Source organism: Dendrobates tinctorius, unplaced genomic scaffold (genome assembly GCF_039654945.1).
Source record: "Dendrobates tinctorius isolate UK_male_01 unplaced genomic scaffold, ASM3965494v1 ptg000157l, whole genome shotgun sequence".
Lineage (NCBI taxonomy): Eukaryota > Metazoa > Chordata > Amphibia > Anura > Dendrobatidae > Dendrobates > Dendrobates tinctorius.
In genome coordinates this window covers 14,111,721-14,255,899 of record NW_027361824.1, presented here as the reverse complement: position 1 = coordinate 14,255,899, position 144,179 = coordinate 14,111,721, and the positions used below count along the sequence as shown (strand labels likewise).

At 47.2% G+C, this 144,179-nt stretch overlaps 1 protein-coding gene across 4 annotated transcripts; it reads right to left on the bottom strand.

The window, feature by feature from the left end:
• Positions 1-47,783: 47,783 nt before the first annotated feature.
• Positions 47,784-139,139, bottom strand: UVRAG (UV radiation resistance associated). 4 transcript variants are annotated; one of them, XR_012220658.1, is made up of 18 exons: positions 138,877-139,139; positions 128,356-128,473; positions 122,221-122,255; positions 118,664-118,825; positions 116,991-117,065; positions 116,673-116,758; positions 109,895-110,000; positions 109,375-109,501; positions 91,497-91,581; positions 90,756-90,843; positions 89,127-89,190; positions 88,481-88,646; positions 84,275-84,353; positions 71,557-71,648; positions 66,717-67,990; positions 63,325-63,415; positions 48,797-48,918; positions 47,784-47,934 (listed from the first exon to the last, which is right to left on the bottom strand). XR_012220658.1 is itself a non-coding variant. In XM_073548606.1 (15 exons), exons 1-15 carry the CDS (start codon positions 138,988-138,990, stop codon positions 67,291-67,293), a joined length of 2,097 nt encoding a protein of 698 aa, XP_073404707.1. In that variant the 5' UTR covers positions 138,991-139,139; the 3' UTR covers positions 66,329-67,290. The 4 variants fall into 4 exon arrangements, 2 of the variants coding, with proteins under 2 accessions (XP_073404707.1, XP_073404708.1); XR_012220659.1 differs by lacking the exon at positions 63,325-63,415; XM_073548606.1 differs by lacking the exons at positions 47,784-47,934; positions 48,797-48,918; positions 63,325-63,415 and having other exon boundaries at positions 66,329-67,990.
• Between the last annotated feature and the right edge of the window lie 5,040 nt (positions 139,140-144,179).

The following is a 144,179-nucleotide window of genomic DNA, read 5'->3' as shown; positions in this document are numbered from 1 at the left end:
CACAAGGCCCGCTAGCCTGAATATGTCCCTGAGCTGTTGTGGATATATAACAATCGGGTGCATCGAGTGACTGGTTACACCCCCTACTCTTTGCTGTTTGGCCGGGAAGGCAAAGGAATTACGGAAGTGGAATTGAACCCGGAGGAGCCCCAACCCTGGACCGGGGTATCCTCGTGGGTCCGCAACCACCGGCACCGGCTGCAGACCCTCCACGGTATCGTCCATACAAAGCTCCAGGATCTAGAACACCAAGGGGGAGCACTGCCCCCACCCATTGACTTTCAGACTGGGGATTGGGTACTCGTACTTGATCAACGTCCCCAAAACAACTTAGAACCACGGTGGGAGGTGAACCCGTACCGATTGTTGCGTCGAATAAGCCCTGACGGGCCTGTGTATGAAATACAATCTGAAGGAAGCAACGCGCCCCTCACTCGGGTTGTGCACCGTAACATGTTACGGCCTTGTACGTCTACCGATCCCCCACGGCTCGAACCGACCCTCCAGGTCCCCGACCCCCCGCCCACGGTCTGGGACCTGGACGAGGAAGAGGACTTCCCCGTCGCAGCTGGGGGTCGCCCTAGTAGTGGCACGAAAATAGACCCGGGAATTCCACCAGAACCAACTATGCGACCACCCTCCACCACCCCAGAAGATTCCACTCCACCCGAGCTTCAACGCTCTGAGCGGTCAACAGCTGGCAAGCCTCCTGAACCTTACGAACAGGACCAGTTCGTATGGCGACAAGGACCGTCATCCCAAAAAACTAACCCGAGTCTACGAAAACCCTCGCCTGAGGACTGGCGAGCATACAGGGCAGGGGAGTGTGGGAGGAACGGCCCCCGTCGAGTGTCCGGGCCGAACCAAGGGAGCCGTCATCTGGGTTCCGGGGGAAACTGTCCCTGGGGGATAGAGTTCAAGGACGGACCGTTGTGACAGACAGATGGGCTGGGGGAGGGACCAGTATAAAGGAGGCGGGGAATCCCTGGGACGATGAGTCAGCAGACTGGGACAGAGGCAGCAGGAGACCGTGGAAGCGACTGCAAGATAGTGACCTACCAATGCCAGGGAAGACGCCGACTGAGGACTCCAGAGGGACGGCGCCAGGGCGATCATCCGAGATTTGCTGCCCTGCTCCAGCCCGCGGCCACTGCAGTCCCAGTTCGACCCGCGGCCGCTGCCACCTCACCTCAGCCCGCGGCTGTGGCCTACCCGCGGTCGCCCGTGGCTGCGGCCTGTTCCTTGCCACCCGCAGCTGCCCTGCTCTCACCAGTGGCAAGTATAGTGCAGGGGCCGAGCCTCTGCTGGCCGCGGACTCCCCGCCACAGCCGTTAGCTGCGCAGGTGTCCTGTGATTCGCCACCCTACATCGCTGCCGCCTGCCCCAGTCCGGGGACTGCGGCCCACCAGTCCAAGGACTCCGCCGGGGCCTGTGGGGCTTCAGTGTCATCAGCGCGCTGGAGCGCGCGAAGACTTCGCCAATGCCTCAGCATCTGGGCCCAGCGACTACTACGCCGAAAGACCACCGTCCCACCATCCCGAACGGCGAGAGACGTCCTGTTGACTAAATATTTACGGACCCGTTGTCGGCCATACCGCGGTACTATAGTTATAAACGTTATTATAGAAAGCACTAAATTGTCTCGCGACTCGTCACTGCATCCTGCGTACCTGCAATTACCACACATCTACAGTGCCTTACACTTGCCAGTCCTACTCTAACATTAAAACCTCAAAAAGAGGAAAAAATCCTCCAAAAAAAATCAAGAGAAAACCAGACAGGCCTAAATACATCTGCACTAATCCAGGGTGCAGCGGACCCAAGTAAAATGGCAGCTGCACAGGTGCAATAAATACCAAATGAAATAGCCAGCCTACAATCAGGGATTGGCCGTGTGGTACACCAGAGCAAAAAAAATAATCCGCATGTGGCAGTGTTCACACAGGGAATGCAGGGCTTCTGGCTAACAACCTCTTAGTAACACCATATAGGGGGGCTGCCCAGTGCCAACTAGAATGCATCCCGTGTGAACAGAGGCCACAGTTTACAGAACCATTTGGGCCCAACTGCACCCTGAAAAAAATATACAGTGCACAAAAACATATCAATATATGTAAGGTATTGGTTGATATTATGGCCATAACACGTAAGCTGGCAAACTGCGTCAAAGTTCCTTACACTTGCCAGTCCTACTCTAACATTAAAACCTCAGAAAGAGTAAAAAATCCTCCAAAAAAAATCAAGAGAAAATCAGACAGGCCTAAATACATCTCCACAGTGCCCCCATAATAACAGCAATATCTACAGTGCCCCATAATAACAGTGATATCCACAGTGCCCCCATAATAACAGGGATATCCACAGTGCCCCCATAATAACAGCAATATACACAGTGCCCCCATAATAACAGTGATATCCACAGTGTCCCCATAATAACAGCGATATCCACAGTGTCCCCATAATAACAGCGATATCCACAGTGCCCCCATAATAACCAGCGATATCCACAGTGCCCCCATAATAACAGCGATATCCACAGTGCCCCCATAATAACAGTGACATCCACAGTGCCCCCATAATAACAGCAATATCTACAGTGCCCCATAATAACAGTGATATCCACAGTGCCCCCATAATAACAGGGATATCCACAGTGCCCCCATAATAACAGCAATATCCACAGTGCCCCCATAATAACAGCGATATCCACAATAATCAGTACCCCCACTTATTCAGTGTACTGGGCTGGACTGGCCATCTGGCAAATGCCAGAAGGGCCTCTCTGGTTGTGGGCTGCCTTGTCTGGTAGTGTTGTTCTCAAGACAGCCATACTGTTAAGAGTTTTGACGGAGCACAAAGTCGCTGACTCCGTCACTGACCCCAGCAGCCACGGGTATCAATATTGTTCTTGTAGTAAATCTTCCTTTCCTCCATCCAGGGTAATATTAGTAATATCTCCCATCTGGTGCTTGGGGACGGGGACAGCATGGGCCTGTGTGATGCCAGGGCTGGATTTCAGCCCCAGTCTGTACCTGTCATTGTACATGATGTTTTACACCTTATGATCTTTGTGATCTGACTCTTTATTTTGGATAGTTGCAGAGCCGCTTGCTCTCGGTGACTGAACCCCTTTGGTGTTTTTACACTGCTGCTGCTGCTGGAGAAGATTCCCTCGGGGTCTTCACAGGATGAAACATTAGACCAGCTACATGACCGATGCACAACAATCCCAGAATATGACTCCTATCATGCTGGAATGTCACTGGCAGCGGTCCGAGCCGGAGCTGCTAACTACACGCGGGATGCCCAGCTGTCCGGTGCCCGCTCCGGCCCTTTCATGTCCTCTTGTTAAACTGGTAGAAGGATTAGTGTGAGATGTGACAAGATTCCTTCCAGCCGCGTCTTACCCCGTCATCTTCAGCCAAAGAGACATTCGTGGCCGAGACACAGAGAAATGTAAGATGGGCAATCATCAGTAACGACCGTCAATGTCACCAAGCTCCTGAGAGTGAACAGATATGTGAGCGGAGCGCACAACTAATAAATAGGTTAGCCCAATGCTAAGCGGGTGCTACATATCGTAGTGAACCAAAATCGAAATATACAGACAAGATATATATAAAATATGCATGAATCAAATAAAGTACTCCGTTGATGATAAATCGATATAACAAATATTAAACAATACGTCACAGTTACCACTGCACATTGACAGCACCAAGCTTCCTCCTGCCCCCACCATGCTTTACTGTTCTCTGTTACTCCTTCCAGCTCTATGGGTCTCCATAGCATAGGTTCCAGCAGGTACACACCCTTCTGTTTTCTTGCCCTTTTCTTCATCCTTTGTTCAGTTTGAGCTTTTATTTTAGGCAGGGTTTCTTGATGGATAGGAGACTCTCTTCCCTCTTATGCTTTTGGTATTGTCAATGTGCCGTAGTAACTTTGTCATGTTTTGTCTAATATCTGTTATATCCTCTCATTATCAGTTTTGGACCCATGTATTTTAGAATATTTATTTATGGATAGTTCCTGGCATGGTTGTCCATTTTTTCCTAATAAAAATTGATTCAAATTTTTTTAAGAAATCTCAGGTCTGCACATTGTTATGTAGTTCTTTTTTCTTCTCTAACCCCCAAGAGTCATCTATTAATATACAGTTGTGTGAAAAAGTGTTTGCCCCTTCCTGATTTCCTATTCTTTTGTATGTTTGTCACACTTAAATGTTTCCAATCACCTGTAAGGCCTTCAGGGTGGTAGTCGTGGCAAAGAGCTGCAGTGTTCCCACACCCTGGCGCCCCACAGGTCAAATACAATGTCCCTTCTGCTGCATGTGCAGCATGCGCAGCAGCACACGCACACTTACTATCACAGTCCCCTCGGCTTCTGTCACTCCGACTCCGTATTCATGAGTCCCAGAAACCATTTCGAAAACAATATCCTTTTTCAACAGTTCAGCTTTACTTGGAAGTAGGGTATCGATCACAAATGCAGCACAGTGTACACAGAGTGGCATGTCTCACACTCTCCCTGCCTTCCCGGCAACCTCAGTTCTTTCTGGCAATCCCTGCCTCGCCTCTGGCAATCCCTGCCTCGTTGGAGAATCTCTGTCCTGTCTCAGAAATCTCTGCTCTTCCTGGACAATCCCTGTCCTATTCCAGCCAAGCAATCACTGCTTCTTCCTGGACAATTTAATTTGAAGCCAGATCAGGAGAACGGTAGGAAGCTGGTGGGCCTAAAAGCATGGATAGGACAGAAATTGTCCAGGAAGATCCTCCTCAGAATGGTCCTGTTTAAGCTGTTGAACGCCTGGACAACACTCAGCCTGGGGCTCCTTCTTGCCAAAGCAACTTTATCCCCACGGCTGTCAGACTGTCTCACTGCTGCATCTGCTCTGCACTTACCCTGGGCAAGGCTGCCCGGGCTCTGCTCACTGACCAGGAAGTGTCAACGCTATATCTCCACTGTGCCGCCACTACACTACTCTGTAACTCCTCCCAGTCTGGAAAACCCCTATGCTGACTAAACCTAAGCTAATACTCCTATTTCCAATCTCTAGTACGCCTGCTATATTCTATTGTCCTATACAACATTCTATTCTATCCCTACTTCTATACATAACACATATCAAATACATTTCCACTGCAGTACATAAACACATTAATACTTATTAACATTCTGGAACCGCACAGAATACATGTGAACAGTGTGCAAAGAGGGGGAAGCATGTGACGGCCTCAGTCACATCCTTACACACCAAACAAATGTAAATATTAGACAAAGATAACACAAGTAATCACAAAATGCAGTTTATAAATGAAGGTCTTTATTATTAAGGGAAAAAGAAAACCAGACCTACAGGGTCCTGTGTGAAAAAGTGATTGTCCCCTAAACTTAGCTGGTTGGGCCGCCCCTTGGCAGCAACAACTGCAATCAAGCATTTGTGATAACTGGCAATGAGTCTTTTACAACGCTCTGGAGGAATTTTGGCCACTCATCTTTGCAGAATTGTTGTAATTCAGCCACATTGGAGGGTTTCCGAGCATGAACCGCCTTTTTAAGCTCATGCCACAGCATCTCAATTGAATTAAGGTCAGGACTTTGACTAGGCCCCTCCAAAGTCTTAATTATAGTGCTTGAAGAAAGCACTATCTTGTAATCCGAACGCTGCTAACTTATTCTTCTTTTTCTGCTTCTTCTTATTATTATTATTCAGTTGATTTTCCGCAATTAATGCGGCCCGAACCGCTACATGCACTGACTCCGTTGAGGTGTCGTTTCGAAGCCAGCGTCCACCAGTGGTGTGCTAAGTAAGTTTTTGTAGTTTTTGCGCAATTTGCGTTTGAAAAAACATTTTCCTCAATGCATTTCAATGGGAAAATGTTGCCACAGTCAAAACATGCCCTGAGGCGATTCAAATGGCAGTTAAGCTCATTGATATGCGCAAGCAGACCCAGTTACTATGCCAACGCCTACGAACTATACATGACCCCCCCAGGACACAGATTCTGGCAGATAATATCAGCTCTTAAAGCGAAACCCACAGCACAAATGCAAATCTAGCTTCATCACATGACGCATGCCCCTGAGAGAGAATGTGCGCCAAAGTGGATTTAGAAGACCAGTGAGCCAAACTGGCTCTTAAAGGGCCGACGCGCCTAAGTGATTCTTAAAGGGCCGGCGCACCGAAATGAGTCTTAAAGGGCCGACGCGCCAAATAGAAAGCTGAGTGACCCCAGGCTCCAAATCGGAGGCTGAGCCACCCCGGCCTCCATATCAGAGGCTGATCGACCCTGGCCTACAAATCGGAGGCTGAGCCACCCTGGCCTCCAAATCGAACCCAGAGTGGCCCCGCTCACCAAATCTGACCCAGAGTGACCTGCTCACCAAATCTGACCCAGAGTGGCCCCGCCCACCGAATCGGACCCAGAGTGGCCCCGCCCACCAAATCGGACCTTGAGGGGCCCCGCCCACCAAATCAGACCCAGAGTGGCCCGCCCACCAAATCGGACACAGAGAGCCCCGCCCACCAAATCAGACTCAGAGTGGCCCCGCCAACCAAATCAGACCCTGAAGGGCCCCGCCCACCAAATTGGACCCAGAGTGGCCCCGCCCACCAAATCGGACCCTGAGGGGCCCCGCCCACCAAATCGGACCCTGAGGGGTCCCGCCCACCAAATTGGACCCTGAGGGGCCCCGCCCACTAAATCGGATCCAGAGTGTCCCCTCCCACAAAATCAGACCCTGAGGGGCCTCTCCCACAAAATCAGACCCTGAGGGGCCCCGCCCACCAAATCGGACCCAGAGTGGCCCTGCCCACCAAATCGGACCCAGAGTGGCCCTGCCCACCAAATCGGACCCAGAGTGGCCCTGCCCACCAAATCGGACCCTGAGGGGCCCCACCCACCAAATCGGACCCAGAGTGGCCCCGCCCACCAAATCGGACCGAGTGCCCCCGCCCACCAAATTGGACCCAGAGGGGCCCCATCCACAAAATCGGACCCTGAGGGGCCCCAGCCACAAAATCGGACCCTGAGAGGCCCCACCCACAAAATCGGACCCTGAGGGGCCCCAACCACAAAATCGGACCCTGAGGAGCCCCACCCACAAAATCGGACCCTGAGGGGCCCCACCCACGAAATCGGACCCTGAGGGGCCCCGGTCACAAAATCAGACCCTGAGGGGCCCCGGCCACAAAATCGGACCCTGAGGGGCCCCACCCACAAAATCGGACCCTGAGGGGCCACACCCACAAAATCGGACCCTGAGGGACCACACCCACAAAATCAGACCCTGAGGGATCCCGGCCACCAATTCAAGCCCTGAGGAGCCCAGGCCACCGAATCGGATCCTGAGGGGCCCCACCCACCAAATCAGACCCTGAGGCCAAAGTGGCCCCTGAGAGGCACCCACAGTTAAAACGGATCCTGAGTTGAAAGTCTTGCAGGGGCAGCAGGCAAGTCTCTCTTAAAGGGGCAGCTCGGGGACCATTTCAAAGCACTACCTGTACTTCCTTCAGGAAATGCACATCTAGTTTTGTTTTTCTAAAGCCATTCAGAGGTGGATTTGCTGGTGTGTTTTAGATCATTGTCCTGCTGCATAACTCAAGTGCACTTCTGCTTGAGGTCATGATCAGATGGCCGAACATTCTCCTTCAGGATTTTTTAGTAGGCAGCAGAAATCATGTTTCCATTTACCACAGCAAGTCTTCCAGGTTGTGAAGCAGCAAAACAGCCTCAGACCATGACACTACCACCACCATATTTTACTGCAAGCCATTTTTGCCCAGTGACGTCATGAACACTGACCTTAACTGAGGCAAGTGAGGCCTGCAGTTCTTTGGATGTTACTGTGAGGTCTTTTGTGACCTTTTGGATGAGTCGTCGCTGCGCTCTTGGGGTAATTTTGGTCAGCTGGACACTCGTGGGAAGGTTCACCACTGTTCCATGTTTTTGCCATATGTGTATAAATGGCTCTCACTGTGGTTTGCTGGAGTTCCAAAGCTTTAGAAATGGCTTTATAACCTCTTCCAGACTGATAGATGTCAATTACTTTGTTTATCATTTGTTTCAGAATTTCTTTGGATCAAGTGGCATGATGTCTAGCTTTTGAGAAATCTTTTGGTCTACTTCACTTTCATAGGCAGGTCCTATGTAAGTGATTTCTTGATTGAGAACAGGTGTGGCAGTAATCAGGTCTGCGTGTAGTAGGGAATGTGAACCCAGGTTCCTAAAGATGTGGTAAACTGCAGTTAATTTGTTTTTGGGGGGAAGGGCCATTACTTTTTCACACAGGGCTCCATAGGTTTGGATTTCTTTTTCCCTTAATAATAAAGATCTTCATTTAAAAACTGCATTTTGTGGTTACTTTACAGTGGATATAAAAAGTTTACACACACCCTTTTTACATTCCAGGTATTTGTCTTGCCAATAATCTGTACAAATGCACTGAAAAACAAACTGCAGTCTTTTCAGATGGAAAAAGAACAGTAAAGACATAAAATAATGTGGTTGCTTAAATCTGCACAGCCCTATACTAATACTTTGTTGAAGTCCCTTTTGAATATATGGCAGAATTTAGTCTTTTTGGGTCTAAGTTTATCACCAAGGAACATCTATGATTGGAGATCTTTGCCCCCCTCTTCCTTGCAGTAGCTCCACATCTGACAGATTGTGGGGGCATCTCCTGTGTACAGCGCCTTCTTCTGATCATAGATTGTCACTTTGGTTCAGGCTTGGGCTAGGGCTGGGCCATTTGAGAACTTTCAGCTTCTCCTGGTGAAACCTTTAGTTTGCTAATTTGGAGGTCGCTTAGGGTCGGTGTTGTGCTGAAAAGTGAAATTCCTTTTCATCTTTAGCTTTTTATCAGAGGCCTGAAGTTTTTATCGCAAATTTGATTAACATTTGTAACTGTCAATAATTCCCCAAAGCACAATGCTGCCTCCACCGTGTCTCACTGTGGGGATGGTGATCTTCTTGTTATGCGCAGTGTTGGGTTTGCACCTATTGGAATTATGGCCAAAAAGTTCCCACCCGGTCTTATCAGACATAACACATTTCCTACAGGTTTCTGACAGAGTTGCTAGAGGTTTTGGCAAAATACAACCAGGCTTGGATGTGTTTCTTTGTAAAAAAAAAAGCTTCCATTTTGCCTCCCAACCCCCACAGGCCAGACATATGAAAAATATGGGACATGGTTGTCACTCAAAGGCCACAACCAGGCCTAGCTTGAAGTTCCTGCAGATCCCTTAATGTTGTGTAGGAGTCTTGGCAGACCACAAACCAATTTTCTTCTTGTCTTTTTATCAATTTTTGAGGGACACCCAGCTCAAGGTAATATCACTTTGTGCGAAATTTAAGCCACTTCTTGATGACATCTTCACAGTGCTCCATGGAAGATGTAAAGCCTCAGACATTTATCCCCTTCTCCTGACTGATGACTTTCCACAATGAGATCCCTTTGCTGTGTTGTCAGCGGTTTACAAACAATGGATTTTACTGTAAAATGCAACTATTATGCACTGCACAGAGAGACCCAGCAAGACTGGCACCAAACCAGCTGTCACGGGGTCCTTCTCCGATACCACACAATCAACAGAGCGAGGGAAGTGTGAATAATCCCAAGACCTTTATTACAGGCAAAATTAGAAGGTCCATAAGCAATCCACCACACTGAGGATACAATAGTCCAGAACACGAATGAAGTTCAGTAACAGGATAAAATGTCCAGGGAGACGAGATTCCAAAACTCTAGCACCAGAGGATAAAATGGGTCCTTCTCTCTGGGGTGCAGTCTTCACAAAGCTCTCCACACATGAACTGACTTGTCCACCTCCTCTCCTCCCCACCCCCTTCCTTGTGTACAGCTTCTGTCCTCCCCAGCCCCCTCCTTATGTCCAGGGGTAGTCAGACAGGTTGAGGAGACAAAGGAGCCTTGGGGATTAAGGAACTGCAGGGGGTCATCAAGAGGCAGATACAGTCAGGCTATAGACATACAAGGCCACAAGAAAAACACTATGAAAATCAGTGAAATAGAAATATACACAAAATGATATCCACATTGCATATCACACCATGACACCAGCCAAGGCGCAGCCATAGACACACTTGGTGCAAGCTTCCCAGCTAGAAGGGCCCTTGAGGGCCAGGATTCTCTTCACCAAGCTCCCATAGATGGAGGGGGGACTTTGGCAGAGCCCTTCCCAGGCCCACTGTCGCCGGCGTCTGGTGATGCGGCCGGTGTCTAGTCAAGAACCAGTTGGGACCTCCACAAGAACCCCTGGGAGTGTAGCACAAAGAGACCAAGGGAAGAACCATAAGGAGAACCCTGAAAAGTTCCAATATGCCAGCACCACTCACCTCCAAAGCACGGAGGAACTGCAATAACCAGCACAGACCTGAGCAGGGTTATATGGCTGACTGATGCTGGAGGAAATGGTCATGTGATGACTACTTCCCAAACATCCCCAGACAACCACTCCCTGCTGAGCTGACAGCGGAATGGACGCAATCCCACCACTGCTCAGCAGCGTCCCATGTTCCCCATGTTCTTACTCCAGACCACAACACTCCAAGAGATTGGAACAGTTTGGTAGCTCCACATCCGAGGTCAGGACAATGGCGGCGCTTGTGGCCAGAGCAGCGTCTCACCGGACCCGATCCATTCCCAGGTGGGTTCATAGAACTACAATTCCTAACAGCAACTAAGGAAATGTCAGGAAAATCCTCCTGGAACAGCGAAACTTTCTATGGAGTTAATCAGAATCACTGTACATGATGGCGGCCGCGCACCGACTACTATGAAGGTAAATGTCACTGGATAATTCTGAACACCACAGCCCAGATTATAAGAGGGTGTTCACACTTATGCAACCACATTATTTTAGATTTGCCGTTCATATTTTCCGTTTTTCCACCTTTAATGGGCGAAATTAAAGGTGGAAAAAGTTCTGAAATGAACTATTGAATCTGCGCGAGTCCGTCCGGCGGTACGACAGGGGGCCGCCACTGGATGAAGAGAGTCTCCGCGGATTCGCTCATTAACAGCTGCAATGGCCGATAAGCGCCATTCTCATCACATGAGATTATTCCTGGGTCTCCGCCGCCCGACACCATTAATTCACACTCACATGCTCAGTATCCCGGCACCTGACATCGCCGGCTCTGCTACATCTGTGTCCACCGGCTGTGCAGCGAGGCTCATTGTACGAGGCACGTCGGGTTTATAAAACACCAGCCACGTTCTGTGCGAAAGAATTTATTACCTGTGCTGGAGCGCGGCCAGGACGGTGCAGAGAACATGAAGTGACAGCGGCCGGTGGGACTGCCATTACATCCCTGGAACCTTCTGTGGAATATAAGTCCAGAGGACACTGATCCCATTGTGCGGGGGCCCCGAGTCATCACTAGGGGGGGCGCGGTCTTCATCAGGACTGTTCTGTATGATCATCTGGTGGTAAAGCAAGATAAGATACAAGGGCGGACATAGCATTGATGCAACCTGTGCAGCCGAAAAGGGGCTCAAGAGGGAAGGGGGCACATGTCTACCTCCAAAAGCAGGTGAAATTTTGCATTTTTAGGAGATCTTGGGCTGCAAAGTGGGATAGATGGGGGGATGGATAGATGGGGGTACAGACAGATGGATGGGGGATGGATGGATGGAGGGACGGATGGGAAATGGGAATATGGATGGATGGGGAGATAAATGGGAAATGGATGGATGGAGAACAGACGGATGATAGGGGGATGGATGGATGGGGAGATGGATGGATGGATGCGGACATGGGGGAATGGATGGGGAAATGGGGGGATGGATGGATGGATGGGGAGATGGGGGATAGATCGGATAGGGGGATGGATGGGGATGGAGGATGGGGATCAATGAATGGATAGGGACAGACAAATGGATGAAGGGACAGAAGGATGGATAGGAGGATGGATGGGGAGATGAATGGATAGGGAGATAGGGATGATGGGATGGATGTCTGGAGAGATGGGAAGATGAATCGGGGATGGATGGGAATAGACGAATGGGTGGGGGGGACAGATGGATGGATGGGGAGATGGGGATGATGGGATGGATGGATGGGGAGATGGGGATGATGGGATGGATAGTTGGGGAGATGGATGGGGGATGGATGGGGAGATGAGATAGATGGGGAGATGGGGGATGGATGGGGAGATGAGATAGATGGGGAGATGGGGGATGGATGGGGAGATGGATAGACGCATTGATGGGGAGATGGGAGGATGGATGGATGGCGTTTTATGGAAAAGGAACGTGCTAGCTGGCAATAAATGAGAACATTTTTGTGCTCCTCCTGCTCTCAGCTGAGACGTGGATACAATTGTGCCCCATATAGACAATGCTCTGTGAATTAAACATCTTGGACTGATACATTGTAGTAATCTATCTACAATCTAATTGCATTCAGAGTGGCCTAGAACAAGGAATGATGTCTAGGGCAGTTAAATGGTTAATAAAAGCTTTCATGGTAGTTAAAGGAAATGAAGGCTACGCATTGAAATCCCTGGTGGTCTAGGGCAGTGCAGGAGTTAATATCAGCATCCCTGATGGTCTGTGTGAGCACTATGGTTTATATCAGCAGTGTAGATGAGAGATTATAGCGACTCTGGTGGTCTACAGCAGGGGTTAATATCAGCATTCCTGGTGATTTGGGGGGCAGTGAAGAGTTCATTATCAGTATCCCTGGTCATCTAAGGAAGTGAAGGGGTTAGTATCAGCATCCCTGGTGGTCCAGGGCAGCAAAGGAGTTAATCTTAGCATCTCTGGTTGACTAGGGTAATGAAGAATTTGTAATAGCATCCTTGATGGACTAAGGAAGTGAAGAAGTTATTATCCTTACACCTGGTGGTCTAGGGGAAAATGAAGGGAAAATATTAACCAGCCAAGTGGTCTGGGGCTGTAAAGAGGTTACTGATAGGATCCCTGGTGGTCTAGTACAAGAAAGAGTTTAATGTAATCATCATCATGGATTACCTAGGACATGAAGGAGTTCATATCACACCTTGGTGGTCTAGAAGAAGGCTTTCATATCACATCCCTGGTGGGCTAGAGGATGAAGTTCATATACTATCCCAAGTGTACTAGGAAAGTGATCATCATTCCATACCTTATCTTTCAAACTTTTATTTGTCTTTGTCCAGTATGTTTCCATGGACTAGATGTCCTTTCATCATATCACAGTACTGGTGTCCTGTATTTTGTCTTTCCGTGAAGCAGGAAGCCCAGGATGAACATTATTATAATTTCCTCCCAAATTCACTGCACAGAATTATAGGTGGACAGATCTTTATAATAAACCGTCAGTTCATACTAAGCTCATGTAACACGCTATTCTGCCAGCATGTTATAATAGTCGCACAACTGATCATTATATTGTTATCATCATTCAGATAAACAGCAAGTAGCTGAGAAGAAGGAATGACAGTGACATCTGCAGGAAAATGGTGGAATTACATTCTTATGTCCCATCACTGCACACTTATTAATCACAAGATGGGGTTTGGTTTTGCTTCCTTTTTTTTATTCAAAAATATTTCTTCATAAAAATGGAATCATTAAAATGTCAAAAATATAAGTGTGGATTATTATTGAGCTTTCCTGAGATCCTGAAAGGCAATGACTTCTGCCCTGCTCTTAAAGGGGTACATCTTGCTAGGATAGGCAACATGTCCATATGGCACGCACAGCTCATTGATTTCAAAGGGCATCATGCAACGCTTCATTTATACCCCAGTAGGGAAATTAACCACTTAGATCCCCTTGCAGATTACAGCTGTTGGGGGGGGGGTTGCCGGAGACAGGAGCTTTCTTAGCAAAGAACCTGAAAATCAGGAGGGAGGGGGATTTTAGGGGAAATATACATATTTGGTGTTGTTTCCCTTTAATATATACATAAAAGAGTGAAATGTAGCGCAGTGTATCTGAAATGTAGCAGTCCCTGTATCTGCAGGTTTTATTTTAATTCCGCTGTATTAGTGGGACTGGGGCCAAGAAACGTTCCTTTTATGAAGGATTCACAAACCTTGAGGCTGATGACCTCCATTCATTCGGAGTAAATGAGGAGCTGGGGATTTCCCGCGCCGAGCACGTCTGCTGTAATAAAAAAGTAACTGTGCACTTGGCCGGGGTCTTACCCGGAGGTTATATACAGGATAAACCCTTTTCACCGCCGCCGCCCATCCTATTACCTTACAACCAGATAGGGAACAAGGTCGTGGATCTTGGGTAACACTTATTTTGTTTAAAGGGGACTAGTCATTTTTCATAAATATATAATTTTGTTACCTGGCGTAAATGCCGCTGTTCTCCTGAATCCGGCGTCGTTTTTCTTTTGTTCGTGCGCCTCTCCGTTCCTGAGATACGGCCTCTTCTTCCCTGTATATAAATTTGGTTTATTTGGTTAAGTGGGTGTGGTCATAAACTTTTTTTCTGTGGGCGTGTTCTCAAGAGCCACGCCCAGTTAGGTAGTAAGAAGATTTCTATACAAGGAAGAAAGGGCCATATCTCAGGAACGGAGAGGAGCAGGAACTAAAGAAAAACAGCATCGGATTCAGGAGAACAGCGGCATTTACACCAAGTAAAATATATATATATTTCTGACAAGTGCTAAGTCCCCTTTAAATTCATAAATTTACTTTCTAAACGGGTCTTGAATAGTGCAGGGTGAGTAGAACTGGGGTCCTGGGTTCAAGTCGAGATCAGGGACAATTCTGTATGTTTTTTCAAAGTTTATGAGGGTCTCCGATTTGATCACTCGCCTGTTCTTTACTTATTGCAAAACTACAACTCTCAGCATGCCCTGGTTACTGCAGTGTCAGACATAGTGACCAGCGCCTGGATAACTCAATTGCCTTGAAGGATTATTACTGGCCATACCCCGTAACTGCGAGGCTGGAGAATTCCCTAAATATTCCAGTGTGCCCCTATGCACAAGGCTAAAGAGTGACTTAGAAAATGTCCCTGTCGGAGAGTGCTCCCATATACAATGTCACAAATGGTGCCGCCAACAAATAGGGAGAGTGCTGCCACAGAACAGTGCTACCTGACAGAACCATAGGTACTAGGACTGACATATGGAAAAATGTTTAGTGCCATGGAAATTCTTATATTAGCAGCCACGTCCAACAATAGCAAGCAAAAACGCCTTTGGCCTGCTGCAGAGCTGCTCTCAGCACCTGATATAGATAATTTTGATATCCGGATCAGTTTCTCCCTTGGCAGCAACAGTAAAAGGAGCCGAGACCTTCCTCCATCAGACGTCCTAATCCTGGCTCTTGTCTCCCACTTGTTTCTCTGGCCGCTACACGACCGCAGCTATTTCCCCGCTTTCTTCCCTCGAAGCACATGGCTTTCATTGGATTCCCGGCGGAAGGCTGCGCGTCTTGTATTCGGTTCCTGTTGGAGCTTGTATGGATTTCATCCATCAGACAGGGGGCAGAGACTTGACAGCCTTCATTTTCTGAGCTGATTCATTTCTTATTTTTATAGTGATTGGAGCTTCGTTTATCCAAGTACAAAGCACCAAATCCTCTGCAGTCATAGACATAAACGATAGCATTCTTGTTGCATGCAGCCACCACTAGAGGGAGCCTCCTGCATACAGTTTATACACTGGACTCAATAAAATAGTATGCAGTGAGTTCCCTCTAGTGGTGGCCTTAGGTAATCAAAATGTGTCAAATTCTGATTTCTGCAGCCATTCTAATAGTCACGGATTCCATATTTACCCCCAATGTCCGGAGACTTCTGCCGAATCCCGACTCCATCTAAATAAATAAATAGAAAAAAACCATCCGTGTGTCAATGGAGATGTGTGGTGTGGAGCAGATATGGGAGACACAGGTGCCATAATCGGGTCCCATCATTTATCCGCTGCTCTGAAATAAATGATCTCAAGGTCGAGTGTAATTATCCCTGGAAATGGGAAACGTGTGTGAGACAAATCGTGCTCTCATTACGTCCAACATGGCAGCTGTGGAGCGCGGTGAGTCTGAACAAGCAGAGCTGGAGTGCAAATCATGGGGGAGAAACAAGAGCTGCCTGAATTACTGAAGAACAGGAGACTGGGGCAGATCGCAAAAGATAAAGTCACTGAAAGTGGGGTTTATGGAGGCAGAGCTGCAGTGTAAAGCATGGGGAACAGATGGGTCAGCAGCCTCAGGGAGTGATGGTGGCAGGGAATCGAGGTTTAGTTAGGGATGAATAGGACAGGTGCACCTTACCTGCGAGCTTCCCAGGTGTCCAAGCAGACCGCCCCTTTAAGTGCTGGTATGTATCCTGTATGTTGCACAATATTACTCACAACGCTGGGACCAGCACTAAGTTCATCCAGGGATAAAGGAAAGTGTGAATGCGTCCGTGTCACAAACCTGCACCTGAGCAGAAGCAGACGCCACGTCCAGATCTCACCCTGCGCCACGGGAGACTGTGGCTGGCGGAAATCCAGGAAGACGGAAGCCGCCTGTGACTCACTGTATAGGATATCCAATATTATGGGCAAGGTCAAGAGGGGACAAAGGCAGAACACCGAGTAAGGGCTCGGACTCATCTGCAAGGAAAACGGACGAGTGCAATCCGATAAGATCAGACCGCACTGCGACCAATGTTAACCTGTGAGTCCCGGATCATCTGCGATTTATTTCTCAGCTGAAATCGGACTGAAAAAAATGGCAGCTGCTGCGACTGTCCTTGTATATCGATCGTGACTCGCCAATGCAAGTCAGTGGGTGCAAGAAGAAAATCGCACAGCACTCGGACCATGCGATTTTTATGCACCGGTGTCCTTTGAAAAGCCGGCAATTCATGTGCAGCATACAGTAAAATCACACTGACTGGTTAGAATAGAATAGATATATAAATATAGAATGCATTATATATATATATGTATAGAGAGAGAGTTGAGCGAAACGGGTCGGTCAAATTCATAAGTCGTCGACTTTCACTGAAGTCGGGTTTCATGAAACAAAACCCGACCATAGCGTGAGGTCGGCCACGAGGTCGGAGAAGAGAGCGCCAAAGTCGCGTTTCAAATGACGCTTCCAGCGCCCTTTTTCAGCCAATGATGGAGGACGCACACTGTGGGCAACACGATGACATGGGCAGCGGTCACCACCATCTTTGGGAAGGGCATGCAAGTGATTGGCTGGCTTTCTGTGGCGTCACAGGGGCTATAAAAGGGCGTGAACGCCGACCGCCAGCTTCTTCTGCCGATCTTAGCATTAGGGAGAGGTTGCTGCTGCTGTTTCTGTAGGGAGAGCGTTAGGCAGGGAAGAAGAAAAAAAATCTGCTTCTGCTGGTAGCGATTTCCACTGTACAACACAACACTTTGTGTGCAGTGACAGGGGAGGATATACTTTTGTGCATCAGCTCTGTTGGTTATTAGGCTGCCTTATAAGGCTCCCTGATAGCTGCATTGCTGTTTGTACACTGCTGTACAAACTGCTTTTTTAAAAGCAAAAATACTTTTCTTCCTCTTTTCTGCACAGTTACCAAGTGTTCATTTTTCCACCCTTTTGTGTGCAGCAGTCCTGCTTATTAGGCTGCCTGCTGCCATACTTGGACTGAGAGCATCAATGTCAGCCTCCTAAAATCTCTAGGGAGATTCCAATTCTCCCCAATACTATATACACCTTGCACCTTGTTTTACAGTACCATATAGCAGGTGGTATTTTGGGTACATTTTCCCAAAGATGAGGAAGTATGGTGGAAGAGGCCGTGGAAGTGGGCGGGGGTTGCCAACTGGTACTGATGTTGGTGGTGGTGCATCTCCTGGTAGTGGCAAAAGCACAATAGCACCTAAGGCAGGAGGTGTTGAGCCTGCATCATCGTCTGGCTCCACAAGGCCTCAAAGGCTCCCTTTTCTGGGATTAGGTAAACCGCTTTTAAAGCCGGAGCTTCAGGAACAAGTTTTGGCTTACATTGCTGACACAGCCTCCAGCTCTATCGCCTCCTCTTCTGAAGTTTCAAAAAATGAAAGCACTGAGTCGTCAGTGGCGGCTCCTGGTCAGGAACAACACCTTTCCTTGTGTCCTTCACCCCTACCAAAAGTGAAGGATGCGGCAGGCAAACACTACAGATTACTCCATGGAGCTCTTTTCACATACCATGCCTGGGTTATCATGTCAAATCATGAATTCCCCAGTCCAAGATGAATCGAACATGGAGTGCACTGATGCATAGCCACTGCATTGTCCTCACACTGTACAGAATTTGACCCTGATGAAACTCAGGTGCCCCTTCCCGCACACTATACCACCTTACACGGTGACACAGAGGAAGGTGCACATGAAATTGAAAAGGAGGTGATGGATGACCCAGTTGTTGACCCAGATTGGCATCCATTGGGGGAAGAGGGTGCCGCTGCCAATAGCTCAGAAGAGGAGGAGGAGGATCCGCAGCAGGCATCGACATCACAACAGCTGTTATCTGGCAGGCCCGTAGCAGTCCAAAAATGGATTACAAAAACCAAAAGAGTTGCAGGACAGCTTAGCCAGACGGTCAAATTAGCACAGCGTGCAAGGACTCAAAATGTCTTCCATAGTAGGAAGAGTGCAGTGTGGCACTTTTTTGAACAAAATCCTAATGATCAGGCAAAGGTTATCTGTAAGAAGTGCGCAAAGACCTTTAGCCGAGGGAAAAATCGGAGAAATTTGAATACCAGTTGCATGCTTAGACATTTAACCACCATGCACTTGCAAAGGTGGACGGACTACCAAACCTCACATACCACATGTGCACCTGCTCCAAATGAAGGTAGTCAGCAGCGCTACATCGCTTCCCCCACTGTAAGCCCACCGGTTAGCACACCACCAGCAGCAAATGTTGAGGTGTCGTCGCAAGGCCAAAGCAGTCATGGAATCACAATGTTGTTGCTATGAAAGACTGAATCTAGGCCATCAGCAACACAACCAACACCATCACCATCACCAACCCTCTCTCAGTCTGCCATGTCCACCGCTAGTTCCACCATATGCAGCTCTCAAGTCCAGCTCACCCTACCAGAGACTCTGAGTAGGACAAGAAAGTACTCATCCTCTCATCCGCGTACACAGTGTTTGAACGCCCACATTGCCAAACTAATCTCATTAGAGATGATGCCCTACCGGTTGGTTGAAAGCGAAGCTTTCCGCGAGCTCATGGCTTATGCAGTACCACGCTATGACCTACCCAGTCGGCACTTCTTTTCTAGAAAAGCCATCCCAGCCCTCCACCTGCATGTGAAAGACCGCATTGTCCATGCACTCAAGCAATCAGTGAGTGGAAAGGTGCACCTCACAACAGATGCATGGCCAGGGCCATTACGTGTCCATCACTGCGCACTGGGTTAATGTGGTGGATGCAGGGTCCACAGGGGACAGCAGTGGTGGGACAGTGCTGCCTAGCCCACGGTATAGGAAACAGTTGGCTGTAGGCGTTCGACCCTCCTGCTCCAGAAGCGAAAGCTCGTCCACAGAGCGCAGTCGCACGAGTACTCCATCCGCAGCTGCCAGTGTTGCACACGAGGTGTCCCACTATCGAACAGCTAGTGGTAAGCGTCAGCAGGCTGTGTTGAAGATGATGTGTTTGGGCAACAACAGACACACCGCGGAGGTACTGGCCGACTACTTGCAGCGACAAACTGAGTCATGGCTGGGCAGTCTACATCTTGAGGCAGGCAAGGTAGTTAGTGATAATGGTATTTTGTGGCAGCCATAGCCCTTTCAAAACTCAGACACATACCTTGCCTGGCTCACACCTTGAACCTGGTGGTGCAGTGCTTCCTCAATAATTATCCGGAGTTAACAACCCTGCTCCATAAGGTGCGAAGACTGTGCTCGCACATCCGCCGGTCGCCCGTACACTCCAGTCGTATGCAGAAGCTGCAGCGATTACTCCACCTTCCCAAGCACCGCCTAATTATCGACATTGCAACAAGGTGGAACTCCACCATGCACATGGTTGAGAGGCTGTGCGAACAGAGGCAGGCTGTAATCCATTTGTGGGAGGATACACGGGCAGGCAGTTTGAGGGCAGACATGGAGTTGTCGGGTGTGCAGTGGTCGAAGCTGAAAGTCCTTCAGTGTTTTGAGGAATGCACACGGCTGGTAAGCGCAGATGATGCCATCATAAGCATGAGCATCCCACTTATGTGTCTGCTCATGCAAACTTTGACGCACATTGAGGAGCAGGCGTCTGCAGCCGAGGAGGAAGAGGAAGAGGAGGAGGGAAGCTTTGATGTCAGTCAGCCATTGTCTGTTCAGGAAACTCTCCTGGATGAGGTGGAGGAAGAAGAGGAAGAGGAGGAGGAGGAGGATGATGGGGATGATTATTTAGGGGAGGAGGAAGATTCTCAGGGGGCAAGACAAAATGTTGGCATGGCAAGGTCAGGTACAGGGTTTGTGCGTGACTGGAGGGATGTGGATTTGCCAGAAAGTGCTCCTCCACCCAGCACTCGCAGTGCATCATTGACACCTGGAACATTGGCCCACATGTGTGATTATGCCTTGCAGATCCTAAAAAGGGACCCCCGCATTGCCAAAATGATGAACGATGACGACTACTGGTTGGCCAGCATCCTGGATCCACGCTACAAAGGCAAATTCCAAAACATCATGCCACAGGAGAACCTAGAGCTAATATTGCCTAACAAATAAGCAACTCTGGTAAACCGTTTGTTTGAGGCATTCCCAGCACACAGCAGCGGTGATGGTTCTCCCTCAAGCCATAGGGGGCAACATGGAAGAGGTGTTCGTGGTGCACACATCCGAAGTGGCGTTGGAGACAGGGGTTTCATGACCATGTTGTGGACTGATTTTTCAAGTCCCGCTCACACGACTGGTAATACTGCATCGATTGAAAGTGACAGGAGACAGCAGTTGTCAACTATGGTTACAAAGTACTACTCCTCCCATATCGATGTTCTCCCTCACAGGTCATTCCCCTTTGACTATTGGGCCTGTAAATTGGACACCTGGCCTGAATTGGCACAATATGCCTTACAGGAGCTCGCTTGCCTTGCTGCTAGTGTGCTATCCGAAAGAGTCTTCATTGCTGCTGGATCAATCCTGACAGAAAAAAGGACTCGTCTGTCGACCCAAAATGTGGATGATCTAACCTTCATTAAAATGAACCATGCATGGGTTTCAAAGGATTTTGTCCCACCTTCCCCTGATGACACATAGGTTGCCAGAAAAATGGCTCGCTTTTGTCCTCCTCTTCCTCGGACTTCTCCAATTCCTCCATTTGCAGCTGCTGAATGTCCAACATCAACATATGCCATTTTTTCAACCTCCCTAACTGGGCTGCCTCCCCCCCATGGCCGGGGTCACCACCTGGCGCATGCACCCATGTGAGTGCCGTTGCCCTGGACAGGTGGGTGGGCCCACTCTTGGGCGACGGCACTGGCACAGGGTTCCTCATAGTACAATCAAGTGTCTCTGACAGTGGGGGTGCACACCCGCCATCAGACACACCGGCGTACTATGAGGGGCCCTGTGCCAGTACCGCTGCCCTCACGAGTGGGCCCCCCCACTTGCTCAGGGCCCCAGCATTTGCAATGTTTACCTCTCCCTGCTCCACCGCTGTGTAGTTTGGGCTGTTAAATCCTTCACTGGGACTGCCACTACAAATTTGGTGAACTGATAGATGATGGTTAAGACGTAGCTATGCCCTGTCCTGCTGGGCTCTATCTTCAGATGATCAATGGCTTCCATTTGTTATGGACGTCGACTCACAATGAGATGCAGTGGTGGTTTATCATCAGTTTTCAAAGTTTTCCTACCCACAGACGTGTGACATTCCTGCCCACATTTTTAAATGTGTCCTCTCGTGCCAATCCAATAGAATCGCCTACGGCCTGTGGCTTCTGTCTTTTGAACTCCAAAGTTACCTGACAGATCATGATAGGCAGTGAGGACAATGTCTACATCTCTCCCTGTGATCACAATTTGATGGAGATGAGTAACGATGATGGGATCCATGGTACTGCGATACAGCAACCCTTTCTTCACAAAGAACTGTTTTCACTGTCTCCACAGACAAAGTAATTAAGGGTCAGCATTGCCTCTGAGAATTCTCCTGGGAGTTTTTCCCGTGATTAGTAATTCCAAAATTTCTGCAATCACTCAACTTTCCGTCTGTACTTTTATCCATCTCGTTTCCTCTTGCTTACACCAGTGTATACTGGTGTACGCTTCGAAAACATTACCCTTTTTCTACTTTTTAGATTCTTGTCTAATCCATACTGAGGCTGTGAGTGTCTTTGTCGGACTCCGGAAATATACACGGAGATTTTTAATGTTTAAACTATGCTATATATACTTGTTATCCGGTGATACTGTACCCTTTCTCAACTTTCTACAATCTTGTTGAACCCATACTGGGCCTGAGACCGTCTGAGTCTGCCTCCTGATATATAGACATAGATTTTTAATGTGTAAGCTATGCTATATATACCTGGTATCCGGTGATACTGTACCCTTTCTCAACTTTCTACAATCTTGTCGAATCCATACTGGGCCTGAGACCGTCTGAGTCTGCCTCCTGATTAGAGATAAGCGGTGTACGAGTCGAACTGTTCGCCAAGTTCAAATTCAAGCTGTTTTGGGCGGTGTTCGAGCCGTTCGTCGAACTCGAACACTTTGCTTAAAATTCAGCTGTTCGAGGTTCCATTCGAGAACGGTTCGTTCACCAAAAGCGTAACTTTATTTTGACATTAATAATGGTTTTCAATATTAATAGACAGTTTCATGGCATAGTAGTGGTGTCTGGTAGCCAGAGGTGTAGTATACCTGTCAAGGAGCTACACCGTGTGTGTTTCTAATAATTTTTTACCGCATCTTGTCCAGAAAATCCTTTTGGGCCTTGTAGCAGTGTCTGCTACTCAGCAGAGGAGCCCACCCGTGAACCTAGCTATGCCGCCTGTTTATGAAAGAACCAGTTTTTTACTGCATTTAGCCCAGTTAATACTTTGGGCCTAGTAACTGTGTCTGCTACTCAGCAGAGGAGCCCACCCGTGAACCAAGCTGTGCCGCCTGTTTATGTAAGAACCAGTTTTTAACTCCATTTAGCCCAGTGAATACTTTGGGCCTAGTACCTGTCTACTGCTCAGCAGAGGAGCCCACCCGTGAACCTAGCTATGCCGCCTGTTTATGTAAGCACTGTCTGCTACTCAGCAGAGTTGCCCACCCGTGAACCAAGCTATGCCGCCTGTTTATGTAAGAACTGTGTGCTACTCAGCAGAGGAGCCCAGCTGTTAAGCAAGCTACAGCACCTGTGATTTGGACACTTAATTTTTTCACATTCTTTCTGGAATGCCGGTTAGGCCTAATTCCGGAATTCCGGTTGACCTGCACTTACTGGGAAATCCTCGTTCGCGGGGAAGAATTGGAATCCCAGATCACCATCACTAACGGGGTTCAGCGGGTTATCCGCACCTGTAATCGACACACGCTGGTCCTTTCAGTGTAGCGCGCGTGCAGCCCCGGACATGTAAGGGCATGACAGACCTGTTATTGCTCGATCTCGCGTGCCAGAACCTCGTGTGTCCCTCTAGTAAGCTGAACGCGGACCGCGGGGGTATGCCGGAGTCTCGTTCGTTAACGGAGTTAAGCTGACAAATCGCTAGCACAACTAAAAACGGCCATGCACCACCACCCACAGAATCGAGAAAGCTTGCAATCTGTCCATCCTTCCCGTGGCTGGCATGGTTGAGGTTGCCCCTGTGGAGTCCAATTAAGCCGCAGGCTCCACTCCTGGTGGTGCCCTTCTGGACATTCCTTTAAGGTTCAGCTTTGCAACCATACTGCCACCGGAAACCAAACACTTTGCCTTCATGGACGCTGTTCGGAGGGTCATGGGAATAACGCCGCCCGACCGGCAGTTGGCATAATTTATGGTGGGAAGTCAGACGGTATATGATCGTCTTCGATTTTAGAATTTTTTTTTATATTAGATTTTTATTCCAGCCTTTCTTGACTTTATAAGGGAATGACATCCCTATATCTGTATCTCCTCCACCTCTTTTCTATATGTAGTTGCCCTTTTCCATAAGTTATTTGTGTCTTCTGAGCATTTTGTCTGCTTTGGGATACCTTTTAAGGTGTTTTGTATGTGTTTTCTATGTGTTTGCATGTGTTTGTGTTTGCCTGCCATTGTTTTCAATGGGGTACGACGGTGTTCGTCGAACGTTCGACGAACATTCGACGAACTTGCCTCCTGTTCGACGAACCGAACTTGAACACTAGCGGGGTGGCTCAACACTACTCCTGATATATAGACGTACATTTTTAATGTTTAAACTATGCTATATATACCTGGTATCTGGTGATACTGTACCCTTTCTGCCAGAAAGTCCTCCTCCACCCACCATTCTAAGTGTATCATTGACATCTGGAACATTGGCCCACATGTGTGATTATTTCTTGCGGATCTTCTTTTTATATTGTGGTGTGATCCATCCTGAGCATGAGGCAGTCTGTGGGTTACTCCTGCAATTTATATGTAGATTTAAAAATTACCCCAACACTGTATACAGCTCTACGCTTGTGATACATTACCCATTTATTGCTTTTCATATTCTGGTCTAATCCAAACTGACCAAGTGAGAGTCTGTTTCTGACTCTGGAAATAAATACTGAGATTGACAATGACCCCTACACTGCGTACAGCTGTACGCTTCAGATGCATTACCGTTTTATGGCTTTTTATATTGTTTTGTAATCCATACTGAGCCCGAGAGCATCTGTCTGCCTCCTGAAATATATACTAAGATTTAGAATGTTTAAACTATACTATATATACCTGCTATCTGATGATACTGTACCCTTTTTCTACTTTTTATATTCTTGTCTAATCCATACTGAGCCTGTGAGCGTCTCTGTGTGACTCATGAAATATATACGGAGATTTACAATTATCCTTTGACTGTATACAGCTGTACGCTTCTGATATGGTACCATATATCTGCTGTTATTTTGGGTACATTTTCTCCAAAATTTGGAAGTATGGTGGAAGAGGCCGCGGACGTGGGTGTGGGGGGGCCAGCTGGTACTGATGGTGGTGGTGCATCTGCTGGTAGTGGCAAAAGCACAATAGCAGCTAAGATAGGAGGTGTTGACCCTGCGTCATGGTCTGGCTCCAGAAGGCCTGGAAGGCTACCTTTTCTGGGAGTAGGTTAACCGCTTTTAAAGCCGGAGCATCAGGAACTGGTTTTGGCTTACATTGCCGAAACAGATTCCAGCTAATATGCCCTCCTCTTCTGAAGTTTCAAAAAATGCAAGTGGGTCGCCCTCACACCCAGGGCAGTGGGGTACTCGGTACCAGGCCCGATGAGCTTTAATGGGAGATGTCACGGCAGCTAGGACCCGACCCGAGGCCCTGGGCACCCATTGTAAAAGGAGAATGTTCAGTGTGCTTATGGTAGTGAAAGTTTTATAAGTGATTCGTGACGCCACCTGTGGTATTCGGCAATAGAGATGTATGCCGACGCTGCAGACAGATCCTCTGGGACAGATGGTGTGGTGCAGCGGTGATGTTATAGCCCTCCACAGGCAGGGCTGTAGTCCCAGGGCAGTGTAGGTGAAGTGACACTTAGATGGTGTAGTGTCAGGCGCGAGGGATGTAGCAGTGCTGGGCAGGTTGGCACAGGAATAAGTGGAGGACACCAGGGCATGTAGTTCCAAAGCTTTACTCACAGTCTGTTGTGCAATCAGGTGCCTGCTTCTGTGCCGTGTCCTCCGAGTTAGGGACTCAGTCAACCTCCAGGCCAGATGGAACACTTCTTTCCAACACTCCGCCAACATATGTGCCTTTTCTGAACATCTCTTATAGCGCCTTTGAGTGAAGTACTCCTAGTACTGAGTTACACTGGAGTTCCTCCTGTCAGATGTTCCTATGAACTCTACTTGTACGGCAGACAGCTGTAGCCTGCTTCGGGGACTCCTTGCTATTAAGTCCCGGCTCACTAATATGTTGCTGTTGTGCCCCCAAGTCTTGTGTGGGAATAAAGTGGTCACTACTTCTATTCCTCCGGTGTCTGCTGCATGACCATTAGTATCCGTACAACCTTGGGGACCGGACCCCGGCGTTGCGCTTAGAACTTGAAAAGGGTTCTCTTCTAACCCTAGTCCTTGTTCTCTTATTCTCCTCACGTTCTGTGCTAATCCTTCTTCCCAATGGAGAATCAAGCTTCCGTTCTCTGTCTCTTTCCTGTGCCAGCAGACCCAGATCACTGTGGCCTGCTGCAGCACTTCGTTCTTCCATCCGTCTCCCAGGGATCTTCTCTGTCTCACACTCTGTCCTTCTACATCCTCACTGACTGACTGAATGAAAGACTGACTGACTGACTCAACTCTTCCCTCTCTTTTGTGCGAACTAAACTCCACCCACCTCCCAGCACGTTTCGTGCTCCAAGCAGGGAGCCACCAAGGGGTGCTATGCTACACTCCAAGCAAGGAGCCGCTGAAGGTGCTTTGCTACACTACTTTGTGGTGTGGGGTGCAGGTGTTGGAGTGTGGTCAGGTGTCTCCACCTTACCTGGATGGTGGGGCACCACACCTCAGGAGTAGGTGCAGTACCTCTGTGGCGACTGAGCCTCAGGGGCGCCACACAAGCACTGAGTCGTCAAGTGCTGGCTCCTGGTCAGGAAGAACCCCTTTCCTTGTGTCCTTCACCCCCACCAAAAATGAATGATGCAGCAGGCCACACTTCACATTAGTCCATGTAGCTCTTTCTCACATACCATGCCTGTGTTATCAAGTCAAATCGTGAATTCCCCAGTTCAAGATGAATCTGACATGGAGTGTGGGTGGCCAGCCAGGGAAGTGGGGTTAATCGGTACCGGGCCAGTGTCTCAGAGGGATGTGTCGCGGTGGTGGTGACCCGGTCCCTGGCCCTGGGCGTCCATGCAAAGGGGTGAATAACGTTTATAGGTGAATGATACGTGACGCCACCTGTGGTTTCTGATCAGATTGACCAGCGCTGCAGTGTCGCTTTTCTGGGACAGATGTTGTGGTGCAGCTAAGATGTAGAAGCCCTGCACAGGTAGGGCCGTAGTCGCAGGGCAGATGAAAGAGTTGGTAGATGGTGTGCAGTGCAGGATGTAGCAGAGCCATGCGCCAGGCGCAGGAGAAAGATGACAGACACAGTTGTGCAATTCCTTTACCTGTACTTGGTAAGTTCCGTCCAGGACCCAGATTACAGATGAAGAAGGAGTTGGTCAGCCTGGAAACAAATTAGGAATTCTCTCTCTGCAGATAGGTAGTGTGGCCTCCGTTCTAGCACTTATCTGAAGTCCTCGCAGTACTGAGTTCACTGAAGTTCCCCCTGTTGACTCTCTTTTGGAACTTTCTCGTATGGCAGGCAGACGTAGCCTTTTCCTTCTGGCTCACACACGTCAATGCTGGGGCCTCTGAGCCTTAGTTGGGAACAGAGCATTTACAGCTGCTACTTCCTCCGGTTTCTGCTGCAGGACCGTCAGTGTCCCTACAAACTCGGAGACCGGAATCCGGACCATGCGCTCCAGCTAGGAGTGAGCCTTAACTCTGCTCATCCTCCAGCTCCCCTTCTCACGTCCACACACTTCCCCTTCCCTTCACAGACTGCCCTAACTTCCCTCCTCCTGACCACAGAGAGCAGCTCCTCAGCAGTCAAGTTCAGAGCTCTCCTGTTATGAGCGGTGGAACGCACTAAATAAAATTATAAATAAAGTGCGTTCACCGCTCGGGGTCCACCGTGCGGTAGTTGGTAAAACCGCTGCTAGATGGTTGCAGAGCTATCAGGCGGGGAAGTGCACAGGGTTTGGACGAGACCCAGATGCAGAAAGCAAGCTCTGTTGAACACACAGAGCTGCAAGCACAAAGGCATATAAAGTAATGCTGGAGCGAGCTCAGTTTTACTCACAGAGCTGCAAACACACATACATGTGTAATAACGCTGAGTCTGTTTTTAGACTCACAGAGTCTCAGCGAAAGTGTCACGGTATTTACAGTCACAGAAGTAGCCTTCGGCAGCAAGACTACTCCCTCTAGACCTACCGTTTGTTAAGACACGAGACGTCGCAACTGCGGACGCGGGTATAGGCTGCAACTGCAGCGCGGCGAGGGCCGCAGGCAAGACGCTGCAAACTGCTGGCGCAATGCAGACGCTAAGCGGCTGAAAAGGTATAGCTGGGGCACGCTGGCGCTAGCGCTGCTACTGGCGGCTGCCCAATCACTCACACAATCGTAATATCAGAGGGAAGGGGTTTCATAATAAGTCATCCACCAGTCCAAGCATCCATCACCATACACACAGCAGCAAGTATGAGAATACTAGCGCATGGCGGAACGGCCATGCGCACTTTTTATAGCGTACGGGACCTGCCGGAAATCTCCAGAGCCCTGACCTGAACCAATGGAATCAGGAGCAGGACCTGAGCACCTGACTCCTGAACTCCAATGGAAGCTGATTCCACGAGCATGCTCAGAAGCTGGCTGAAAGGACTTAGCCTCTGGAGACAAATGTGAGGATCTGAATCTCTGCATATGTATGGCAGGACACAGATTCCTAACATCTCCCTGCTGGCCTGGAGTGGGAACTGTGTTGTGTGTTGGTTTAACTGCTAGAGAGATCCTTCGTTGCTCCCAAGCATGACATCACACTCCCTAGGAGGAAGGTAATGCCACTGTGGCGACCGTACTCCTGGGGGCGCCACAAGTGCACTGATGCCCAGCCACTGCTAGATGATTCTGCTGGTATATTGACCCAGACCACTACATTCCCCTCGCACGCTACACAGCCAGAATCTGACCCTGATGAAACTCCGGTTCCCCTTCCCGCATACTATACCACCTTACACGGTGACAAAGAGGAAGGTGCAGATAAAAGTGCAGGTTCCTCCCTGCTCCACCGCCGTGACGTCTTCCGCGTTTCCTGACAGAATGTCACTGGTCAGAGAGCGCGATGACATCTGCCTAAACAGTCCAAGTGCAGAGAGATGGAAGATGGGGACGACGAGGAGTCCAGAGTACAGGGATTCCCTAGCGAGGAGACTTATTTAATTGTTTTAACGGTTGGGAGCAATTTTTGAGGAGCACTATACTCTGGAGAATGATATATGGGGCCCACCATACACTGGAGCATTCCAAAGGTGGACATCAGACACTGGAGCAGCATTAACAGGGCCCATTATACACTGGAGCATCATCCATGGGGCCCATCATATACTGGAGAATTGTAAATGGGGCAGATTATATATGGAGCATTATTTGGACCAATCGTACACTAGAGCATCATCCGTGAGGCCCAACATATGCCGGAGCTTTCCAAATGGGGGACATCAGACACTGGAGCAGCATTTACAGGGCCCATTATACACTGGAGCATTAGAAATGGGGCCCATTATGTTTGGAGCATTATTTGGGCCCATAAGACAGTGGAGCTTCATCCATGGGGACCAACATATACTGTAGCATTATGTGGAGCTCATCATATACTGTATTGAACATTATATGGGACCAATGATTCTGTATGGAGAAATATATGGGCCTCATTACTCTGTATGGCGCACTATGCGGTGGCCATAATACTGTATGGAGTAATATACTGTCCATTTTTGGAGGTATTGGAGAGTTTAAAATGGATATCAGTCATGTGATGTAAGAAGTGAAGTATTTTTCATTGTACTATACCGCTATTTCTCTGCCGTATCAGAGGATCATGAATTGTGGCATGTGTTAAAGGAGCCCAGTGACACTCTTTGGCCCCGGGCACACGAGAGTCTGGGGCCAGCCTTACCCCCCCCCACAACTTTAGCCAAATAACCCCCCAGTTTACAATGCCTAACTATTATTATAAAGTAAATTAAGGTTGACAAGCTTAAGTAATAAGAATTTATGTTTTTGGCATTAAAATGGGCACTGTAGGTGTGTTTCCTGTCCTCCACTCACTGCCGACTTTTCTTCCCCATTGACTTGCACTGGGTTTCGTGTTTCAGTCGGCCTTCGACTTTTCAAGATAATCGGCCGATTGCGTTCGACCCGACATTTGCGAAAGTTGGATTTCATGAAACCCGACTCGACCTGAGAAAAGGCAAAGTCGCTCATCTCTATATATATATATATATATATATATATATATATATAAAAATCAGCTTCTCTCTATGTCTGACAGCCATTCCATTCCAGTGTCAGTTGAATTCCAACCAGAGTCCTCCTCATTCTACTTAATGTGCTTCTGATTAGGTGATCACCTGAACCAAAACTTATTTAACGAAGGAAAGTATAAAAATCCCTGCTGTGGTGTTCACAATCCTCTTGTAATAGGACAAGCTGGATGGCAAAACAAGTGCAAGTAATATCCCAAAAGTAATAGGAATGAAAAAATAACTTTCAACCATGCCAAAGGAGTTGAAAAGAAAAGTTTTGAGTGAGGAAAAGAAGGGCTCAATACTGGCTTTACTAGCAGAGGGATACAGTGAGCGTCATGTTGCCTCCATCCTTAAAATTTCTAAGACGGCAGTCCATTACAACAAGGTCAAGCAGCAGACATTGGGGACAGCAAAGCTACAGACCGGCAGAGGGCGAAAACGACTCTCGACTGATTGGGATGAAGTCACCTTATTTGAATGTCACTCAGCAACCGCAGGATGACATCAAGTCACCTACAAAAGGAATGGTAAATGGCAGCTGGGGTGAAGTGCATGGCAAGAACAGTTCGTAACAGGCTCCTAGAGGCAGGGCTCAAGTCATGTAAAGCAAGAAAAAAGCCTTTCATCAAGGAGAAGCAAAGGAGAGCCAGGCTGAAGTTTGCCAAAGACCATAAGGATTGGAACATAGAGGACTGGAGTAAGGTAATCTTCTCTGATGAGTCTAATTTTCAGCTTTTCCCAACATCTGGTCGTCTAATGGTTAGACGGAGACCTGTATTGGCGTACAAGGCACAGTGTCTTGCACCCAGTGTGAAATTTGGTGGAGGGTCGGTGATGATCTGGGGATGCTTCAGCAAGGCTGGAATTGGGCAGGTTAATCTTTGCGAAGTACGTATGAATCAAGCTGCATACAAGGTTATCCTGGAAAAACAGCCGATTCCTTCTGCTCAGGCAATGTTCCCCAACTCTGAGGACTGTTTTTTCCAGCAGGACAATGCGGCATACCACACAGCTAGGTCAATCAATGTGTGGATGAAGGACCACCACATCCAATCCCTGTCATGGCCAGCCCAATCTCCAGACCTGAACCCCACTGAAAACCTCTGGAATGTAATCAAGAGGAAGATGGATATTCACAAGCCATCAAACAAAGAAGAACTGCTTACATATGTGTACCAGCAGTGGCATAAGGTCACCCAAAAGCAGCGTGAGAGACTGGAGGAAAGCAGCCAAGACGCAGGAAAGCTGGGATCAACAATCATGGTTATTCCACAAAATATTGATTTCTGAACTCTTCCTAAGGCCGGTTTCACATTAGCGCATTTTCAGCGCGCGCACGGCCGGGGGTAGCTCCGCCCCCGAGCCGGCTCTCTGCCCGGCGTGCCCGCCCCTTCCTTGTAGCGCCGCCTCCTAGCGGACAGCGGCGCCTGCGATCGGCGCACCCTATCTTTAGCATAGGGTGCGCCGACCGTGCGCAGGCCGTGCGCTAGTTGCGCTTTGACCTGCGCTGCGCACTTTTGACGGTGCGCCGTGCGCGCCAAAATCCGAAAAGTTTGATTTTGGCGCGCACGGCGCACCGCCAAAAGTGCGCAGCGCAGGTCAAAGCGCAACTAGCGCACGGCCTGCGCACGATCGGCGCACCCTATGCTAAAGATAGGGTGCGCCGATCGCAGGCGCCGCTGTCCGCTAGGAGGCGGCGCTACAAGGAAGGGGCGGGCACGCCGGGCAGAGAGCCGGATCGGGGGCGGAGCTACCCCCGGCCGTGCGCGCGCTGAAAATGCGCTAGTGTGAAACCGGCCTTAGTTAAAACATTAGTATTGTTCTTTCTAAATGATTATGATCTTGTTTTCTTAGCATTATTTGAGGTCTGCAAGCACTCTGCATTTTTTTTGTTCTTTTGACTATTTCTCATTTTCTGAAAATAAATACAAAATTTATTGCTTGGAAATTCGAAGACATGTCAGTAGTTTATAGAATAAAAAGAGCAATTAACATTTTACTCAAAAATATTCCTATAAAGAGAAAAATCAAACAAACTGAAAATTTTACAGTGGTTTCTTTTTTTTTTTTTTTGCCAGAGCTGTATATATATATATATATATATATATATATACAGTATATAGATGTTAGTGACATATACAATTATTACAGTATGTGTGAAGCTTACTGTACATGTATTTAAATAGTGAGAAAATTGTTTTCTGAAAAGAAATGCGTGAAATCCCCTGAAATTCTATTAACCAGCAGAGGGAAAGCCGATGGCTGGAGGCTGATGTTTATAGCCTGGGAAGGAGGTAATACCAAAGGAGCTTCCCAGGCTATTAATATCAGCTCACAGCTGTATACTTAGCCTTTACTGGCTATTAAAGGTTATTATAATTAATAACCAGCAAAGTCTAGTTAGACAGCTATGGTCTGATGTATAGCCTAGGAAGGGGCCATGTATGTTGGCCCCCTCCCAGAGTAAAACATCAGCTCTTAGTCGACCCGGAAATGGTGCATCCTTAAGATGCGCCAAATCTGGCACTTAACCTCGCTTCTCCTCCCACTTGCCCTGGTGCAGTGGCAAGTGGGGTGATAGTATTGGGGTTGATTTCACCTTTGCATTGTCAGGTAACATCAAGCCCAGGAGTTAGTAATGGAGAGGTGTCTATAACACACCCCGTAGATCTTGCTTCTGAATGCATGGTTTGCAGAAGTGTCTTCACCTCCAGAATGCTGGAGTTGATCTGCTGAAAGCCTGCGGAGATTTGCTCTGACAAGACTTTTAGACAGTTCTGGAAAGATGCATTCAGATGCAAGAACTCTGGCGCATAAGTCTTTTCCTGACCCCTCTGCCGCTGCCGCCCAGTACCCGCAGGTGTACTAGAGGTGGCAGGGGCAGAAGGGTGGGGTAAAGGGAAAGCGATCTCCTCACCAGCAGCTTCATGTAATGTAGGCGGCCACGATGCTCCTGTGCTGGTGGATGGGACAGAGGGGTCGAATGTGTGGGAAGGCAGGGAAGGTGCAGATGTACCGGGGCGGTCGAAGTGTCCCTCGGTGCCGGTCTCCTCAGGGATCGCCTCAGAAGGGTCCAATCGTGCAGGCTCCCGAGTGCTGCTCACCGTGCTGTGGAATAAAGAGAAAAAAAAAACAATTAAAATAGTGACATGGTATGGCCCTGGCTGAAAAAAAAAAAGTTACATCTAAACATTTTTTTGTCACATGTGGTGTGTAATATTTACTTTCTAGTGACCATTGTATCCCGGAGGAACGACAGGGCTCGTGCGTACTTGTACTTGCTCCTGCGTCCTCCAGATCCACTCGGGGCCCGCATCTCTTTATTGAACTCCTTCTTGAAACGATCCCTCACAGACCGCCACCGATTCACAATTCTGTTCCCTGAAACGAGAAAGGACAAAGTGGTTAGTATACAACATCAGTGTTTCACAAACTCCAGTCCTCATGGTCCCCAGGGGTCATGTTTTCAGGATTTCCATAGTAAATAGAAATCCTGAACACATGATCCGTGGGGACCACGAGGACTGGAGTTCGGGAAACACTGGTTTACATCAAGCAACCGGTACTGTATATACTTACGCTCTTTAATCTGGGCCCGAGCTTCGAGGTCCTCCCAGCGGCCCACAAGGAGCGAACAGATTTCCTCCCAGAGTCGTCGGGTAACGATCAGGTCAGCATGGCGGCGGTCAGCCATATTCCAGAGCGGCTCCCTTTCTCTGACGAGATCGATGAGGTGGTCCACATCGATTCCTCCATCCTCACCGTCAGAGTCGGGAGCACGCTGTGAAGGCTGTTAAAGAAAAAGACAAAAATAACATAATTAGCCTCCACAAAAGAAATGAAATAAAAAGTGCAAAAAAACAAAGCAAAAATATTTATACTTACACGCTGGTGACCGCCGCGTTGCTGTCGCCGACGACCCTGGGAGGCACTGCGAGGACCTCTTGGCCGAGCACCAGATTGGGAAGACTAGAGAAGAAAACAAAAAATGTTATGTCTTTGGAGGTAGGCATTTGTTTGCTGTGTGTGGTCTGCAGAACATTGTTTTCTATGTGTTGTGTGTAGTGTGATGTTGTGTTTCTGCGTTTGATGCCAAAAACTTACCAATTGTGAGCCCACTCCAAGTGTCTGTCCACCCCTTCCTTCTTCTTCTGGGAGCTCCTCTTCATCTTGTGATTCCTGTTTTGAAATAAAAGGCAATGAATAGACATATATTACAGAGATGATGGATTTTGGAAATAAAAACTTACCGTCAAACGCTGACGATGCGAGGGAGGGCTCCCAGAAGAAGATGTGCTGTCCTGTTGATGGCCAGACTCCATGGCTGTGGGTATTGCTGCTGTTGCTGCTGCCAGTGATGCCATTTCTGCTGCTGCTGCATCTCTTTGGCGGCTGTTGAATAAAGAGAAACAAAGGGCCAATGAATATCTTGATATTCCATGGCCCTAGTTTGGAGGAATGGGGGATTTGATAATTACCGTCTCTCATCTGCTGCTGGCCTCCCCTCCTCAGCATGTTCCATTTGCTTCTCCATTTGGCGTGGTGCTGATGGTGCTGCAGTGGTCTCCTGCCTTCTCCTGCTCCTGGTTCCTGTCTTGGGTGGCATGTTGGGTGTGGCTGAGGGTCCCATTGTCATGCTTTTATATATGTGTCTTGTGGGCAGAGCTACTGAGCATGCTCAGACCAAAAATACCGGATCCGGCGCATTGCAGCGCTCATAGGCTTTCATTGTGTGAAAAAGCCGGACGCGCTGGATCCGGCGTGTCCGGCTTTTTCGCCGGAGACAAAAAACGTTACAGTAGCCGTTTTTTCCAGACGCCGGATTGAGACACAATGCCGGATCCGGCGAAAACCGGATGAAACGCATGGCCATCCGGCGCGATCCGGCGCAAATGCAAGTCAATGGGGGGGAAACCGGATCCGGCATTGCATTTCGCCGGATCCGGCTTTTGTCAAAAGCGCCGGATCGCGCCTGACGGCGAAAACCTGATGTGTGAAAGAGGCCTAAGACTTATATTTGTTTGGTGATCTGAAACATTTATGTGTTTCAGATCACCAAATGCAAAAGAATAGGAAATCAGGAAGAGGGCAGATACTTTTTCACACCACTGTGTATACAGTGTACACACAACCGCAAGGAGCAGGAAGGTGGCAGCAGCTTTAACCCATTTATCCATCATCATCCTCATTACAGCATTAGGCTCATTAGCCTCCGGCGCAGGGAAGCGGAATATGACTGTAATCACTATAACTCCCATCATAGCAGAACACTTTATAAATATCCTTCCCCCGGTATTAGGGGCATCATTATAAATTATAACGAGCCCTGGCCCCGGGACAAAAATGTTGGAATATTTGACCCCCGCAGACTAAACAATCGCTGCGCCCGGGCCCCGAGCCAAGTGCGAGCATTACTACAGCAAGTGCAATAAATCGTAACAGCGCTGACGCAGTCCCCGCACCCAGCGCAGCCCCCTGCAACAAGACCAGCCACCTGCATAGAGCATAGCCACCTGGCACTGACCATAGCCCCCTGTACCGAGCTCATTCTACTCATTTTTATTTTTCTACGTGTCAATCAGAAATTTGGGGGATTAAGCGGAAAAATCCAAAAATTCACACAAATTATTAAAAACAATAAAAACATAAAAAACAACAGCCGTGATTGTACCAAAATACCACCCACCGCATTGTATGGGGGGCTACTGCAGGAGGCTGGGATGCATTCCTCTTTGCGGACATTTGGCTACTTTTTCATAAGGACAGTTTGAATGTATCGTCAGAAAATAACACTGATTAAAGATAACACAGGATCCACCTTTCACAATAGGCAATGTCACAGCTCACCTCCTCCTCCCCCTGTACTGTACAATGACTGATAACACCTCTACATACAGTTGTGGCCAAAAGTATTGACACCCCTGCAATTCTGTCAGATAATACTCAGTTTCTTCCTGAAAATGATTGCAAACACAAATTCTTCGGTATTATCTTCATTTAATTTGTCTTAAATGAAAAAACACAAAAGAGAATGAAGCAAAAACAAAAAAACATTGATCATTTCACACAAAACTCCAAAAATGGGCCAGACAAAAGTATTGGCACCCTCAGCCTAATACTTGGTTGCCCAACCTTTAGCCAAAATAACTGCGACCAACCGCTTCCGGTAACCATCAATGAGTTTCTTATAATGCTCTGCTGGAATTTTAGACCATTCTTCTTTGGCAAACTGCTCCAGGTCCCTGATATTTGAAGGGTGCCTTCTCCAAACTGCCATTTTTAGATCTCTCCACAGGTGTTCCATGGGATTCAGGTCTGGACTCATTGCTGGCCACCTTAGAAGTCTCAAGTGCTTTCTCTCAAACCATTTTCTAGTGCTTTTTGAAGTGTGTTTTGGGTCATTGTCCTGCTGGAAGACCCATGACCTCTGAGGGAGACCCAGCTTTCTCACACTGGGCCCTACATTATGCTACAAAATTTGTTGGTAGTCTTCTGACTTCATAATGCCATGCACACGGTCGAGCAGTCCAGTGCCAGAGGCAGCAAGGCAACCCCAAAACATCAGGGAACCTCCGCCATGTTTGACTGTAGGGACCGTGTTCTTTTCTTTGAATGCCTCTTTTTTCTCCTGTAAACTCTATGTTGATGCCTTTGCCCAAAAAGCTCTACTTTTGTCTGCCGACGGATAGTACGGGTTGACACTGTTGTACCCTCGGACTGCAGGGCAGCTTGAACTTGTTTGGATGTTAGTCGAGGTTCTTTATCCAACATCCGCACAATCTTGCGTTGAAATCTCTTGTCAATTTTTCTTTTCCGTCCACATCTAGGGAGGTTAGCCACAGTGCCATGGGCTTTAAACTTCTTGATGACACTGCGCACGGTAGACACAGGAACATTCAGGTCTTTGGAGATGGACTTGTAGCCTTGAGATTGCTCATGTTTCCTCACAATTTGGTTTCTCAAGTCCTCAGACTGTTCTTTGCCCTTCTTTCTTTTCTCCATGCTCAATGTGGTACACACAAGGACACAGGACAGAGGTTGAGTCAACTTTAATCCATGTCAACTGGCTGCAAGTGTGATTTAGTTATTGCCAACACCTGTTAGGCGCCACAGGTAAGTTACAGGAGCTGTTAATTACACAAATTAGGGAAGCATCACATGATTTTTCGAACAGTGCCAATACTTTTGTCCACCCTCTTTTTCATGTTTGGTGTGGAATTATATCCAATTTGGCTTTAGGACAATTCTTTTTGTGTTTTTTTCATTTAAGACAAATTAAATGAAGATAATAATACCAAAGAATTTGTGTTTACAATAATTTTCAGGAAGAAACTGAGTATTATCTGGCAAAATTGCAGGGGTGTCAATACTTTTGGCCACAACTGTACAGTAGATAACACAGGACCCACCATTCACAATAGGTGATGGCACAGCTCACCTCCTCCTTCTCCTGTACAATGACTGATAACACCTTTATATACAGTAGATAACACAGGATCCATCATTCACAATAGGTGATATCACAGCTCACCTCCTCCTCTTCCCGTATAATGACTGATAACAAGAAGAGTCAGAAAACAGATGGAATGGTTGATGCAGCTTTGGATGTGACTGGAGCAATCTGCTGTACTAGTGCTATGTGGTCAGACGCCTCCTTCTGCCCATGGATGCAGTGATGTCCCTGGGGTGCGGTGCTGTTTATGTGCCGATGATTAGGCGGTATTATTTGGGAATGTGGTCAGGGGCTCGACGCGGTGCGTTCCATATTTTGGAGGCGGCTCGCTGGCAGTTTACATTACCATGTGAATAATGACGTGACCCCGGTGAGAAGGCGCTGGCGGCTCGTTACACTGTTTACACAAGCGTTAGTATTTCGGATCATTAGCGAATATGACAAATAGGTTTTAAAGTGTCGTCAAACAATGGCGCTCCACATCCAGCATCAAAGGGAGAGCGCTGCTCCGAGCGCGAATTCTGCTAAATAACAAGAATCATTTTTCAGATGAACGCACTAAACGTGTCCGGGGGAAATGACAGACCCTCTGAGCTCATGTCCGTGGACACCAGCGCCAAAACCAACCCCAAAGCGCCCTCCAAACATGGCCTGAGACCATTACAAGGCGCTGATTAACATCAGATCGGCCTCTGCTCCACCTCTCCTGGCTTTTCCAGACTCCTGAACGGCAAATATGGGAACAGATTAGCTACATTTATCACTCAGGAGTATTCTGAGCGCTGCTTTGGCTGTGACTGGAGTATAAGATACCGCTGCTTTTGCTGTGGCTGGAGTATAGGATACTTACTGCAGTTTAAATTAGGACAGCTGTGCCCAAGAAGGCCAGCAGAGAGCAGATTTTGCAAACTGAGGGCATTCAAGAAACAGGAAGAATTGTGACAGCAGCTTTGGCTGTGACTAGTGTATACGATACTATTTGCAATTTACATTAGGATAATTATACCCAACAGGGCCAGTAGGGAGGAAATCTTGCAGTCTGAAAACTTAAAAAATGAAAAATAGGAAGGATTATGTGTGTGTAGCTTTGGATGTGAATAGAGTAAAAGATACTGCTGCTTTGGCTGTGACTAGAGTCTAAGACCTGTTTCACACATCAGTTTTTTTGTGTCCGTTTTTTTTGACGGATCCGCCGAATTAAGAATTTTAAAGGAACCGCAGCTCGGGGGGGGAGGGAGAGAGAGAGTTAAATTTCCGCCTGACTTCATTCCTCCGGGCATGCGCACTACAAAGATGCGGATCCTGCAGTACAGAAAACGCTAAATAGTCCGTCCAGGCATCTCGGCGGACGCAAAAAAATTGACGGATCCTCAAAAAAAAAAGATCCAACGGATGGCCATCCGTCAAGATCCGCCGGTAATGCAAATCAATGGGGAAAAAACGGATCCGCCAAAAAAAATGGCGGATCCGTTTTTTTGCAAAACGGCGGATTTTGACTGATGGTCAAAAACGGAAGTGTGAAACAGGCCTAAGATACTTTATGCACTTTAAACAAGGACAGCAATGTCCAACAGGGTCAGCAGAGAGCAGGTTTTGCAAATGAAGGGCCATCAAGAAAGAGGAAGAATTGTGAATGCAGCTTTGGATGTGACTGGAGTATAAAAGTAGGTCAGGGTTACTCTTATCAGAATTTTTTTTTTTTAAATGCATTAAGTTTTATTACTTTCTGGATGTGATAATACATGTTACACAGGAGCTCGGTATATAGGGTCTGTGTACAGGTAATACAGTGATGGCCGCCTCCGGAAAGATGGCCGCCAGAGGCGGCACATGCTCAGATTCAATTACCGGCCGAGCCCCCCACACAGCACAGTGCCCCGCTGCCGCCACACCACAGAGCACCGACACTGCTGCACCACAGCCGCACCAGCCTGGGAAGGGAGGCTGCATCGGGACCGCCGCCACAGGATTTGTAAGTATATTGCGACCATAAGACGCACCCCAATTTTCACAAAAATTTTGGGGGAAAACGTGCCTCCTATGGTCCGAAAAATACGGTATTAGGGACACATACGGCAGCTGCGGCTCAGCATTGGGGTATCAGCAGGATGAGGAGTTTGTGCAGGTTGGGAATAGTCCTTTTGGTGACAGTGCTGAAAATGTGAGATGTGAAATCTGTCTTTGTTGTATTCTCTGTAGCCAAGTCCTGGCTGGAGGAGTCGTCATGTCGGTCTGGGCCAGATAGAAAAGACGGGAAAAGTGACTGATTCCTTCAGAAAGAACGTCAGCGGTAAGTCACTATCTGTAGCTGTGCTGTAGTCTTATATGTTATGGTAATATCAATATCGGTCTTTTTATAGAGATTATTTTCAGTAACAGTTCAGTCATCTGCTGAGGTTCTCACATCCACTATTAGGGTGTGTCACCCAGTTATAATCAATGTTACCTGGCTAAAGGCCCACTCAGAAGTTTTACCCCCCTAAACTAAAACGCTAGCTACACCTCTGAGTGTCAGTGTACACATAATACGGGGATCACCAGTGACATTATACACAGGAGCTCTGTATATAGTGTACTAGCTGAAGAGCCCGGCGCTGCCCGGGCATAGTGACTAACTACGGTTAGTTATAACTAATTATGATATCTATATATCGCATAGCCACATTCACTATAATATCCCACATCATCCCATCAGCCAGACCTACCGGACTACTGCCACTAATATCCCACATCATCCCGTCAGCCAGAGCTACCAGACTACTACCCCTAATATCCCACATCATCCCGTCAGCCAGAGCCACCGGACTACTACCACTAATATCCCACATCATCCCGTCAGCCAGAGCCACCAGACTACTACCACTAATATCCCACATCATCCCGTCAGCCAGAGCTACCGGACTACTACCCCTAATATCCCACATCATCCCGTCAGCCAGAGCTACCGGACTACTACCCCTAATATCCCACATCATCCCGTCAGCCAGAGCTACCGGACTACTACCCCTAATATCCCACATCATCCCGTCAGCCAGAGCCACCGGACTACTACCCCTAATATCCCACATCATCCCGTCAGCCAGAGCCACCGGACTACTACCCCTAATATCCCACATCATCCCGTCAGCCAGAGCCACCGGACTACTACCCCTAATATCCCACATCATCCAGTCAGCCAGAGCCACCGGACTACTACCACTAATATCCCACATCATCCCGTCAGCCAGAGCCACCGGACTACTACCCCTAATATCCCACATCATCCCGTCAGCCAGAGCCACCAGACTACTACCACTAATATCCCACATCATCCCATCAGCCAGAGCTACCGGACTACTACCCCTAATATCCCACTATCCCACATCATCCCATCAGCCAGAGCTACCGGACTACTACCCCTAATATCCCACATCATCCCGTCAGCCAGAGCCACCGGACTATTACCCCTAATATCCCACATCATCCCGTCAGCCAGAGCCACCAGACTACTACCACTAATATCCCACATCATCCCGTCAGCCAGAGCTACCGGACTACTACCCCTAATATCCCACATCATCCCGTCAGCCAGAGCCACCGGACTACTACCCCTAATATCCCACATCATCCCGTCAGCCAGAGCCACCGGACTACTACCCCTAATATCCCACATCATCCCGTCGGCCAGAGCCACAGGACTACTACCCCTAATATCCCACATCATCCCGTCAGCCAGAGCCACCGGACAACTACCCCTAATATCCCACATCATCCCATCAGCCAGAGCTACCGGACTACTACCACTAATATCCCACATCATCCCGTCAGCCAGAGCCACCGGACTACTACCCCTAATATCCCACATCATCCCGTCGGCCAGAGCCACCGGACTACTACCACTAATATCCCACATCATCCCGTCAGCCAGAGCCACCGGACTACTACCCCTAATATCCCACATCATCCCGTCAGCCAGAGCCACCGGACTACTACCCCTAATATCCCACATCATCCCGTCGGCCAGAGCCACCGGACTACTACCACTAATATCCCACATCATCCCGTCAGCCAGAGCCACCGGACTACTACCACTAATATCCCACATCATCCCATCAGCCAGAGCTACCGGACTACTACCCCTAATATCCCACATCATCCCATCAGCCAGAGCTACCGGACTACTACCCCTAATATCCCACATCATCCCGTCAGCCAGAGCTACCGGATTACTACCACTAATATCCCACATCATCCCGTCAGCCAGAGCCAACGGACTACTACCCCTAATATCCCACATCATCCCGTCAGCCAGAGCTACCGGACTATTACCCCTAATATCCCACATCATCCCGTCGGCCAGAGCCACAGGACTACTACCCCTAATATCCCACATCATCCCGTCGGCCAGAGCCACCGGACTACTACCACTAATATCCCACATCATCCCGTCAGCCAGAGCCACCGGACTACTACCCCTAATATCCCACATCATCCCGTCAACCAGAGCCACCTGACTACTACCACTAATATCCCACATCATCCCGTCAGCCAGAGCCACAGGACTACTACCACTAATATCCCACATCATCCCATCAGCCAGAGCTACCGGACTACTACCCCTAATATCCCACATCATCCCGTCAGCCAGAGCCACCGGACTACTACCACTAATATCCCACATCATCCCGTCAGCCAGAGCTACCGGATTACTACCACTAATATCCCACATCATCCCATCAGCCAGAGCTACCGGACTACTACCCCTAATATCCTACTTCATCCCGTCAGCCAGAGCCACCAGACTACTACCACTAATATCCCACATCATCCCATCAGCCAGAGCCACAGGACTACTACCACTAATATCCCACATCATCCCATCAGCCAGAGCCACCAGACTACTACCACTAATATCCCACATCATCCCATCAGCCAGAGCTACCGGATTACTACCACTAATATCCCACATCATCCCGTCAGCCAGAGCTACCGGATTACTACCCCTAATATCTCACATCATCCCATCAGCCAGAGCCACCAGACTACTACCCCTAATATCCCACATCATCCCGTCAGCCAGAGCCACCGGACTACTACCCCTAATATCCCACATCATCCCGTCAGCCAGAGCTACCGGACTACTACCCCTAATATCCCACATCATCCCGTCAGCCAGAGCTACCGGACTACTACCCCTAATATCCCACATCATCCCGTCAGCCAGAGCCACCGGACTACTACCCCTAATATTCCACATCATCCCGTCATCCTGGCATCAGGACCAAAGCGCTGAGTGGATTTGCCCTGACTTCCTTACCAGTAATCCCTTTAATAGAAGCCTGGGGTGAGAATCAGAGCCCTGAGGGATTTACCGTAAGGCCGGGGTCACACTGGCGATTAAAACGGACGAATGCAATGCGATAAAAAAAATCACATTGCATTCGTCCCAATGTTATTCTATGGGGCAGCTCACATCATGCGATTTTTGATCGGATCCGATGTGTGAGTTGCGATAAAATCGCACCAAAAGCCGGCAATTTTTTTTCCAAAATACAGTAAAATCACAGTGTCCGGTTAAATAAAGAAACAAATTAATAGATCTAGACACATTAAATAAATATATATATTTCATACATGTCATAGACACATTTATATATATATTACAAATTCATACAGTTCATCATAGCAGAATAGCCGATGACACATTAGCCGGCTTTTGTATAACATTCTCCTGCCCGACATGAAATGACACATGCTTTACATATAGTTAACCATTTCATGTTTTTTTTTTATATCTATCACTATTAATTATGTGAGGGCTTGTGGGTAAAATTTTGGAGTTGTAGGGGTTCATTTAAGGGGTTAATTCGTTGTATTAAATTGCGGGGACTCCCGCTGACATCACTGAGGCTGCAGGGAGTCCCCGCAATTTAATACAACAAATTAACCCCTTAAATGAACCCCTACAACTCCAAAATTTTACCCACAAGCCCTCACATAATTAATAGTGATAGATATAAAAAAAAAAACATGAAATGAAATGGTTAACTATATGTAAAGCATGTGTCATTTCATGTCGGGCAGGAGAATGTTATACAAAAGTCGGCTAATGTTTCTGTGGCTATTCTGCAATTAAGAACTGTATGAATTAGATATATATATAAATGTGTCTCTATAACATGTATAAAATATATATATATATTTAATGTGTCTAGAGCTATTAATTCGTTTGTGTGGGGAAACCTGTCATTGGGCTCCATTATATGTCCATTTAGCTATCCTGCGAGAAAATCTCGCCAGACGGATGTCAAACGGATCCTTACATGCGATTAAAATCGCATCAATGAAGAAAAATCGCATCAAAAACGCATCACTGGTTAAGATACCTTTGTGCGATTTCGGACCGTTAAAATGGGACTGATTTTTTATTCGTTGTGTGTGACTCCAGCCTAATTTCCATACTGGAGATCCCTTTAAGAGAGGCCTGGGGTCAGAACCAGAGCGCTGAGTGGATTTGCCTTACTTCCATACCGGGGATCCCTTTAAGATAGTCTGGGGTCAGTACCAGAGCATTTGCAGGCAATTGCTCTGACTTCCATACTGGAGATCCCTTTAAGAAGGGCTTGGGGTCAGTACCAAAGCGCAGAGTGGATTTGCCCTAACTTCCATACCAATGATCCCTTTAAGAGACCCTGGAGTCAGAACCACAGAGCTGAGTGGAACGGTCCTAACTTCCATACCGGGGATCCCTTTAAGAGAGGCCTGGGGTCAAAACCAAAGCGCTGGATGGATTTGCTCTGACTTCCATACCAATGATCCCTTTAAGAGGGGTGATGTGCCTATGGGTTGGAGGATGTGTGATGGGGATATGTGCAGGGAGGGGGGGATTCATTTCTGTCATGTGCTCTCTGCTCCTTTCTGGGGCAGACAATGGCTGGGAGCTTATGTTCCTGGGGATGCTAGATTTCTCCCATCATGTCAGTGTCTGCTGAGGCGTTGTCAAGTGGGAAAACTTGCTCATAGCAACCAATCACAGCTCAGCTTCTTTTAACCAGCTCTGGTGAAATGAGAGCTGCTTAGTGATTGGTTGCAAGGAAAACTGTTGCTCATAGCAACCAATCACAGCTCAGTTTCTTTTGAACAGTTCTGGTGAAATGAAAGATGCTTCGTGAATGGTTAGTGATACACACATACATACATTCAGTTTTATATATAGAGATAGTGTACAGATAATAGTGGTCACCAGTGACATTATACACAGGAGCTCTGTATATAGTGTCAAGGTACAGGTAATACAGGGATCACCAGTGACATTATAAACAGGAGCTCTGTATATAGTGTCAGTGTACAGGTAATACAGTGATCACCGGTGACATTATAAACAGGAGCTCTGTATATACTGTATAGTGTACAGGTAATACAAAGATCAGTGACATTATATACAGGAGCTCTGTACATAGTGTATAGTGTACAGATAATACAGGGATCATCAGTGACATTATACACAGGAGCTCTGTATATACAAGAAAACACAGAATGACAGATTTGCAAAATACTCTGCAATAAAAAATGGCAGTAATCAGCAAGTGCTGGATAACAAATACAGGGTATTTAGTCGATACGTTTTTTTGCGCAAAAAATGTACACCAAGCTGCTCCACCACGTCAAGGTAACCCCTATTGAAGCAGTCCCTATCTAATGTATTAAAAACCTGAATATGTGAACAGTGTCTAATATGAACAGGATTCAGACAGGCTGCTCCCTAGTATGGGCTTGTGGTCTGAGTGTACAGGTAATACAGTGATCACCAGTGACATTATACACAGGAGCTCTGTATATAGTGTTTAGTGTACAGGTAATACAGTGATCACCAGTGACATACACAGGAGCTCTGTATATAGTGTATAGTGTACAGGTAATAGTGATCACCAGTGACATTATACACAGGAGCTCTGTATATAGTGTCAGTGTACAGGTAATACAGCGATCACCAGTGACATTATACACAGGAGCTCTGTATATAGTGTATAGTGTACAGGTAATACAGTGATCACCAGTGACATTACACACAGGAGCTCTGTATATAGTGTACAGGTAATACAGTGATCACCGGTGACATTACACACAGGAGCTCTGTATATAGTGTCAGTGTACAGGTAATACAGCGATCACCAGTGACATTATACACAGGAGCTCTGTATATAGTGCATAGTGTAAAGGTAATACAGTGACCCCATGTGACATTATACACAGGAGCTCTGTATATAGTATCAGTGTACAGGTAATACATTAATCACCAGTGACATTATATATACCATAGCGGTGTAATGCAGCCCCATAGCCCGTCATGCCTAAGATTTACAATATTATAAGATGACAATGGCCTCTCCTTAATAAAGCCTACCCACAAATCAAGGCTTTTAAAAATCCAGCATTAATGTGCACTCGTAGGCCCCGTAACCTTAAGGATCAACTGGTGAGGGCAGACATAGGAGGTTCTCAACATGCAGCACAAACCTTCATAGGGTCCAAACAGACTGGCACATTCCCCTGTCTAAGTTGTGCTGCCTGCTCGAACATTATAAAATCTAGCGATATTACCCATCCATTTGACTATCCAAGCCTCTCTCTGATACAGTCACTTCCGGTTCACAGATGCCGGAGTTTACCGCTCCAGACTCCTCATATATGGCTCCACTGCCACCAATGTGCACACACAGCCTACCTTGCGCTGAAATATGCGCCCTGGCACATTGCCATGCAGAGTGCTGGACTGCACTTCCCTGAACACTGAACACCAATGGCTAGTATTCGCTTTAGGTGGTCCCTGCATTATATGGCCTTTGATAACTATGAAACTATTCTCCCTTTTTTGAATCAGTATTAGGTGAGTATCTTACAGTGATCTTACACCCTGTGACTATATACATTTACATACTAATATTACAAGTATACTAATACTTTGGTTGCAAGCTCCTGTGTCCTATATTTTTTCCTCCTTCACTTTTCCCTTGGTTCAGTACTTTTAAATTGAATTATGAATGACAACTAACTGGCGTGGTATGTGATCTCACAGCATTGTCTTTTTTCTTTATCCTTGTTTTTCAATGCCTGTATATAGAAATGACTGTCTCCATTGTATATATTTAAAATTTGCATATTTGTATATATCTCATTACTTATACACGTTTATTTGTCTTTCAGCGTCATTTGAGAAAGACCATACATGGTCGAAACGTCACACGCTTTTTGATTCTTTTGCCACACAAGTTGAAATCATTTTTTTCCTTTTTCACGTGATGTAAATTTTTTTTTTTTTACGTATATTAAAAAATTTTCTGCAAACAATTTGAGTGCAGCTCTTTTAACATTTCTATTGATTGCGGATTTATCCAGTTCAGCTTGCACCCTGCTCCCTTGATAGCTGTGTGCACATCTTTATTTCTTCTTAATGCCCCATAGTAGTATAATGCAGCCCCATAGTAGTATAATACACCCCCATAGTATAATGCAGCCCCATAGTAGTATAATACACCCCAATAGTATAATGCAGCCCCATAGTAGTATAATACACCCCCATAGTAAAATGCTGCCCCATAGTAGTATAATACACCCCCATAGTATAATGCAGCCCCATAGTAGTATAATACACCCCCATAGTATAATGCAGCCCCATAGTAGTATAATACACCCCCATAGTATAATGCAGCCCCATAGTAGTATAATACACCCCCATAGTATAATGCAGCCCCTTTCCCTCCCCCCACCCCCATACCGGTTTAATATGACCCATACCGCGGCTTTATAAAATAAAAAGATGTCTCTCTACCTGGCGGAGCTCCAGCGGTGGCCTCCTCTCCGACTCAGATGAGGCACACAGCGTCGTTACGCGTATGACAGTGACGTGTGTGCAGACGTCAGCAGCTGGCCTGTGATTGGCTGGCGGCTGTTGACATCGAAGGACGCGCAATCAGTTACTGAAGCGTCAGGATCCTGCCACTGGGGCCCGATGAGCAGAACAGAGGGGTTCCGCTGCGGGTCCCCTCTGCTCATCGGGCCCCATATGCCAGTAAGGGCAGTTATGCCCTGATAGCGGCCCTGCCGGCATCCATTGCGGCTCGTGCATGGTGGGTGCACGCCCATTAGTGAGGATCATACAAGGGGGATTCATTGTGAATATCGGGTAGAAAACGGCGCGTCCTAAAATAATCACAGGACGCCAAATTCTGCTCCACGTGTCCATTTATCTCCGACCGCTGTAACGATGGTTACGGATTTTATTGTGATGCTTGCTCAGAGCCGTCGCTAGCGGGAGACATCCCCTTCTCGCTTCCCAGCCGTCGGCTTTAGTAATGGCGATGCCGGTGTCTGTGAACTGCGAACAGAAAAAGGTGAGATCACATTCAGCCTCTACATAATTTCCTCTCAAAATCTAGAAATATCCCGAAATGTTAAAAATTCTGTTCAGCCGTCTTTTAAAGGAGCATCGAGGACTCGCTAGGCCTGATTTAGGGTAAACTTGTTGCCCGCAGCAGCCAATCACATCTCAGCTTTACTTCTAAAGTGGCTCGGAATGCTGCATTGTGGCTGGTTGCTATGGGCAACAACACAATTTACGTTTATAGCATATATCCTGCTGCACTTACCTTAGTTTGCTTAGTACCAGTCACCATTTTGGCAGGACCGTTAAAGCCAAAAAAAAAACCCACACGGTTTTTGCACACCCAAAGTGTCTTGGGGTTAGATTTTGACCGCTAAGATTCAGGACTTAGAAATATTGGTAATGCTTACTCATTTGGAAAACAAAACTGGTCTTGTTGCCTATAGCAACCAACCAAATATCAGCTTTTCTTGGACTGCGTTATGGTTGGTTGCTACGGGCTACAAAGCCTGTTGGCTTGATAAATGAGGTCCCCGAGGGGGCGGAGCATGATATAAGCAACCAATGAATGCTTAAAAGAGAATGCTGGTGGTATGCTCCGCCCCCTAGGATCCTGCTTTGTCCATAACTGTTTTTTTGAGGGGAACGTTAGCATAACTACAATGATGACTGCCATTATATCTATTGGATTCACTCCTAGCTTTCCCAAGTATCTGTCCAGTTAGTAGATGAGCGAAAGAGGGCAGCATAGTGTTTTGTTTTTCTCTTTTGGTGGCCATATTGCTCAACCCAATGGCTCAACAAAATGTTTTGCCTCCTATTTGGGGAGTGGGGGGATTTGGATTTTGATCTTTACCTGTTCTACGGCTCACGCGGTGACTACTGTGATTCCTTCTCCTGATTCTGCGGCGACGTCTTGGCGCGCTTCTATATCTCCGAGACGCCATGTTGATATTGCGATGTTATCCTTTTCGTGGTCTGGAGCGGAACAAGACTGAAGTCAGGATTCCAAATAGAATGTTCATGACACACGCCGTGACATCACAGTATTATGAAATCACGGAATATGCAAATCGCTATAAATAAAATAAATAAAAGGTAAATCTTCACTGATTTTATCAAATCCTCCTCTTAAAAAATAAATGAAAAAATTTAAAAAATACTTTTTATTTTTCCACATATATAAAAATATTTACATTTAAAAAAAAAAAAAAAACTGCATTAAGAGGAAATGAAAAAAAATAAAAACATTTAAACAGAATTAATAAAAGGGAAATGTTCAGTGTTCTTTAAATGCTCATGTTAAAAGAAATTAAAAAAATAAAATAAAAAAATACTTTTTATTTTTCCTTATATAAAAAAAATTTAAATTAATTAAAAAAAAACCACATTAACAGTTAATGAAAAAATAAATAATGTTGTGGAGGGATGGTTAACAAAAAAAAGTACAGTAAAAACACTTGTGAAAAAAAAATGGAAAATATCCCCACAATAAAATAAAACAGAAAATAAATAAAAAGGTAAAAATATTGTGGATGCATCGTGGGTAGGGGTGCTTGTTTTATCACTCGCCTCCCCTACATGCACCACAAAAAAAATGGAATAAATACATAGGAAAACTCATAAATAGCCTAAAATACTATATATTATAGCAATGTTTGATTTATGCTATACCAAGTGCTGACACACAGCTCATTAATGAAAAAAAATAAGTTATTCTAAAAAAAAAAAAATCCGCCACAAACTATTATTTTAACTTCATAAACTTAGAAAAGAAACGGTAAAACAATTTTACTTTTTTTTTTAATCACAATAATCTATTGCATTTGCAGAATGATTTTAAAATTAAACCTGAAAATAAATGGTCAAGAGGCTCGGCACAGCTCTCCGCTCACTGATGATGATGCCTCATTTAATGGTTGCCAACATTGGCTTGACTGAGCTTTCTCTGCAGACAATTCTCGCTGCAGGAAGGTGAACGCTGTCGATCACTATTGAAGGCGGCAGAGACATGGAAATATCTGTGGTTTAGAAGAGGGCACTAAGCATCTTGGCCACGCCCAGACTGCACCATGCATCTAATTAGCATATTAAGTATCATTTTTTTGGAAGTGCATTGAGCAGCAAGGTGGTGTGCTGGTGAAAGGGGAAAAAAAAAACAAAAAAAAAAAAACTCTTTTAAATCTTCTTCCTGAGCGAGTGTGAACGAGCTGAGTGTGACCTGAGTGTAAGTGCGAACTGTGGTAAGTGTGTGACTTGAAATTCAGTGACTTTAGATTCAGAGAGTTTCCAAGGGAGGTCTTACTGAATTGCTGTTATAGTAATACTTTTTTTTTTTTTTTTTATTTATTTATTTTTGCTTATCTTATTGTCTGGTGCAATCCCCATTAGGATGTGCTCCACTATTGCCAATGCCATCCAGTGCACGTCATGCCGCATGTATGAAATCCTTGACCAGCCGGTCGAGGGTGCATACTGCTGTGCGAGATGTGAGCACGTTGTGCATTTGGAAGCCCAGATACTGGATCTAAATGTGCAGCTGGCAACACTGAGATCCATAGACAATATGGAAAGGAGTCTTCTGCTCACTGAGCAGACGCTCAATGGGATAGATGAGGGGGGGATGCTAGGTTGGAGCTGCAGGACAATGAAGCAGCTAGCTGGGTGACAGAAGGCGGGGTAGAGGGAAGAGCACCAGGGAGGCTAGTCCTGATCTGGCACACCCCAATAAGTTTGCTAAGTTGGCAGATGAGGGGAGTGTTAGTGCAGGAGTAGCACTGCTGCAGCAAGGCATGTCCTCTGAAAGCCGGAGGAGTGTCTTCTCCAGTAAGGGGGGAAAAAGGAGAGCAGGGCAGGCTAGACAGGTTCTGGTAGTGGGAGACTCAATTATTAGGGGAACAGATAGGGCAATCTGTCACAAAGACAGGGATCGTCGAACGGTGTGCTGCCTACCTGGCGCTCGAGTCCGACACATCGCTGATCGGGTTGACAGATTACTGGGAGGGGCTGGTGAGGATCCAGCGGTCATGGTGCACATTGGCACAAATGACAAAGTTAGAGGTAGGTGGAAGGTCCTTAAAGATGATTTCAGGGAATTAGGCTGTAAGCTTAAAGCAAGGACCTCCAAGGTGGTATTTTCGGAAATACTTCCTGTACCACGTGCCACGCCAGAGAGGCAACGGGAGATTAGGGAGGTTAATAAGTGGCTCAGGAATTGGTGTAGGAAGGAGGGGTTTGGGTTCCTGCAGAACTGGGCCGACTTCTCAGTTGGCTACAGGTTCTACGCTAGGGACGGGCTGCACCTCAATGGGGAGGGTGCCGCTGTGCTGGGGGAGAAAATGGCTAGAAGGTTGGAGGAGTGTTTAAACTAGGGACGGGGGGGGAGGGTATTCCTTTTATAGGAGGGGAAGACAGTGCAGCTAGAGACCTGGGCACAAATAATGACATTGGGGGTGGGGGTGGCATGGGGGGTGGGGTTAGAACAGTTAATAATTTAAGAAAGAATAGAGGTACAGAGAGATACATAAAGTGCATGTATACTAATGCCAGAAGTCTCGCCAACAAAATGGAGGAATTGGAGTTAATGTTGTTGGAACATAATTATGACATGGTGGGGATATCTGAGACATGGCTGGACGAGAGCCATGACTGGGCGGTTAATTTACAGGGCTATAGTCTGTTCAGAAATGACCGTACAAATAAGCGAGGGGGAGGCGTGTGTTTATATGTAAAATCATCCTTAAAACCCATCCTTCGTGATAATATATATGAATCTAATGAAAATGTAGAGTCCCTGTGGGTAGAGATAAGGGGAGGGGGGAAAAATAATAAATTACTGATAGGGGTTTGTTATAAATCTCCAAAAATAATGGAAGCTACAGAGAATATCCTCATAAAGCAAATAGATGAAGCAGCGTCTCAAGGAGAAGTCATTATTATGGGGGACTTCAACTACCCTGAAATACATTGGGGAACCGAAACCTGCAGTTCCAGCAAAGGTAATAGGTTTTTGACTACTATGAGAGACCATTACCTTTCACAACTGGTTCAGGACCCAACAAGAGGGGGGCACTGCTAGACCTAATATTATCCAACAGGCCAGACCGCATATCAAATGTAAGGGTTGGGGGTCACTAGGGTAATAGTGATCACAAATTAATAAGTTTTCATGTATCCTTTAATAAGATGTGTAGTAGAGGGGTTACAAGGACACTAAACTTCAGGAAGGCAAATTTCCAACGGATGAGAGATGATCTTGGTGCAATTAACTGGGACGATATCCTGAGACATAAAAATACACAAAGAAAATGGGAGACGTTTATTAGCATCCTGAATAGGATCTGTGCACAATATATACCGTATGGGAATAAACATGCGAGAAATAGGAGGAAACCACTATGGCTAAATAGAGCTGTAAGGGGCGCAATAAGAGATAAAAATAAAGCATTTAGAGAATTAAAGCAAGTAGGTAGTGATGAGGCATTAAATAAATACAGAAGATTAAATAAATTCTGTAAAAAGCAAATCAAGACAGCAAAGATTGAGACAGAGAGACTCATTGCCAGAGAAAGTAAAAATAATCCCAAAATATTCTTTAACTACATAAATAGTAAGAAGCTAAAAAATGATAGTGTTGGTCCCCTTAAAAATAGTCTGGGTGAAATGGTGGATGAGGATGAGGAAAAAGCCAATATGCTAAATGACTTTTTTTCAACAGTATTTACACAAGAAAATCCCATGATGGATAACATGATCAGGGATAAAAATTCTCCATTAAATGTCACCTGCTTAACCCAGCAGGAAGTACGGCGGCGTCTACAAATCACTAAAATTGACAAATCCCCGGGCCCGGATGGGATACACCCCCGAGTACTGCAGGAATTAAGCACAGTCATTGATAGACCACTATTTTTAATCTTTAAAGATTCCATAATAACAGGGTCTGTGCCACAGGACTGGCGTATAGCAAATGTGGTGCCAATATTCAAAAAGGGGACAAAAACTGAACTTGGAAATTATAGGCCTGTAAGTTTAACCTCAACTGTGGGTAAAATCCTGGAGGGTTTTCTAAGAGATACTATACTGGAGTATCTGGAGAAGAATAACCTTCTGACCCAATATCAACATGGGTTTACAAGAGACCGTTCCTGTCAGACTAATCTGATAAGCTTTTATGAAGAGGTAAGTTCCGGACTGGACCAAGGGAATGCAGTGGACGTGGTGTACATGGACTTTTCAAAAGCTTTTGATACTGTGCCACACAAAAGGTTGATACATAAAATGAGAACAATGGGGATAGGGGAAAATATGTGTAGGTGGGTTAAGAGCTGGCTCAGGGATAGGAAACAAAGGGTGGTTATTAATGGAGCACACTCGGACTGGGTCACGGTTAGCAGTGGGGTACCACAGGGGTCAGTTTTGGGCCCGCTTCTTTTTAACATATTTATTAATGACCTTGTAGGGGGCATAGAGAGTAGAATTTCAATATTTGCAGATGACACTAAACTCTGCAGGGTAATTAATACAGAGGAGGACAATTTTATATTACAGGAGGATTTATGTAAACTAGAAGCTTGGGCTGATAAATGGCAAATGAGCTTTAATGGGGATAAATGTAAGGTCATGCACTTGGGTAGAACGAACAAGTTGTATAATTATGTGCTTAATTGTAAAACACTGGGCAAAACAGTCACTGAAAAAGACCTGGGTGTATGGGTGGACGACAAACTCACATTTAGTGGCCAGAGTCAAGCAGCTGCTGCAAAGGCAAATAAAATAATGGGATGCATTAAAAGAGGCATAGATGCTCATGAGGAGAACATAATTTTACCTCTATATAAGTCACTAGTGCGACCACACTTAGAATACTGTGTACAGTTCTGGTCTCCGGTGTATAAGAAAGACATAGCTGAAATGGAGCGGGTGCAGAGAAGAGCGACCAAGGTTATTAGGGAACTAGGGGGTCTGCAATACCAAGACAGGTTATTACACTTGGGGTTATTTAGTTTGGAGAATCGAAGGCTTAGGGGTGATCTTATTACAATGTATAAATATATGTGGGGACAATACAAAGACCTTTCTAATGATCTTTTTACTCTTAGACCTGTGACGGGGACAAGGGGGCATCCTCTACGTCTGGAGGAAAGAAGGTTTAAGCATACTCACAGACGCGGATTCTTTACTGTAAGAGCAGTGAGACTATGGAACTCTCTGCCATATGATGTTGTAATGAGTGATTCACTACTAAAATTTAAGAAGGGACTGGATGCCTTTCTTGAAAAGTATAATATTACAGGGTATATACACTAGTCTCCTTAATATTGCGTTGATCCAGGGAGCTAGTCTGATTGCCGTATGTGGAGTCGGGAAGGAATTTTTTTCCCCAATGTGAAGCTTACTGTTGCCACATGGGGTTTTTTTGCCTTCCTCTGGATCAACATGTTAGGGCAAGTTAGGATAGGATATGGGTTGAACTAGATGGACTTAAAGTCTCCCTTCAACCTTAATTACTATGTTACTATTTAGTGTATGCAATCTGAACAGAGTTGCAGTGTAAAGTAGGAGGGTTAGACATTGCAGCAGCTTGAAAAGACAAGTGGTGTGTTTCTGACTACTGCTGACCCCCTATAGACAGGTGAGCTGCAGTCACGGATCAAAGCTTTGTTGATCAGTTGATTTAGTAGGCAGATAGAGGAGTGTGACCGGACATAAGCCCTCCAGAGCGGTAGATGCTTTTTATACCCAGTCTGTTGCAATGAATCGCCCGCTTACTTTCCGTTTCTCTTTTTCTATTTTATGATATATGGACAATCCCTTTAATTCTCTGGCTCTTATACTCCTTACTCCCGCTGTAGGGACTCCTGGCTCGGCCACAGAAATCAAGAAGACGACACAGAGTCCTGGACCAGTCATTGTAATACCTCTTGTATAACGCATGTATAAACCGCTGCTGTTAGAGGGGCGCTGGCATGGACCCCCCATATAACAGAGGCGTCCTGTCCGTTTCTTCCATGTGTCGCCCTCATATATATGGGGGGGTTTGTCACCTCTGATCGACATGTGAAATGCGTCAGAATTTCTCGCCGGTGATCGGGGAGAGCTGACATTTCGCTAATAAGCCTTCCATGTTGTCACCCCGGGGCACAGGCTGAACTTCTAATCTCCGTCTTATTAAATATTATATTCATCGTCAGGTTTCCTTTCTATAATAAACTCATTGTAGCCGCTCCATCTGCAGTTTATAAAAAGGATCCAGGTCACACATGGACGGCGAGCAATAATGTGATCAGCGAGCAATAATGTGATCAGCGGCAATAATGTGATCAGCGGCGTCCCTTAAAGGGCTACTGCCAATACGACACCCGCCGCCGCAATCATTTCTTAAAATATTGTATATAATCAGATTTGGCTCTTGTGGACTGAATGTCCTCCTGCCTATGGACGGAGAAGAGAGTTAACATTCTTTTTACTCTGCTGCTCACATAGTCCATTATTTAGGAGGCCGGGGTCACACTTGCGAGTGCAATGCGAGAAACTTGTGCGAGTCTTTCACCTGAATACCCGGCACTGCCACCGACACTCTGGACCAGAGCGCTCAGCTGCATAGATACACATACAGCCGCACACTCCGATCCCGAGTGCCAGAGGCAGTGCCGGGTATTGGAGCGTGAGTTTCTCGCATTGAACTCGCAAGTGTGACCCCGGCGTCCTAAATAATGGACTATGTGAGCCGCAGAGTAAAAAGAATGTTAACTCTCTTCTCCGTCCATAGGCAGGAGGACATTCAGTCCACAAGAGCCAAATCTGATTATATACAAATACATGCAGCCGCACACTCCGGTCCAGAGTGCCAGCAGCAGTGCTGGGTATTGATGCAAGTTTTTCACACTGCAGTTGCAAGTGTGACCCCAGCCTAATAGTTGTCCTGTGGATAGATTTCCCACCTGAGCTCTGGATCTTTGCATCTCCTCCACAGTGACCATGTGCCTTTTGCCAGCTTTTCTAAGTAATGCTCTCCTTGCTTGGGATGTTTAGGTGGCCAGCCATATCTTGGTAGGTTTGTAGTCGTGCCATACTCCTGCCTTCCATTTTTGGATGATGGATTGAACAGTTCTCTGTGAGATGTTCAGAAATTGGATTATTTTTTTTTTATAATCTAACCCTGCTTTTCTCCATAACTTTATCCCTGATCGGTCTGGTGGGCTCCTTGGTTTTCATGATGCGGTTTGATCCCTAATGTTCTTACACAAAGCTCTAAAGCCTTCACAGAACACCTGTAGTTATACTGAGAAGAAATTACTCCTATGTGGACTCAATGTACGAATTATGTGCCTTCTGGAGGCAATTGGTCACTCAGGATTTTATTTAGGGCTATCAGAGGACAGAGGCTGAATACAAATGTCGGTGTCACAGGTGTGTCAGATGCTACAGACTGTCGTTCTGCATCTGGCTGCAGATCTCTGCGCTTGTCATTGCAGATGCCTTCTTAATCCCTCTGACTTTTGGACCCAGTGGCAAACTCCCTCCAGCTCTAATTGACACACCTGGACATAGGTGTTTATAGACTCTCAGTTTGCTTCAGGGAGTTGCCGGTGATATTCACATTTTCCCTTGTGAAGGCTTGGAGCTATAGCAATCTTCTTACTTCCTCTCTGGCGCTCTTTGAGGACTTTGGTGCTACCTTTCTGGTGTTTGCTCAAGCTAAGTTTTTCCCCCTTGTTTGTCTCCCTTCTTTTTAGTGTTCATTGGGGACTGATCAGTGCTCATCCACCCCCTTCCCTATTCAGGGCCTAGGTCTATGGATATACAGGGCTTAGGTTTCCTACTTGGCGATTGGTGTGTAACCAATATAGGGACGGTAGTGTAGGCAGGATGCTATTAGATCTGTCATGGTGTCTCCCCTATTCCCTAGTGTTGGGCTCCTTTCCCCTTAGCCCTTGGTGTTGCACTTAGTCTTCACACAATGTTCGTGACAGGATGTCTCAATTTTAAGAGTTATATTTTTAAAATAATTACAAAACCTCATAGCATTTGCTTTATACTTTAGAAATGCTTGCTACCTTGTGTTGCTATCGTAGAAAATCTCAATAAGGTTTGTGGGTGTAACGTGAAAAAATGTGGAAAAGTTCTTGGGCATGAATACTTTTTTAAGGTACTGTATACATGGGTTGGATAATGTCTGGTTTTCTTGAACATGTTCTTGGCCGACCCTCAGCACATCATGATCCGAGGTAAGACTCTGAATCTTCTCATCTCCAGCAACCAACCCAAACACAACGAGGTCTATGTTCATCACCCTGAAACAACACGAGAACTTGCTGATTTTGAAGAAGTCTTGTGGCTCCACCGGAGCTGGACTTCTTTCTCTGGTTTTCTAAGTAGGTTCTGACACGCGGGGTAAACACCCTCATCCTGTGACTCCCGCTATCGGCCTCTCGGACGTTGCTGGGAAATGTTTCTTGTGGCTCGAGCTGCATTTGTCCGACCATTGGACATTCTCAAAAAAATGACAGCAATGAAAATGCCAGCACCGATGAAACGTTACAGGAGACGTCTGCAGACCCCGGATGACCTTGTGCCGCTGATGTGGAAAGGAGCTTTACAGTTTTCCAGAGTTTCTTTTGACTTAAAAATAAATCCTCCGAGGCGCCTGCGAGAAGTTTACGGAGCGTTTTTTGCTGAGGTCGTAAAGCATGGGCAACGAGAAAAAATGTGCATTGTGAAATCACATGTGATCTTGTAAAAAGACAGACACTTTTTTTTTCTCAGGAAAATCTCAAATTTTAATATTTTTTTCTCAGCCAAGGGTCTCCTATAGGTGACGTACAAACCTTTACTTCTTTAGGATGTTACACCAGCCCCCGCTATAGTCCTGCTAAAATTAATCTACAGCTCACAGCATGTGATGTACAATATAGGTTATACTCCAAACACATCCAAAGCCTCCGCTAGATTTCACCTTTGTTATGTACAACTGCAATCATAATCACATTACTTGCTTTTTTTCCTTACTTTTCATCCTGCACTTTCACCTATTTTCTCTTCGGTCAGTTCCAGCTCTAATTTTCAGTTGTCTCTGAGCTGGTGGGTGCAGACTAGCTGCTATGATGTCTCCTATACTATGCAAACATGAGACATCCCTGCTCCTTTGCCAATGAATAGCGCACATTCAGAAGCTGGTGCATGGGGGATATTAGCAGTACTGAGCTGAGGTCACCTAAATGTTTACTAGAAGGAAGCACGGTGGACATTGTACAGCAGTACCAAGCAGGATTGATGCGTATGCCATTCTGAGGTCAGCTAAATGTTGACTGGCAGGCAGGACAGTGGACAGCAGTAGTATGCAGCGTTGATGTGAATCCAGCTCTGAGGCGAGTTGTTTATTAGAAGAAAGCACAGTTGATGACATACAGCGGTACAGAGCAGTGTAGCTGTGAATGCAATAGTGTAGTGAGATAAACACTTACTAGACAACAGTTCTCACTTTGCTCCGTCCTTGCCTCTCCTTGGACTTTAATAAGTAACTGTTATCTGATTACTTAGTGAGCTGGCAGCCTATTTTGACCAAGGCTGACCTGAATTCTTGAGGCAAGGGAGAAAATGGTGGCTTGTAAGTGTAAAAAGATTGTGCTGATAAGTATGTATAAGAAACATCAATAAATCTTACGTAACTGCGACCATTTAAAGCCGAATTAGTCCAGCTACAACCACTAACACCATCCCGCGAAGCAGTGTCTTAGTGACATCCGAGATGCAGTCTGCTGGTACAAACACAGGAGGCAGTAATGGACAGTGCGGGTGGCACCTTTGAAATCCATTCTAGTGCGCAGTATGGATGGAGATGAAATCGCGAAAAGCTCCTAGAATTACCGACCCGTGTATAAGCCGACCCCCCCTAAATTTGCCACAAAAAACTGGGAAAACTTATTGACTCGCGTATAAGCCGAGGGTGGAAAATGTAGCAGCTACTGGTAAATTTCAAAAATAAAAATAGATACCAATAAAAGTAAAATTAATTGAGACATCAGTAGGTTAAAGGTTTTTGAATATCCATATTGAATCAGGAGCCCCATATAATGCTCCATAAAGTTCATGATGGCCCCATAAGATGCTCCATACAAAATACACCCCATATAATGCTGCACAAAGGTTAATAATGCCCCATAAAGGTTAAGGCCCCATAAGATATTCCATAGATTATGCTCCCATAAAATGCCCCATAGATTATGGCCCATATGCTGCCCCATAAGATGCTCCATAGTTATGCCCCCATATACTGCTGCTCCAGTTATGTCCCCCATATATTGCTACTCCATAGTTATGCCCCCATATATTGCTACTGCTGCAAAAAAAAAAATGACATACTCACCTCTCGTCGCTGGGGCCCGGTGTCGGTGTCCTGAGCAGGCGGTGACAAGTTCTGATGTCACCGCTGGCTCAGGACCCGGCACTGGCGATATTTACCGATCCTCGCTCCATGGCTGCGCGTCTCTCTGTCCTCTCCTCCGCGTCCTGTCAGTGACGTTCAGGCAGAGGGCGCGGCGCGCACTATGTCACAGTGTCCTCTGACCTGAATATCACAGAGGATGCAGAGAGAGGACAGAGCAGCACACAGCGATGGACCCGGGACAAGTGAATATAGCTTATACTTACCCCCTCCTGGCGTAGTCTCTGCAGCCCCGCTTGTCCCGGTCTCAGGCTCCTTCCTTCAGCGGTCATGTGGTACCGCTCATTAAAGTAATAAATCTGCGTATATTCGTGACTTTAATGAGTGGTACCACATGACCGCTGAAGGAAGGAGCCTGAGACCGGGAGCAGGGGGCTGCAGCGACCGCGCCAGGAGCGGGTAAGTATGATCTGACACCAGCGCCGCCGACCCCCTGATATATTACTTGCATATAAGCCGAGGGGGACTTTCAACCCAAAAAAATGGACTGAAAATCTCGGCTTATACACGAGTATATACGGTAGCAGTTTTGTTGTTTATGTAAATACTTAGGTCCCAAAAAATGAGAAAGGTATTCAAGGAGTGATACCTTTATTGGCTAACCAGTGAAATTATATTTGCAAGCTTTCAAGGCTCAGAAGGCCCCTTCATCAGGCTTCATTACAAGTGAATTACTCAGAAGAGACGGCAACATTTAAATAGGAATTACAACAGAACATGAGGTGATGGTAGAGACAGGCCAAGGAAATCAAATTAAGGTTTTTGTTACACATGCAGATAAGGTGGAAGTGTTCTATTAGAGATCTGAAGACCTTGTGGAGGTGTGAACTGTGTCCATGTAATGAGTCATGAATCCAGGTGTCAAATTCAGTCCTATGGCTAGAGATTGAAACATATTTATACATTTGAACTCCCAGATTTTTCTGTCACTATTAAAATGACCTTTCAATATTAGGACTTTTAGATCTGCCAAGCTGTGTCCAGGTCTAGAGAAGTGTATCCCTACAGGAGTGTCCAGCTCATTTTTAATAGTATGTCTATGCAGATTCATCCTTGTTTTTAGTTTCTGCGATGTATGTCCCTGCATTGCACCTTGTACATTGTATTATGTACACGACATTGCAGGATGTACATGAAAGAGTCCATGATCTTATAGTCCTGATTTGTGTTGGGTATGTAGACTTTATCTGTTGGTGATATGTGGGTGCAGGTCTTGCATTTCTTATTGTTACAGGGGACTGTGCCTGTCTCTGAAGGTGATGCGAGGGCACTTCTGACAAGAATATTCCTTAGGTTGGGAGGCTGTTTGTAGGAGAGCAGTGGCAGTTCTGGGTATAGTGCTCTCTGTCTGTGGACTCTATGGGTTGGAGGTCAGTGCCAATCTTCCTTAAGATGCTCATGTGAGGGTTGTATGTGACCACAAGGGGCACCCTGTTGGCCTTCTTCTGTTTGTAATAATGGAGGCTGCTTCTTGGGATCCTTGTAGCTCTGTGGATTTGTTCATCAATTCCAAGTGGATGATATCCTTGGTGTAGGAATGTTTTCCTAAGTGATAGTAGTTGTAGTTTTCTATCCTCGTTGTCTGAACAGACCCAAATGTACCTTAGAGCTTGACTGTAGATTGATTTTTTTTGTGTGTGTCTCGGATGAAAGCTGTTCCATCTCAGGTATGCCGGACGTCCTGTGGGTTTATGGTAAATAGTCGTTTGTACGGTATTGTCTTTAATGTATATGGTTGTGTCTAGAAAATGGATTTGGGACTTTGTTGAGGGTGAGCTTGATGGTTGGGTGGAATTTGTTGAAGTTTGTGTGGAAGTAAGCAGGTCCTCCTCTGAGCCTTTCCAGATTATTAGTAGGTCATCAATGTAACGGAAGTATGCTAGAGGTTTGATAGTGCAGGATGCCAAAAAGTCTTGTTCTAGTTTAGCCATTAACAGGTTAGCATACTGTGGTGACATTTTGCTTCCCATGGCGCTGCTCATGCACTATTGGTATATATTGTTTCCAAAGGAAAAGTAGTTATGGTGGAGCGCAAGGCTGGTTCTGTGGCCAGATAGTTTTTTTGGAGGAAATATTTGCATGCAGCAGTCCCATCTCTGTGAGGAATGGTGGCGTATAGGGACTCTACATCCATGGTGGCCAATATTGTATCCTCTGGAAGTGGACCCAGTGTTGACAATTTGCAGAGAATGTCTGTGGTGTCCTGGATGTAGCTGGGTGTTTGCCTCACCAAGGGTTTCAAAATGTTCTACACCCAGCCAGAGATATTCTCAGTTAGGCTAGGTTCACACGTAGCAGAACTCTCGTGGAAATTACCGCGAGAATTCCGGAATTCCATTCCACGGGAAAATCGCATTTTAAATTCCCGCGACTTTCCCGCAGAAAAACTAGCATTTTGCAAGCGTAATTAGCTTGCAGAATTGCTAGGGTTTTCCAAGCGATCTGGATCATCGCTTGGAGAACTGATTGACAGGTTGGTCACACTCGTCAAACAGTGTTTGACGAGTGTGACCAACTTTTTACTATTGAGGCCGCCTATGCGGCCTCAATAGTAAAAGATAGAATGTAAATAATAAAAAAATATTGTTATTCTCACCTTCCGACGGCCGCGCAGTCTTCCCGCCTCTCTCCACGCTCCCAGTCCCAGTAATCCTTTGCGTCAATTACCGCGATGACGTTGCGCGAATGACAACGAGACTTCACGATCCCACGAGAATGGATGTCATCGCTCGCAAAGGCTTACTGGGACCGGGAGCGTGGAGAGAGGCGGGAAGGCTGCGCGGGACGTCGGAAGGTGAGAATAACAATTTTTATTTTAAATTCTATTTTTTACAGGGATATGGTACCCAGAGCCCGGAGGACAGTCTCCTCTCCTCCGGACCGTGGGTACCATCCGCAAATGTTCTGCTTACTTTTCGCATGGTGTGCACAGCCACATGCGGAAAGTAAGCAGAACAATGCATTCCTATGGGTGCAGGATCGCCGCGATTCCGCAAAATTGAGCATGCTGCGTTTTTTACCACGAAGCAATTCCGCAGCGGTAAAAACCGCACCATTAGCACAGCATTGCGGAATCCCATAGGAATGCATGGGATGCTTATTTTTCATGGTTTCACGGCAAAATCTCACGGTTAAAACCGCCACGGAAACGCGAAAAAAGACACCACGTGTGAACTGAGCCTTATGTCCCAATACCAGAGATGATGGGTCTTCTGGATTACCTTCTTTGTGTATTTTAGGTAACATGTAGAAGGTACCTATTTGGGGGTTGTCTGGTATTAGGTCCAGTAGGGAGGATGACAGAGTCAAACCCACAGATGATCTTTGTTAATTCCTCTTTGTATTTTTTGGTGGGATCTTCCTGAAGGGGGGTGTAGTATTTTTTTGTGCAGGTTAGCCAATAAAGCCATCACTCCTTGAATAACTCATTTTTCTGGGACCTAAGTATTTAAATTGATTTTTCTGGCTAACACGGTACCACAATATTATTTTGTATTGTCTTATTTAAAAAGATATTTTCCTTTTTATAAATGATTATTCTCAGATAGTTCTTGTAAGCACAAGCAATTTTGACATTTGCTAATTATTCACATTTTTTCAGTTATTCTGGAGACCTCACTTTTTTTCCATAGGTCATAACCTTGGAAACCGACCACCGCTGCTGCTGGACAGAAAAACCATGCACAGCGCTGAAAAGCTCTTTGTAAGCAAATTTGTTTTGAAAAAGCCAGGACAGGATCGCTGGAGCGCACCATTACCTTACCCATCCCGGCTGGCTTCACCACAGAGCTTACACGTTAGAAGGCAGAAGTGGTCGGTCTCCTAGGCAACAAGCTGGAACTGTGAATATTTCAAGAACTGATACAAATTGTAGTTCTCAGTAAATTTGAAAAGTCTCCATCTATGAAGATGGGAATAACCCTTTACACTAACCCTACCTTATACTCTCAATAGACGTGAACGGGAGTCAAAGAAAGTTTCCGTAGTCAGTCTGTGGCCGCTTCAGAGGTGGTTGGGAATAATACACCCCTTTAAGAAAAAAAAAAAAAAAAGGGTCATGTAACGGGGAATATGAAATCTTTGTAAACACATGACATGGACTGTAGGTTGGTATGGATCCTTCTACAGGAAGTGAATTTATCCTAGAAACAGGAGGAAAAAAAATGTTTCAAAACAAACAATAACGACCTAAAAAGAAAATTCTAAGACTTATATATATTTTTTTTTTAGAATTTTCTAAATTTTGACTTTAGATATGAAAACGACAGAGCGTTGTCATAAATTATCCTCAGCCTCCGAGACGTCCACCGTCACACATAGTACTTCGGAGGGGGCAGGTGACCTAGATGACCCCTTTATGAAAGCCGCACTATAGGGGCATTGTGTAGGTGACGGGGGTCCGCCAGCATCGGTGGCAGTGACTGATTAGAGGTGTCTTAGGTCCGACACCGCTGCTGTGAATAGTCAGGGAAGGAGGAAAAGAGTAATGAAGGGAGAAAAAAAAAACAAGAAAACTTTTTTTGGTTAAATCAAAATGTGAGAATTATTGAACAAATTGTAATTGTATTTATGACGACAGCTGCACAAAAGACGATGCGACCTGGGAGTTGGGGGGCGCGGTTTGTCTTACATTTACACATCAATACGGCCATTTATATTTGTGCTGAGTGTTAACTTTTTTCTACTAATTCCCTAAACCCCAATTGTGAAATGATTGATGAAGTTTTTTGTTTTTTTTTTTAAATTAATTTGAAATTTTAGTATTTTTGACAATATCTTATTTGGATTTTTGATTCACCATAAGGCCGCATTCACACATTTTGTTTTTTTAAACATACGAGAATAACTGACCACTGTCATGAGTTTGATCCGAGTATCAATTTTTCCGTAATGTGGATCCCACCTTTGGTCAATCATGGTGGGCCGCCGCCAAGGAACGGGAGGTGAAGGGTAGAAGAGAAGGGCAAACAAGTGAAAATATGATCAGCTCATGTCATAGATACGATGCGTTACATCTGCAGGCTTCAGAGCTGAAATCTCTCATCACCTACTTGTTTATTGTCCGTGCATTTGTCTTTGCACCGACCCCTATATCGTTCTGATAGAAGCATGGTTAATGCTAAAATTATTATTTCCAGAAGCAGAATTGTGTCTGCAGCTCCGGAGGAAAATAAATTTTGTTTCTTGATGATAAAAAAAAAATAAACTTCTGCCTTTTGTTTATCCATTACATTCTCAAAAGCAAAAGACCCCAAATTTCAAAAATTCAAAGAGGAAATCGCCCATTAGATTTCTTTTTGGCATGTTGTACAAAACAATGATCAAATGACTGTTTTGGAACAGCCCTAAAAAAAATAAAAACTAAGCAGCTGCAACATATCCTGCCTGCACAGGGGTATGTATACTTTTGCAACTTTTTTTTTTTTTTTTTTAATTGGCTCTGATTCATCAGAAAAAATAAATATGCAGTGATTTTGCAAAAAAGTTGATTTTTTTTTTTTTTTTTTTTTAAGGAGACCTGTGAATGAACGTCCGGCAAAAGAAAGATGGCAGCCTGGAGGCAGGATGATGTATGCTTTACTGTATATTCATAGGAAAATAAACCTCCCACGTAGAAACAGAATATTTTCCATTAACATAAATAATTTTCCCATTTACATATTAATACTGTGCATCAAAGTTTAGGGGGAGAGGGAAAAAAAAAAAAAAAAAAAAAAAAAAAAAAAAAGCGCATTACGTGCCAAAGCAGGTAAAAAAATAAAAGAAAAAAAATTCTACGAAGCGACACCCGGGACTTCCTGAAAATAACGGAGGCTTCTCAACCAACACCCACATTTTGTACTGATCCAGTGCATCTAAAAACGAAGCAACATTTCAAATTTTTTTTTGGTACACAGCTCCTGTGCAGACAAATGTATCTCCATGGTAACAGACTACAAGGTTGGTTTGTAGTCTGTTTCCACAGCCACACTTTTTTTTGTAAACGGTCACCTACTTCTGTGCCAAAAGTGAAGGACAGATGGAAGGGAGGATGCCTGCAGGCACTGACTATGCAAAGAGCCTAACCACAGAAACACATGGGTGTGCATAGGGGCTGCATACACAAATTCTATAGATTTTTTTATTCACGGTTGCTAGTAATTTAAGTTGCTTAATTTTTTATGCTTTGGGACATATTTATAAAAAAAAAAAAAAAAAAACGGCTGGAAATTGCAGCTTACATTTTTAGGAACACTTTTCTCCCAAGGCTTCACATGTCCGCATTTTAGGGCTGTCTCCTCTTTTCCTGATCAGTTGCGGCGCTCCTGAGCCTCATACATGTCTATAAAACACTTTCGGCTTAGGAGACCAGCCCAGAAAATCATGGTCACGACAGACATCAGGAAATGCAGACATGTGAAACCGGACTTAAAAGGGTTATCCATTACATTTACATAGCTTAAAAATAGGACTATGGTGGTGCTTTAAAAAAAAAAAAACAAACAAAAAAAAAAAACAACAACATTTATCCACTGGCTCCCCCCCACTGCACCTCTGTATCTGCTCATGCCTTTCTCTTCCAGTGGGAGTGGGTACGAGGTGACCACTGCAGCCAATTGACTCTGGCTTATGAATTTCTAGCTACATGCTAAATAGGATAGAAAAAAAACCTCTGCAAGAACATGCAGGCAGAAGTGACTAGTCCGTGGGTTCGTCTGCACAAGTCCGGGGAGAAAACAAGCAATATTTTTCTACTAAAAAAGGAAAAAAAAAAAAAAAAAAAATTGTATATATATATATACATATATATATCTATCTCTATCTATAGAGAACTTTCTTCCTAGGAGCTTAAAGGCCATAATAGGTACAGCTCCCTATATAGCTGTGCACAGACATTACTAATGAAACCCCTGTATGTCAGATTAGCAGGCTGTGCAGATGTAAAAAAAAAAAAAAGCTGAATTTAAAGGAAATCTCCACCCTCACAATCTGTTTATTTGAAAATGTATCCAAAATGAAGCAACTTTGCAAACATTCCGAGTTCTAAACCTTCCGTCGGTGTCTCCATGGCGACAGACTACAAACAGTCCCTGTGTAGTCTGATCCTGTAGTCATGTGATACTCCTCTCTGCTATCCAAAGCAATCAGGGAAAACGTGACTGCAGAATCAGACTACACAGGGATCCGTTTGTTGTCTGTTACCGTAGAAACACATAGGTCTGTATAGGAGCTGTGTAAACAAAAAAAACAGATTTTACAATTGGAAGTTGCTCCATTTTTCAATCCACATACAGTTGAAAATATAAAAAATAATATGTAATCTTAAGTTTGAAGGATGGAGGATAACTACCCAACCACCGGAGCCTCCACTGATCCTGAGAACCGGGCCTCAGTGTGAATGAAATGGTGGTCAACCATGTGCACTGCGGATCCATTCATGCTTATGGGAGCGCTGAAGACCAGCAGAGAGCAACCCTCCGCTATCTTTGGCAGTTCCGTTAACAATGGAGTGGCTCTTCAAAGCCCTGACTCTGGAACACGGTGGATCCCAGGGATGAGGAAGTTATCCCCCCCTATCCTATGCATAGGGGATAATTTCCAATCGTTAGAACACGCCTTTAAGTGGTTGAACTGAAACCGGCGCCTCTCTGGTCCATAGGCCGTAGCTGGTATTGTTACTCCGCACCAGTAAAGTGAACACCAGACCATAGTCAAGCATGCCGCTGCTTCAAAATAATACATTTCGTACAGCCCCTTTAAAAAATTAAAAAAAAAAAAAAAAAGCTAAAAAAAAGATTATTTTTTTAATTTTTCCAATACACGTGGGCAGTGGAAGGACGACTTCAGGGGGCGGCAATAAAACAATTCAGTGGCTTTCTTTGCCGGCTAGTAAAGATAATGATGTGCAAAGAGATCTTCTCCGGTTACTTGTCGGAACTCTTCCGCGGTCTACGGAAACTGCCCATGTTCTCGTTCAGTGCGTAAATTCTACGGGAAAATTCCTCAAACTCTCCCAGGACTTGATCGTCGCACTCCACGGCCACGGCACGGTCCACGGGAATACTGTTAAACGCTCCCAATTGATCCCCTGAGGTGAAGTCCGAGGCTTCGGTGCCCAGAATCTCCTCCGCCTGTTCCACGGCGCAGTGCAGGTCGCCGCCGAGGGAGGGGAGCGCAGCGCAGGAAACTGCTTCACTACCAAACTCCATGCTTTCGTTCTGCGAAAAAGTCCCGTTAAGGGCGCAGGAGGAGTCTGAGAAATGCGCGGCCTGGCTGTGCTCCTGGCTATCTGTGGTCGCTACACTGTCGCCATTAAGGCTCTCACAAAAATCCTTGCGAGTGTTTCCCGAGGACGTGCCGATGCTGGCGTCCAGCGAGTAGGCGAGCTGCCCCTGGTCTGCCGGCGTGGCTGGGACCAGTATTGCGATGGGCTTCGCCACTGCCGCCTTGTAGCTCGGAGGAGGGGTTCTGTATTGCATTCTTTCATTCTCCGAGTTGGAGCGCTTTCGAGGTCCTTTTTCCGGTGTCGGAGTCCGACTAGAAAACCCGAAGTCGTGGCTTCCAAATGTGGAGCTGGCCGGCCTCTTTGGAACTGGGATTGCACTGGAAATGTGATGTCTGTCGCTGGTGGAGACACAAAAGAAAAGATTAACGACTGACCAAGGGAGAAAGGCGACGACCTTCATCAGACTTCACAATCTGCAAGATCTCTGCTGTCAGAATCATCAAGCATTCGCTCAGCAAATGTATCTAGGCCAGAAACCAAACTTCCTGGCTCACAGAGGATTTATAGGCTGTTCTACAGAAAATACATCCGAGCAGGTTATTTGTATTTCTTAGTCATTTGCAAGAACTTTCCTTGTTGTCAGTGAATAGAAACATATTAAAGTAGAGTTTGTGAAACTGCAAGATTTTCAGGTGTTTAATAACTGTGCAAACCGCATCAACCTGCAGAATAGTGAGTGCAGCTCTGGGGTATAATACAGGAGGTAACTCAGGATCAGTAATGTAATGTATGTACACAGTGACTGCACCAGCAGAATAGTGAGTGCAGCTCTGGAGTATAATACAGGTTGTAACTCAGGATCAGTAATGTAATGTAATGTACACAGTGACTGCACCAGCAGAATAGTGAGTGCAGCTCTGGAGTATAATCCAGGAGGTAACTCAGGATCAGTAATGTAATGTCTGTACACTGTGACTGCACCAGCAGAATAGTGAGTGCAGCTCTGGAGTATAATACAGGATGTAACTCAGGATCAGTAATGTAATGTATGTACACAGTGACTGCACCAGCAGAATAGTGAGTGCAGCTCTGGGGTATAATACAGGATGTAACTCAGGATCAGTAATGTATGTACACAGTGACTGCACCAGCAGAATAGTGAGTGCAGCTCTGGGGTATAATACAGGATGTAACTCAGGATCAGTAATGTATGTACACAGTGACTGCACCAGCAGAATAGTGAGTGCAGCTCTGGGGTATAATACAGGATGTAACTCAGGATCAGTAATGTATGTACACAGTGACTGCACCAGCAGAATAGTGAGTGCAGCTCTGGGGTATAATACAGGATGTAACTCAGGATCAGTAATGTATGTACACAGTGACTGCACCAGCAGAATAGTGAGTGCAGCTCTGGGGTATAATACAGGATGTAACTCAGGATCAGTAATGTATGTACACAGTGACTGCACCAGCAGAATAGTGAGTGCAGCTCTGGGGTATAATACAGGATGTAACTCAGGATCAGTAATGTATGTACACAGTGACTGCACCAGCAGAATAGTGAGTGCAGCTCTGGGGTATAATACAGGATGTAACTCAGGATCAGTAATGTATGTACACAGTGACTGCACCAGCAGAATAGTGAGTGCAGCTCTGGGGTATAATACAGGATGTAACTCAGGATCAGTAATGTATGTACACAGTGACTGCACCAGCAGAATAGTGAGTGCAGCTCTGGGGTATAATACAGGATGTAACTCAGGATCAGTAATGTATGTACACAGTGACTGCACCAGCAGAATAGTGAGTGCAGCTCTGGGGTATAATACAGGATGTAACTCAGGATCAGTAATGTATGTACACAGTGACTGCACCAGCAGAATAGTGAGTGCAGCTCTGGGGTATAATACAGGATGTAACTCAGGATCAGTAATGTATGTACACAGTGACTGCACCAGCAGAATAGTGAGTGCAGCTCTGGGGTATAATACAGGATGTAACTCAGGATCAGTAATGTATGTACACAGTGACTGCAACAGCAGAATAGTGAGTGCAGCGCTCGGGTATAATACAAGATGTAACTCAGGATCAGTAATGTAATGTATGTACACAGTGACTGCACCAGCAGAATAGTGAGTGCAGCTCTGGAGTATAATACAGGATGTAACTCAGGATCAGTAATGTATGTACACAGTGACTGCACCAGCAGAATAGTGAGTGCAGCTCTGGAGAAGAATACAGAACATTACATTAGTGTAAAGAAAAAACTATGGATCCCAATCTGTGGCCTTCCAGCTGTTGAAAAACGAAAACACAGATTTGGGAACTATTGCGTTATAGCGCCCCCTTGTGTGTAAGTATAGAAGGCTTATAAGCTCCTGCTCTGTGATGAAGCACCCACATCTGTAATAATACAGACTATTCCCACCATTATCCTCTGTGTTAATCACATTAATATCTTCTCACAATGTCATTAGTACAGTCTTGGTGTCGCCGGCCTCCGGATACAGAGGAGCTGTCTCATCGCCCTATCAGGCTTTCGACAAATGCTCCTTGCAGTGGATTACTCTACATCTGCTCCGGGAGCAGTAAATCTCCATTATCTGGACGTAGTCCAAACACGGCAGTGTCGGGGCCCGGCATGAGAACTCTTCTCTGCCAGGAGCCACTTTCATCCCTTATTGTTTCAGTCGGCCCCTGACATCACAGAGGTGAGAGCTAGAAATGGCTGATGCTGCACTTGGGCTTCGGTCTATAGTCTCACGCGTTAGTCCAAACCCCACAAAAAACTGCAGTCTGTGCATGGCTTCGTGGCGACGGCGGAAAACGAAATCCTGAGCAGAAGGCTGGCGGGGGACGGCTGTCAAACTCATGGCATCCGGAGACTCCCTCATCGAGGCTTTCCAGCTGTTTGACCACTGATGCCGAGAAGAATCGCGACCGTGGCATCTACAGGGTTTATACAGCCGAGATCAGAGTTATCTCCATTGGTTGTCGCGCCCATCATCACGATTTCACAAGCTACTCCCACCCTAAATACTAAAAGCCCTTTACAGCAAACCATCATATAACATCGCCCGCTGTAAGAGAGCCTTCACTGAGTGTGGGGGCGGACCGCTCGACAGGGCAGGGGGGGGGGGGGGGGGCGGACCGCTCGACAGCGCAGGGGGGGGGGCGGACCGCTCGACAGCGCAGGGGGGGGGGCGGACCGCTCGACAGCGCAGGGGGGGGGGGCGCTCGACAGCGCAGGGGGGGGGCGGACCGCTCGACAGCGCAGGGGGGGGCGGACCGCTCGACAGCGCAGGGGGGGGCGGACCGCTCGACAGCGCAGGGGGGGGGCGGACCGCTCGACAGCGCAGGGGGGGGGCGGACCGCTCGACAGCGCAGGGGGGGGGCGGACCGCTCGACAGCGCAGGGGGGGGCGGACCGCTCGACAGCGCAGGGGGGGGGCGGACCGCTCGACAGCGCAGGGGGGGGGCGGACCGCTCGACAGCGCAGGGGGGGGGCGGACCGCTCGACAGCGCAGGGGGGGGGGCGGACCGCTCGACAGCGCAGGGGGGGGGCGGACCGCTCGACAGCGCAGGGGGGGGGCGGACCGCTCGACAGCGCAGGGGGGGCGGACCGCTCGACAGCGCAGGGGGGGGGCGGACCGCTCGACAGCGCAGGGGGGGGCGGACCGCTCGACAGCGCAGGGGGGGGCGGACCGCTCGACAGCGCAGGGGGGGGCGGACCGCTCGACAGCGCAGGGGGGGCGGACCGCTCGACAGCGCAAGGGGGGGCGGACCGCTCGACAGCGCAGGGGGGGGGGCGGACCGCTCGACAGCGCTGAGTGATAGTCACTAGATTTTAATCGACGCAGTCACCAATGGGTTAAGGGTGAACATGCAGCAGACCTGTCCACCAGAACACTGTACTGACCTATATTCCCTCTGGTTATTGCCCCCCTGGCCATGCAACTTACCATCTGACCATCAGGCCATGCTCCAGAAACGTCTTCAGGTTAGGGAGAGTCTGCCGTAAATCGGGGGTCCCCAGGGAATGCTGATATCTTAACTGGAAAAGATGGAGACCACGTTATGTCACAGCTACATTATCAGAAACGATACATTTATATTCTAGCAGAGATTACAGACGTACATACTATAGGGACCGCCCATGTTCTGGGGCCCCAGGAGCAAGGGAGGAACAAACCAACCTCTCCAAGTACAGCGATGGAGCATGGGTGGGACATCCTATCACCTTAGGATCACCTCTTCAGATTGAAGGGGGGCACAGCGCTGATCTAGTGCCAATTGTCACCTGCAGTGCGGCCGACCCAATACAATTGGAGCCACCGGTCTCTGAATCGAGGGTGGATAGGACCAATCTTAGGATCGAAAAGGTCCAAGTGGTCAGACCTCTGGTAAACAAAAGTGATCCTAGAGATATTTCCACTTAAAGGGGATCGGTCACTTGCTACAAATATATAATTTTAATACCTGATGTAAATGTCACTGTTCTCCTGAATCGGGCGATGTTTCTCTTTTGTTCCTGCGCCTCTCCGTTCCTGAGTTATGGCCCCTTCTCTGTATTTAAAGAGTTTTTTTTCTCTAACTGGGCGTGGTGAACGCCTCATTGGACAGCTCGAGGACCACGCCTCTTTGGCTGAAAAATATGCAGGGAAGATGGGGCCATATCTCAGGAATGGAGAGGTACAGGAACAAAAGAAAAACACCGCCGGATTCAGGAGAACGGAGACATTTACAGCAGGTTAAAAAACAATATGTTATTAAAAGAAAGGGTAATTACATCTACAGCATGAAGTAATGGATCCATTGTTCCCTGTTATCAGCCGACCTTAGAATTCTTTAAAGTGATCCCACTTACCTATTTGTCTCCCATTACACTGCTGCACCATCATACACTGGCCATTTTGTGTTACTGTGCCTTTAAATAGCCTAAGAACGTCTTTTGTTGCTGTTGGGTGCAGTCATCTCATACCATCGTTATATGTTCCCCGAGGTGCTGGCAATGGGTTGATGGCATTCATATGGAACTGATAAAATGTTCTGGGCCATGAAACATTTATAGCCGGCGCTAAAAGGCAGATTAGGAAATTACATGCGGGATATTTATAATGTACCGCGTGTACGGGTGGAGCGCCGTCCTATGAAAGATACATGACGTGTGACCGTAAATCAGCACATGGTCCGACCATCGCGGCCGCCAAGAATGCTAGTGTGCCTTACAGTGTGAATGAGGACAATAAAAGATACACATAATATTCTGCAGAGCTGTAACTGGATAATTCCCCCCAGGAGCTCACAATCTAACCTCAATATCAGGACCAAACTGTGCAGATAGTGACTCTTGTGGGAGTAGAACCCAGGACCCTGGTACTGCAAGGCAACCAATGAGCAACAACTTCTCTTACAGGCGGCCTCTGCAGGAGATATCTGGTATTACATGGCATGTAATATAAACGATGCCCTATTGGTCACATGGACAGGGGTCCTTCTCGTGTGACTTGTATCCGAAAAAAACCAATAGTATCCCAGTTTCAATTAAAACTGGTCATGTATGTCCACAATGACAACGCAGGGGCAGAACACACTGTTGGTGCAGGCACACCAAGCACTCTAAGTGCTATTTGAGGTCCAATCAATGCAAATGCCGCCATGTAGATGTGAAATGTTTGACAGGTTACAATTGTCAAGGATAACAGCCAGGTGGGGAGGGGTCACGCACATCCCACCGCTGCCACCAGTTTGTCAGGAGACGCGACTCCTCTGCCTCCGATCGTCAGGATAATTACGCAAGTGACTGACGAGTGATGGACGAGGCTGCAGCTGCTTCCACTACTAGGCCGATTATTGGGGAACGCACAGCGAGTGTATGGTATATACGTCACTTTGTCCGAAGCCTTTATAGACTGCGCAAGCATGACGCTCCTGCGCAGTCTGGCTCCAGACAGAATGAGGCATCCAGCAGTGAGGAGTGTGTATGGCGTCAGAGTTGGCGGTACGCATACACACTGCATACTGCTATGTCCGGCGCCTTACTTACCTGACCGGGAGGAGCGTTGCCGCAGAGCTTCTCTTCAGCCGGAGACCGGGGCAGGAGTGCGGCCGGAATCACGCATGCGCATAGCACGATCCGGAGCAATTTTGCTGAAGACACATTTGCAGTGTGTCTTCAGCAATATGGCGCCAGACAGCGCTATGGGCATGCGCGTACTCCGGCGACTCCTCCCCCCACACTCCTACCCCAGCCTCCAGCAGAACGTGACAGCGCTGGGGCACAGGAAAGAAGGGCGAGTATGTTTTTTTTTTTTTCTATGTGTGTAGTTTAATAGGGGCGAGGGGACCGTGCATACCACGAAAGGGGCGTGAGGGGACCGTGCATACCACGAAAGGGGAGTGAGGGGACCGTGCATACCACGAAAGGGGAGTGAGGGGACCGTGCATACCACGAAAGGGGAGTGAGGGGACCGTGCATACCACGAAAGGGGAGTGAGGGGACCGTGCATACCACGAAAGGGGAGTGAGGGGACCGTGCATACCACGAAAGGGGAGTGAGGGGACCGTGCATACCACGAAAGGGGAGTGAGGGGACCGTGCATACCACGAAAGGGGAGTGAGGGGACCGTGCATACCACGAAAGGGGAGTGAGGGGACCGTGCATACCACGAAAGGGGAGTGAGGGGACCGTGCATACCACGAAAGGGGAGTGAGGGGACCGTGCATACCACGAAAGGGGAGTGAGGGGACCGTGCATACCACGAAAGGGGAGTGAGGGGACCGTGCATACCAGTATTGGGGGGTGAGGGGTAGCACGTATACCAGGATTGGGGGGTGAGGGGACCAATCATACCCGTATAGGGGTGAGAGGACCATGCATACCAGGATAGGGATGAGGGGTGCCATGCATACCAGGATAGGGATGAGGGGTTGCCATGCATACCAGGATAGGGATGAGGGGTTGCCATGCATACCAGGATAGGGATGAGGGGTTGCCATGCATACCAGGATAGGGATGACGGGTGCCATGCACATCAGGATAGGAGGGGGGCAGCACATACCAGGATGGGAGACCATATACCAATAAAAGTGCTTGCCACCTGGACGTAGAACGGGCCCATAGCGCAATACTATATATATTTTTATTTATATTATATATATATATATATATATATATATATATATATATATTTTTTTTTATTTATATATTTTTTTTTTTCCCCCCTGTCCTAATCTGGCTGTTCATCACTACAATGACACTCTTAGAAGCACCCTTGACCAAGTAGCTCCCCTCACCCTCAGAACCTCCAAGCACAGAGTAAAACAGCCCTGGCCCACATCGCAAACTCAACTTCTCCAGCGATGCTCTAGGAGTGCTGAACGCCTATGGAGAAAAACACGCACACCAGAAGACTTCATCCACTTTAAATTTATGTGAAGAACCTATAACGCTGCCCTTCACCTCACCAAACAGACCTACTTCACCACCCTGATCTCCTCACTAGCCAATAACCCCAAGAAACTTTGACACTATTCACTCCCTTCTCAGGCCAAAAGCACAAGCCCCTATCACAGACATTTGTGCTGAAAACCTGGCCTCCCACTTTACAGAAAAAAATAGATAATATCCGTCAGGAAATCCGCTCCCAACCACTAAGTGCTGTGACTCCCATCCCTTCCTGTATCTCCCCTGGCTCACTTTCCACATTTGATCCCATCACAGTAGAAGTAGTCTCCAGACTCCTCTCTTCTTCTCGTTCGACTACATGCACTACCGACCCCATTCCCTCACATCTCCTCCAGTCTCTCTCTCCAGTCGTCACAACCCACCTAACTACAATCTTTAATCTCTCCCTCTCCTCAGGCATTTTCCCATCCTCCTTCAAACACGCCATTGTTACTCCATTACTAAAGAAACCCGCTCTCGACCCATCCTGCACAAACAACTACAGACCAGTCTCCAATCTCACCATCTCTAAACTTTTGGAGCGCCTAGTTTACTCCCGCCTTACCCATTACCTCTCCACTCACTCCCTCCAAGACCCTTCACAGTCCGGCTTCCGCCCCCTACATTCGACTGAAACTGCACTCAAAGTGACGAATGACCTTCTGACAGCAAAACGTAACGGTGACCACTCTCTGCTCATTCTTCTTGACCTATCTGCAGCTTTCGATACTGTTGACCACCATCTCCTACTCTCTAGGCTCCAGTCACTAGGCATTAAGGACACTGCTCCCTCCTGGTTCTCTTCCTAGCTCTCTGACCGCTCCTTCAGTGTTTTGTTCACTGTCTCCACGTCATCTCCTCTTCCTCTCGCTGTCGGGGTACCTCAGGGTTCAGTCCTTGGCCCCCTTCTCTTCTCTCTCTACATGGCCCCAACTGGACAGACCATCAGCAGATTTGGCTTTCAGTACCATCTTTATGCTGATGACACACAACTATATTCGTCATTCCCCAACCTTACCCTCGCTGTACTACAGAACGCCAGTGACTGTCCGCAGTCTCCAACATCATGTCCGCTCTTTATCTGAAACTCAACCTCTCCAAAACTGGGCTTCTTCTTCCGCCGTCTACTAACCTCCCTAAATCTGACATTTCCCTCTCCGTGGGTGGCACCATAATAACTCCCCGGCAGCAGGCGCGCTGTCATGGTGTTATGTTTGACAGCAATCTCTCCTTCACATCCCATATACAATCTCTTGCCCGCTCTTGTCATTTTATGTGTAAGTGTGCATGTGTAGCCCATTCACTATCTCCATCCATCCTTCACTTCCCCAAGATGGCTGGACCATCATTATAAATACACACCTGTACTTTGTAACTCCCCCACCTCATTGTAGATTGTAAGCTCTCACGAGCAGGGGCGTCTTATTTTTCTTTAATTATTGTATTGTTAACGTCGTTACTTATGACTTGTGTTTTGAAACTGTTAAACTGTAAAGCGCTGCAGAATATGTTGGCGCTACATAAAGATAGATATATATATACACTCACTGGCCACTTTATTAGGTACACCATGCTAGTAAGGGGTTGGACCCCCTTTTGCCTTCAGAACTGCCTCAATTCTTCGTGGCAGAGATTCAACAAGGTGCTGGAAGCATTCCTCAGAGATTTTGGACCATATTGACATGATGGCATCACACAGTTGGCGCAGATTTGTCGGCTGCACATCCCTGATGCGAATCTCCCGTTCCACCACATCCCAAAGATGCTCTATTGGATTGAGATCTGGTGACTGAGGAGGCCATTTGAGTACAGTAAACTCATTGTCATGTTCAAGAAACCAATCTGAGATGATTCGAGCTTTATGACATGGCGCATTATCCTGCTGAAAGTAGCCATCAGATGTTGGGTACATTGTGGTCATAAAGGGATGGACATGGTCAGCAACAATACTCAGGTAGGCTGTGGCGTTGCAACGATGCTCAATTGGTACCAAGGGGCCCAAAGAGTGCCCAGAAAAAATTCCCCACACCATGACACCACCACCACCAGCCTGAACCGTTGATACAAGGCAGGATGGATCCATGCTTTCATGTTGTTTACGCCAAATTCTGACCCTACCATCCCAATGTCGCAGCAGAAATCGAGACTCATCAGACCAGGCAACGTTTTTCCAATCTTCTACTGTCCAATTTCGATGAGCTTGTGCAAATTGTAGCCTCAGTTTCCTGTTCTTAGCTGAGAGGAGTGGTACCCAGTGTGGTCTTCTGCTGCTGTAGCCCATCTGCCTCAAAGTTCGACGCACTGTGCGTTCAGAGATGCTCTTCTGCCTACCTTGGTTGTAACGGGTGGCAATTTGAGTCACTGTTGCCTTTCTATCAGCTCGAACCAGTCTGCCCATTCTCCTCTGACCTCTGGCATCAACATGGCATTTCCGGCCACAGAACTGCCGCTCACTGGATTTTTTTTCTTTTTCGGACCATTCTCTGTAAACCCTAGAGATGGTTGTGCGTGAAAATCCCAGTAGATCAGCAGTTTCTGAAATTCTCAGACCAGCCCTTCTGGCACCAACAATCATGCCACGTTCAAAGGCACTCAAATCACCTTTCTTCCCCATACTGATGCTCGGTTTGAACTGCAGGAGATTGTCTTGACCATGTCTACATGCCTAAATGCACTGAGTTGCCGCCATGTGATTGGCTGATTAGAAATTAAGTCTTAACACACAGTTGGACAGGTGTACCTAATAAAGTGGCCAGTGAGTGTGTGTATATATATATATATATATATATATATATATATATATACATATACATATATATACACATATATACACACACCCCAGTGCGGTCACTGCCAATGCCACATAAAACCTAATCACTACTCACTGCCACCACTAATCATTTATACAGGCGGAGTGGACACCTGGTCCAGTACACAGAGTAAGAGAAACGGAGCGAATACATTTTGTATATTTAATCCGGAAAGGTAGGCAGTGTTTATAATAAATATACAAAAGATAATACAAAAAAAGTGGGACCAAAACAATACAGTATATACAATTACATAACCTAAAAGGGATAACAAAAGAAACCAACTAAACCGGATGTCACGGAAATAGCTCAGAGCTACGCAGATTGGGAAAATGGAACACAGAATTTGGGTCTTCCAGAATGAACAAAGACAGACTCAAACTTTCATTATCTCAATGGTACGCCCACATAACTTCCATGTGAGCTCATCACGGTGAGGTGAGTGTGGGATGTGCTAGGTCATTCAGAATTCCATTAGATCTCCAACTTAAAGGATATCTTCGCCCCTCGAGGTCCCAGGCGATAGATATTGTCATGTTTCTTGTCGCGATTTTATATGCCTATAAGAATGAAACACGGCATGGATAACACCATCCATTGGAACGTTATGAAGTTGGAGGTGTTCAGCTGGCCTTAATGTGATGCGAGTCAATGCGTCATGTTTGTCCCTTCACTACAACGTCAAAAATATATCTCCCATAAATATCGGATTGATGCAAATCCCCAATATTCATCACTGTCCCATGGCTCCAAAAGGTCCAAGAAGATTCTAAGATGAATGGAGATGAAAGCGTTGGCTCTCTTTTTCTTCCCAGTCATTGTTAGTTTTATTCTTCCCAGTTACAATTCATCACATATGTTCTATTTTAATAGAGGTTGAAGCGTTACTTCTCTCTCTCTTCCGATATGTTCAATTATAGGGGGACCTGTCCTCTACCTGGAGAGGTCTGTATGGATTTTCATTTCTCTTTTCAGCATAACCTGTCTCCACCTAATCAGGCGGAGAGGGAACGTTTTTAGGAATAGCCATTGGAAGCATTAGAAGGATTCTCCTTGTTGGGCAGATTTTTCCAGGACACTCGCTCGCTCTCTATTGCTCTCCTCACAGGGCCTGTTTTAGGTCAGTCCCTCCTTCACCTATACCTGGTGGTTATGACATACTCCCCATTTTGACATTTTCTTCTTAATTTTATGGTTTTTTTCTCCCTCCGATAATGTGGCGGTACAAAAAGTGAGCAATGCAACGTCAGCAACTGGAGGAGCCTGTGCCGCGCATCCTCCTTTCAGCAGGAAGCCAGAAAGAAGAATTGCTGCAAAGTGCAGCAAAGCAGGTTCTCTCACGGGAAACGGGGCTTGGTCTGTAAAGCGTTTTTTCCTTAGGTTATGTCAGCATTCGCTCCCTCCATTTCTATATAAATAGAAGATATTGCAAATTGTAAAATAACTTACAAGTTTCAGCGTAAAATAAATATTTCCAGGTGATAATGTAAACTGTATAAATCACCCCCGATTATAGGGCGCGTCCGCACGATAAGATTACCGTGAGTAGATGTAACACAATCCTCTGTGGATTTTATATGGTGCATTAGGGCTTTTTTTTTCACCCACATCTCCGTTTATTAGGCATCTCAAGGCCGACAAGTAGAGTTCTGCCAGGTCTTATGAGGAAAGCTCTGTATTACAGTCGTCAACAAAATCGTCTTAGAGCTAATAAAATATCAATCTAGATGGTGAAGAGGATGAAATGAGCGTTAACCTGTCGCCGGTAACACGGCGCCGTCAGACACCATCGAGTCCGTGTTTGATCAAAACCACCAGAACGAAACATCTCCTGTCCAGGGCCAGACGAGTGCGGTGCACCGGGGTGACCCACTGTAACAGACCCAACTACGGCTCCTCTCATGCACCACACAGACGAAGAAGATGTGCGACTACATAAAGGGGAAAGCATCACTTAGCGCACAGTGGTTGGACCTCCACAGATCTTCCTAAAGGAGACAGACCAGACAGATTGCCAAGAAACTCGAACATTTGCCACCACAGGAGAAACGTAATGCAAAGTGGCCGTTCAGATGATACATGGACAATTTGAGCCGCCAACCTCCCCTCGAGCCGCCCAAACTCCACCACTCATTACAGGAATCCTGAACACACCGGTGACTGAAGTGCCACAGTGAAGGGAAAAACTAAAGGGGACTTTGCAATGGAGACCACTTTATTCTCAGAATCAGTGAGACCCTCAATGACCACTGCGATATGCCACTTACCAAAACAGGAATACCCCTTTAAGTAGAGCACATAAAGAGATGAATATGCCTATTAATAGGGGTGTAATTTTCTGATAAGTGGCTGCTCGGCCTCCAGGACTCCCATCTATCAGAACAGGAGTCCAGTGAGCAGAAGTATCTGGCTAGTGATGGACACAAATGTGTCCGACCATTTTTGTGTATGTGAAATATATTCCGGTCTTAAACAAAAAAAAAAAATCAAAACCTGAATTTGGTTATTTTATTTTGCTGTAATACTTTGCGCTCCAGACTTTATTATTTTCATCTGTGAGAAGCAGACGATGGACTTCACAGCTCACTGACTCTCCCATGGATGGCTCGGCTGCTGTCTATATTCTCTGCTTCGATTTTCTTTGGGGAGAGATAGAAAAAGTAAAAAAAAAAAATAAGTTCGTCGGCTCCGGCCAAGATATCCTGAGCTTTACTGCATCAGCCCCGGCCCATAAAATCCAGAGTTTATGTTCTTGAAAATGATACGTCCAACGAGCTTTATAAAGTGGAGCACAGACCGGGGGATACTGGGAGAACTGCAGACCACTATAACCTCAAAGTATAAGGTGCCACTTTAGGGCACAGGCGCCAAGAGAAGGTCTCTTACAATCTATGGCAATGAAGGGATTTAAAAAGTGAACCCCCAGCCAAAAATTTAAACTTTCCTGTGCAAACCATCGATGTCGGCCATGTTGGTTCTTACACTACTAGTTTCTCGGTCACGTGGCCACCGAGATTTCCTCCACTGTTTCCATTCTCCAGAGCAGTTACGGTAATCATACCCACCCATCCCAAACCATATTACTTTTTTTTTTTTGCACTTGTGTAGTAGACCGACCATCGTCTTTAGTAGCATTTACAAACTAAAAAGTTTCAGAGATGACATCAAATATAGAAAGCTAACTTCTCCTACTAAGGTTTTTAGTGTTTACTTCTCCTTCCATTCTTTATACATAGGAACTTGGCAAGCTCTCCCATTGGGGGGGTTCCCAGTTTTTTCTCTTCCTTACAGGAAGAAAGTAGCAAACTTCTCCATCTAATCAAGTTAGCTACTTTATCCTATAACAAATAAAGGGAGGCGTAAAAACATGTTCTAGAGTTTGAATATTTTTGCTCCTCCATTTATTCCCTATAGGAAAGAAGTAGCTAACTTCTCTGCATCCTCGAGTTTCTATCCTCCCTGTATTCCTTATATTGAGGAAGTAGCTGACTTCTAGCACAATTTCACATTACTTTGCTCCTGCATGTATTCCTTACATGAGATTAGGGTAGCCAACTTCTCAAGTTTTTCCTATATTAAGGAGGAAGTACTTAACGTTTCCTATTTGAGTTTCTGCTCTTCTCTCTATTCATTGTATGGAGGAAGCAGCCAACTTCTCTACCAAAACAAGTTTTAAGGTTTTGTTGCTTGCTCGAGTATAGGAAACCAGTAGGAAACTTCACTTTCTACTAAAGTAGCTGCCTTTTACTAGAGATTTGGGTCTTTGCTCTCCCCTCTACTCCTCATATGCAGCAAGTAGGCATGCTCACTTTTTCCTTGAGTTTCGTTCCTCCTTCTTTAGAGGAAAACAATGGCTAAATTCTACTCAGGTTTCATATTTTTACTCCTTCCTGACTATGTAGAGGGAAGTAGCTAACTTCTACTTGAGAATTTACTCCTAGATCTACTGATTTTTATACAGTGGGTACGGAAAGTATTCAGACCCCTTTACATTTTTCACTCTTTGTTTCATTGCAGCCAACTTGTGGCATCATTCCCAAGACGACTCGTGGCTGTACTAGCTCAAAATGGTGCTTCTACTCCATACTTCCATACTGAGCAAGTCAAGATGAGGTGCAGAGTGCACATTAATGAGAAAAAAAAGTGAACCTTCGAATTTACCAAATGGCTGAAATGAAACAAAGTGAAAAATTTAAAAAGGGGTCTGAATACTTTCCATACCCACTGTATGGTCCATAAAGCTATAACAGTGCACTTGCCCTAATTTAAAAGCACATCAGGAGCTAAAATTAGCTGTACGGCTATAGTAAACGGAGGTCAGGAAACAATTAGCTCCTTGGATCCTCCATCTCCAGATTCCACCTTCACGGGTCCATGGAAAGGCGCCTCCTGGACGTCTGACGCATCAGCTTTACAGGTGCGGAGATCCCATTACCACTTCAATGAACGGTGACAGTCGGGTGAACTGTCTGAAACCAAAACTTTTTTTCCCTCCATTTTCCACCTCTAATTGTAAAGTTTTGGATCATGTCAAGACAGAAACTGTCCAAGGCAAACACACGGGGCCGTGAACGCTGCTCAGCAAAATCTCTCACAAGGGGTTTATTAAAAAGAAACTTGTCATTACAGATGCCGATACACTCTGGATGAAGAGAAGTGAAAATATTTTACATAATACGGTTACATTTGACCCTGGACTTTAATAGTTGGCCTAAATCCTGCTTCCTCGAGTCCAGCTGTCGCACCAAAGGATGTCATCTGGAAAGATGAATTGCATTGTCTAATACTTTGCAAAAAATACTTGGACTCAGGAGTTGTTCCCGACATGTATGAAATAAGTGGTTCGGGAGGTAGACTTAAAGATGGCAAACTGACTACCGTTTGAGCAGCACATACCAAGCGATTGCAAGTTAAACTTTTTTGCTTGACAATTCTCGCATATTACATCCGTTTTGCCCATTATGACTTTCAGATTTTCATTTTGCCCCTTGATTCTGCTTGTCTCATCCGATTCTCCTGAAGACGACGTTCCCATTGTTCAGATGTTTCAGCTTCGCCTGGATTCAGCCCATTTCATCAGATTCTCCTGAAGACGATGTTCCCATTGTTCAGATGTTTCACCATCCCTTGATTCAGCCTGTCTCATCCGATTCTCCTGAAGACGATGTTCCCATTGTTCAGATGTTTCACCATCCCTTGATTCAGCCTGTCTCATCCGATTCTCCTGAAGACGATGTTCCCGTTGTTCAGATGTTTCACCATCCCTTGATTCAGCCTGTCTCATCCGATTCTCCTGAAGACGATGTTCCCGTTGTTCAGATGTTTCACCATCCCTTGATTCAGCCTGTCTCATCCGATTCTCCTGCAGACGATGTTCCTGTTGTTCAGATGTTTCACCATCCCTTGATTCAGCCTGTCTCATCCGATTCTCCTGCAGACGATGTTCCTGTTGTTCAGATGTTTCACCATCACTTGATTCAGCCTGTCTCATCCAATTCTCCTGAAGACGATGTTCCCGTTGTTCAGATGTTTCACCTTCCCTTGATTCAGCCTGTCTCATCCGATTCTCCTAAAGACGACGTTCCATCTTCCCTTGATTCATCCTGTCTTATCAGATTCTCCTGAAGACGTCCCTGTTCAGTTTTTTCCCACATCCCTTGATTCAGTCTGTTTCATCTGTTCATTTTTGGGTGCATTTTAAAAACCAGTCCTTAGTATCATGACCCTTAGTAATCAGCTCACAATGTTCAGAGATCTAATAGGTGAATATATGTATAAATAAAAATGTAGCTATAGCAAAAAGTGTGACTGCCTCACAGTCACACTGTTCTACTTGTCCATAGCAATCAGAGCTCAGCTTTCACTTCACCTCCGCAGCTTCAATGCTGAAAGCTGCATTTTGGTTGCTAAAGGCTACAAGAATGATCTTATTGTGAGGAACTTCTCATAAATGAAGCTCATTATGTCTGCTACAGCTGCTGCTATTATTACAGACTTTAGAGCAATTTATCAGGTTGCCCCACCTTAGTGACTATATTGTTGATGCCTGTTCAAGAGTGACTCTTTGGGCGCTGTCACTTTAATTCTTTAACCCCCAGCGGGGGGGGGGGGGGGGGGAATATGTTTTGCAATCAACATACAATTTTTTTTTTTAAAGAGATCCAAATCTGATAAATTAGCTATATCAGCAGCCACCAATAGGGGGAGATCAAGAGCTTTCAGTGGCTGAGTGTACTCAATCTTAGAATTATTTGCCGTTTCTATGCAGCGGATTTGGGGGTCTATCAAAAAAATGGAACTTTAACCATAAAAAAAAAAAAAAAAAAAAAAAAAAAAAAAAAATTGTGGCTCATTTTAATGTCTCCTAATGTGATTAACGGGTAAAGCACTAAATCGTAGGACTCGGTAAGAGCAGAGACAAACCTGAGCGATGTTCTTGTTGAGAAGGTAGACGCCATAGTCAAACTGAAGCTTTTCGCCTCCTTTTGGATACAAAGGAAATCTGCAAGAAAAATTGTTAAAAAGCAGTATTACAGTAGTTATATTCTTGTACATGGGGGCAGTATTATAGTAGTTATATCCTTGTACATGGGGGCAGTATTATAGTAGTTATATTCTTGTACATAGGGGGCAGTATTATAGTAGTTATATTCTTGTACATAGTGGCAGTATTATCGTAGTTATATTCTTGTACATAGGGGGCAGTATTATAGTAGTTATATTCTTGTACATAGGGGACAGTATAATAGTTATATTCTTGTACATAGTGGCAGTATTATAGTAGTTATATTCTCGTACATAGGAGCAGTATTATAGTAGTTATATTCTTGTACATAGTGGCAGTATTATAGTAGTTATATTCTCGTACATAGGAGCAGTATTATCGTAGTTATATTCTTGTACATAGTGGCAGTATTATAGTAGTTATATTCTTGTACATAGGGGCAGTATTATAGTAGTAATATTCTTGTATATAGGGGGCAGTATTATAGTAGTTATATTCTTGTACATAGGAGCAGTATTATAGTAGTAATATTCTTGTATATAGGGGGCAGTATTATAGTAGTAATATTCTTGTATATAGGGGGCAGTATTATAGTAGTTATATTCTTGTACATAGGGGCAGTATTATAGTAGTTATATTCTTGTATATAGGAGCAGTATTATAGTAGTTATAGTCTTGTACATAGTGGGCAGTATTATAGTAGTTATATTCTTGTATATAGGAGCAGTATTATAATAGTAGTTCTATTCTTGTACATAGGGGCAGTATTATCGTAGTTATATTCTTGTACATAGGGGGCAGTATTATCGTAGTTATATTCTTGTACATAGGGGGCAGTATTATCGTAGTTATATTCTTGTACATAGTGGGCAGTATTATAGTAGTAATATTCTTGTATATAGGGGGCAGTATTATAGTAGTTATATTCTTGTACATAGGAGCAGTATTATAGTAGTAATATTCTTGTATATAGGGGGCAGTATTATAGTAGTAATATTCTTGTATATAGGGGGCAGTATTATAGTAGTTATATTCTTGTACATAGGGGCAGTATTATAGTAGTTATATTCTTGTATATAGGAGCAGTATTATAGTAGTTATAGTCTTGTACATAGTGGGCAGTATTATAGTAGTTATATTCTTGTATATAGGAGCAGTATTATAATAGTAGTTCTATTCTTGTACATAGGGGCAGTATTATCGTAGTTATATTCTTGTACATAGGGGGCAGTATTATCGTAGTTATATTCTTGTACATAGGGGGCAGTATTATCGTAGTTATATTCTTGTACATAGTGGGCAGTATTATAGTAGTTATATTCTTGTACATAGGGGGCAGTATTATAGTAGTTATATTCTTGTATATAGGGGGCAGTATTATAGTAGTTATATTCTTGTACATAGGAGCAGTATTATAGTAGTTATATTCTTGTATATAGGAGCAGTATTATAGTAGTTATATTCTTGTACATAGGGGGCAGTATTATAGTAGTTCTATTCTTGTACATAGGGGCAGTATTATCGTAGTTATATTCTTGTACATAGGGGGCAGTATTATCGTAGTTATATTCTTGTACATAGTGGCAGTATTATAGTAGTTATATTCTTGTACATAGGGGGCAGTATTATAGTAGTTGTATTCTTGTATATAGGGGCAGTATTATAGTAGTTATATTCTTGTATATAGGGGCAGTATTATAGTAGTTATATTCTTGTATATAGGGGCAGTATTATAGTAGTTATATTCTTGTACATAGGAGCAGTATTATAGTAGTTATATTCCTGTACATAGGAGCAGTATTATAGTAGTTATATTCTTGTACATAGGGGCAGTATTATAGTAGTTATAGTCTTGTACACAGGGCAGCACATCTACAATAGATCTCCTGTTCGTTGTCAGTGCAGAGGTTTCCGTGTTGTTTGCTCGCCTCTGGGTGGTGAGGTAGAGACTAAGGGTACCGTTACACCTAGCGATGCACCAGCGATCCCGACTAGCGATATGACGCGGTCAGGATTGCTGGTGCATCGCTAGGTGGTCGCTAGTGAGCTGCCACACAGGCAGATCTCACCAGCGACATCGCTGGGGTCGGGGGGGGTCGCTACTTACCTGTCAGACGAGGCGATCCTGCGTCCCCCCGCCCGGCTCCATGCGTCGCTCGTCGTCACAGCAGGAAGCGCCGCAGGAAGCTGACGAGAAATGGTCCAGGAGCTTCTCGCGCAACCAGCGATAACCAGCGGGGGAGCCGGTCGGAGGTAACTATCACATGCAGCGATATCGCTAGCAATATCGCTGTAACGTCACAAAATCGGTGACTTTACAGCGATATTGCTAGCGATATCGCAGTGTGTAAAGGGGGCTTAATCCTACGATGAAGATCTCCACGTTTTCCGTCTCCATCTTTCCTTCTAATCCACTAGGCTGGAAACTAAACAATTGCTTTCTGTTTTTCAGAAACTGCTGGAGTAAAAAAATTTTGGGATGGAACTTGGGGCCCAAATCCCCGATTTCTCCACTAATCAGTAACATTTATCAAATTTTTTTTTTCTTTTTAAAAAAGAAAAACAAAAAACTTTCAGATAAAACCCACAGTAAATACATATAAATGTTACCGACCGCAAAAGCATTGGAAATCATTTAGATGATAGATGCTTCATGTCAGGAGTTCAGCTAGGAGAGGAGCTGCAGCCAGGCCACGAGGTATTAAGTGGATAAAGGGATATATTTGCAATTTACCATATTTATTGGACTATAGAAGTACAACCACTTGCATGTTAATACTCATTTGTCATGAGAGCCTTGTGGGTGGGAATGTGGCCGGCACCGTGGGGGCAGAGGACGACGCACAAGTCGGCCGGCACCGTGGGGGCAGAGGACGACGCACAAGGCGGCCGGCACCGTGGGGGCAGAGGACGACGCACAAGGCGGCCGGCACCGTGGGGGCAGAGGACGACGCACAAGGCGGCCGGCACCGTGGGGGCAGAGGACGACGCACAAGGCGGCCGGCACCGTGGGGGCAGAGGACGACGCACAAGGCGGCCGGCACCGTGGGGGCAGAGGACGACGCACAAGGCGGCCGGCACCGTGGGGGCAGAGGACGACGCACAAGGCGGCCGGCACGGTGGGGGCAGAGGACGACGCACAAGGCGGCCGGCACGGTGGGGGCAGAGGACGACGCACAAGGCGGCCGGCACGGTGGGGGCAGAGGACGACGCACAAGGCGGCCGGCACGGTGGGGGCAGAGGACGACGCACAAGGCGGCCGGCACGGTGGGGGCAGAGGACGACGCACAAGGCGGCCGGCACGGTGGGGGCAGAGGACGACGCACAAGGCGGCCGGCACGGTGGGGGCAGAGGACGACGCACAAGGCGGCCGGCACGGTGGGGGCAGAGGACGACGCACAAGGAGGCCGGCACGGTGGGGGCAGAGGACGACGCACAAGGCGGCCGGCACGGTGGGGGCAGAGGACGACGCACATGGCAGTTTTTTCATTTTAGTTTTTCGGCAATGTTCATTTTTCTCATGCTCGCTGACATCTGGGGTGCACATTACTGAATATTACTTTTTTTTTTTTTTACTCTGAGCTTACACACAGCAATAAATGACACTTGACTAAACCAATTTTTTTTTTTTTTTTTTTGCAAAATCCCCATAACTAGAGATTTATAAGGTTCCAGCCTATTTGCTCTCAGATGGAGACTTTCCTCCGGTGTTCTCATACCTGCAGCTGCTCGTTTCATAGCGGACATCACTCAGCCCCGACATATTAAAGCCATTATCCAATCACAATTTTCATACTTTGGCAGAAACACTTAAACTTTCACAAACAAAAGTTGTATACTTTTTTTTTGGGTGGGTGAGGGGGGCGATATCCAGCTCTTTAGTTCCAAAGTACAAAGGCGACGGATTAAATGATCAAAAAATGCCAACAAAATTATATCATCTGTAAATCCGGAATGGATTTTCACATTACACTGAAGAATAAAGTGAAGTCAATATGCTCCAAGTTTTACCATTGCCACTAAGAAAAGCCCCCAAAAGCACTGACTGCCCCCAACACCTGCAGCATTAACCACCGAATGACGTGACCTTATAGACCAAATCTGACATTACATGTCTGACTCACTCTCGCTCCTTCTCTGTAAGTTTGTCGTTGATGTTGTCTTTGATGGCAGATCGGGAGCCCTTGTGGAGGATAGGGTACCGCAGCGGGACTTGGAGGAAGAAGGAAATCATAGACACTAGATGAGCCGTGTAGCCCAACGCCACCGCCACACTGCCGTCATCTTTAGCTGTAAAATAAATCATGTATCGCTTGTACTTATCATGTATTATGCTCCAGAGCTGCACTCACTATTCTGCTGGTGCAGACACTGAGTACATACATTACATCCTGTATTATACCCCAGAGCTGCACTCACTATTCTGCTGGTGCAGACACTGAGTACATGCATTACATTACTGATCCCGAGTTACATCCTGTATTATACCCCAGAGCTGCACTCAGTATTCTGCTGGTGCAGTCACTGTGTACATACATTACGGATCCTGAGTTACATCCTGTATTATACCCCAGAGCTGCACTCACTATTCTGCTGGTGCAGTCACTGTGTACATACATTACTGATCCTGAGTTACATCCTGTATTACACTCCAGAGCTGCACTCACTATTCTGCTGGTGCAGTCACTGTGTACATTACTGATGCCAGGTTACATACGGTATAATACAAAAAAAAGAAAAAAAAAAAAAAAAAGATGTAATTTAAATTACCTTGAAAATCCTCAGAATTTGGTAACTTCACACCACATATGAAGTAATCCTTTTGGTCAAGCTGCTGAGAGAAAAAAGTGAGAGGAGTCAATTGTGTTGAATGTAAACAAAAGCCCCAACAAAAGTGTTTAACGTCTACACCCCAATTTAAGTGGAATTCACAAAAAACGGCCTCAACTTGGGCCAAAGAGTTGAAGCAAAACAATGGGGATTTTCTGACACTGGGCACTACACTGCGACCAAAAATGTTTTAGTAATCTTCATATTTCATGATGCCTTGCAAGTGTCAAGGCCCCCAGTGCCAGAGGAAGCAAAACTAAAACATCTTTGAACCTCCGGCATATTTGACTGTAGGTACTGGTTTTTTTTTCTTTGTAGGCCTCATTCCAGTTTTGGTAAACAGTAGAATGATGTGCTTTACCAAAAAAAAAAAAGCTCTTAGTCTCATCTGTCCACTAGTTGGCATTGACACTGATGCACCCTGAACCTGCAGGACAGCTTGAATTTCCCTGGACCTTGATTGGCTACAGTGCCATGGGTTGTAAAATGCTTGATTATGTTGCACACCGTGGACAAAAAAAAACAAAAAACATCCAGATCTCGGGAGATGGACATGTAACCTTGAGATACTTGATATTGTTCAACAATTTTGGTTCTCAAGTCCTCAGACAGTTCTCTTCTCTTTCTGTTCTCCACGCTTAGTGTGGCACACAGACAATGCAAAGACAGAGTCACCTTCTCCCCTTTTTATCTGGTTTTGTTGAGGAGAGCCTTATGATCAAATACTTAATTAACCTCAAGACATGAGATTGAGAGGAACTACCCACAAAGAGTATTATTTCACCTTACATGAGCTTTTTCAGATCAAAATGCGACACTAAAGATGGCTGCCATTTCCTGTTTCACCACACACCATGTGCTCCATGGATCCTCCCACGATGACGCCTACCCTGATGACCTCATGGATCTGCCCACTCTGATGACCACATGGACCAACCCAGCAAGAGAACCTCATGGATCCACCCACAGACTTGCTCACTGCCCAACCCACTAACCAATGGAATACATCCGATCACTCCCATTTTAGAGCTAACCGAGCCCCCTTACAGGGGATATATGAACCTATGTTTGGAATAATAAAGCTCTCTTCCTCTTGGAGCTGTGCCATAGAATGATCAAAGAGAGGTTACATCCAACTGTCTCTGGTGTGATTTCTTTAGTGCGCACTGATCAATATCCATTGGGCCTGGAGCAGGTAACTAGTGAACATTTCTTATTGTTCAAGCTAACAGTTTCAGGTGCAATTTTCATATTGCCCACACCTGTTACTTGCCACAGGTGAGTGTGAGCAAGCATCACATGCTTGAAACAAAGTTGTTTACCCACAGTTTTGGAAAGGTGTAAATTTTTTTGCCCTGGCGATTTTTAAGGTTTTGTATTAAAATTATTTCCAATTTGCCTTTTTTGTGTTGCTCCAATACACACAAAGGAAATAAACAATTGTATAATAAAACATGTGCAATTGCAATAATATTCTGGAACAATTTCCAGGGTGCCAACACTTTCAGCCATGACTGTATGTAGTCGCTGAATACAAGGTGCAGACAGCGTCCTGCTCTGGTCACTCACCGCGTCTATTGGGTAAATGTAGGAAAGCTCGGAGATGAGCTGTCGGCAGCGGATGGTCAGCTGGGCGTTTGTCTTAAGAAAAGACTCCCTGCAAGAAAGGAAAAAAAAAAAAAAAAAAAACACAAAGAAAACTACGTTTAGTGTCGGGATCTGCTCTTCCGGTAGCCGATCACTGCTGAGTTTTAAGGGGACAATTATTGGATTTAATGGAGTTAAAAAGATTTTTAGGGCCTGGGAAGGACCACAGCATCAATCACTTGCCTGGAGGGGGATATCTGGACCCCTCTCGCTATTTTTGACCAGTGGTCTTTTCATAATTTTTTTTTTAAAGCTGCAAAAAATAAATATTTTCTCCACTGAATAACCAAATAAATAATGCTGCCAAACTGTGCCCTAAAATAGCACTGCTATGTTTTACTCACAGCACTGCCATGCAAGAATACTCAAAGCCATAAAATAGTACCATATACAGTACGCGGCGACTGCAAACCCCGCCGGGCGCGCGACAGGCGACTGCAAACCCCGTCGGGCGCGCACGATGACAAAGATGGCCTTGGGGGACCCAGCGATATTACACATTTATCACCGATCGATGAATACTATATAAGCAATAACTCCTATCAGGCCGCACAGCCCCCTCTTCTGGTAACTTACAGGCCCGTAAACAACGCGGCCCATCCGCCACCCCCCAGGCTGGCAGCACTGCCTTAGTGGCAGCCATGCCGGCTTCCCTGCAGTCACCTTCTCGCCGTGCATTCTTTCCTCAGCTCGTTCAGGGACTCGCTTTTCTTCTGCAGCTTCTCATGTTGAGAGGTGAATTTATTACCTGCGAGATGAACACAGAGACTTGGTTACACGGTGCTGGAGTCCTGGCCACGGCTGTCTGCAGAGATGGAGTTTATGGTTTACAGGATTTTTATTTTTTATTTTTCCCTTCGTGAAACTCCTTGAGCCGCTCTGCAGAAAGTGTCAGATGTCTGTTCTCTCCACAAACTCACGGAAAAATGCGCTGAACCATCACGTTATGGGAACAGTTACAAGCCACGGGAAAGTTAAAGCAACACAAACAAAAGACCAGCGCTCGGATATAAGTACTGGGGTACAGCACTGCGGGAGAGAGTAACTTAGGGTAGGCAGACGGGTTATTAACCACTGCTCTGCTGGAGAGATACCACACATATATAGAAAAGAATATACAACAACAAAAAGCTAAGTAACGCATACCAGGACAAGTCATGTTACCGAGAAGTATTATACCCCAGAGCTGCACTCACTATTCTGCTGGTGCAGTCACTGTGTACATACATTACTGATCCTGAGTTACCTCCTGTATTATACCCCAGAGCTGCACTCACTATTCTGCTGGTGCAGTCACTGTGTACATACATTACTAATCCTGAGTTACCTCCTGTATTATACCCCAGAGCTGCACTCACTATTCTGCTGGTGCAGTCACTGTGTACATACATTACATTACTAATCCTGAGTTACATCCTGTATTATACCCCAGAGCTGCACTCACTATTCTGCAGGTGCAGTCACTGTGTACATACATTACATTACTGATCCTGAGTTACATCCTGTATTATACCCCAGAGTTGCACTCACTATTCTGCTGGTGCAGTCACTGTGTACATACATTACTAATCCTGAGTTACATCCTGTATTATACCCCAGAGCTGCACTCACTATTCTGCTGGTGCAGTCACTGTGTACATACATTACATCAATGATACTGAGTTACATCCTGTATTATACCCCAGAGCTGCACTCACTATTCTGCTGGTGCAGTCACTGTGTACATACATTACTAATCCTGAGTTACATCCTGTATTATACCCCAGAGCTGCACTCACTATTCTGCTGGTGCAGTCACTGTGTACATACATTACATCAATGATACTGAGATACATCCTGTATTATACTCCAGAGCTGCACTCACTATTCTGCTGGTGCAGTCACTGTGTACATACATTACTGATCCTGAGTTACATCCTGTATTATACTCCAGAGCTGCATTCACTATTCTGCAGGTGCAGTCACTGTGTACATACATTACTGATCCTGAGTTACATCCTGTATTATACTCCAGAGCTGCACTCACTATTCTGCTGGTGCAGTCACTGTACATACATTACTGATCCTGAGTTACATCCTGTATTATACACCAGAGCTGCACTCACTATTCTGCTGGTGCAGTCACTGTGTACATACATTACTGATCCTGAGTTACATCCTGTATTATACTCCAGAGCTGCACTCACTATTCTGCTGGTGCAGTCACTGTGTACATACATTACTGATCCTGAGTTACATCCTGTATTATACTCCAGAGCTGCACTCACTATTCTGCTGGTGCAGTCACTGTGTACATACATTACTGATCCTGAGTTACATCCTGTATTATACCCCAGAGCTGCACTCACTATTCTGCTTCACACTGTTACCAGCTTAGTTGCTCTCTATTATGTACTTTACAGGATTCCTGGGGTTAATGTAACACAATAATGAAAACTTCAGTTACTTTTATTAAACTTTGTATTTTAATTTTTTGCGATTTGCAAAATCACTGCTTCCAATGAATGAAAAAAAACAAACAAACAAGAGTATAATTTGTATCCTCAGAAATAAGTCAGGCTTACAAGTGAAAACCCGATACACGCAGCCGACCGAAAATAGGCCTAAGGTCAGGATGCACAACCTTCCCTTCACTGACAAGAAGCAGAGATCTTGTAAACAATAAGGGATTGAGCTCAGTCTCCATCTTTGATCCCGGCATTAATAGCATTAGAGCACGCAGATGATTGTGGGCCTTATTTTTAGGGTTCCTAGAATAAGCCCTGGTTAGGTGCGCCATGCCCCGACAGCCCGGATAAGAGAGATCTTCCATCCCAGCAATTCCGGCACAATTATTTTTCTGAGCCCCAAATTGTGCGGTATTATGGGGTTAAACAATTGTGGAAATATGCGATTACAGTATTATAAGGGAGCAGGAGAGACCGGGCGTAGCTATGTAAACAGTCGGGGAGTGTTTATGTAATCCGATGACTTGGCGTCGTCATTTAAATGGAAAGTGGCTGATGAAAAAATGCAAAAGCCCCTAAAAAACGCTTAACGGATAATTGTAAGAGACGGCCCGAGACAAGCAAATAAATATACACAGGTCTCAGGGAAATACCGCACAAGTAGTGTCACACGCCCCACACCGCCACAATGTGTGCGCGTGCTATATATGAGCGCCACCCGGGACTCTGCATACAGACCGCACTGGGAAGGTTCCGCTTTCCGTGGCTCCTGGTACACCTGTGAAGACCACCCAATCGATCTGCAAGCCCCCTACTCAGTGCATTCACAACCTGTGTGTGTGTTTTTAGAAAATTTTGGCTAAAGCCTGTCCTCCAGCCAAACTGGTAACCAATGACGGCCATATTGGCACTTATGGGTCTAAAGCCTTTGTCACCCGGTCACACAGCAGCTTCCTTGTAGGTTTCATGCCTGCCAGAGGGGGAAAAAAAAAAAAAAAAAAAGGAGACCCCCGTAGAGAAGACTGACACAGTCTATACCAGTTTCTGGCTTTTTCCTGTCTACATACCAATAAGAGTACACTATCAAAACCCAGCAAATAAGAGTGGTGTCCTACAGGAGTATATTATGCATTAAAAAGAACTTAAAGATACTTAAAAATAATATAATATAAATACATATACACAAACAAGTAAAAAAAAATATAGAAACAGTAAAAAAAAAAATAAAAAATAAATGAACCCTATAAACCAAAAAAAAAAAAAATTTGAAAAAAAAAAAAAAAATTAAAAAATAAAAATATACTAAAATAAGGAAAAAAAAACCTCTCAAAATACAAAAATTAAAGCTTACAAAAATAAGGAAAAAAAAAATTCTTAAAATGAAAAGAAAAAAGCTAGACAAATAAATGAAAGATTGAGATAAAAAAAAAAAAAAAAGTGCCATTGTCTGAGCCAACAAGGAATTGGAGATGATGTATTATTGATTAATAAAATCGGGAGGGCAGCTCCCAGCTTTAGGGGCAGAGAACAGACCCAGATTCTGGATTCTTAGTGCTGATCTGTACACCATCTAACTGGAAGACGTGTGTGAAGATTGAGAGGTAAAATTGCGAAGCAAAAAGCGCCTGAAATTTGGCTGATGTGGTAGAAGGGCACAGCAGTGCTGACTGTGGGTGCACAAGTAGGAGCCTGGGTAAACGGATCGGTGACAGTATGGAAAAATAGACCCAAGATAAACATAAATATGCCAGACACTTAAGCATGATAAAAAAAAAATCCCAAAGAATAAAGCCACTTTATCATTTTGGAAACTAGACCCCCCCAAGGAACTTATCTAGATATGTGATGAGAACTTTGAACTCACAAGGGCTTCACAGAAGTTTGTAACGTACAGCTGTACAATTAAAAAAAATCATTTTTTCCACAAAAATGATCTTTTCACCCCCAATTTTTATTTTCAAGGGTAACAGGACCCTAAAAGGTATTGTGCAATTTGTCCTGAGTACGCTGATACCCCACATGTGGGGGTAAACCACTATTTGGGCGCATGGCAGAGCTCGGAAGGGAAGCAGCGCCATTTAACTTTTTTGGCTGTAATTGAGATCGGACACCATGTCGCGTTTGGACAAGTGACCCCATTTTGGAAACTAGATCCCCTAAGGAACTTATCTAGATGTGTGGTGAGTAGAGTTGAGCGAAACGGGTCGAAAAATTTCAAAAGTCGACTTTTGGCAAAGTCGGGTTTCATGAAACGAAACCCGACCCTAGGATGAGGTCGGCCACGAGGTCGGCGACGCGCCAAAGTCGCCTTTCAAAAGTTTGTTTTGCGCTCTTTTTCAGCCAATCAGGATCCACGGACACTGTGGGCAACGTGATGACATAGGCAGGGGTCACCACCATCTTTCAGAAGGGCATGCAAGTGATTGGCTTGCTTTGGTGGGCGTCACAGGGGTTATAAAAGGGCGTGCACGCCGACCGCCATCTTACTTCTGCCGATCTTAGCATAGGGAGAGGTTGCTGCTGCTGATTCTGTAGGGAGAGTGTTAGGCAGGGAAGAAGAAAAAAAAAACTGCTTCTGCTGCTAGCGATTTTGCCTGTACAACACACCAGTCACTGTGTGTGCAGTGCAAGGGGAGGCTATATTGTGGTGTATCAGTGGTGTTGGTTGTTAGGCTGCCTTCTAAGGCTTCCTGACAGCTGCATTGCTGTTTACCCACTGCTCTGCAAACTGCTTTTTTAAAAGCAATCCCAATTTTTTTTTTTGTCCTGCTGAGGTACTGAGCGTGCAATTTTCACACCATACAGCAGTGTACGCTCCTCACACAGTACCGTGTAACGGCTGTTATCACAGCCACAGTGAAGCTGTGTGTCACTCTGTGAGAATAAGTCGAGGACATGTTCCGTTCTTACAGACCTGCACCTTCTAGTTTTGTCTAGCTTTCAAACAGTTAAATATATTTGCTGTTTGATCACATTCAAAAACTATAGAGAGACAGCGTGTCAGTCCGTATACTTAAAAAACACGGAGCTTGACAATTTTACGTACACCGGACAGCCGTGTACGTGCACGCTCCTCTCAGTACCGTGTAACGGCTGTTATCACGGCCACAGTGAAGCTGTGTGTTACTGTGGAAGGATAAGTGGAGGACTTGTTCCGTTCTTACAGACCTACACTCTAGGGAGATTCCTATTGTGCCCAATTCTACATACACCTTGTAGTTTGTGATACACTAGCCAATTTCTGCCTGTGACATAGCGCTCTGATATTCAGTGGGCCTCACACAATCCAAAAGTGTCCAGTGTCCACTAGTGTGTGCAGAAATTCAAAATCTCCCTTATCCTGTAGTCACTTTTTTCACACCTGTGCCATCGAGCCTGTGACATAGCGCTCTGATATTCAGTGGGCCTCACACAATCTAAAAGTGTCCAGTGTCCACTAGTGTGTGCAGAAATTCAAAATCTCCCCTGTCCTATAGACACCTTGTTTTACATTACTATATAGTTTGTTGGATTTTGTCTACATTTCCACAAAAAATGAGGAAGGCTGGTGGAAGAGGCTGTGGAATTGGGCGGGGGTTGGCAGCTGGTAATGATGGTGTTGGTGGTGGATCTGATGGTAGTGGCAGGAGCAAAATAGGACCGAACGCAGGAGGTGTTGAGCCTGCGTCATCGTCTGGCTCCATAAGGCTTCGAAGGCTTAGTTTTCTAGGAGTTGGCAAACCGCTTTTAAAGCCAGAGCATCAGGAAAAAGTTTTGTCTTACATTGCTGACTCAGCCTCCAGCTCTATCGCCTCCTCTTCTGAAGTTGTAAAAAGTAAAAGCACTGAGTCGTCATTGGAGGCTCATGTTCATGAACCACACCTTTCCTTGTGTCCTTCACCCCAACCAAGATTGAAGGATGACGCAGGCCATACTACTGATTACTCCATGGAGCTGTTTTCACATACCATGCCTGGATTATCAAGTGAAATGGTGAATTACCCAGGCCAGGATGAATCTGACATGGAGTGCACTGATGCACAGCCGCTGATAGATGATTCTGCTGGTACATTCACTCAGAGCACTACATTGTCCTTGCAGTGTACAGAGCCAGATTCTGACCCTGATGAGACTCAGGTGCCCCTTCCCGCACACTATACCACCATACACGGTGACACAGAGGAAGGTGCACATGACATAGAAGAGGAGGTGATGGATGACCCAGTTGTTGACCCAGATTGGCATCCATTGGGGGAAGAGGGTGCTGCTTCCAATAGCTCAGATGAGGAGCATCCACAGCAGACATCGACATCGCAACAGCTGTTATCTGGCAGGCCCGGAGCACTCCAAAGACAGGTTCCAAAAATCAAAAGAATTGCTGGACAGCTTGTCCAGAGGGTCAAAACATCACAGCGTGCTAGGCCGCAAAATGTCTGCCAAAGTAGGAAGAGTGCAGTGTGGCACTTTTTTGAACAAAATCCTCATGATCAGGCCAAGGTTATCTGTAAGAAGAGCGCAAAGACCTTTAGCCGAGGGAAAAATCTGAAAAATTTGAATACCAGTTGCATGCTTAGACATTTAACCAGCATGCACTTGCAAGCGTGGACACAACACCAAACCTCAAGTGCCACATGTGCAACTGATCACAAAGAAGGTAGTCAGCAACGCTACATTGTTTCCCCCACTGTAAGCCCACCGGTTAGCACAGCAGCAAATGTTGAGGTGTCGTTGCAAGGTCACAGCAGTCAGGGAATCCCACTGTTATATCAACGAAATACTGAATCTAGGCCATCAGAAAGAACACCAACTCCATCACCATCATCAACCCTCTCTCAGTCCGCCCTGTCCACCGCTACTTCCACCATATGCAGCTCTCAAGTCCAGCTCACCCTCCCAGACACTATGAGTAGGTCAAGAAAGTACTCAGTCTCTCATCCGCGTACACTGGGTTTGAACGCCCACATTGCCAAACTAAACTCGTTTGAGATGATGCCCTATCGGTTGGTGGAAAGCGTAGCTTTCCGCGAACTCATGGCCTATGCAGTACCACGCTATGACCTACCCAGTCGCCACTTCTCTCGAAAAGCCATCCCAGCCCTCCACCATCATGTAAAAGACCGCATTGTCCATGCACTCAAGCAGTCAGTGAGCGGAAAGGTGCACCTCACAACTGATGCATGGTCCAGTCAGCATGGCCAGGGCCGTTATGTGTCCATCACTGCGCACTGGGTTAATGTGGTGGATGCAGGGTCCACAGGGGACAGCGGTGGTGGGACAGTGCTGCCTAGCCCACGGTATAGGAAACAGTTGGGAGTAGGCGTTCCACCCTCCTCCTCCTCCTCCTCCAGAAGCGAAAGCTCGTCCACAGAGCGCAGTCGTACGAGCACTCCATCTGCTGCTGCCACTGTTGCACACGAGGTGTCCCCCTATCGAGCAGTTAGTGGAAAGCGTCAGCAGGCTGTGTTGCAGATGATGTGTTTGGGCGACAGACACACCGCCGAGGTGCTGGCCGAGTACTTGAAGCGACAAACTGAGTCATGGCTGGGCAGTGTACATCTTGAGGCAGGCAAGGTAGTTAGTGATAACGGCCGTAATTTTGTGGCAGCCATAGCCCTTTCAAAACTCAGCCACATACCTTGCTTGGCTCACACCTTGAACCTGGTGGTGCAGTGCTTCCTCAAAAATTATCCGGAGTTAACAGCCCTGCTCCAGAAGGTGCGAAGACTGTGCGCGCACATCCGCCGGTCGCCTGTAAACTCCGTTCGTATGCAGAAGCTGCCGCGATTGCTCCACCTTCCCAACCACCGTCTCATTATCGACATTGCAACAAGGTGGAACGCCACCCTGCACATGGTGGAGCGGCTGTGCGAGCAGAGGCAGGCCATAATGCATTTGTGGGAGGATACACGGCCAGGCACTTTGAGAGCAGACATGGAGTTGACAGGTGTGCAGTGGTCAAAGCTGAAAGACCTCTGTAAAGTCCTTCAGTGTTTTGAGGAATGCACACGGCTGGTAAGCGCAGACGACGCCATCCTAAGCATGAGCATCCCACTTATGCGTCTGCTCATGCAAACTTTGACGCACCTTAAGGAGCAGGCGTCTGCAGCCAATGTTGATGAGGAGGAAGAGGAGGAGGGAATCCTTGATGACATTCAGCCATTGTCTGCTCAGGGACCTCTCCTGGACGAGGTGGAGGAAGAAGAGGAGGAGGAGGATGATGATGGGAATGATTACTTAGGGGAGGAGGATGCATCTCGTGGGGCAAGTGAAAATGTTGGCGTGGCAAGGTCTGGTACAGGGTTTGTGCGTGACTGGTGGGATGTGGATTTGCCAGAAAGTGCTCCTCCAACCAGCACTCGCAGTGCATCATTGACATCGGGAACATTGGCCCACATGTCAGATTATGCCTTGCAGATCCTAAAAAGGGACCCACGCATTGCCAAAATGATGAACGATGACGACTACTGGTTGGCCAGCATCCTGGATCCACGCTATAAAGGCAAATTACAAAACATCATGCCACAGGAGAACCTTGACCTAATATTGGCTAATAAACAAGCAACTCTGGTAAATCGGTTGCTTGAGGCATTCCCAGCACACAGCAGCGGTGATGGTTCTCACACGAGCCGTACGGGCCGGGGTCAGCTTGGCAGAGGTGTTCGTGGTGCACACAGCAGAAATGGCGTTGGAGACAGGGGTTTCATGACAATGTTGTGGACTGATTTTTCAAGTACCGCTCACACAACTGGTAATACTGCATCGATGGAAAGTGACAGGAGACAGCAGTTGTCAACTATGGTTACAAACTACTTTTCCTCCCATATCGATGTTCTCCCGCACAGGTCATTCCCCTTTGACTATTGGGCCGCTAAACTGGACACCTAGCCTGAATTGGCACAATATGCCTTACAGGAGCTCGCTTGCCCAGCTGCAAGTGTGCTATCGGAAAGAGTCTTCAGTGCAGCTGGATCAATCCTGACAGAAAAAAGGACCCGTCTGTCGACCCAAAATGTGGATGATCTAACCTTCATTAAAATGAACCATGCATGGGTTTCCAAGGATTTTGTCCCACCTTCCCCTGATGACACATAGGGTGACAGAAAAATGGCTTGCTTTGGTCCACCTCTTCCTGGGACTTGACCTATTTCGCCTTTTGCATCAGCTGAATGTCCAACATCAACATATGCCACTTTCTAAAACTCCCTAACTGTGCTGCCTCCCCCCCCATGGCCGGGGTCACCATCTAGCGCACGACACCGTGCGAGTACCGTTGCCCTGGACAGGTGGGTAGGCCGACTCTTGGGCGCGGGCACTGGCACAGGGTCCCTCATAGTGCAATCAAGTGTCTCTGACGGTGGTGCTGCACACCCGCCGTCAGACACACCGCCGTACTATGAGGGGCCCAGTGCCAGTACCGACGCCCACGAGTGGGCCCCCCTTGCTTGGGCAGGGCCCCAGCATTTGCAATCTTTACCTCTCCCTGCTCCTCCGCTGTGTAGTCTGGGCCGTCAAATCCATACTGTGCCTGACACCGTCTGAGCCTGCCTCCTGATGTATAGACATATATTTTGAATGTGTACGCTATCCATACATGTTATCCTGGGATACGGTACCCTTTCTCACCTTTGTGCAATCACGTGCAATCCATACTGGGCCTAACACCGTCTGAGCCTGCCTCCTGATGTATAGACATATATTTTGAATGTGCACGCTATCCATACATGTTATCCGGGGATACGGTACCCTTTCTCACCTTTGTGCAATCACGTGCAAGCCATACTGGGCCTAACACCGTCTGAGCCTGCCTCCTGATGTATAGACATATTTTGAATGTGCATGCTATCCATACATGTTATCCGGGGATACGGTACCCTTTCTCACCTTTGTGCAATCACGTGTAATCCATACTGGGCGTGAGAACGGCTGGCGAGCTGTTAAGCAAGCTACAGCACCTGTGGTTTGCACACGCAAGTTTTTCATTTTTTCAGGAATGACGGTTAGGCCTAATTCCGGAACTGCGGTTGACCTGCACTTACTGGGAAATCATCGTTCGCGGGTAATAATTGTAATCAGTGATCCCCATCACTAACGTTGTTCAGCGGGTTATCTGCACCTGTAAGCGACAAACGCTGGCCTTTTCAGTGTAGCGCACATGCAGCCACGGACATGTAAGGGCATGACACACCAGTTATTGGCCAATCTCATGTGCCAGAGCCTCACGTGTCCCTCTAGTAAGCCGGACTCGGACCGCGGGGCATGACGGAGTCTCGTTCGTTAACGGAATTAAGCTTGCAATGTGTGCATCTTTTCCGTAGCTGGCATGGTTGAGGTTTCCCAGGTGGAGTCGAATTTAACCGTAGGCTCCACTCCTGGTGGTGCCCTTCTGGACATTCCTTTAAGGTTCAGCTTTGCAACCATACTGCCCACGTAAAACAAACACATTGCCTTCATGAACGCTGTTTGGAGGGTCTTGACTCGTGGGAATAACGCCGCCCAATCAGTTAACCTGCTAGAGAGATCCTTCGTTGCTCCCAAGCATGACATCACACTCCCTAGGAGGAAGGTAATGCCACTGTGGCGACCGTACTCCTGGGGGGCGACACAAGCGCACTGATGCCCAGCCACTGCTCGATGAATCTGCTGGTACATTGACCCAGACCACTACATTCCCCTTGCATGCTACATGGCCTGAATCTGACCCTGATGAAACTCAGGTTACCCTTCCCATATACAGTTCCATCTTACACGGTGACAAAGAGGAAGCTGCAGATGAAAGTGCAGGTTCGGCCCACCCGCCATCAGACACACCACAGTACTATCAGGGGCCCTGTGCCAGTGCCGTCGCCAACGAGTGGGCCCCCCCTGCTTGCTCAGGATCACAGCACTTGCAAGGTTGAAATACTGTGCAGTGAGATGGAAGATGGGGACGACGAGGAGTCCAGACTAGTACAGGGATTCCCTAGCGAGGAGACTTATTTGATTGTTTTCAATGTTGGGACAGCAATTTTTGGGGAGCACTATACTCTGGAGAATGATAGATGGGGCCCACCATACACTGGAACATTCCAAAGGTGGACATCAGACACTGGAGCAGCATTTACAGGGCCCATTATACACTAGAGCATTAGAAATGGGGCCCATTATGTTTGGAGCATTATTTGGGCCCATAAGACAGTGGAGCTTCATCCATGGGGACCAACATATACTGTAGCATTATGTGGAGCTCATCATATACTGTTTCAAACATGATATGGGACCAATGATTTTGTATGGAGAAATAGATGGGCCTCGTCATGAGATGTAAAAAGTGAAGTATTTTTCATTGTACTATACCGCTATTTCTCTGCCGTATCGGAGCATGATAAGTCGTGGTATGTGTTAAAGGGGCGCTCTTTCACCCAGGGCACATGAAAACCTGGAGCCAGCCCTACCCCCCCACAACTTTAGCCAAATAACCCCCATTTTTCAGTGCGTAACTTGTATTATGAAGTTAATTAAGGTTGACAAGCTTAAGTAAGAAGAATTGATGCTTTTGGCATTCAAATGGGCACTGTAGGTGTGTTTCCTGTCCTCCTCTCACGGCCGACTTTTATTCCCCATTGACTTACATTGGGTTTCGGGACGACCCCGACTTTTCCCAATAATCGGCCGATCTTGCTCGACCCGACTTTTGGAAAAGTCGGGTTTCACGAAACGAAACTCGACCCTAAAAAAACAAAAAAGTCGCTCAACTCTAGTGGTGAGCACTTTGAACCCCCCAGTGCTGCACAGAAGTTTATAACGCCCGGGCGTGAAAATAAAAAAATCATTTTTTCCACAAACATGATCTTTTAGTCCCCAATTTTTTTATTTTCCCAAGGGAAACAGGAGAAATTGGACCCCAAAAGTTGTTGTCCAATTTGTCTTGAGTCCGCTGATACCCCATATGTGGGAGAAAACTACTGTATGGGCACGCGTCGGAGCTCGGAAGGGAAGTAGCGACGTTTTGGAATGCAGACTTTGATGGAATGGTCTGCGGGTGTCATGTGCGTTTGGAGAGCCTCTGATGTGCCTAAACTGTTGAAACTCCCCACAAGTGACCCCATTTTGGAATCTAGACCCCCCACGGAACTTTTCTAGATGTGTGGTGAGCACTCCCCAGTGCTTCATAGAAGTTTATAACGCCCGGGCGTGAAAATAAAAAAATCATTTTTTCCACAAACATGATCTTTTATTCTCCAATTTTTTATTTTCCCAAGGGTAACAGGAGAAATTGGACCACAAAAGTTGTTTTGCAATTTGTCCTGAGTAGGCTGATACCCCACATGTGGGGGTAAAACTGTTTGGGCGCATGGCAGAGCTTGGAAAGGAAGGAGCACCATTTGACTTTTTCAACGCAGAATTGGCTGGAATTGAGGTCAGACGCCATGTTGCGTTTGAAGAGCACCTGATGTGCCCAAACAGTGGAAACCCCCCAATTCTAACCCCAACACACCCCTAACCCTAATCTCAGCCCTAACTCTAATGGGAAAATGGATTTTTTTTTTTTTTTATTATTTTATTATTTTTCCCTAAATAATGGGGTGATAACGGGGGGTTTGATTTACTATTTATGGCGGTTTTTATGTTTGGCAGCTGTCGCACGCTAAAAGACGCTTTTTATAGTAAAAATAGTTTTTGCATCACCACATTTTGAGACCTATAATTTTTCCGTATTTTGACCCACCGAGTCATGTGAGGTCTTATTTATTGCGGGACGAGTCAACGTTTTTATTGGTATCATGTTCGGACACGTGACATTTTTTGATTTTATTCCGATTTTTGGGACGCAGAATGAACAAAAACCAGCGTTTCATGAATTTCTTTTGGGGGGGGGTGCGTTTACACCGTTCCGCGTGCGGTAAAATTGATAAAGCGGTTTTATTCTTCGGGTCAGTACGGTTACAGCGATACCTCATTTATGTCTTTTTTTATGCTTTGGCGCTTTTATGCAATGAAAACAATTTTATATAAAAAATAATTATTTTTGCATCGCTTTATTCTGCGAGCTATAACTTTTTAATTTTTTCGCTGACGACGCTGTATGGCAGCTTTTTTTTTGCAGGACAAGATGACGTTTTCAGCGGTACCATGGATATTTATATGCGTCTTTTTCATCGTGCTTTATTGCACTTTGTTCGGCGGTATGTTAAATCATTTTTTGCTTTGTTTTTTATTTTTTTAAGGGGTTCGCTAAAGAGGTTAACTAATGGGACAGTTTTATACGGTGGATCATTACGGACGCAGCGATACCGAATGTGTATAGTTTTTTTTTATTTCCAAAAAATGAATTAGGGAATATTTTTTTTTTTAATTTATTTAGCAATATTTTTTTTTAATTATTTTTACACTTTTCTTTTTTACTTTATTACAATGTCCCAGGGGGAACATCACTGTCCTGTGACAGATCGCTGATCTGTCACATCACAGATCACTGTGACAGATCAGCGATATGTCACAGGCATAGACGCAGACTTCCTCATGCCTGCGCTATGCAGGCAGTGAGGAAGCCAGCTCCCTGCAGGCCCCAGAAGGTCCCCGTCGCCATCTTGGATTCGGGGACCTGCAGGGATGGAGCCCCCAGCAGCAGCGCTGCACATTGCGCTGCTGTGGGGGGCTCAGGGAAGCACGGAGGGAGCCCCCTCCCTGCCGATGCTTCCCTTTAACCCCCGTTGCACCACGATCGTGTTTGATCGCGGTGTGCAAGGGTTAACGTGTCGGGGGCGGTCCGTGACCACCCCTGACAGTGCCGGGTGTCAGCTGTGATAATCAGCTGACACCCGGCCGCGATCAGCTGTGCTCCCCCCGTGAGCGCAGCTGATCGCGCTAGACGTACTATCCCGTCCATGGGCATAGGGGCCCGGGTCCCATGGACGGGATAGTACGTCTGATGTCAGAAAGGGGTTAAACCCCCTGGTAGACCCATAGTAGTACCTACAGGCTGTTTACTTTCCCCATTATCGATAAAATGCCAAAGTTCCCTTGTTAAGACCACTAATTCATTCCTACTAGACACTTAACGTTTTCTGAGAACCATCTCTGAACTTGGTGAGATTAACAGAGAGGCCATACTGGTCACCTTCAACGTCAATAGTCTTTACACGTCCATAGATCATCATGAAGGCATACAGGCTTTAGAAAGTATGTTTGGTACATCTACCCATGATGTCCCAGCAAAACGATTTTGTTTAGAACTACTAGAGATAGTCCTCACAAAAAACTTCTTCCTGGACACATTTTATCTACAGACTCTTGGGACCGCGATGGGGGTCGAATATGGCTCCTCTGTATGAAAACTGTTTTATGCCCTGGTTTGAAGACGCATACTTTTACCTGCTCCCATACTTTGACCAACATGTTCTATTGTGGAGAAGATACACCGATGTGTTTTGTATTTGGTCTGGTCCACCTAATTCCTTACATGATTTCCAGTCTTATCTGAACACTATCCTTGAACTAAAATTCACCATTCATTCAGACATGACCAAAAAAAAATTTTTTAGATACCATGGTCAGGAAAGGGGATTTAGGCTATTTTTTTTTTTTAAAAACACAGATCGTAACAACCCACTGTATTTTACTAGCCGTCACCCCACCTATGCTAAAAAAAAAAAAATAATCCTTAAACATTTCTCAGTATCAACATCTTAAACGTGTAGTCTTGAATGAGACATTACACACCGTACATCTGCAGAAAATGCAAGAAAAATTTCATAATAGATGTTTTTCCTACTAAAATGCTCTTGGACGCTAGACAGAAAGACACATGGTGAAACCACACAGCATATCCATGACCACATTTCCAAGCCAAGTCCACCATTAGGTGCAAAAAACAACTACTTTTCATGATTTTAATTTAAAACGGTCACCAGATGTCACAAATGAAATAGTAGATCGAGCACGTACCTGCACCTCACAAAATTTTGGCTCAATCTGCAACTTTCCTGTGGAAAGTTAACCAAGAAGAGATGGAAAAACAACAGTGTCTAACATGACGTGCAGGACCCGACGCACAATTCTGTCACATGGCAGGAAGCACAGGCGCTTATTTTTCCTGCCTGATCTGCGTTAACGCCATACATCCCATATCCCATAAGAAAAGCATCACTGAAGCTAAGAATCAAGAAAACTGCAGTTATACATGGCAGTTAATCAGGGCAGGAGTCAGGTAACCCACACTTTGCTCTCTTTTATTCATGTGCTTTATTTCTATCCTCCTGTGTTGTCTTGCCATCCACATTCACCACCCCATCCCCCCTCCATCACGACTCATACACATCAGCCCCTCTATACTTCCCTCTCCCATGTACAGCTCCTATACACTCCTCACTTTCCTGACATACCTCAGCCGATCTTGCCCAAACAGCGCAGAAAAAAACTACTTACAATTCCAACAACTATTTGCTCTTTATCTTCCTACTCCTACTGATTTCAGGGGACATCTCCCCCATCAACATCCCCATTAACATCCCTACTTCCACATCTGCATCCCAGCTTCTATCACTAAGTACCTTTCTAGGCCTCTCAGCTTTCAACCTCTGAGACACACAAGGACGGTAACACCCTTGATCTGGTCTTCGTCCGGCTCTGTTCAATCTCCCACCTAAATAACTCACCGCTTCCACACTCTGATCACAACATTCTCTCCTTCACACTCACAAATCCTCGCCCACCCCAGCTCACTCGTACCTACCACACAGTCAGAAATCTACAAGCCATTAACCCTCACACACTTTCAGATTCCCTACACTCATCACTGTCCCCAATCTCCTCTTTTTCCTGTCCTAATCTGGCTGTTCATCACTACAATGACACTCTTAGAAGCACCCTTGACCAAGTAGCTCCCCTCACCCTCAGAACCTCCAAGCACAGAGTAAAACAGCCCTGGCCCACATCGCAAACTCAACTTCTCCAGCGATGCTCTAGGAGTGCTGAACGCCTATGGAGAAAAACCCGCACACCAGAAGACTTCATCCACTTCAAATTCATGTTAAGAAGCTATAACGCTGCCCTTCACCTCACCAAACAGACCTAGTTCACCACCCTGACCTCCTCACTAGCCAACAACCCCAAGAAATTTTTGATACCTTTCACTCCCTCCTCAGGCCAAAAGTACAAGCCCCTATCACAGACATTTGTTCTGATGACCTGGCCTCCCACTTTACAGAAAAAATAGATAATATCCATCAGGAAATCTGCTCCCAACCACCAAGTGCTGTGACTTCCATCCCTTCCTGCATCTCCCCTGGCTCACTTTCCACATTTGATTCCATCACAGAAGAAGTCTCCAGACTCCTCCTCTTCTCGTCCGACTACATGCACTACCGACCCCATTCCCTCACATCTCCAGTCTCTCTCTCCAGTCATCACAACCCACCTAACTACCATCTTTAATCTCTTCCTCTCCTCGAGCATTTCCCATCCTCCTTCAAACACGCAATCGTTACTCCATTACTAAAGAAACCCGCTCTCAACCCAACTTTTGGAGCGCCTAGTTTACTCCCGCCTTACCCGTTACCTCTCCACTCACTCCCTTCTAGACCCTTCACAGTCCGGCTTCTGCCACCTACATTCGACTGAAACTGCACTCAAAGTGACCAATGACCTTCTGACAGCAAAACGTAACGGTGACCACTCTGCTCTTTCTTCTTGACCTATCTGCAGTTTTCGATACTGTTGACCACCATCTCCTACTCTCTAGGCTCCAGTCACTAGGCATTAAGGACACTGCTCTCTCCTGGCTCTCTTCCTATCTTTCTGACCGCTCCTTCAGTGTTTTGTTCTCTGGCTCCACGTCATCTCCTCTTCCTCTCGCTGTCGGGGTACCTCAGGGCTCAGTCCTTGACCCCCTTTTCTCTCTCTACACGGCCCCAAATGGACAGACCATCAGCAGATTTGCCTTTCAGTACCATCTTTATGCTGATGACACACAACTATATACACGACATCCCCCGACCTTACCCCCGCTGTACTACAGAACGCCAGTGACTGTCTGTGCGCAGTCTCCAACATCATGTCCGCTCTCTATCTGAAACTCAACCTCTCCAAAACTGAACTTCTTCTGCTCCCGCCGTCTACTAACCTCACTAAATCTGACATTTCCCTCTCCGTGGGTGGCACCATAACACCCCGGCAGCAGGCGCGCTGTCTGGGTGTTATGTTTGACACCAATCTCTCCTTCACATCCCATATACAATCTCTTGTCCGCTCTTGCCGCTTACACCTAAAGAACATCTCTAGAATCTGCCCTTTTCTCACCATGGAAACAACAAAAACCCTCACTGTAGCATTGATCCACTCCCGCCTGGATTACTGCAACGCTCTATTAATTGGCCTCCCCGTCACTCGACTATCCCCTCTCCAGTCCATACTTAATGCAGCAGCCAGGGTTATCCATCTGGCTCATCAGTACTCGGACGCGTCCGCTCTTAGTCAATTGTTACATTGGCTGCCCATTCATTATAGGATCCAATTAAAAGTACTTATTCTCACCCACAAAGCTCTCCACGGTGCGGCACCCCCCTACAACTCCTCCCTCATTTCTGTCTATCGGCCTAACCGACCGCTGCGCTCTGCAAACGACTTTCGACTAACCTCTGCACTAATCCGTACCTCCCACTCCTGACTCCAAGACTTCTCCCGTGCTGCTCCTATCCTCTGGAATGCTCAAACCCAAGAAATCAGGACTATCCACAATTTGAATTGTTTTAGGCGCTCCCACAAAACACATTTGTTCAGAGCGGCCTATCACGTTCACTAATCACTGTCATTCTATGTGTAAGTGTGCGTGTGTAGCCCATTCACTATCTCCATCCATCCCTCACTCCCTCAAGATGGCTGGACCTTCATTATAAATATACACCTGTACTCTATCTCCCCCACCTCATTGTAGATTGTAAGCTCTCACCAGCAGGGGCGGCTTATTTAGTCTTATTTTGTTTTAAATATTGTATTGTTAACGTTGTTACTTATGACTTGTGTTTTGAAACTGTTAAACTGTAAAGCGCTGCGGAATATGTTGGCGCTATATAAAGATTATTATTATCATCATCTACGTTCGGGACAGACATTTTAGTGGCTGTTTCTCCTTTACTCACGTTTTGCGGTCATGGCGCTGCGTTCCTTATGGAGCAACTCCACCTCCCGGCCCAGCGCCCTCTTCTGCCTCTTCAGCTCGTCCTGCAGCACCAGGATCTTCAGACGCAGGCACTCGCTCTCCTTCTTCTACAAAATAGTGTTACAGAGACGCAGTTGACATCAGGAAATTCATTACGTCAATAGCGTAAAAAACATCAGACGACATGCTGCTCCAAGTCATCTAACCGCTGCAGCCAATCACAGGTTTGACTGAGCAACGAAGGGGTGAAAGGTGGAAGAGCCCCCAAGGGTCGGCAAGTGAACCATTTAGATTCTGCTGTCAGTGAGCGACTGGCATTTTACTGGTTAAACCGCAGTGATCAGAGCAAGCCCTCCACTAGAGGGAGCCCTTCCTCTACAGTATGCAGTGAGCTCCCCCTAGTGGTGGTCACAGGCAGACAGAACTTTGCTACTTATCTCTATGTCTTTGCTGGGAATAGGGGGGCGCTCTGGCCTGATAGCGAGGAAACGACAAATTACCAGATTATTATTCGATGACGAGATCCGAAGCTTCTCCTCGATCTCCTTTCCAATTTTCTGAACAGTCACCTGGGTTTGCTTGATGGCGCACTGAGCCCGGTGAAGCCTACAAAACAGAAGACAGCAACATGTATACGTACGGCCTCCATAAAGACCAACCAAGCGACTGTCCAAAAAAAAAAAAAAAAAAAAAAAAAAAAAAAAAAAGCACTTTGTGAATACCCTAACCAATTGGATACCTAATAGTGATGAGCAAACGTGGTCTGATAAGGTGTTATCTGAGCATGCTCGTGTGCTAACCGAGTGACTTAAGTTCCAGCGGCTGCACGTCACACGACTGTTCGACAGCCACAATACATGAAGGGACTGTTAGGTCAAGCAGGAGGGCGGCGATCATAAGAAGATGGGACCTGCAACACCCATCGGGCCAGACTGTCCCCCGGGTGAGTATAATAAAGCTTGTTTTTCTTATTTTTCAGGTCAGATCGGGGGCATATATACAGCATCATAGAATGCTGTAGATAAGCCCTGAAGGGCGGTGGCCGTATCTTATATCGGCCAATCCTGGTGACAGGTTTGCTCACATCTGTGTATTTAACCCCTTCATGACCAAGCCTATTTTAACCTTAATGACCAGGCCATTTTTTGCAATTCTGACCAGTGTCCCTTTATGAGGCAATAACTCAGGAACGCTTCAACGGATCCTAGCGATTCTGAGATTGTTTTTTCCTGACATATTGGGCTTCATGCTAGTGGTAAATTTAGGTTGATAATTTTTGCGTTTGTGAAAAAAAATCAGAAATTTGGCGAAAATTTAGAAAATTCCGCAATTTTCAAACTTTGATTTTTTTTTTTTTCTGTTAAACTAGAGAGTTATGTGACACAAAATAGTTACTAAATAACATTTCCCACATGTCTACTTTACATCAGCACAATTTTGGAAACAAAATATTTTTTTTGTTAGGAAGTTATAAGGGTTAAAAGTTGACCAGCGATTTCTCATTTTTACAATAAAATTTACAAAACCATTTTTTTTTTTTTAGGGACCACCTCACATTTGAAGTCACTTTGAGGGGTCTATATGGCAGAAAATACCCAAAAGTGACACCATTCTAAAAACTGCACCCCTCAAGCTACTCAAAACTACATTCAAGAAGATTATTAACCCTTCAGGTGTTTCACAGGAGCTAAAGCAACGTGGAAAGAAAAAATGGACATTTTAATTTTTCCAACAAAAATTTTCTTTTAGCATCAATTTTTTCATTTTCACATGGGCAACCGGATAAAGTGGATCCTAAAATTTGTTGGGCAATTTCTCCTGAGTACACCGATACCTCATATGTGGTCATAAACCACTGTTTGGGCACACGGCAGGGCCCGGAAGGGAAGGAGCACCATTTGACTTTTTGAATGGAAAATTAGCTCCAATCGTTATCGGACACCATGTCGCATTTGGAGAGCCCCTGTGTACCTAAACATTGGAGCTCCCACACAAGTGACCTCATTTTGGAAACTAGACCCCTTATGGAACTTATCTAGATGTGTAGTGAGCACTTTGAACCCCCAAGTGTTTCACAAATGTTTATAACAGAGCAGTGAAAATAAAAAATATTTTTTATTCCTCAAAAATGATTTTTAGCACACTATTTTTAATTTTCACAAGGATAATAGGAGAAACTGGACCACAAAAGTTGTTGTCCAGTTTGTCCTGAGTACGCTGGTACCCCATATGTGGAGGGGGGGGGGGGGACCACTGTTTGGGCACACGGCAGGGCTCAGAAGGGAAGGAGCGCCATTTGACTTTTTGAAATGCAAATTACTTCTAAATCATTTGCGCACACCATGTCGTGTTTGGAGAGTCCCTGTGTGCCTAAACATTGGAGTTCCCCCACAAATGACCCCATTTTGGAAACTAGACCCCCTAAGGAACTTATCTAGATGCATAGTGAGCACTTTGAACCCCCAAGTGCTTCACAGAAGTTTATAACGCAGAGCCATGAAAATAAAAAATAATTTTTTTTTCCTCAAAAAAAAGATTTTCAGCCAGCAATTTTTTATTTTCACAGGGGTAGCAGGCTATATTGGACCCCAAAAGTTGTTGTACAGTTTGTCCTGAGTACGCTGGTACCCCATATGTGGGTGGAGACCACTGTTTGGGCACACATAAGGGCTCGGAATGGAAGTAGTGACGTTTTGAAATGCAGACTTTGATGGAATGGTCTGCTGTCGTCGTTACGTTTGCAGAGCCCCTGATGTGCCTAAACAATAGAAACCCCCCACAAGTGACCCCATTTTGGAAACTAGACCACCCAAGGAACTTATCTAGATGCCTGGTGAGCACTTTGAACCCCCTAGTGCTTCACAGAAGTTTATAATGCAGAGACGTGAAAATAAAAATAAAAAATTTTTTCCAAAAAAATATTTTTTTAGCCCCCAATTGTTTTATTTTCCCAAGGGTACCAGGAGAAATTAGACCCCCAAAATTGTTGTGCAATTTTTCTTGAGTATGCTGATACCCCATATGTTGGGGTAAACCACTGTTTGGGCACACGTCGGGGCTTGGAAGGGAGTGAGCACCGTTTAACTTTTTGAACGCAAAATTGGCTGGAATCAATGGTTGCACCATGTCGCGTTTGGAGACCCCCTGATGTGCCTAAACAGTGGAAGCCCCTCAATTCTAACTCCAACCCTAACCCCAACACACCCCTAACCACAGCCCTAACCCCAACACATCCCTAACCCTAATCCCAACCCTAACCCCAACACACCCCTAACCCTCTTTCCAACCCTAATGGAAAAATAAAAATAATTTCTTTATTTTATTAGTTGATCCTGCCTATGGGGGTGATAAGAGGGGGGTTTATTTACATTTCATTCTATTTTGATCACTGTGAAAGTGATCAAAATAAATGAATGGAAATTGGAGCCGGCGGGCACACTGCGCATGCGCCCGCCATTTTCCAATATGGCGGCGCCCATGGTCCGGGACCGCGGGACGCCGGGAGCCATAACGGCACTCGGTGAGTACCGGGAGGTGGGGCAATCGGAAGTCGGGGGGAGCGGAAGGAAGGCGCGGGGGGGGGGGGGGGGGGGGGGGGGGGATGATGACAGCGGCGGCACATTGCCGCTGTCATTCAGTGGCGGGGGGCAGATCGCACCCGTTAACGGGTGGGGGGGGGGGGTCAGATCGCTGTCACCAGCCATGTCCGATGCTACAGCAGCGTCGGACATGGCTGGATTGTAATATTTCATCAATTTTCATTGATGAAATATTACTATCGCTCTGATTGGCTGTTAAAAGTGAAACAGCCAATCAGAGCGATCGTAGTCATGTGGGGGCGAAGCCACGCCCCTGATTTAGAAGAGTTAAAGGTTTGCTTTTATATCCCTTTAAATGCCTTTAAGACTTCGATTGCCTTTTGCCTTATTATTGCTAGAATTATTCTTATGTAGACTAGTAGTCTCTGTCTTCAAGGAAACTATACTTGTTATCATATTTGTTCTCAACAACGTGTTCTGGGTATATTGTAAACAAGGTACGACCCTGAGGTGATGGTGGGGGCCAAATGAGCTCCAGAGTCACATATTGTTGTAAATGGTATAGAAACATGTCTTATATTTCATTACGTCAGATAAAGTGATTTGACCACGGCTTGTGTGTTGAAGTCTCTTTGTCTCCAAGCGCTTGCAACAGAAAGGGCGAAAAACCTCACAATTCGGACTCACTGGTGATCTGGACAGCTGACGCTTGGTCAGAACAAAAGCAGCTACGACACCCCCTATGCTGAAGATCAAAGCCCCCTGTATCTGCGGGTCGTGTGACCTTTCCGTGACCTAGGTCACCCGACCCGCAGGGGGGCTTTAAAGTCATGACGCCACATAGGCGTCACTGTTCAGATTTGCAACAGTTTTCATGACGCCTATGTGGCGTCATTGGTCTTGAAGGGGTTAAAGTAGCTGAGATTCTCAGCAAGAAAGGTTGGAGAGTGACATGCACTTTTTTTTCTCACCTAGCATCCATATGACATGCGTATGCATTAGCTTTTACATACAGTAATTCTATGTCATTTCAAGCTGGTTTACAAACTAATAAAACAATCTTATATGTAGAGATAGATACATAGCTAGAAATATGCCAGCGAGTTATATTCAGTGTAGTATGTGTGTAATTTTCTGTACTTGTATTTAGCTAGTAAAGAAAAAGAATGGCGTACAGTCCCACTTATTTTCATTTACCAGCTGAGGGAAAGCAGACAGCTGAGAGCTGGTCTTAAAAGTCTGGGAAGGGTGAAATAACCATGGAGCCTCCCAGCCTACTAATATCTCACAGCTGTCTACTAAACTTTTACTGGTTACATCCGGATGTTGTGTTGAGCGGTGCATCAGCAATGTGACCACTGACAGGAGCTTGTGAAACCGGCTGTGAACTGCAATAACCTTAGGGGATGTCAGCGTTTGTGGCAGCAGGAGGAATCACACGATATGGTCAGTGTGATCCGGCTGTCATGCTGAGTAGTCGCATTAATGATGTCACTGCTCAACACACCATCCGGATGTAGCGGAGTTCAGGATCGTCATGGGACGGATTTACAGAGAAAACCTTTGGAATATTTAATTTTTTTTAATCACAATAAATGATAAAGAGGTTCAGGTAGTGTTTTTCTTTTTCTTTAAACTAAAAGGGCTTTTCTGAGTGTGAGTATTTTTGACATTGGAGTTAGTAATGGGGGGGGGGGTTGAGTCTTAAAGACACCTCTTCATTACTAACCCTTGGGCATGATGTCAGGTGACCAACAATTACCCCGCTTCCCAAAGCGCCGGGGCAAGCGGGAAGAGCGGAGGCCAAGTGCCAAAACTGGTGCATCTAGTGGATGTGCCATTTCTGGGGTAGCTGAAGACTGGTGTTATCGTCTGGGAGGGGGCCAATATCCCTTTCCCAGCCTATTAATATCAGCCCACAGCTGTCTGCCTAGCCTTTGATGGTTGTTAAAAATAGGCAAGACCTTACATCATTTTTTGAGGGGGTCCCTCTTTTTAATAACCAGTAAAACCTACGCAGACAGCTGAGTGGATATTAATAGCCTGGGAACCCTTATGGATATTGCCCCTTCCCAGAACAACAACACTAGCCCCCAGCTGTCGGCTTTCCCTCAGCTGGTTAATAAAAAAATAAGGGGGAATCCAAACCATTTTTTTCATTTAATTTTAGATTTGTAAATACATGTACAGTAAACTACATGCACTGCACCAATTATGTATCTATGACATCATTTTATCTATCCATTTATTATTATTATTATGCATTTATATAGCGCCATTTATTCCATGGCGCTTTACAGGGAAAAGGGGAAGTATAGACAAGTACAATAAACGTGTGTAAGACAAGGGACACACAAGTACATAAGGAGAGGGGACCCTGCCTGCAAGGGCTCACAGTCTACAGGGATGGGCGAGGATACAGTAGGCGAGGGTAGAGCAGGTCGTGCGGTGGTTCAGTAGACCGAACAATTATTCTAATTGCTGATGCTGTGAATTTACTGTACACGGCTGAAGAATTGTCGCATTTGCTATGAGATGGGTGCGTAAAAATGAGAGCACACGCATGGTGCATGTGCCATGCGATTTCCCCCCCCCCCCCCCTCGGACCTATTGACTTGCACTGGTGAGTCTCGGCCGTTTTACGCACCATGCGGTGATTTCTTTCCTTACCCCAATTCCAGGTGAGGTAAACGTCGCAGATGAACACTGCCCAATTGACTAATATTGTTGAGAGTGCAATACGATTTTGCATACAGATGTGAGTGAAGCCTTAGGCTGTAGCTTTTTCACACTCCCATGCTTTATACTGCAGCTTATATAATTTTTTTCTAGGACGCAAAGAGACCTTTAGAAATTCCTGGGGGGAGAAGGGGCACGCAGCTCTACACTTGACGTTCCGAGACATCAGGTGTCCGTCTCGTAATCACTGTCACTTTGAAGAAAATCTATCTAGTAGAGTTCTGGCAGTGGGGAACGGACGAGTGCTCTGGAGGCTGCGATACAAGAGATGCTGAGTACGTGACCGCTTTCAGAGCGACAGCACCATCTGGTGGAGACATGGAAGACCACCTAACAGGGCCACAGCACCATGTGGTGGACACACAGAAGACAACATGACAGTGCGACAGTCTGAAAAGTTAAAAAATGGTTTTAAGAATATAAAAATATGATTGGGGTCATTCACAACTCTTCCGCACAAATACAAGCCCTCCCATGGCTATGCTCATGGAAGAATGAAAAGTTGTGGCTCATGGCAGAAAGAGGAGGAAAATAAATAAATTAAAAAAAAAAAAAATCGTGCCTCTAAATGGTTAAAGCAGAGAACAGTGAAACGTGTACCTAGATCCATAGATGTGATACATCGATGCTAAACTTAGTGGATCTGCCAGCCCTGTAGCCAAAAAAAAAAAAAAGGCAGATCGGCCCCATAAAAAGATAGGACCAAAACTAGTTATTTTTCCTGGCAACGTCCCATCACTGTAGGACACAGAGCGGCAGGACGAGGCGGCCGCTCTACTGATCGTCCGGATGTTTATCTTCTGGCTGATGTGAGAAGTTCAGCTCTGAAGGTTTAACAACGGGGCAGGAGGGACATCGATATCCCGGAGTGCCAGTCCCGGGATCCTCCAGCGCCGACTCTGAAATCGGCAGGGGTCCTAGTGATCGCAACACCCGCAATCATTCATTTACCAGCTACACATGTACAGCAGACATATATATACCGGAGAAGTGCACCTACCGCAGCAGAGAGAAGACTCCGTAGGAGTTCCGCACCGCATTCTGCTCCACCTGCAGGTGGCTGTTCCGGTGTGACTCCGTGTTATCCTGCAGAGAGAGCAGATACATTCAGGACCATCAGGTTAGGTGCGGATTTATTGTTCTTGCCTCGATCACACACACAGCGCTCGCTAAAAAGGACGAAGAGGAGAAAACCCTGGGACCCCGATACTCGGCAGACCGAATGGCTGTGTTCTTTACCCCATATAGAGAATAGCTGCCATAATACAGCCGTTGCATGGATCAACCCCAAAATACCGGAAATGACAGGTACACTTACCTTACTCTCAAAAGAGGCGCCATAATATCCGTCATTGAGCCCAAAAATGATCTCATTTGGGTTACGAGCATGGATCTGCGGAGAGAAGGAGAAGAGTGTTATTAAAGGTCATATATAGGGCAGGCACCGGTGAGTAGCCGATCACAACACAGCAATCAGGTGTCTAATCCAGGTGGGAAAGAATACGCCACGCTTGTTCCCCCTCCTTGCCGCGGAGAGCCACCCCAGCGCCTGCCCTCCCTGCTGTGGCATCCACCTCGCACCCATCCTTCCCCCCTGCTGCGGCATCCACCTCACGCCTGTCCTTCCTCCTCGCTGCAGCATCCACCCCGGCGCCTGCCCTCTCTGCTGTAGCATCTATCCCGGCGTCTGCCCTCCCTCATGGCCGGGACAGCAACCCCGACGCATGCCCTCGCTGCTGCAGCATCCACCCAGGGCCTGTCCTTCCTCCTTGCTGCAACATCCACCCCAGGCCTGCCCTTCCTCCTTGCTGCAGCATCCACCTCACACCTGCTCTTCCTACTTGCTGCAGCATCCACCCCAGGCCTGCCCTTCCTCCTTGCTGCAGAATCCACTTCGCGCCTGTCCTTCCTCCTTGCTGCAGCATCCACCTCGCGCCTGTCCTTCCTCCTTGCTGCAGCATCCACCCCGGTGCCTGCCCGCTCTGCTGTAGCATGCACCCCGGCGTCTGCCCTCCCTCAAGGCCGGGACAGCAACCCCGACGCCTGTCCTCCCTGCTGCGGCATCCACCCAGGGCCTGTCCTTCCTCCTTGCTGCAGCATCCACCTCAGGCCTGTCCTTCCTCCCTGCTGCAGCATCCACCTCACACCTGCTCTTCCTACTTGCTGCAGCATCCACCCCAAGCCTGCCCTTCCTCCTTGCTGCAGCATCCACCTCGCGCCTGTCCTTCCTCCTTGCTGCAGCATCCACCTCGCGCCTGTCCTTCCTCCTTGCTGCAGTATCCACCCTGTGCCAGGCCTAACGTTGTAATTCAACATCCGATCCCTCTTTCGCCAACATCACTTGTGGGAGAAGTCGGGGACCCACATGTGAAGTGTTTATACAAAACTACAGCACAGGGGCCCTGACAAACTAACGCTGCGGCTCACACGCTCCGATAGCGAATCCTTTCTACATTATTTACAGACTTTCCACCACTCTGCAGTCTCCGCACTTGCTATAATTACTGGGGGAGACACAGTTGCAAGCGGAAAATACTAATACTGTGCGGTCACCAGAGGCTCAGAGTCATATATACATTGCCCCCACTTCAACTATACACCACCTCCTACCCCAGAGCAGCGCTCCCCAGGATAACAGGTGAGGGAAGAAAACATCACTAACTGTAGAGAGCAGGTGTGTTACCACCTGACATGTATGTGCACAAAGACAGCAGAATAGTGAGCGCAGCTCTGGAGTATAATACAGGATGTAACTCAGGATCAGTAATGTAATGTATGTACACAGTGACTGCACCAACAGAATAGTGAGTGCAGCTCTGGAGGATAACACAGGATGTAACTCAGGATCAGTAATGTATGTACACAGTGACTGTACCAGCAGAATAGTGAGCAATGTGTTAGTATCCAGTGTAAGTAGTAATACTCTGGATTATATGAGGCCTCACGGTACAATAAAGCGCACGGTGACAACAAGAACCAGAGACTTCTTACCTGAGGACCGAGGTATTTCAGTCCATCAAGATTGACTTTCCACTCAATTAAGAGCCGGTAAGTATCATTTTTGCCCCCCCATATCCTGACGATGAAGCAAGACACGGACGTATCCAGCCGGTCCGGCATCAGCCCGAAGTCCAGACTTCTCCATGTTGGATTCTAGAGAGAAATAAAATGTTGATAGTGTGAATGGATTCCTGGTGGTAAAGCACAAACTTTACATCTGAAGCCAGAAACCTGAAAGCAGGGGTCAGCAGCACAAGACGGGGATCTGGCGCCTGGACGTCCGCAGTATGAGAAAACAAGAAAAATATCATGCCCATATGGCAAGAAGCACCTCAATTGTGTAAAGAATAAAGACACTTTATTAAGCAAAAATGACAAAAAAGTGTCGCAGTATCTGAAGTTCCGCCTGTGTGAACAGTCGCCTCTGTATAAATTTGGTCTCCTCCCATAAAAGTGGTGATAAATGGTTCCTGCACTTATACCTCCATGTTATTTGGTCATTGACATCTCCAAACATATCCCCAGTAGTCGCACATTCTCCCCCCACAAATAGTCAGGGCCACCGCATACACATATACGTCTCCCCAATGGTTAAAGCAGCCGCACAGAAACCTACTTCTACACAGTTAAATGCGATGAGAACAATAAAACAAAAATGATCAATGAAAATCACAATTATCTCATGGAGGTCTGGATTTGGAATGTTACTCGGAAGTGGAAAATCAAATTACAGGCTGATGCCATGTTAATAGAAATGCCTCAAGACAAGGAAGTGATGCTCAGTAGTATGTGTGGCCTCCACGTGCCTGTATGACCTCCCTGCAACATGGGTATTCTCCTGTTGAGGAATCTTCTCCCAGACCTGGACTACAGCATCAGTCAACTCCTGGACAGTCTGTGGTGCAACGTGGCGTTGGTGGATGGAAGGAGACATGATGTCCCAGATGTGTTCGATTGGATTCAGGACTGGGGAAAGGACAGGCCAGACCATAGCATCAATACGGTCATCATTCAGGAACTGCTGACACTCTCCAGCCACATGAGGCCTAGCATTGTCATGCATCATAAGGAACCCAGGGCCCACTGCACCAGCATATGATCTCACAATGGGTTTGAGGATCTCATCCCAGCACCTAACAGCCGTCAGGGTACCTCTGGCTAGCACATGGAGGGCAGTGCAGCCCTCCAAAGAAATGCTTCCCCACACCATTACTGACCCACTGCTAAACCGATCATGCTGGAGGATGTTGCAGGCAGCAGAACGTTCTCCACAGTGTCTCCAGACTCGTCTGTCACATGAGCTCAATGTGAACCTGCTCTCATCCGTGAAGAGCACAGGGCGCCAATGTCGAATCTGCCAATCTTGGTGTTCTCTGGCAAATGCCAATCATTCTGCACGTTGTTGGGCTGTAAGCACAATACCCATTTGTGGGCGTCTGGCCCTCATACCACCCTTATGTAGTCAGTTTCAGACAGTTTGAGCAGACACATGGATGTTAGTGGCCTGCTGGAGGTCATTTTGCAGGGGTCTGGCACTGCTCCTCCTTGCACAAAGGAGGAGGTAGTGGTCCTACTGTTGGGTTGTTACCCTCCTACGGCCCCCTCCACATCTCCTTGTGTACTGGCCTTTCTCTTGGTATCTGCTTCATGCTCTGGACACTGTGCTGACAGACACAACTACCCTTCTTGCCACAGCTCACACTGATGTGCCATCCTGGATGAGCTGCACTATCTGAGCAACTTCTGTGGGTTGTAGACACCGCCTCATGCTACTTACTATACAGTACCTCTAGGGGTGAGGGCAATGACCAAATGCAAAAGTGACCAAACAGCCAAAAAGAATGAGAACAGAAAAATGATCTGTGGTCACCGGGGTTGTCTTGCCACTTGACAATCATTTCTACCTGTCGTCTGTTCCATTTGCACAACAGCAGGAAGAATTGATTCACAATCTGCTACACACACATACACAAAATCACAGTAGCGACACACCAAAACGTCACACAGGAGTCAAAGCAGCCAAACACTCCCCCAAAAGTGAAACTTTTTAATGGTCACAGCCGACAAGGACACAACAGACTTTTCCAAACAGTCGCTCACACACCCCTCCTCAATGGTTTCACACAACACCTAACCCGGACCCCCAGCACACTACCGTGGACACACCATACCGCCGGCTGTCACACACATACAACGGAACCCTGGCCGTCACACACATAATGCATATTCCAGACGCTTGGCAGTCACACCCCTATGTATATACCGCACCCCTGCCCATCACCCCCCCCACTCCCAGAGTATACACCAGACCCTCAGCGATTGCATACATGTATATAGCAGACTCCCGTGCCCACATTATACAACAATACAGACGTGGCTTTTATTAACATTCCTGCATTCCTCAAGACAGGAGAAATCATAACCATTCTTTGAGCCAAAAGCAAAAAGAGTTCCACCCGGCAGGGTCAGATCACAAGAGTGGACGGTCTTTGGGATCATGTACCCGGCTTATGTATGTAGTAAGGGGGATTCATCGGGCAACACCATCAGCCACAGCAGAGATGCTGCAGAAAATGCCAAGTATTAAACACAGCAGACACAGCTCAAGGGCTTCCATAATCCTCAGAAATACATTAGGGGCGGCCGCTGACCCCATCATTGCACCTCCCAAACACACAACTGCACTCATCCTAAGGCGGCCACACTGAGCAATCCTTCCAAGTTTTGTGCTTGTGCTTTTCTTCCTCTCTATCCAAATTCCACAACTTAATTTTTCGGACCACATTGGCAGTCTGAGGGTTTGCCATTTTTTGTAGGACGAGTTGCCGTTTTGAATGACACCACAAAATGGGTGAAAAAAAATTGTAAGTGAAATCATGAAAATTAAACTTCTCCATTGTTTTTGTATTTACAGCGTTTGTGCGTCAGCATTTTCTTACACCTGGCCTTTTTTCCTCCCCATCAATATAGCTGTACTGGTGCTTGTTTTTTTGAGCTGTAGTAATTTTTGACGGGTATTAGTTTGGTGTACATACTAAGATAATATGATATGTTCCACTCATTCTTTTTAATGATCTTTTTTAGTTCTTTATTTTCAGATAGGGAAAGATTTTTTAATATTATAGTTAATTGTTTTTGGCTTATTAATGGACTTAAAAAAAAATTAACTAAAATCTGCATCATGGCTGCTAAAAGGAGATCATCTGTAATGGTCTTGGTGGTTATGCATGCATGGTCAGCAGGAGACCATTACAGATCTACTCGACCCCTGCTGTCTTTTCCAGTGGGGTAAGGGGGGGGGCGTATTTCATGACTGCTGCAGCCAATCAGCTGTCATTGATTAGCTGCAGGTATCCATCAGCCACTCAGCTCTAGCTACTAACACAGATCCTATGTCACGGATGTGGCGATTACATGACTGGTGGTCGACAAGAGTCCAAAAAATACTGTAAACTGCACAACCACATTATCATAACGCAACAAGATAATATCAATAAAAGACAAGAGACCAGACAAATACGAGATTCAAATAATAAGGAACGTCTTACCAGAGAGTCCTTCACCACCTCACTCTTGTAAAATTCTGGAAGGACAAAAACAAAAGTAATTATAACGATATCCGGGTATAACACTCTAATAAAATTATACAACACAAAGCAGAAAAATAAGGATTTTTGTGTACTTACCGTAAAATCCTTTTCTCCGAGCCATTCATTGGGGGACACAGACAGTGGGTGTTATGCTGCTCGCCACTAAGAGGACACTAAGTAAACTAGAAAAAAAGTTAGCTCCTCCCCTGCAGTATACACCCTCTCGCTGGATGAGATTTCTCCAGTTCGGTGAAAAAAGGAGTAGGAGCTTAAACAGTCAACAATAACCATAACTATGTCAAAACCTAAGAATGCTACAATGAGCCAGTAGGCTAAACAGGGTGGGTGCCGTGTCCCCCAATGAATGGCTTGGAGAAAAGGATTTTACGGGGAGTACACAAAAATCCCTATTTTTCCTACGCCTCATTGGGGGACACAGACAGTGGGACGTCCTAAAGCAGTCCCTGGGTGGGGAGCATACATCTGCTAATACCCCATGTACCACTGAGTCAACACTGAGGCACTGCTGATTGCAGGATGCGTCTGCCGAGAGCTGCATCCGCAGAGGCCTGAGAATGAATTTGGTAATGTTTTGTAAAAGTATGCAGACTGGACCAAGTCGCAGCCTTGCAGACCTGTTCTGCCGAGGCCTGGTGCCGAATGGCCCAAGAGGCGCCCACTGACCGGGTAGAGTGCGCCTTAATCCCCTGTTATGAATGGGTCACCAAGGAGGAAAAAATAAACAAGCTAAGTCTCAGAAAACCAGAGAAGTTGGTAACTATGCAGATTGCAGATCCCTGAACTTAACTGCACAATTAGCAGCAGTCGTGGAGCGTTCCTATGTTGGTCCTAGACGCCTCGTCACAACCGGAGAGCTACATAAGCCTAAAGCAGAAAAAGAGGAAAACTAACTGCCCCAGAGCAGACCCCAAAGGAAAGACAGACCCCCACATGTATTGACGGTGAAACAAGATAAAATTACAAACAAAGGCAGGAAAATAGGCTGAGCAAACAATGGGGCCTGGCTAACTAAACAGGACAGGAAAGGAAAGACACTGTCTGCAATCTGCCAAAAAAAAAACCTACAAAAATATTGTCCAACACTTCTGATAGCAAAATTAACCCTGAAGTCACTAGACTTCTACACCTATATCAGCACTCTGAAATATTCTGAGACAGAGCAAAAAGAGGCCAATCCAATAAGGGACAAAAAGCAGCTTGGCAAATACGGATACATAGGAGTGGAAATTCAGCATAGCCCCAGCAGGGGCAGGCTGACCACACAAGAAACTGAAATGACCAACAAGCGCAAGTGTGAACAATAGCAAAACACAAACTTAACTTGAGAAGACTGGAAGAGAGCTGAAGTCCAGGACCTGAGAAGCAGACTGAATCACCAGCACTAGGATAGGGCGTCGGCTGTCTTATATCCAGTCTGATACTCCAGAGATCCAATCATTATCTTCCTCAACTCTCAACTGGTGGAGCTGAAAAGGAGTTCATAACAATCCCCGCTGGGACAGGCGCGTTCCTGACATGGTAGGATTCCTGAATCGCTGAGCAAATCCACCTGGCTAGTGTTGCTTTTGAAGCGGCTAGACCCTTCCTATGCCCCTCTGGAAGTATGAACAGGGCATCTGACTTGCGGAAGGGAGCCGTCCGCGAGATGTACCGTCTCAGAGCCCTAACCACATCCAGGGTGTGGAGGGCCTTCTCAATGCGATGGACTGGAGCCAGACAAAAGGAAGGCAAAACAATGTCCCCGTTGAGATGGAAAGAGGAGGCGACCTTGGGCAGGAAGGACGGGGACGTCCTGAGAACTACCTTGTCCTGATGAAAATTCAGGAATGGAGAACCGCAGGACAGGGCTGCCCATTCCGAAACTCGTCTGATTGACGCAATTGCCACTAGAAAGACCACCTTCCAAGAGAGGACGGTCAGTGACATGTCCTGCAGCGGTTCGAAAGGAGCCTCCTGTAAGGCCCCGAGAACCAGGTTGAGGTCCCATGATTCCAATGGCCTTCAATAAGGAGGCGCCACATGGGAAACTCCCTGAATGAACGTCTTGACCTGAAGTTTGGTGGTAATTTTGCGTTGGAAAAGCACTGACAAGGCTGAAATTTGGCCCTTGAGGGAGCTAAGCGCAAGGCCTGATTTTAATCCAGATCGAAGGAATTCCAATATGGCCGGAATGGAAAACACCAGAGGTGATCGACCATGATCCTTGCACCACGAAAAGAAGGTTTTCCAGGTGCGGTGATAGTAGCGCATGGACACAGGCTTCCTAGCACAAATCATGGTGGAAATCACATCGTGAGAGAACCCAGCCTGTGCTAAAATCCAGGATTCAACGGCCACGCCGTCAAAGACAGGGCCCCGGAGTTCTGGTGGTAAATCGGGCCCTGCGAGAGTAGACGCCAGGGAACGTCGGCGACTAGTTGTATTAGTTCTGCATACCATGGTCGGCGCGGTCAATCTGGCGCGACTAGGATCACTGGTACTGCCTCCGCTCTGATCTTCTTGATGACCCTCGGAAGCAGGGGGGGGGGGGGGGAGATGTACGGGAACCAGAACCAGTGCCATGACAGAACTAGGGCGTCCGCTCCGATGGCGCATGGATCGCGCGATCGGGCAATAACCGAGGAACCTTGTTGTTTAGTCTTTAGCCATGAGATCCATATCCGGAGCGATGACAAATCTGGTGAAAGACTTCCGGAAGAAGAGACCACTCTCCCGAGGCAATGCCTTGGCGACTGAGAAAATCTGCCGCCCAATTTTCAACGCCCGGGATGTGGATTGCTGAGATGGGCGAATGGTTGGTCTCGGCCCAATGGAGGATGTGGCTCACTTCATGCATGGCCATCCTGCTCCGGGTACCTCCCTGGCGATTGATATAGGCTACAGCCGTGGCGTTGTCTGATTGGATCCTGATGGGGTGACCTGCGAGGAGATGGTGGAAACTCCGTAGAGCTAATCTGATCACTAGTATCTCCAAAATGTTGATGGGGAGACGTGACTCTCGGGTCGACCAACAACCCTGTGCCGTGTGGTGGCGAAAGACTGCACACCAGCCGAGAAGACTTGCGTCGGTGGTTACTACCAACCATCTTACTGGGAGAAAAGACCTCCCTTGATTCAGGGAGGACCTCAGTGTCCACCACCTGAGGTCTTGCCTGACCTGCAGGGACAGAAGGATCCGACGGTCCAGGGAGAATGGGTTCTTGTGACAAGCTAACAGCAATGCATGTTGTAAGGGACGGAGATGGAACTGTGCAAATGGAACTGCTTCCGTCGCAGACACCATCTTTCTGAGAACTCTCATGCTGAAACGAATGGAGTGAGAAGCTGGTCGGGAAAGAGTCCGCGCTGCCTGTTGTAAGGCTTGGGTCTTTTCTGGAGGGAGAATGACCAACCCGTGGGAAGTGTCTAAGATCATTCCTAAAAAAAAAAAAATCTGCTGAGCCGGTTTTGGGAAAGACTTTTCGAAGTTTATCTTCAACCCCAGGCGAGAAAGTATTTACGGTTATATCCACGGATTCCTCGCAGGCTGGAAGGGACGGACTCTTGATGAGCAGGTCGTCCACATACGCTAACACCACTACTCCCCGAGAGTGGAGAATGGCCATGACAGCCGCCATGACCTTGATGAAGACCATGGGGGCGGTGGCGAGTCCAAAGGGCAAGGCAACGAACTGGAAGTGTTCCTCGTGAATTGCAAAACGCAGGAACTGCTGGTGGGACGGGCAGATCGTAATGTGAAGGTAAGCGTCCTTGATGTCGATGGATGCTAGGAACTCTCCTTTTTCCATGGAAGCGACAACTGATGGGAGAGATACCATTTGGAATCGCTGTACCTTGACAAACTGATTTAACAGTTAAAGATACAGAATGGGCCGCATCATCCCGTCCTTTTTTGGAACCACAAAAATGTTTGAATCAAATCCCCTGAACCTTTTGTGATGAGGGACCGGAATGATGACTCCGTCCCTTAGCAGAGCCTGAACAGTCCGAAGGAAGGCTCTTGTCTCTTTCTTGGAGGGAGAAGGGAAAAACAGAGTTGGAAAATTCTATCTTGCCTCCGGAGGACACCAGCTCCCTGACCCACTTGTCGTAGACGACCGCGAGCCAGGTGTAGCTGAAGGAAAGTAGGCGACCGCCTACTTTATCGGTGTCCGACGGATACCGCAACAAGTCATTGGGTAGATCTATTAGATCTGGCTCCCCTAGGAGGCCCAGCAGCAGCGGCAAGGGGCGCTTGAGCGCAGGCCGGGTCGCAGTCCGTGCATAACGGATTAGTCTGTGCACTGGGTAAGGCAGACTTGCAAGTGGTACACACGGTAAAAAACGGAGTGTGCCTCTTAGCAGCCCGTTTAGCCTCCTTAGATTGAGACATAGTGCTCCTGAAAGGGTTAACGGCAGAGTGTCTGCAGATGCAGGGAATATGCCGGGAAGGGGTTAAGCTTTAATCTGAGGGTAGATGCAGCCTACCCACAGTCCTGTGCTGTGTCCCCCAGGAGGAAAGCGGTGGCCCTGTGGTGTCACCCGGTATCCTGCACGCCCCGCAGCTCGTGTCCAGAGCAGGCTGAGGTGAAAGACATGCCCCACCCCCGCCCCCGAGATTAGAATTGCGCGTCTCGTAAGTAATGAGAGGCACCAAGTGGAGGGGGTAGCGACGTTAGCACGGGCGGCGCTATTCAAATTGCGGCCTAGTAGGCCGGAAAAGCTGGGGACTAAATTTTTGGACTACCCGCGGTAGGCGCCGGGGGCGGGGAGAGGGCGGCACCATTCAAATTGCGGCCTAGTAGGCAAGAAAAGCAGGGGACTAAATTTTTGGCTTACCCGAGCGCCGAGAGCCTGGGAGGGCGCCGCCGGTGCACCGCTGCTTACGCCAAGTCAGCGCTTCTCCCGGGGGCCAGGACCAGACCCCATACCTCCACTCCAGTGCTCGGCAGGCCGCGCTGTCCGGGGCCATCCATGCAGGTCTTATCCTCCTGGCTGATGAAGCAGAGCTGGAGGAGTTCTTAAAGGGGTATGCTCAATTGAGCAATCCTACGGCAGGGGGATGGAGAGCTATGGGGCTGATTCAGGGCATTTGGAAGCGCTGTTCCAGTCTTCACCATTGAACTCCATGCGCTAGCCCTCATATCCGTGGATTACCGGAACCATAAAGATCGCCATCATCTCCAGAGGAATTACCCCCAATCGTCACAGGGAAGTACGGGGAGGTATACTCTGCGTGCTTGCCTGTTGTTAGTTCGGGGGGAGAGCGGGCCGTAGAAAGGAACTGTCGCCCCCTTCACTCCCTTAATTAAAAAATAAAAATTTACAGAGAAATCAAAAATAAAACAAACGGTGGGGTCTGAAACCAGACCCAAGTGCCTCCTACAGACACCAAGCAAGAACTGGAGATATCTCAGCCAGCAAGAGGGTGTATACTGCAGGGGAGGAATTAACTTTTTTTTTGTTTACTTAGTGTCCTCCTAGTGGCCAGCAGCATAACACCCACTGTCTGTGTCCCCCAATGAGGCGTAGGAGAGAAGAACAATTAATATTCATATTCCTCTGCATAGGAGCAGTATTATAGTAATTATATTCTTGCACATAGGGGCAGTATTACAGTAGTTATATTCTTGTACATAGGGAGCAGTATTAAAGTAGTTATATTCTTGTACACAGGGGCAGTATTATAGTAGTTATATTCTTGTACATAGGAGCAGTTTTATAGTAGTTATAATACTGTTCCTATGTACAAGAATATAGTAGTTATATTCTTGTATATAGGAGCAGTATTATAGTAGTTATATTCTTGTACATAGGGGCAGTATTATAGTAGTTATATTCTTGTACATAGGAGGCAGTATTATAGTAGTTATATTCTTGTACATAGGGCAGTATTATAGTAGTTATATTCTTGTACATAGGGCAGTATTATAGTAGTTAAATTCTTGTACATAGGAGCAGTCCACCACACTGATCCTTCCCCCCCTAAACTTTTATTTTTCCCCAATTATTGGGGTTGGTGGATCCAATGTGTATTGCACATCTCCTCTACCCATACAGGACACATGCAATGTGACATAAAAGTATACGCACCTTTGTAAATTTTCTCCCCATCCAGTAAGTACAGTGTGAAGTAGGTGTCCAGCAGGCGGTGGCCGATCTTGTTTATGATGTTCCTCGCTGCGATGCTGCGCAGGTGACGAAGCCGCCGCTAGAGAAAAAATTTACACAGATTCAGTTATCACCGTAATGGGATTATTAGCAGAAGTCATGCATGAAAGGACATTTGTTATGAATCTACTTCAAATATCTTAGGTGCAAGTTACTGATCCTCTAATCTTCTTGCCAGTAACCAAACCTTACAAAGGGAAGCACCTGGCAGCCATCACAGGCCGACTGTGTCCACCCAACTAAGCACCATCAACATATCTGACCATATACATTCAGGACAGCAGGTTGGTCATTGAAGTGGATGCGGTATGGACCCATAAGATGTGCCCGTGACAAGGGAGGACATAAAGTGCAATCGGATCCAAATATATGCTGACCTGACGATGACCCCCCCCAACATCCAGCCAATGCCACTAGCAATGAGGAGTCCTGGGGGTGATGATACGGCTCCACAGATCCCTGATCTCACATCATCCAGTGTCTGGGATCACATGAAGACACAGAAGGATCTGGACAAGTCTCATACACAGAAGTTCTGGAGTCAGTCCTCCAAGATGTTTGGAACAATCTCTTGCTGAGATCCTCCATAACCTATGTACAAGCGCCAAGAAATCATGGAGGCGGCGGGTTGTCACCAGATAGATGGTAGGAACGAGCAGCATCTTTCTGCAAGCCCTCGGTCAAGCAGAGTATTAATATATAGTTATCACAATAGATAGTCGTTTTAGACTGGGTGGATGTCTGCGACATTTACTTGATGTAGCCCAGTAGATCTTGCTCACTATAATGGGGGTCAGAAGCCTCAGCCACCCAAGAGTGAGGACCCCCCGACTCTTCCTGTGACCGGCAGGGCTGGAGTTTTGAGATAAATCATGAGGCATCTGCATGGCTCAATCCCATACTACAGCCAATAATAACCTGATCTGTGTCGGCGATCCCATAAATCAGAATGTAAAGCTTATGGTCACCGGCCACAGAGGATGCAAGTCCTCACGTCCTATCACACGGAGGAATCTCGTGGCACTAATATCAGAGGAATTCTCCACACAACCAGCGGTGACATGTGACTCCTGTTGGGTTTCATCATGTGATATCACACAAAGTAGAGACTTGTTAAGACTATTAAATTATGATGAAAGGACAAAGCTTACAGAACACAAATCGCCTTTCATCCTTCAGCCCCCACTATTAAAGGGAAACACCGATCCAAACAACTCAAGAGTCGGTAGATGTTATACAAAGGTTATTTACTACTGAAATCACCACTACACTGTAGAGACCGGCCTGTAACACCAACTAAGGAGAGAAGAGCCCCTACACTGTAGAGACCGGCCTGTAACACCGACTACAGGAGAGAAGAGCCGCTACACTGTAGAGACCGGCCTGTAACACCGACCAGAGGAGAGAAGAGCCGCTACACTGTAGAGACCGGCCTGTAACACCTACTACAGGAGAGAAGAGCCGCTACACTGTAGAGACCGGCCTGTAACACCGACCAGAGGAGAGAAGAGCCGCTACACTGTAGAGACCGGCCTGTAACACCTACTACAGGAGAGAAGAGCCGCTACACTGTAGAGACCGGCCTGTAACACCTACTACAGGAGAGAAAAGCCCCTACACTGTAGAGACCGGCCTGTAACACCGACTACAGGAGAGAAGAGCCGCTACACTGTAGAGACCGGCCTGTAACACCTACTACAGGAGAGAAGAGCCGCTACACTGTAGAGACCGGCCTGTAACACCGACCAGAGGAGAGAAGAGCCGCTACACTGTAGAGACCGGCCTGTAACACCTACTACAGGAGAGAAGAGCCGCTACACTGTAGAGACCGGCCTGTAACACCTACTACAGGAGAGAAAAGCCGCTACACTGTAGAGACCGGCCTGTAACACCGACCAGAGGAGAGAAGAGCCGCTACACTGTAGAGACCGGCCTGTAACACCTACTACAGGAGAGAAGAGCCGCTACACTGTAGAGACCGGCCTGTAACACCTACTACAGGAGAAGAGCCGCTACACTGTAGAGACCGGCCTGTAACACCGACTACAGGAGAGAAGAGCCGCTACACTGTAGAGACCGGCCTGTAACACCCACTACAGGAGAGAAGAGCCCCTATACTGTAGAGACCGGCCTGTAACACCCACTACAGGAGAGAAGAGCCGCTACACTGTAGAGACCGGCCTGTAACACCTACTACAGGAGAGAAGAGCCGCTACACTGTAGAGACCGGCCTGTAACACCGACTACAGGAGAGAAGAGCCCCTACACTGTAGAGACCGGCCTGTAACACCCACTACAGGAGAGAAGAGCCGCTACACTGTAGAGACCGGCCTGTAACACCGACTACAGGAGAGAAGAGCCCCTACACTGTAGAGACCGGCCTGTAACACCTACTACAGGAGAGAAGAGCCCCTACACTGTAGAGACCGGCCAGTAACACCTACTACAGGAGAGAAGAGCCCCTACACTGTAGAGACCGGCCTGTAACACCGACTACAGGAGAGAAGAGCCCCTACACTGTAGAGACCGGCCTGTAACACCTACTACAGGAGAGAAGAGCCCCTACACTGTAGAGACCGGCCTGTAACACCTACTACAGGAGAGAAGAGCCCCTACACTGTAGAGACCGGCCTGTAACACCCACTACAGGAGAGAAGAGCCGCTACACTGTAGAGACCGGCCTGTAACACCGACTACAGGAGAGAAGAGCCCCTACACTGTAGAGACCGGCCTGTAACACCGACTACAGGAGAGAAGAGCCCCTACACTGTAGAGACCGGCCTGTAACACCGACTACAGGAGAGAAGAGCCCCTACACTGTAGAGACCGGCCTGTAACACCCACTACAGGAGAGAAGAGCCCCTACACTGTAGAGACCGGCCTGTAACACCCACTACAGGAGAGAAGAGCCGCTACACTGTAGAGACCGGCCTGTAACACCGACTACAGGAGAGAAGAGCCCCTACACTGTAGAGACCGGCCTGTAACACCGACTACAGGAGAGAAGAGCCCCTACACTGTAGAGACCGGCCTGTAACACCGACTACAGGAGAGAAGAGCCGCTACACTGTAGAGACCGGCCTGTAACACCGACTACAGGAGAGAAGAGCCTCTACACTGTAGAGACCGGCCTGTAACACCGACTACAGGAGAGAAGAGCTGCTACACTGTAGAGACCGGCCTGTAACACCGACTACAGGAGAGAAGAGCCCCTACACTGTAGACACCGGCCTGTAACACCGACTACAGGAGAGAAGAGCTGCTACACTGTAGAGACCGGCCTGTAACACCGACTACAGGAGAGAAGAGCCGCTACACTGTAGACACCGGCCTGTAACACCGACTACAGGAGAGAAGAGCTGCTACACTGTAGAGACCGGCCTGTAACACCGACTACAGGAGAGAAGAGCCCCTACACTGTAGAGACCGGCCTGTAACACCGACTACCAAACTTTAGTCCAAACTTCGGTTCTGGTACCAGAACTGTACCCGGACATGAAAATCCTATCAATCTCGGCCTCTCTAACATCTCAGCTTTGCGGTACCTCCTTGCCTGGGAGGAGACATCCTCGCCGCTTTAATTCCTCAGCGCTCCTCTTCTCATTGTTACCTTTAGTGATGGCACAATTCTACAATGATGCGACCAATGTGAATAGCCTGAAACTTCGAGAGATAAGACGACTGCAGGGCGCCCAGTGTCTGCACAGCTTCTCTGCATCTACAGACTCATCTCCGCGGAGTCCCCCCCACCACCTTTCTGACCCCCTATAAACAGGGAACAATAGATTGCATTCATCGGCCTTTAGGTGAGTTTACATTAACCAAAGATCGGTCAATAGCCTGAATGCGCTTATGATCTCGGCAGCACGAGCCACCTTGACACAAGACAATGTGCTGCCGAGAACGATGGTCTTTTGTGCAGCGTTTTGCTGGTTGGGCCTCTGGGAACCTGTTTACACTGCGATATTATAGTGAAGCGGGGGTTCCTCAGGCTGCACGCTCACAATAGTGTTACAGTGTATGGAATCAATGGTGCTCTAAGAATAAATGCAGCTTTATACTAGAAAGCTTGAAATGGCTGATAACAGACAGCAAGCAACAGGTTGAGATCTGCCATACAGGACGGCAGATCTAGTGACCTTTCTGTCCGGCTTTTACACACGACTTGATGGTACAGGGAATGTGCACACTCAGCACAGGAACACGGGAAGAGCACATTATATGGCAGATTTCCTGTGCATTTCTTCATAGCAGCAACTTCCTTCACCAGCGTCATCGGGGGGAATACATTTTTAGGGGCTCTTCCAAACTTCTGAGATCTAAGCAAGTTTCAGGAAGCCATTTATTATGCTACATGTAAGTCACTGTGTACATACATTACTGATCCTGAGTTACATCCTGTATTATACTCCAGAGCTGCACTCACTATTCTGCTGGTGCAGGCACTGTGTATATACATTACATTACTGATCCTGAGTTACATCCTGTATTATACCCCAGAGCTGCACTCACTACTCTGCTGGTGCAGTCACTGTGTACATACATTACTGATCCTGAGTTACATCCTGTATTATACTCCAGAGCTGCAGTCACTGTGTCCATACATTACATTACTGATCCTGAGTTACATCCTGTATTACTCCAGAGCTGCACTCACTATTCTGCTGGTGCAGTCACTGTGTACATACATTACATTACTGATCCTGAGTTACATCCTGTATTACTCCAGAGCTGCACTCACTATTCTGCTGGTGCAGTCACTGTGTACATACATTACATTACTGATCCTGAGTTACATCCTGTATTACTCCAGAGCTGCACTCACTATTCTGCTGGTGCAGTCACTGTGTACATACATTACATTACTGATCCTGAGTGACATCCTCTATTATACTCTAGAGCTGCACTCACTAATCTGCTGGTGCAGTCACTGTGTACATACATTACTGATCCTGAGTTACATCCTGTATTATACTCTAGAGCTGCACTCACTATTCTGCTGGTGCAGTCACTGTGTACATACATTACTGATCCTGAGTTACATCCTGCATTATACTCCAGAGCTGCCATCACTATTCTGCTGGTGCAGTCACTGTGTACATACATTATATTACTGATCCTGAGTTACATCCTGTATTATACTCCAGAGCTGCACTCACTATTCTGCTGGTGCAGTCACTGTGTCCATACATTACATTACTGATCCTGAGTTACATCCTGTATTATACTCTAGAGCTGCACTCACTACTCTGCTGGTGCAGTCACTGTGTACATACATTGCATTACTGATCCTGAGTTACATCCTGTATTATCCTGCAGAGCTGCACTCACTATTCTGCTGGTGGGACATCTCCCAGGAACCACATACTGTAACTCCTGCTAACGCTGCCTACACTTTGCTCTCTTACATCTGCGAGGTCCCTGGTGCAACAGTTCTATTAATGGAAAAGACATAACGGGTGAAGCCGTTCCAGAGTCGTCCTGAATTCTGGCACATGCTATTGGCTAAGCTCTACTTTTCCAGGCACAAACAATGTCCCAATGACGCAGGACCTAAAAAATTTCAGAGAAAGGAAACACCAGGAACAATATGAAAGCCAACTAGTTCATTCTGATAGGAGCTGCTGGTCAGTTATGTTTTATATCTATTAAAGTGAATTCAGAGGCAGGACTTCCAAGTGGTATAGTCCAGGAGGCGGAGACTCAAAGGCCACACATCTGCTCCACCCATTTTCTTGTATGTAGCAGAGGAGTACCGTATATATATAAAAAGCCAAGGCCCATTGGAAACATCAGAAAGGGTCTCTGCTCGCATCAGGTCTCATCCTTAGGCTGAGTTCACACGTAGCGTTTTTTTCGCGTTTTCGCGGCGGTTTTAAACGCGCGATTTTGCCGCGAAAAATAAGCATACCACGCATTCCTATGGGATTCCGCAATGCTGTGCTAATGCTGCGTTTTTTCCCGCGGCGGAATCGCTTCGCGGTAAAAAACGCAGCATGCTCATTAATTTAGCGGAATCGCAGGGATCCCGCACCCATAGGAATGCATTGTTCTGCTTACTTTCCGCATGTGGCTGTGCACACCATGCGAAAAGTAAGCAGAACATTTGCGGATGGTACCCACGGTCTGGAGGAGAGGAGACTGTCCTCCGGGCACCATATCCCTGTAAAAAAAAAATAGAATTAAAATAAAAAATATTGTTATTCTTACTTTCCGGCGTCCTGCGCAGCCTTCCCGCCTCTCTCCACGCTCCCGGTCCCAGTAATTCTTTGCAAGAATGACCGCAATGGAGTCCGTTCTCGCGGGATTGCGACGCCATTGCGGTCATTCTTGCAAAGGATTACTGGGACCGGGAGCGTGGAGAAAGGCGGGAAGGCTGCGCGGGACGCCAGAAGGTAAGAATAACAATATTTTTTACATCCTATCTTTTACTACTGATGCTGCATAGGCGGCCTCAATAGTAAAAAGTTGGTCACAATCGTCAAACACTATGTTTGACGAGTGTGACCAACCTGTCAATCAGTTCTCCAAGCGATGCTCCAGATCGCTTGGAAAACGCTAGCATTCTGCAAACTCATTACGCTTGCAAAACGCCAGTTTAGAATTTAAAATGCGATTTTCCCGCGGAATGGAAACCGGAATTCTCGCGGTAACTTCCGCGAGAGTTCCGCTACGTGTGCACATAGCCTAACACCGACTAGTGCGGCACAAGCTTAGATACAGAGGAGGAGAAAAAAAAAAAAAAAAAGCACACACAGACAGCTCTCCACAGAACTGTATCTCCAGACTCTTACATACACAGGAGCGCTCAGCCAAACTGGAGAAGCGGAGAACAACAGGGCCAAAAGGCAGCTGCTTATCTCATGAATTGTCCTGACCATTATCTGGCAGGGGGGAGTAGGGAAGACGCTCTAAACATTAGGCTGTTGGCGGACTTTAGTCTAATGTGTATGAGGGCCAAAACATGATGTTCATAGCAGTAAGGGCAGAAAGATCCGATGCTATACAGATTATTTCTATGGGATCCAATTTATTTTGTATTGAATTACGTCGGTCAGTACTGTCCGACCGACTGATATGGCACACCTCCACAGACACACAACACTTCTAAACGCACAACTCTGCTGCATCGCTGCGAACACTAACACAGCTCTGCTAGATGCACACATCTCAAGTCACTCATGAGTAGTTTAGTACCAGGGGTCTAGATGCCTTCTCATCACATGCCCCCTCTACTTACAAAATTTCTCGCCGGCATGTGACGGAGCACACGCTACCACTTCTTACTGCTAATTAAGACCTTTGTTCTTCCAGAACCTGCGGCACACGGAGATCTGTGCAGGTCCTGTTCAGATTAGACATGTGCGGCTGTCTACCTGCCATGTGTCCTGGGCTCGGTCTGTAATTACTACTGTACTTTCATTAATACTTTTCAGTTACGAACTTACGACACAATGTGACGGAACATCAACAACCGTATAGTCACATCCAGAGCTGCACTCACAATTCTGTTGCCAGGTATCAGCATACAGGACACAGCTCTCTCCCCTCCTGGAGCCTAATATCGATACATTGTAACAAGCTCAACATTAGGCCAGGATGGGTTCATCATCCCAAAGACATTAACAAGATTTATTACTACTTACTAATCAGCAGAGATCTTTGAATCTCAATTTCTCCCTGCTCTAAGTAGAAGTTTCCAACTTTATCAATATATATATCATCACGGAGTATCACTGCTTCATGTTCAGTGACCCCCCCTCCTAGGTGTCGGCAGCGCAGCACAGAGCTCATCCATTATTAATCCGATGCCTTGTAATGTTAGTATGTCTGCTAATAGGTACAAGGAGGAGATGTGGCGTCGGCAGCGTGGTGCCCGCACCGCAGCACCACAAACAAGGCACCCAGATGTCAGCAGCTGCTCCATGATGTCAGCCCCTGTGGTGCAAACAGTACCAGGCGAACGGCATCGCCTGCCCCTCACTGCAGCTGACCCGGGCACCAGCTCAAGATTGGCGTCAATCACAGGACGACATGACCCCAGGCAGCCGCAGAGGGGTGATGAAAGGATGATGATGCCCCGGCTGAGGGGAATTCATGTAAGTTAACTTTCCATCCACTTACAGCAAACAAGAGATACAGAAAGAAATGCTGGGAGCAAATGCCAAAGAGTGAGAGGGAACACTGAGAAACTAATCCTGATACAGATCTCCCTCCATAGACCCCCAAATCTACACAGCAAGGCCGGCGTCACATAGGGGGATCCTGACTGGGATATGACCCTGCATCTGTCTGGAGCCAAACCGAAGGGGCAGGACACGGGGTCAAAGCCCATCAGAGAGGCGACTACTGCCTCCTTCACCACCGCCCCCAGACCCTGCATCAGGAGTCACACTGGAGGAGCAAGGACTGTATCATCCACATGGCCCTCACCTACAGAGTACACAGCCACTATGCAAACCTATGTGTTTCCATGGTTACACACAAGTATGCTGATCCTGCAGTCATATGCGACTCCACAGAGCGATCTCAGTTCTGTCTGGTCATCTTCTCTAGTCACAACCAGAGCTGCCATCAAAATTCTAGTGGGGGGGGGGGGGGAGGGTGGCCATTCCCCACAATGCCCAGTGTAAGGGGGGGGGGGGTCATTCCCCACAATGCCCAGTGTAGGGGGGGGGGGTCATTCCCCACAATGCCCAGTGTAGGGGGGGGGGGGGGTCATTCCCCACAATGCCCAGTGTAGGGGGGGGGGGGGTCATTCCCCACAATGCCCAGTGTAGGGGGGGGGGGGGTCATTCCCCACAATGCCCAGTGTAGGGGGGGGGGGGGGTCATTCCCCACAATGCCCAGTGTAGGGGGGGGGGGGGGGTCATTCCCCACAATGCCCAGTGTAGGGGGGGGGGGGGGTCATTCCCCACAATGCCCAGTGTAGGGGGGGGGGGGGGGTCATTCCCCACAATGCCCAGTGTAGGGGGGGGGGGGGGGTCATTCCCCACAATGCCCAGTGTAGGGGGGGGGGGGGGGTCATTCCCCACAATGCCCAGTGTAGGGGGGGGGGGGGGTCATTCCCCACAATGCCCAGTGTAGGGGGGGGGGGGGTCATTCCCCACAATGCCCAGTGTAGGGGGGGGGGGGGGTCATTCCCCACAATGCCCAGTGTAGGGGGGGGGGGGGGGTCATTCCCCACAATGCCCAGTGTAGGGGGGGGGGGGGGTCATTCCCCACAATGCCCAGTGTAGGGGGGGGGGGGGGTCATTCCCCACAATGCCCAGTGTAGGGGGGGGGGGGGGTCATTCCCCACAATGCCCAGTGTAGGGGGGGGGGGGGGGTCATTCCCCACAATGCCCAGTGTAGGGGGGGGGGGGGTCATTCCCCACAATGCCCAGTGTAGGGGGGGGGGGGGGTCATTCCCCACAATGCCCAGTGTAGGGGGGGGGGGGGGGTCATTCCCCACAATGCCCAGTGTAGGGGGGGGGGGGGGGTCATTCCCCACAATGCCCAGTGTAGGGGGGGGGGGGGGGTCATTCCCCACAATGCCCAGTGTAGGGGGGGGGGGGGGGTCATTCCCCACAATGCCCAGTGTAGGGGGGGGGGGGGGGTCATTCCCCACAATGCCCAGTGTAGGGGGGGGGGGGGGTCATTCCCCACAATGCCCAGTGTAGGGGGGGGGGGGGTCATTCCCCACAATGCCCAGTGTAGGGGGGGGGGGGGGTCATTCCCCACAATGCCCAGTGTAGGGGGGGGGGGGGGGTCATTCCCCACAATCCCCAGTGTAGGGGGGGGGGGGTCATTCCCCACAATCCCCAGTGTAGGGGGGGGGGGGTCATTCCCCACAATCCCCAGTGTAGGGGGGGGGGGGGGGTCATTCCCCACAATGCCCAGTGTAGGGGGGGGGGGGGTCATTCCCCACAATGCCCAGTGTAGGGGGGGGGGGGGGTCATTCCCCACAATCCCCAGTGTAGGGGGGGGGGGGGTCATTCCCCACAATCCCCAGTGTAGGGGGGGGGGGGGGTCATTCCCCACAATCCCCAGTGTAGGGGGGGGGGGGGTCATTCCCCACAATCCCCAGTGTAGGGGGGTTCATTCCCCACAATGCCCAGTGTAGGGGGGGTTATTACCCACAATGCCCAGTGTAGGGGGGGTTATTACCCACAATGCCCAGTGTAGGGGGGGTTATTACCCACAATGCCCAGTGTAGGGGGGGGTCATTACCCACAATGCCCAGTGTAGGGGGGGGTCATTACCCACAATGCCCAGTGTAGGGGGGTTCATTCCCCACAATGCCCAGTGTAGGGGGGGTTATTACCCACAATGCCCAGTGTAGGGGGGGGTCATTACCCACAATGCCCAGTGTAGGGGGGGGGTCATTACCCACAATGCCCAGTGTAGGGGGGTCATTCCCCACAATGCCCAGTGACACGGACAGCGCCGCCTTGCGCTCACCTGCTGGGTGTGCAGCTCCACATGCAGGGCCCGAGGCGCGGCCACCATTCCGACCCCAGGAGGGATAGACAAGCCCTCCCTGCCGCTGCCCCTCGCCGGCCCGGGGAGGCTCATGACGGCGGCGGCGGTGCTGCGCTCTCTCCTCACTCACTGACTGGATGACGCCGCTTCCTTCCGGGTCTCAGGCGCGCCCCCATCTTGCGGTCATGAGGTGCGCGCTCCCGCTCACGGCGGCGCGCCCAAACGCAAACACTGCCGCTTCGCCCCGCCCCCAAGCTGTTTCCTGCTCTTTCATTGGATAAAACTAATCGTATCGGACAATACCATTGGTCTGTCTTAACGCCAATCAAGATTTCAGTGACGCGCAACCATTGGCTGTCTCTGCCGTTAGTCAGAAGCAGAGGCGTGGTCCTGTCATCAGTGGTCGTGACGTCACGGCCGTTGTCGCTGCTGTGTACCACGTGACAGCGGCAGGAGCTGCTGCAGCGCCTCTTCTTCTTCCAGAAGGAAGAAGAGTTTTATTTTTCCATGTACAGATCCGTATTTTTCTGGATGAGGCCGTAATTCTAAATGTCACCAATCACTTTACCATAAAATGTAACTAGAAGTTTTTTAAAAATTCCCAGGTCAGATGGCTTCCTCTGGTGAACGGCGATCTTCACGTCTGACCACAGATTCCATTCTCCATTGCGTTGTCTGGCTGTGACCCGGCCTGTTTCCATGTCATTGTCTTGTTGGACGGTGAACCTCCGTCCAGTCTTACATCACTGCTCACATCACTGATTCCCTGTATTTCGCACCATCCATTTTCCCCAGACTTGGACCATTTTCCTTAATAATAATAATAATTTTTATTTATATAGCGCCAACATATTCCGCAGCGCTTTACAATTAAGCGGGGACATGTACAGACAATAAATTCAATACAAGTTAAGACAATTCAAACAGTGACATTAGGAGTGAGGTCCCTGCTCGCAACTTACAATCTACAAGGAAATGGGGGGACACAGTAGGTGAGAAGTGCTTGTTAATTCAGGTCTGGCAATTATAATAGGGATTTTCATATAAAGCTGCATGATCCGGTCATCAGCCCGTGTGTTTAAGTGCAATAGTCAAGTATCAAGTGCAGTTATCATGTGCATGAAGGGTGTGGAGACTGATGAATAGTAGGGTGCAGATTCAGAATAATATTTGGAAGGAGGGAACAGGGCAAAGTAAAGCTTGCTGAGTAGTTGATGTGGTAGGCTTGTTTGAAGAGATGGGTTTTCAAAGCGCGCTTGAATAGGTCAGGGCTAGGTATCAGTCTGATCGCCTGGGGAAGTGCATTCCAGAGAGCTGGAGCAGCACGAGAGAAGTCTTGGAGACGGAGGTGCGAGGTTCGGATTACGGGGGATGTTAGTCTTAGGTCATTTGTAGAACGGAGGGCACGTGTAGGGCGATAGACAGAGATGAGAGAGGAGATATAAGGCGGTGCAGAACAGTGGAGAGCTTTGTGGGTGAGAGAGAATAGGTAGCGAATAGGTAGCCAGTGTAATGACTGGCACAAGATGGAGGCATCGGTGAAGCGGCTGGACAGAAATATGACCCTGGCTGCCGCATTCAAGATGGATTGGAGAGGAGAAAGTTTGGTAAGAGGGAGACCGATCAGAAGAGAGTTGCAGTAGTCCAGACGAGAATGAATAAGAGCGACAGTAAGAGTCTTAGCAGTTTCAAAGGTGAGAAAAGGTCGGATTCTGGAGATGTTTTTAAGATGCAGGTGACAAGAGCGACTGAGTGATCGGATGTACGGAGTAAAGGAAAGTTCAGTGTCGAATATGACCCCAAGACAGCAGGCATGCTGCTTGGGAGTTATGGTTGAACCCTCCAGGGTTATTTCGATGTTAGGTAGAGTGAGGTTAGTAGAGGGGAGAAACACAAGAAGTTCAGTTTTAGAGAGATTTAGTTTCAGATAGAGGGAGGACATGATGCTAGAGACAGCAGACAGACAATCCTTGGTATTTTGAATTAGGGTAGGGGTGATGTCAGGGGAAGAAGTGTATAATTGGGTGTCATCAGCATAGAGATGATACTGGAACCCAAATCTGCTGATTGTTTGTCCAATAGGGGCAGTGTCAGGCCCGGATTGGCAATATAACCAACCGGGCACTTTCCCGCTGGGCCGCTGTCACGTGGGCCGCGGGCAGCGCCGATCATCTGGCCGCTTGCCAGCTGCTGCGGCCACTGTTGCTCCTGCCGCCGGCCCTCTGCCGGCATGGCGGTAATAGTTTCCAAGTTCCTCCCGCACTGCAGGGAGATAAGCCGCCACGCCCCCCATCCTCGCCCCCCATCCTCGCCCCCGCATGAGATGAGACCCCCTCTCCCCCGCAGCCACTCACAGCGTCGCACTCGCTTGCCTGCTCGCTCTGTTCGCAGGACCTGTGATGAGGTCACAGGAGGGGAAGAGTCAGGGGGGTCACATGATCAGGAGCCTTTGTCCAGACCCCCGATCATGTCACCCCTGACTCCGCCCCTCCTGTGACCTCATCACAGGTCCTGTGCGCTCAGCCTTGCCTCTACCGTCTGCAAGACTCTGCTTTGCTGTTGTCATGGTGCTGGTTGAGGTAAGTATGTGTGGGTCAGGATTTACAGTGTGGATGTAGCAGAGCTGTGTGTGTGCGAGGTGTACGGAGCGGAGCCGTGTGTGTACGAGGTGTACGGAGGGGAGCCGTGTGTGTACGAGGTGTACGGAGCGGAGCCGTGTGTACGAGGTGTACGGAGCGGAGCCGTGTGTGTACGAGGTGTACGGAGCGGAGCCGTGTGTGTACGAGGTGTACGGAGCGGAGCCGTGTGTACGAGGTGTACGGAGCGGAGCCGTGTGTGTACGAGGTGTACGGAGCGGAGCCGTGTGTACGAGGTGTACGGAGCGGAGCCGCGTGTGTACGAGGTGTACGGAGCGGAGCCGTGTGTGTACGAGGTGTACGGAGAGGAGCCGCGTGTACGGGGTGTACGGAGCGGAGCCGTGTGTACGAGGTGTACGGAGCGGAGCTGCGTGTGTGCGAGGTGTACGGAGCGGAGCCGTGTGTGTACGAGGTGTACGGAGCGGAGCCGTGTGTGTACGAGGTGTACGGAGAGGAGCCGCGTGTACGGGGTGTATGGAGCGGAGCCGTGTGTACGAGGTGTACGGAGCGGAGCCGCGTGTGTGCGAGGTGTACGGAGCGGAGCCGCGTGTGTGTACGAGGTGGAGCCGCGCGTGTACGAGGTGTACGGAGAGGAGCCGTGTGTGTGTACGAGGTGGAGCCGCGTGTGTACGAGGTGTACGGAGAGGAGCCGTGTGTGTACGAGGTGTATGGAGCGGAGCCGTGTGTGTACGAGGTGTACGGAGCGGAGCCGTGTGTGTACGAGGTGTACGGAGCGGAGCCGTGTGTGTACGAGGTGTACGGAGAGGAGCCGCGTGTACGGGGTGTACGGAGCGGAGCCGTGTGTATGAGGTGTACGGAGCGGAGCCGTGTGTACGAGGTGTACGGAGCGGAGCCGCGTGTGTGCGAGGTGTACGGAGCGGAGCCGCGTGTGTGTACGAGGTGGAGCCGCACGTGTACGAGGTGTACGGAGAGGAGCCGTGTGTGTGTACGAGGTGGAGCCGCGCGTGTACGAGGTGTACGGAGAGGAGCCGTGTGTGTATGAGGTGTACGGAGAGGAGCCGTGTGTGTACGAGGTGTACGGAGAGGAGCCGTGTGTGTACGAGGTGTACGGAGCGGAGCCGTGTGCACGAGGTGTACGGAGAGGAGCCGTGTGTGTACGAGGTGTACGGGGAGGAGCCGTGTGTGTGTACGAGGTGGAGCCGCGCGTGTACGAGGTGTACGGAGAGGAGCCGTGTGTGTACGAGGTGTACGGAGCGGAGCCGTGTGTGTACGAGGTGTACGGAGCGGAGCCGTGTGTGTACGAGGTGTACGGAGAGGAGCCGCGTGTACAGGGTGTACGGAGCGGAGCCGTGTGTACGAGGTGTACGGAGCGGAGCCGTGTGTACGAGGTGTACGGAGCGGAGCCGCGTGTGTGCAAGGTGTACGGAGCGGAGCCGCGTGTGTGTACGAGGTGGAGCTGTGCGTGTACGAGGTGTACGGAGAGGAGCCGTGTGTGTGTACGAGGTGGAGCCGCGCGTGTACGAGGTGTACGGAGAGGAGCCGTGTGTGTATGAGGTGTACGGAGAGGAGCCGTGTGTGTACGAGGTGTACGGAGAGGAGCCGTATGTGTACGAGGTGTACGGAGCGGAGCCGTGTGTACGAGGTGTACGGAGAGGAGCCGTGTGTGTACGAGGTGTACAGAGAGGAGCCGTGTGTGTGTACGAGGTGGAGCCGTGCCTGTACGAGGTGTACGGAGAGGAGCCGTGTGTGTACGAGGTGTACGGAGCGGAGCCGTGTGTGTACGAGGTGTACGGAGCGGAGCCGTGTGTGTACGAGGTGTACGGAGAGGAGCCGCGTGTACGGGGTGTACGGAGCGGAGCCGTGTGTACGAGGTGTACGGAGCGGAGCCGTGTGTACGAGGTGTACGGAGCGGAGCCGCGTGTGTGCGAGGTGTACGGAGCGGAGCCGCGTGTGTGTACGAGGTGGAGCCGCGCGTGTACGAGGTGTACGGAGAGGAGCCGTGTGTGTGTACGAGGTGGAGCCGCGTGTGTACGAGGTGTACGGAGAGGAGCCGTGTGTGTACGAGGTGTACGGAGCGGAGCCGTGTGTGTACGAGGTGTACGGAGCGGAGCCGTGTGTGTACGAGGCGTACGGAGAGGAGCCGCGTGTACGGGGTGTACGGAGCGGAGCCGTGTGTACGAGGTGTACGGAGCGGAGCCGCGTGTGTGCGAGGTGTACGGAGCGGAGCCGCGTGTGTGTACGAGGTGGAGCCGCACGTGTACGAGGTGTACGGAGAGGAGCCGTGTGTGTGTACGAGGTGGAGCCGCGCGTGTACGAGGTGTACGGAGAGGAGCCGTGTGTGTATGAGGTGTACGGAGAGGAGCCGTGTGTGTACGAGGTGTACGGAGAGGAGCCGTGTGTGTACGAGGTGTACGGAGCGGAGCCGTGTGCACGAGGTGTACGGAGAGGAGCCGTGTGTGTACGAGGTGTACGGAGAGGAGCCGTGTGTGTGTACGAGGTGGAGCCGCGCGTGTACGAGGTGTACGGAGAGGAGCCGTGTGTGTACGAGGTGTACGGAGCGGAGCCGTGTGTGTACGAGGTGTACGGAGCGGAGCCGTGTGTGTACGAGGTGTACGGAGAGGAGCCGCGTGTACAGGGTGTACGGAGCGGAGCCGTGTGTACGAGGTGTACGGAGCGGAGCCGTGT

Coding starts and splice junctions, on each gene's coding strand:
- UVRAG (XM_073548606.1), bottom strand. CDS start 138,990: ATGAGCCTCCCCGGGCCGGCGAGGGGCAGCGGCAGGGAGGGCTTGTCT. Junction 109,502..109,894: donor CGTCATCGAATAATAATCTG/GTAATTTGTCGT, acceptor ACTATTTTGTAG/AAGAAGGAGAGCGAGTGCCT. Junction 90,844..91,496: donor AAAGAATGCACGGCGAGAAG/GTGACTGCAGGG, acceptor CCTTTCTTGCAG/GGAGTCTTTTCTTAAGACAA.